We start from the raw sequence: 144,179 nt of genomic DNA on the forward strand, positions 1-144,179 counted from the left end.
AAGGGGTAGTCTTCAGTGAACGGCTCTTTTCAGAGCCATACAACCTTTAAAATTAGCAGATAAGCGAGGTCTGCTTGTTTTGTGTAGACAAGGGGGCAGACTTCAATGAACGGCTCTTTTCAGAGCCACCAAACATTAAATTAGCAGATAGGCGAGGTCTGCTTGTTTTCTGTTACAATGGCTGGTCTTCAGTAAACGGCTCTTTTCAGAGCCACCAAACCTTTAAATTTAGCAGATAGGTAATGTCTGCTTGTTTTCTGTAGACAAGGGACAGTCTTCAGTGAACGGCTCTTTTCAGAGCCACCAAACCTTTAAAATTAGCAGATAGGCGAGGTCTGCTTGTTTTGTGTAGACAACGGGGCAGACTTCAATGAACGGCTCTTTTCAGAGCCACCAACCCTTAAATTAGCAGATAGGCGAGATCTGCTTATTCTCTGTTGACAAGGGACAGTCTTCAGTGAACAGCTCTTTTCAGAGCCATCAGTAGGTAAGGAGCGGCCTACATGTCTCTTTCTTAGGCACTTTGTCCTGAAGATGATGAATGATGTGACTGCGATATGGAGCAAAATGTGTTATATTTGACAATACTCTTGTGATTTTCATTCAAAATAGTAAGACTATTTGAGTTCAGATCCGTAAACAAGTTCATCAGGATTGTCAGTAGATATCATATATAAAATTTCATGTAAACAAATCCAATTGATTATTTGGTAAAATGATGTTAAACATACCTAACAATGACGTTTCGTGCTACATCGTAGCACTTTCTCAAATCGACTGACCAATTCTCCCAGTCCTCCTCGTCTGCTTCCTGTCGGAGCTTGACGTTGGTGGCGCTGTTTTAGGTGGTTTCAGCCCCAGTCAACTGTCAACCTAGACTTTGGAAAAGATATGTGGACGATGTGTTAGAAATTGTTAAGAAAGGATCAGCGGAACAGCTCACTTCACATATCAATCAGATAGACAAAACCGGTAACATCAAATTCACGTATGAAAAAGAAGAAAACCAACAAATCGCTTTCCTTGACACCCTCATTGTCATGAAACCTGATGGCTCCATTAAACTGTTAGTATACCGTAAAAAGACACACACGGATCAGTACCTCCACTTTCAATCTCACCACCCACTTCAGCATAAACTCAGCGTCATTCGAACCCTTATGGATCGAAAGGATAAAGTCATCACAGAGGAGGAAGACAAAAGAATGGAAGAAAGCAAAATCAAGGAAGCCCTCAAACTTTGTGGGTACCCAGAATGGGCTTTCAAAGACGTGGACAAAAAGAAACCCCTAAAAGGAACCGTCACAGTCGACCACTAGAGGTATGGTCGTCCTCCCCTACAAAGAGGGGCTTTCGCAGCGTGCTAGGAGGATATTTAATAAGCATGGCATTCAAACATCATTTAAGCCACACCAGACATTAAGAAACATTCTGGTCCACCCAAAGGACAAACGCGATTCCTTACAAACCGCCGAATGCGTTTACGAGATCCCCTGCCGAAACTGTGAAAAAACCTATATAGGTGAAACCTCTAGAGTTCTAGGTACGCGGCTTAAAGAACACAAAACCGAAGCGGAAAAAGCCTCAACTAAGGCTTATACCAGAGCTCAGAGGAAGGCCTCGGTCACCGGTGAGGTCAACAAATCCGCTATTACTGACCATGTAGCGGAGGATAATCATGTGATCAATTGGGATGACGCGAGCATAAAGGACAGAGAGCAAAACAGAAATAGAAGACACATAAAAGAAGCGATTTGGATACGGAAAAGGGGCCCAACACACTCAACCGGGATGAAGGAAATCACTTCCTGCCGCACATCTATGACCAACTCCTAAAACCACCTAAAACAGCGCCACCAACGTCACGCTCCGACAGGAAGCAGACGAGGAGGACTGGGAGAATTGGTCAGTCGATTTGAGAAAGTGCTACGATGTAGCACGAAACGTCATTGTTAGGTATGTTTAACATCATTTTACCAAATAATCAATTGGATTTGTTTACATGAAAATTTATATAGGCCCTATGATATTTGAGTTCAGATTTACAAAATTAAATAAATTGATATAAAAACAACAATAATTTTGAATACATTCGATATTTTTAAAAAATCTCCATATTTATGTGAAAATGTGATTGAGAGGTAGATGGAGACATGCGAATTTCCTTTAATACGTATTTCATAACACCCCTAGCTTCCTTTAACAGGTCTTGACTGTCTCTTGTGTATAATTCAGGTTACGCGAGTCAACACACACAAAGCACACCCAAAGGTTTAACATTTTATTGAAGGTGTTGAAGGTGTGCCTACGGATTTATATCGGGTAGGCCTGTGCTACATGTATTTAATAGTATAATTATAATTAGTATTAGTATAATTATTTAATTTTACACGCTCAGACCTTGATATGATTGTGCCGTCTACATGTACAAGAAAATAACATTTTAGTTGACATGGTTGACAGCATTGTTATGGGCCCAAAATTGTCACAGTCTTACCAAAGTATTTTACCACTGATTACCCCCCCCCCCCCCATTTTGCAGTGTACATTTATAAAATACGCACGTGACTCATGAGCACGACATACCAAGACCAACAAGCGTGACCAAATCCTCATGCATTGACCGCTGTACAGAAAACGATAGGAATTAATTGAATAGCAAAATTATTACAAATGGGGGGATTCCGAATTTGTAAATATGTTATCAAAAAGCACATTTTGAAAGTATTTGACGACGGAAAAAAATATTCAACGACGGAAATGTTTACAATATAATCACAAAGTTGAACAAAAAAGAAAATTTTGCAGCAGAGTAGTCTCATGTTGTTCCGCCTTTGCATTCAAATGTATAAGAAGACCACCCGCTATGTAGAAGGTCACTTCGAGACTTAAGCGTAGGCCTACTATCTACAAGCTGTTATGGCAGCGCGGAGGTGGTCACGTGCGTATTTAAGCGCATTTATTAATATAACCGAAGTAAACTGTTTTGGGAGGCTTATTTTCTTACTCATTTTGGGAGGCTTCTTTTCTTTCTTTGGAATTATTCCCTTTTTGGGCGTCAAAATTCTCACTTATCAAAAGACCTATCTCATTTTGGGAGGGTTCTTTTCTTTCTCATTTTGAGAAGCTTCGTTTTAATATGGAAGTCAAAATTCTGATCAAAATACCCCTAGTTTAAAGCGCTCTCCACACAGCTCACTGCGAAAGTCGAACCCACTCCCCTGGACTGGATTCTAGCCCAATTTAGAAGGGCTATAATTATTCTGATCTATAGCTGATGAATAACTTCAAGATACGACGTAATATGTTTGACGCATTTGAATTCTTAACATTAAAAATGTTAAAATTGAAGAAGAAAAAATCCTACATAACGTATATACAGCCAACATTGAACACATTATAATAAACATATGAATTCACTGATGATGTCTGCATCTGACATTTTGTGGGCTTCTTACGTTCGAATTCATAGAAACCCCGTAATAGCTCGTAATGACATTCTGAATATTCCATTCAAAATATTATTATAATATTAATTAATAAACATATGAATTCACTGTGAAGTGTCTGCTTCTGACATTTAGAAATATTTTCGGGCTCTATTATTCTATTCATATTATTATTTTATTCACGTTTTGAAAAACGTGTTTGATGACGTGAATTTGCGAACAGTTGTAACAAATCAAACAGGCGTTGGTTATATAACGTGCGATCACTGCCATAAATGAAGAAAATGACATATGTCGATTTCTTACACCGGCACCATGTACACTGAAATGAGCTTACTAGTTATAGCTATTGGATGAGACATAAATTATGTTGCTTATCGACATAATGTCAGTTTCTCTATTTATGGCAGCGATTGCACGTCATAGTTGGTCCGCAGATAGTGTTGAACTCTTACAAAGTCTTATCTGATTGATAAGTGTGGTTATGCAGTGCATCCGGGCTCTTACAATACTATAAAAGATGATTGATTACCTTTATTTTCTACTTTCCTATTCTGATTAAAATTAAATCGAATAATGGACTTTAATTGAGAGGATTTTTATTTTATATCATGTGATTAGGCCTATATGGCAAATATTTTATTCAAATTATAGCCCATATAGTGGAACGCATGCTTTCTTTCAACATTGAGTAGCCTGTCGAATGTTTATTATAAACAAATCTGATAAGATTCGCATCAAAGATGAACTACTTTTAAATCAAAATCCAACTCATCACCTGTTCTCTTTCATTAGAGATCTTTACACGGCTGCTGAATTTATTCTTTTGTATCATGTAATTGTGCAGAATTAAAACGGATGCCGCGAAAGATATCTTTACTGGGGAACACACGGGTGTTCAAACCAACCATTCAAAAGGTCGTGTGCTATCCATTTGCTATGTTATTCATTGTTTATTATTATTTGGAAAAATTAACACAAAAACGTTCATTTCGGAATAGTCAACCTTAGTGATAAAGAAGTCTCATTCATTCTACTGAAACTCGAGCTTTTCTTTTTTTCGAGTTTTTAAAATGGCTGTTGTACAAGTTATGTATATCATATATTGTACATAGTTCAACCGGATGCCAACTAAGGAAACTTTTAAACCAAGTCAATTTTCTGAAATTTAAAAATATGCACACAATACAGATTTCTAAAGATTCAAGCTATTGACATTTAGCTTTTACTAAAAGCTCTATCTGAATCGAAAGCTCAGCCATTGTTACTTTTAAATCTTACATTTTACTTTGCATATAATTATATTTGATTAGGGACCGTTCGGTATTTACACCACGGGAGAGTGGGAGTTTTGACCAATAAAATCGACAGAAAAATTCGCGTTCCCCCTTCGCGTCAGCTCAAAATTGTCAGACTCCTAGTTGTTTTCCCCATTTGATCCATTAAAAAAAATTAACATTCTCGCCTCGTGTTTCATGTAACAAATTCCCCCTCACCAGAGCCCCTCATGACCAAAAAAACATTGGATCCCCCCATAAACCTCCCACTCCCCTTGGCTTAAATATTGAACGGTCCCTTGGTTCATTATAGTTCTCTTTAAAGCTCTGAAGGTACCAGCAGCAAATTATTGGGAAATTGTAAAGTTTGTTCACTCTTAGAAAAAATGCTCTAAAAGGGTTCTTCGCCTGTGCTTTTTAAAGGTTCATCAAAGAACCCAAGAACCATTAAAGGTTCTCCAAAGGGTCTTTACAACCCCTATTGGTTCTATCAGAAACACCTTTGGGTTCTTGGGTGCTCCCTTCGGACAAAGGTTGCACCTTAAAGTTGCACCTTTTTTCATGCATGTTCTAATCAGAGCCTACTAAGAGTGTTCAGAGTAGTTCCATGTACGTGAATATAGAAATGGAATCAACAAATTATTTTCGCCAATTATTTTGATCGACTTTGTCAAACTATGGCAACCAAGATAAGACAGGTCTAACTAGTAATCTGATATTTCTATAGCAGAGGTAGGTGGACAGGAGGAACAGAGATCAGAATAAATCGAGAAGCAAAAAACAAACCAACCAACTAAAATCCCGGCAGAGCCCAGAACGCCTCGAACTGAGCCTTTAACCCTAATCCTAAACCCAACCCTAAGCCTAATTCTAAACCCTGATTCTAATCCTAACCTTAAACTCTAACCCTAATCCTATAATCTCTTGGGGTGGTGGAAATGATAATTAAAATGATAATTTGCCTCCTCCTCCACAACTCAAAATATGTGCATCAAAATTAAGATTCAAACTGAAATGAAAACAACAAAGCAAACAAAAAAATTAAAGCCAAATTTTTGATTTTCAACAGCCCCAAATATATTTTGACGACCCAAAATTAATTAACAGTTGTTGGTCATTGTTTTGTTTTAACTGAAATTACAGGCAAAAATAGAGAGGTTAAAAAAAAAAATTATGTTTATGAGGATCTACTCGTATGTTTACTATTCATAAAATAGAGAGGATTGAAATCATGAGAGTGGAACGTGATTTCCTCTAGATTTACGACTATTGAACTACGTTATGAATGCGTTTTTTTTGAGTCTACAGACTATTTTCTGGCGCTATTTTTTTTAATATAAATTTGTGTATGCAACAATCGTGTGAGAACATTATTTAAATCACTTACCTGGAGTTTCTGAGAAATTGTGAATATCTGGTTCGAACATGAGTTCTGGGTCAAAGGTCAGACCAACGTAGTGACGCTTGACTTATGTTTGGAAAAAGTTTGAAGTGGGAGGGGTAAAAACAGCTTTTCATTTCATCCGAACTGATGGCCGCCTACGTGGAACGAGTTCAAACGACCTTTTTCATTCATGTTCTGGCTAACTTTATCAGGCCCTATGTCACAGGGGAAGTTGCCCGAAGTGGTCAGGAATTGTCAAAATAGTATAAAGTTATTCAAAGTTTCACAAACTTGCTTAAAACTTCCTCGAAATTGCGGTAAGTTCCACAAACTTGCTTTAAAGTTTCTCAAAATCGCGTAAAGTTATTCAAAATTGCTTAACATTTTCTCAAAATTGCTTAAAGTTGCTGAAAAGATGCTCAAAAGTTTTCAAAATTGCTTCAGCCTCCGCGCAAGCTGCGTAAAGTGATGATGATTATAAACAGGCCCGTAGCCAGGGGGGAGGGGTGCGGGGTTGCAACGCAAAAGTATACAAAAAGTCCCGAAATTTAAGAATTTGCGAGCGTATACAGCGAGCCAAAAATGATCTTTTTAAAGCTTTTTTGATCAAAAAAGGCCACATTTGGGGAAAGTCCAATTTTCACAAAATTGCCCCTCCCCTCTTTCAAAGTCATTGTTCATTGAATTTACAACTGTATGACAAAACAGGCGAAAATAGTAACCTTTCGCACAAGATTTACAATTTTAAGAGAATTGCTCATTGCTCATTGGAATGAAGCTAGTATATGGACAATATAAATGTGCTTTTTATTTAATGACATAAAAAAAAAATATTGTAAGGATTACTTGAGGTTTTGACTTTTAAAACCTACATTTTGGTCAAAAATTGTGAATGAATAGGGTGTTTTCAACAGATTTACCACATTTGCCTTGCTATAAACATTGAATTGCGTCATCTGTTGACGAAATGAAAAAAGTGTTTTTAGCGGGAAGTGTTAGCTTTGTTCAATATTTAAACAATTCTGGGATGAAGGGAACACTTGAGGTTTTGACAAAAACCAATCACATATGCCCTATTTTCCACTAGTCACACACGGCTCTTGTGATACTATGCGCTCAACCGTGTAGTGTAAACACATGCAGACTGTGCTTGGACTAAATTGTGTGCTCAGGTGTATCGAGGTGGAAACTGTGCATAGATGCGTTTATAAGAGAATCGTTTTGTAGCCAAACCTTTCCATGAAACAAAGGAAGAAACTATAAGGACATTTTGTAGAACCCCTGCATAGTCGTTGGAATATTAGTGGGTTTAACGCGAGTTATTGGTCTCATGAATAAATTATATAATTGCATGGTATTGACAGGGCAAGGTAAATAAATTATTGGTCTTACGTGACTATATTTGAACTTGACTACATCACAGAAATCAAATAGTTATTTAATTATTTAATGATTAATTGACTGTTTCCTGAATTTGGGTTGTATATATATTTATAAATATGTGTTCTAAAATTAGATTATCATCGATTGTTTTTAATATTTGTTTTTTATTTTCTTCTTATTTTTATAATATCTTGATATCACTATTTAGGAATTGTTATAATGGTTACTTCCGGGGGTTACTTTCAGACACTTTTAAGCGCCTGTTTCAGTTTTGAACATATTGATTGCATGACCTGAGTGGGTACTTTTAATGAAAGTGCACTGTTAAATCTTCTTCCTTACAATGAATGTACTGCATGTATCACAACGTATGAGTATAATTTTTATTTCCCCAATGTCAAACACGCAAATTGTTGCGGGTGATGCGGGGATCTATAATATGTTTTGCCATAATTATGTTCATGTGAAATGGATTCTGTTGTAATTTAATTACGGGTTATCCCAGTTTATTCCGTTATTTGACTATGCTTTACCTTAATACATGTACATGCATTCATTTCCACGTGGCAGATGTGTATTACTAGGAACCACCGGTCCGTACACACGCAATTTCAACACATGGGATTTTCCCGAATGAGGTCAAATGTTTCTTTGTTTCGAATACTCTACGAATCATATACATATTATTGTACTTTTCTACATGAAATGAATATATTTTAGTAATTGTTTCATTTCAAATGCAATATTAGTAATAGTAATGTGTGCTAACTTTTTGAACATATCCATTTTGTAAAAAATTGACATATCATTTCAATTAAGGGAATTTGATATTTTAGTTGATTACACAATTTGGAGCCACCGCACTGCTGCATTATTACTACAAGACTCATATATATCTTTGATTGCGTTTTCCGGATATTATGAACCATGCTGACATTGAATAGGCTACGTGGAATACTCACTTGGAAGAAAGTTTCTAAAAAAGGCAAAAACTCTCAAATAGCAACATGTGAACCGCTCGAAGAGATTGAGAGGGTAAAACCAAAGATTGACGAATTGCTACAGCTACTACAAAACTCCACCGACTATGCCACGCTAGATGTTAAAGATGCATTGAAATCATTGGCTGATATACCACTGCAGTTATGTCCTCGGGAAACACTGGAAGAAACCACTGGTGACGACGATGGCGTTGACGATGATAACGACGGTGGCAACGATGAAACAGATTTGCCCCCAGAATATGTCCATTTTTGTCAAATCGTAGGGAGATATCTACTGAATGCTGGGTATGTTCAGCTATTTGGCAAGATAGCTCAGGCATTGAAGCACCACGTCTGTGGGGGATGTAGGCATGAACGGCAAGGATGGCAAAACTTTGGATATTTATGCTGGGGCTTGATCAATTACGCAGAGTTTACCCCCGAAATAGGCAATGAATTAGACAAACGTGGCGGTATTGGTATTCTGTTCCAAGCTTTAGATTTCCTTGAGAAAGAAGTTGCTCGAGTCAAATCAGAGATATCCAACTATAAAATGCAACTACTTGTACTCTGCGTTGTCTATCATTGTCGTCGGGATAACGTGCAAGCTTATCGTCAAGCAAATGCAGTTGCTGTGTTGACGAAATATCTGAACTCAAAAGACTTGGGTCGTAAAACGTACGCACTTCTCACCCTGGCAACTGTCATCAGAGATCAGGACAATGATCTGCTCAAAGCAAAGGATTGCACTGGGTTCCTCGTACAATTACTTGAAGAAGCTGTTGACTCTTCCAATCACACCGCAGTCTTCAAAGACGTCGAAGGTATCTTTGTATATGTTACTCTGCTGGATATACTCGACGGACTTAATCAGCTGGCGTTAAATGATGAAAATAAGCGTATTTTGGATCATCTTGGAGGAACTGTTCTAGCGAACAAAATTTTGCAAGCGGAGTTTACCGACGATGAGAAGGCTGCAGCGTCTGAGATCCTGTGGGCCCTTGCTTTTGATGAACAGATAAAAAAGAACGTGACATTCCTGAAAGCAAAAGACAGTAAGTATAAATTTGTATGATCAAAGATGGGGTATTTTCTAAACTATTTTCACATTTATTAAATCTTAAAAGACTAGGGTGTTAAACCTTTGGTCGTACCAATCTTGTGCTATCAGGCTATTTGGATATTCACAATTTGATTACAAACATTTGTGGATCACAGAGTCCGTCCTGGAGGAAGTGATTTGATTCTGATATTGTTACGACCCGTAATGACATAAGGCCCAATTTACCATTTCTCCAAATTCACACTGTTTGATTAAGTTAACAATATCTTAAAAGTAAAATATGTTTGGTACATGAACAATAAATGCACATACAATATAATCACTCTCATTAATTATCACTACTTAACCAGCAGTCTTCCCAGCAAACACAAAACGTTTTCGACATCATTCGCAAAAGGTTATAAAAGGTTGTCAGAAAACGTTTAAATGTCGAGTTATATAAAGGGTACATTAATGGTATAAAACGTTTTCATAACAATAAAAAACATTTGTTGGTAATTTACTGCACAGCAAACACAAATGTTTTACAGAAAACATTTTTAATGTCGGGTTATATCAAGGGTATAAAAACGTTTTAATAACATTCCAAAAACATTTTTGAAAACTTGGTACAAACCATTTTAAACAGAATGTTATTTTGGGGTTGAAAAATATTTTGCAAAAATGTTTGCCCAAAATATTTACAATAACGTTTTTAAAATGTTTTCACGACCTTTATATAACCCGACATTTAAATGTTATTAAAACGTTTTGTAAAAAACATTTTAAGAACATTTCTGTGTTTGCTGGGTGCAAATATTTTAACATAATGTTATTTAAGTGTTGACAAAATATTTGGCCAAAAATGTTTGCAAAAAAAGGTTACAATGACATTTCGAAAACATTTTTAAAATATTGTTGTAGTGTGTTTTCATACAAAACGTTTTAAAACGATTTCATGACCTTTATATAACCCGACATTTTAATGTTATTAAAACGTTTTTACCTAAACCCAAACCCAAAATATAACTTATTTAAAACGTTTTAAAAACGTTTTTGCGTTTGCTGGGTTCTTCTTGGTGACCATAGAGTTGTGTTGCAGGACGGCTGATGTATCCTCGTTCACTTGTCCTGCGAAACCACTGTTCAGCGAAATCCACTGTACACTTGCATTTATATATATCCTTTGCGTATGAAATCCTCGCACAAAAATGCTGCTGCTTTTAATTACTCCAAACACTTAACTCCTGCTTCTTTCACCGATCACTCTCTTTCTCCAGGAAACAGGCTTCTTTCTGCACTGCTCCACTTTATTGACAGATGTGTTGCTTACAGAAAGTCTTTCATACACTCAAAATATCCTTCGTTGTTGTATTAAAATAGCACATCATTGATTGGTTATGCAAACTGGTTCAAATGTACCTCCTTTTGAAGCACAATGACGACCAACACATAGAGAACCCATAAACTCTCTTCATATTCTGTAAAGAGCGAACTCCAATGCTTTTATATGCCCCAAAATCCACAATATATTAATAGATCATTCTGTCATATTCAGCTTGTTTTAACAAATGGGGTTTTCCCAGTTTACATTAGGCAACAATGAACATATTGGAATAGTGGGGATTTCCAAAAATTGTTAATAACGCTGACTGAGTTTGTTTACTGTAACCAAAGGGGTTTTCCCTAAAACATGTCATAACACACTTACTTCAATATATTTGATTTTTGATTTGAAAATATTTGATTTATTACTTATATTTGTTTACAACTTAAAGCTATTTTTGGGAGTTTTGGAGGAAGCCCCTTTGGTTACAGTAAACAAACTCAATCAGAGTTATTAATAATCATTTTGGGTTTTTTTTTCAGGAAGTGAATGTGACAGAATGGTCTATTGATAGATTGTGTGTATAAAAGGTGAAAGCAATTTAGTTTGCTCTTGGCAAAATATGAAGAGAGATTGTTGACTCTTTATATATATATGAAGAACTTTGTTTCAAAACCCCTTACATCTACTTGCCCAAAAACCCCTTACATCTACTTGCTCAAAAATCACCAAAATAATCACTGATATAAGGTGTTTTTCAACAAAAGCAGTTTTTGGCTGGATGCTCATCCTCCCCAAGCATCCCGCCAAAATCTTCTTTTGGATGTAAGGGGTTTTGAAACAAAGCTCTTCATATGTGTGTTGGTCGTCGTTGCGCTTCAAAAGGAGGTACATTTGAATCAATTTGCATAGCCAATATGTGATATTTTAATACAGCAATGAAGGAGATTTTGAGTATATGAAGGTACTCCTCCTCCCCCAAAGGAATAAAATTCTTCTGTTGACTTGCTGGAGTCTGGTTTATAAAACAGCACATCTGTCAATAAAAGGATCAGTGCAGAAAAAAGCCTGTTTCCTGGGGAAAGAGAGTGATTGGTGAAAGAAGCACCATAGTTGGAGAAAGTGTGCGGGGATTTAAGTATTTAGAGAAAGCAGCACCATTTCTGCGCGAGGATTTTATACGCAAAGGATATATAAATGCATATGTACAATGGACTTCGCTGAACAGTGATTTTTCGCAGAACAAGTGAACAAGGATATACAGCAGCTGTCCAGAACATTACAACAGAACTCTATGATCACCAAGAAGAAGACTGTCGGTTAAGTAGTGATAATTAAAAAGTGTGATTATATTGTTTGTGCACTAATTGTTAATGTACATGTGTCAATCATATTTCACTTTCAATCAAAGACTCAGATTTTGTTTTTACTCAGATTTTGTTTTTGATTTAAAAATCATTTAAACAGTGTATTATTGTTGTGCATTCCTGTGAATTTGGGTAAAAGGTGATTTTGGCCTTGAGTGATTGAGGCTCGTAACAACATAAAGTACAATATGACTGTAAACAGGGTAAAATGTCCATTCGTTTTGAAATTTATAAGCACTAGCTATTCCACTCAGATGTTTAAATCCTAAGCACTCTTTTTGCAGTGACATGTACGTCAAAACAACATGCCTACATATGGTGGGTTTTAATAGTAAGAAACAATAACTTAGGTGACGTTTTTAAATAGGAGAGTGAAATAATGGGAGACATTGAAAATGTAAATTTCACCAATGATTATTGGTTTGTAAGTAATGTGGTTGAATATAGGCTAAAGTGGCATTAAAATAATACTAACAATGATAAAAATTAATTGTATCTGATTTTGCCGATCAGGTTTGAGAAAGCATCGTAAATCCAGTCATAAAGCCCTACGAAGAGCCAGCGGTTATGCAATGTGGGAAATCGATGGCAGCCAAGCAGATCTTCAACATACAGATATTCAACCTGCACAACAAGAACATTTGACATTACAACCAACAAACCACCATCAACCTGGTCACGTGATGCTAAGCTACCAATGGGATTCACAGAAATTAGTTGAACGAATTAAGAAGAAACTGGACAGTGCAGGCTTCAATGTTTGGATGGACATCGACCACATGCGTAAGGCTCTTGTTAAATTATTGCGAAAAGTTGCAATTCCTCTGATCTGATATGAAATCCACTGACTCTTTGAGGGTGGTGCTAAATCTGTAGAAATAGGGTTTTCGGAAAACGATTTGGAACTAGAAATTTGAACAACCTGAAATGGTTCTGAAAATAGATTTTTTTTACAAATTATTAGTGTCAAACCCCCATAGCTCTAAATGTCCTCATAATTGTTGCTCGTTAGTCAGTGTAATGATACAGAAACTTGGAAGATTTGTTTGTAAAAAGGGACAAGAAATGAGCTTCACATTTATGAAGTAAGCATCATAGAATTAGCCAACAAATAATACCTAGTGTATACAATTGGTCGATCCTTCATGTAATTATTTCGTGTAATCTAATCCTAACTCTATCCCTAATCCTAACCCTAACCCTAAGCCTAATCCTAATCATAATCCTAACCCTAACCCTAATCCTAACCCTAATCCTAACCCTAAACTAACCCTAACTCTAACCCTAACCCTAATCCTAATTTCGTGTAAAATTACATGAAGGAATAACCATACAATTTGCAATTAATATTAATTGTTCTTTACACACTATTTTCCACCAGGAGATGACATGCTTCAGGCGATGGCCCTTGCAGTTCAGAGATCAGATGTGGTTGTCATTTGCATGTCAGAGAAATACAAAAATAGCAAAAACGCTCGCTCAGGTAAATCTGTTCTATCATAATACTCTTCCCTTCTATTCTATATACAAAGTATTTGAGTAATGTAGTTTTTTTTTACAAATCTTCGTAAAACCATTGTATAATACACTTCTATTCTATTCAAACTGCGCAATGATGTTTTACCTTTTCTCGCTTGTGATGCCATTGTGTAATACGTTCACCTTCTATTCCATCTGAACAATGTAGTTTTACCACGCTTTGTAATACCATTGTATAATACTCCGCCCTTCTAGTCTATCTGAACAATGTAGTTTTACCACGCTTTGTAATACCATTGTATAATACTCCGCCCTTCTATTCTATCTGAACAATGTACTTTTATCACGCTTTGTAATACCATTGTATAATACTCCGCCCTTCTATTCTATCTGAACAATGTACTTTTATCACGCTTTGTAATACCATTGTATAATACTCCATCCCTTCTATTCCATCTGAACAATGTAGTTTTACCACGCTTTGTAATACCATTGTATAATACTCCGCCCTTCTAGTCTATCTGAACAATGTAGTTTTACCACGCTTTGTAATACCATTGTATAATACTCCGCCCTTCTATTCTATCTGAACAATGTACTTTTATCACGCTTTGTAATACCATTGTATAATACTCCCCCCTTCTATTCTATCTGAACAATGTAGTTTTATCACGCTTTGTAATACCATTGTATAATACTCCGCCCGTCTATTCTATCTGAACAATGTAGGTTTACCACGCTTTGTAATACCATTGTATAATACTCCGCCCTTCTATTCTATCTGAACAATGTAGTTTTACCACTCTTTGTAATACCATTGTATAATACCCCGCCCTTCTATTCCATCTGAATAATGTAATTTTACCACTCTTGGTAATACCATTGTAAAATACTCTTCCCTTCTATTCCATCTGAACAATGTAGTTTTACCACGCTTTGTAATACCATTGTATAATACTCCGCCCTTCTATTCCATCTGAACAATGTAGGTTTACCACTCTTCGCAATACAAATATATAGGCCCAATACTCTTCCCTTCTATTTTATATGAACATTGTAGTTTTACCACTCTTTGCAATACCGTTGTATAATACTCTCTTCTACAGGACCAATTATGTTTTACCACTCGTTGTAATACCACTTTATAACAATCTTTCCTGCTATTCCATCTAACTATCTGAACAATGAAGTTTTACGACACTTTGCAATATGATTGTATATTAATACGCTTATCCTTCAATTCTCTATACCAATTCTCTCTTAATTTTTACCAATTCTTTATTAGTTTTACAGAAAATGTGCACGATGTGCTTGTCCTATTACAAATATGTTTGTGTAAATTCTACATTATTTTTATGAGATCAATTTGTACACATTTCTCTGTGCATTTTCGAACTATAACCGAGTTTTCTGATATTTTTTTCAGAAGCCACATATGCCTACACCTTGGGGAAGCGCATAATCCCATTGTTGGTGGAAGATGGCTTCACACCAGATGAATGGTTGGGGTTACTGGTTGGCATGCGATTGTACTACAGATTCTGTACAGAAAAAGAGTTTAAGGCAAATATTCCAAAAGTCATCGATGCTCTACGAATAACTGAGAGTTAAATTCTCCGATGGGTGTGCGAAGTGTAGCGAAGAAGGACTTCAAAGCACGTGACAAACCAGGGGTATATTTCAACTTTACGAAGCTTCCAGAGGATGATTTAAGGAAGCCCCATCATGCACTGCAAACGTGTTATCACTAGAGTTTCAACTACCACTTTACTTTTCAAATCCCATTGAATTCTGTGCAAAAGATGTTGTTTAAGAATTGTGCGTGTGTCATTATTACTTGGTCGATTTCAGAACAAAAGCGATGTATGCATAAAGGATAATTCACACCTTCTGTAGGTAACATAAAATGTGAAATCGACTAGCATTTTGAATGCGTTTTTATTGTAAATATATCAGTCCATATTCAAATTTAACCATGCCCGTCAATGCAATGTGCGAGCAGTGGTGTCATGTTCACTCACACAGCTGTGCTAACCGCAAGTCAACACAGTGGCGTGGTGGGAAGTGCTTTTAATCATCCTCTGCGAAGCTTCGTAGGTCTCGAAATCGTTCGTAATTTACGACAAGTCGTAAGTTTCATTTCATTAAACTTACTTACGAACGGTACCCTTTGTTACGTCTAGTATTGCGTATTCGTAACTTTACGAACGGTTACTTGATTTACGAAGGGTTAAAGGTTTAGTGAAATGGACCCCAGGGCAACAAAGAACTTCCACTTTTAGCTCTTCAAAGGTCTGATTGAAACAACAAACATGACGTCATCAGCATTAAGGTTTTAATTGAAAAACTACATCAGAACTATTATAGACCCAATACATTGTTGTTTATGGATTTGATTTTGATTTCGGAGCAAGAATGGGTTAAAAAAAAACCGATAAACATTTGGAAGTAAACAATAGAGTAAATATCCAATCCCACCATAAGAGTAGTATAGTCTATGGGTTTGATCTGACTGATGAAGGTCAGCACTTTGTGTAGCACGTGATATATAGTGGGATTAGCACTGGGATGGATTTGGTCTTAGAATTGAACTTGGGTTATACTCGAGTCTCGAACCATTGTTTAATCTGTTTGGCGATGGACTACTATCATGACTATATGTGATGCGATCAAGCAAAATCAGTCGGAACTCGGCAATAATAAATTTTCAGTTTCTTACAGGATAGTAAAAAACATTTACAAAGCTGGATTTTGCAGAAAATCCCATTGAAATTGAACAACCAGTTCCAAAGATATGAGCAATTAAAGAGTTTCCAAAAACAAGAAGAAACAAAAGGAAATATTTCCTTTATTTGGCTATATCTCAAAATCAATATTTCCGAGTTCCGACTGATTTAGCTTGATCGCATCACATATGTGTGTATGTGTAGTGAGACCTCGCAATTATTTGCTTCTTGTGAAGAGACATGGGGTGAGCATGCATGTGATTGCGAAAGTTATTTCAGATTTGGCATAAGAATGCGCTCTTCCCTTCCCTGAACAATATAGTTTATAATTCTTCGCAATACAATTATACGATACTCTTCCTATGTCCGAGGGAGGAAGTTCTTGATTATGCGGATGGGATTTCGAAAACATATCCAAAAACAGACGAATTCAGCAACATAAATGCAACAAAATCAATCGTTGTGTTTAAAAGGTTGACATTTTATTATGTGTCTTAGACACAGGAATCAGGATCAAGTACAAACTAATCCCTAATCATACACTGTAAGGGAACGTTGAGAACATTTCAAACTTTTGATATTGCATATCACATTTTTTATAGATTATACATACAAATCATACATGTATTCTATAGTATACAAATATATACTGCCATGAGAGGTTCTGGTTAAAACTATGGGCCCGAGGTGAGATCAGTAGTACTATTTTTCTGAGGGGCGCAGCCCCGAAGGAAAATAGTATTAATTGATTTCAACGAGGGACCATAGTTTTAACAAGAACTTCGAATAAAGGCAGTATATAATTGTTTTATATACGTCATTAATATCAGTTCTTTGTTCATTAATTGGTTAAAAGAAAATTATTTGACGTTTTGACTCTCCAGCTTCTATCCTGAGTGAACAGCACGACCAATTTAAGCACAACCTATATTTTGCCCTTCAAAAAAATCGAATAGGCTAAAATCGGGCTAACCAATTACAGCAGCGCGAAATCACGCTATGGCAGTTTCGCGTGCGTGAACTGTTCCGTCACATCGAATGCGCGGACGCGGAAGGCATGGTCAAAAGTACTATTTACGGCTTGTCCGGGACATTGAAAATACTATTTACGGCTTAAAGGTACTATTTACGGATAAGAGTACTGATGGTAGAACTATTTTTGGTCATGTGATCCACTTTTAACCAATCAATGAACAAGAATATATTAATGAAGTATATAATTAAAACTATTGCCCGTGCTTTTAACCAGATGGCGGGAATCTTTAGATGAAGTATATAAGTCATTTTGCGGATCTTCACATTGCCATACAAACATACTTGTACTCACTCAAACATAACAATAGTTTTATTATGTTTTGCAAAGCTGTCGTAGAATAAATAATATAAAGAATGCTATAAATATCATTAAAATATATTTACAAAAATTATCTCATATCATTCTATATATCTTGTGATCCTTGGAAAGCCCTAGTTATAAACACTTATAGTAATAAGGTGCACATCTTGTTTGATTTGTCCTATCTTTAATGTTACTATTGATAAGGTCTCGATTGAACTAATTTCCCATGCTATAGTATTACTTAGAAATCTTTTCAAGTATCAAATTGCAGCTTGCAAAATCTGGTAAATATCTATTGTTATTAAGGGATCTGGAATGAGCGTTTTAAGCGTTTCGACAGTATTTTTTGTGAGACATGAGAGCACATCAGACATATCGAATTGCATTCTGAATACGAAGAATGTCTTTCTGATATCAAATAATTTTCATTTTTTGAAATTCACGATATAATACCAATTTTATGACAAATTATTAAAATTTGATATTTTTCACATTTTTGATATATAACAGTCCTCGAAGTAAATTTTATAAATCTAATGATATATTCTTAAAGTGTATGTAACTGGGAGGAAAAGCCGACGGTCAATTGAAAATTTTGCCCTTTCATATTGAAGATATGGATTTTTCCCCCAAAAGACCTATTTTTTTTTGGTGTTTTGGGAAAAAATCCATATCTTCAATACAAAAGGTCACAATTTTCAATTGATCGTCGGCTTTTCATCCCCTACATACACTTTAAGCATAAATCATCAGATTTATAAAATTTACTTGAGTACTGTTAAATATCAAAAATATCAATTTTAATGATTTGCCATAAAATGTGTATTACATTTTTTTTTTTTGAAAATTATTTGATAATAGCCAAAAAGGAAGAGTCATATCCAAGATTTGAGCACAATCTCTATTGTTGACACCCAATTATTTAGCCAAAGCCCGTCGTCTACCGACGGCCTAAGATGAACCGACGGCGTAGCCAGTGCCCCCCCCCCGACGCCATTGCTAGTCAAACAGTCTACGAATAACTGAGAGTTAAATTCTCCGATGGGTGTGCGAAGTGTAGCGAAGAAGGACTTCAAAGCACAGTGTGACAAACTAGGGGTCTATTTCACTAAACTTTACGAAGCTTCGTAGGTCTCGAAATCGTTCGTAATTACGACAAATCGTAAGTTTCATTTCACTAAACTTACTTACGAACGGTACCCTTTGTAAGTAATAGAAATTTACTACAGGGACCCTTCGTAAAGTTACGTCTAGTATTGCGTATTCGTAACTTTACGAACGGTTACTTGAGTTACGAACGGTTAAAAGTTTAGTGAAATGGACCCCTGGGGTCTATTTCACTAAACTTTACGAAGGTTCGTAGGTCTCGAAATCGTTCGTAATTTACGACAAGTCGTAAGTTTCATTTCACTAAACTTACGAAATATCAATTTTTAATGATTTGCCATAAAATGTGTATTACATTTTTTTTTTGAAAATTATTTGATAATAGCCAAAAGGAAGAGTCATATCCAAGATTTGAGCACAATCTCTATTGTTGACACCCAATTATTTAGCCAAAGCCCGTCGTCTACCGACGGCCTAAGATGAACCGACGGCGTAGCCAGTGCCCCCCCCGACGCCATTGCTAGTCAAACAAATGTGGATTATCCATAGGTTTAATTCGGCGATATTATCTTAAAAGTTCGATTGTATTTCAGTAATCTGGTATTGCCTACTGTGTATGATAATATCCGTCAACAGCCTCCGTAAAACGTCTCACATTCAAGAGTTGACGGGGGTGACGTTTACCACGTCCTGGTCTTCATTCGTCATTTACCATGGATGCTTCGTATGTTTAAAGCCATATTATAACATTTCCATAAGAAATAGAATTGTATTTTTTTTTTGGAATAAAAATGTCAGTTTTGACTATCAGGTATGTCCTCTTTTAATTTAGGCCCAGACAGACGAGTCAAGACAAAGAAAATCGCTATTCAAATACAACGCATATGTCGCCAATGCAAGCCACTCATTCGAACGCGAGTCGTGTCGGCTCTTTTGATATGTCACGACTGCCGCACGCCACGTACGTACTATGTTATGCAGTATGCACATCGTGTACGCCTTCGACTAATATTTCCATCGTAATAATAAAACGACTATTTCAACGATTTATTCAAAATCTCGAATTTCGACAAAACTACAACACCTAAGGTCTTGATTTTTGCAGTGTATGTTGGTTTACTAAATTACATAACAATCGCGTAAAAACAGAATTTTGAAAAATATTGAGGGCGTCCTCATCAGCAAATGTTGTAATATGGCTTTAATGATATGTAATAATTAGAAAGAAACCCAAAGGAAGTTGATAAGTCCTATCCTTCCCTCTTCCATTCCTTCTTCCTTCCTTCCTTCCAATTGGCTATGTCACGATTTGACTCATTACATCGAACAGGCTACCTGAAAATGATTTCAGTGCCTCTGAGGCTTTTCCTTCTTAAACGATGTCAAGTCATCAGGTGGGTCTACAAGAAATGAATATTGAAATTGATTAGTCTCAAAGACATACCGTAATCCACCTTGTCTATGTATTTATTTCAAAATAGATGGATTAATTCACACCAACAACACTTGGGCCCTAACAACGTTAAACATGAAAGACTTGCCAAGGTCTTGCACTTTCGATATAGGGCGCTGGTGCATTATCCTAAACCTTATTTCAACTCAACGTAATCATCAACCTAACCATCTCAAAAAAGTAATTAACCCCCCTTAAATAATGGCCATTGTATTACAAATCTGTAAAATGCGTTGGAAGCTGAATTTATTTCTGCGCATTTTGACACCTCATTTGATACGATAGCCCAGAAAACAATAAAACACCGGTCAATTTAATGTAGTTAGGTCCAGATTTGAAAGTTGCACTTACAACAATACAAAAACACTCAGATATCATTACACAGATTTCCTTCCATTATACTGAATACAAATCAATATAATTTACTGCAACTTTCAAATCTTGGGTTGCAATGATTTAAATGTACGGTGTGACGTCAATATTTAGGCAATTGCTACAATTGAGGTGTCAAAATGTGCAGAAATCAATTCTGCTTCCGACGCATTTTACATGTTTGTAATACAATCGCCTGTTTTTGAATAATGGCCATTAATTAAGGGGGGTTAGTTACTTTTTTGAGGTGTTTATAATAAGGCCGATCTTACCTATGTACCACTCATCTTGTGTGTCAGCTTTATCAGTATTTAAATGCAAACACCACTAGGTCATGCTCTTTCCGACCCATCAAAAGATACTTACCGTAATAGTCATTAGTCACCTATGCCAGACTCGATTGTCCTAATCAGCTTTGGCATATTACATTCTACGTCATATTCTGTACAGAAGCGATAACATTCTTCATTACCAACCATCAATGCTAACCAACCATCGGGGTCATATCCGTCCTCTACCACCAGTGGAATAACATGCTTCTTCAATTTGTACGAATATGCCGCTTCTAAAATTCAAAGTACAGTAACAATTTGATGGTAGTAAAGTGTCATATTACTCTCTATGCATTCTTTGTTTTCACATACTGACTAACCACATTTGTATATAACCTATAATAAACCGGCCAGATGTATAATTATGCCAACTATAGAGGGCGACGTAGCCGTTTTTGCCGAAATTTAGTTCAGTTCAGTTCAGATCTGTATTATGCTATCAAAAGAAGGTGTTATGTGTTTGATGCAGTAATATATGCACTATTTTTTACCTGATCGACAATTGGAGCTGTCTTTGTATTTCTCTGACATACATAGTAGAACAACCTCCGCCATTTCAATTGCCTTGGCCATGGACGCAATGTCACCTAGAAATAAAGCATTAAAAGGTTATATTTTGTTCATTTGCTGGGTTTAAAGGGATTGTCAGCGACTTGCTAAACCAGAACACCCTAAAATTCATCAACATTTGGAGCAAGCATATAATTAAAGACAGAGATAAAAAGAATTTATCGCGTCTGACGTCATCTGTCAATCAAATTCTAGCACGGTTTGTTTACAAGTGTCGTGATGATAACTTGCTGAACGCGGCGGTACAACCGGGTGCCTTATTGTTAATTTTGCACCTTCAAACATGCAAACCATCTCAAAAGTTAGGTCTTGATAGTAGGAAATTTCTTTGGCGAAGGCACCATGTCAACAATGCCTAGAAAAGCTGCTTTTTGCCTTGTAAAAGTACGTAATTTTTCGCCATTTGCTGCTATTCCTTTTCTCCGATCAACACCACTCACACCAGATAGATCGGTCTTCCTTTTACGCGCTATTAACCTGTGTAAACCAATCAAAGATCGTAATTGACAGTGACATCAGACGCGAATTCTTTTTATCCCTGTCTTTAATTATAGTTGTGTTACTGAAACATGGGAACGAAATCTGACGCAGAGAAAATCTGACATCGATATACTTGGCTATATATTATTTCAACTACCGTAGTTAACATCTTACTGTACTTGAATAGCTTTCGTCCATCCTTCTCGTACAAGACGTTTTTTAGTAGCACGAACACATTGTTTTGAGATTTCTTGAAAAAATCTAATCGGCGGATCATAATTTTTGTATACATGTAGTAGTGCAATTAGACAAAAGACATTGTACAGAATCTACCTGATAATCCCATTAATGTAATGTACGTTGAGGAGAAACATGTACCATCATTTAATCAGCGAGATATCATTGTTGGATTCAGAGTTGATGATTGGATTACGAATAAGTCAAAATTACATAATTGCTTTAATACTTGGTTATATATTATTTCAAATATTTCAAATCTTACTTGAATTGTTTTCGTCCATCCAAACTTTGTGACCTTCTCGTACAAGACGTTCTTTAATAGCACGAACACACTGTTTTGAGCTTTCTTGATAACTCAACATGACATGACATCGTTTGTTCTTATTTGCCGCCAACTGGCGCTCCACAACAACTTCTTGGTAGCTAGGCGGTGGTGCCTCCTCGTCATCCTGTGGTCCTTCAAGTAGAGTTTCTTCGTATGTAGGAGGTGGATTCTCACTGGCACCCGATCTGGTCGGTGGCAAATAGCGCAGCTCATTCCCTTCTATTTCCCATAAAGCATAACTACTTGCTTCTTGCAATGACGTATTGTTGGAGCTTTGCATTCTACGAAGTACTGAAAGCAATTAGAACAAAAGAAGGTTAGCCACTATTTGGTATATTTCATAACCACAATTTTTTTACTGTCCATGATGTAATCCTCCGATGTGCAGGACCAAATATTGTATGACGTAAAGCTTCACTTGGTTTTGTCAAATAAGGAAAATGGTATATGGTTATTCTGTTCTCCGGAGAATAACTTTTTATTGAATAGATTCATTAGGTTTCTTTATTAAACATGAATGTTTACATTTTGCGTGACAAAACCAAGTGATTATTAATCACTTCTAAATTCGTCCTTCACATCAGGATTTTGTCAGATATGACTGATACATTTTTCCTGGAAATTGGTTTCCGGTACTTCTTAGTCTCTTTTCCAACCTTTAAATGTGGTTTAATTGATCAGATGCAGTAGCGTAGCCAGCGGGGGGCAGGGGGCAGAGTGCCCCCCCCTGACAAAAAAATGAAAGAAAAAGTGCCCCTCTGACAAATAATGAAAGAGAAAATCAGGAGGGCAAAGGAAAAGAAAAAAGGGCAAGGAGCCGCTTTTCTAGCAAAATTCAGGGCCAAACTAGTGTAAAAATTTTCCGCGCTACTCGCGCACATTATAACAATAAAGCCCTTTTTAGCCGGATAATGGGCGAAAATAGTGTAAAATACCATTTTTTTCGCGCTACTCTCGCACATCATCCATATAAGGTCGAAGACATACAGTCTCTAGGTATTGTATGATGCAACTGCAATTTTTTTCGTCTGTGCCCCCAAAATTTTATTTTGCCCCCCCTGACCAAGAAAGCTGGCTACGTCCCTGATCAGATGACCATATCAGTCATCATTATCTGATGTAATCCTCCGATGTGCAGGACCAAATATTGTATGACGTAAAGATTCACTTGGTTTTGTCAAGCAAATGTAAAAATATCAGTTTTGTTTATATTCCCCAGAAAATAATGTACAAATATACTTTGGCATGATTCTAAATATGGCATGTGATAAAAACAAAACAAAGCATGCCCATAGTGATTTTACAAAATGTGTACCTGTACCTAGAGATTGGCTGGCTGCATTGACATCGATTCATTTTTATTATAGGAAAGTTCTTACCTTGAGTTGAACTTTGAACCGTAGCGTCATTTCTGATGTTTTCAACAAAAGCAAGGCTCCACAAGACTTTGACAGCATATTCCTGTTCTTCTTCCTTAAACTCCCCATTTAATATCTGTGCTACAAGAGCCGTTACACCAAGATTGTACATCTCAAGCTTGTTGCTGTCATTTATCGCCAAGCGATTTAGTCGCTGTAGCAACTCAGTTATTGAAAACGATAATTTCATAGGCTCCGGGACATCTCGCTCAGCGACAAAGATAGCCGCATGGTTCTCGGATTGAACTGCCTTCTTCAACAACTCCACCATGAATCTGACGCAGTCTGTAGAACGCAATAATCCTCTCTCTTGCTCATTGGCAATGCTAGCAAGAATCAGCACAGCAAAAACTTTGATGCCTATGTTTTCGGTTTGAATGTAACCAGTTAAAACTTCAGTACAATTTGTTCTGCGGAAAGCTTCTTCGTTGCCGTCGCAGCAGTTAACTAGAATACTCATCGCTTGAAGAGTTGCACGAGTTTTCAAAAATTCAGCAGTTTGTGTACGGAATGTGCAATGTTTCAAATCACCCAATGCTTTAACCATCACAAGGACGCCCCCAGATTCTATAAACTTCTTCGATACTATCTTCTTCCGTTCGTCAAAGAAGTTGAGGATACCCCAACAGAGCAAACAGAAATTGTGCAATGCTTGCTGGCATAATTCGGCGTCTTGGGTATACTGCAGCATTGCTGTTGCTATTCCGATCATTAGCTCGACGTAGCCAGATTCTACAATGACTGCCTCTAACGTGTGACAAAATTCGGGGAATTCTGGAGTGCAAAAGCTTTCATCTGATGACATATTTTTATCAGCAGGTACGAAGTACTTGAATGGTAGGTTTGACCAAGCACATAACACTTCAGCAAAAGCTGTCGTAGTATAGTCTTGGAAACTGACTAATTTCTGCACCAGATCTCTGCATTCTCTTTTAGCTGCCACAAGCGATTTGGCCTGTTTTTTCTTGTGGTGACACTGCTTCAGTTTTGTCGGTAAATGCAGCAACGAATGTGCGAATGATTCTTTCGACATGCCTGATATAATAAAAATTACAAGACACAAAATTATAATAACTAGATATGGGTGTAAGATGGTAAGCATAAAGTAATATGCCAGTAGTCCAATGATGGGTAATAATAAAGTTACTTTACCAGCTTAAAACAATGAAATGTTTAGTTGGTGAATTGTTCTTTAAAAATCTTTAATGTATCGCTTATTCTTTCTGTTCGTTAAATATTATGCATCGTCACTTAACTTTCAGCACAAAAGTGTTAAGTATGGCAATACTTACGGTTGAAAGTGTCTGAAATATATCTTTAACAGTAGTCTAGTTATAATATTTTTAAAAAAGAAGAAACTTACTGAAATATCCAAAGTTTTAATGAAGAAAGAGATCGTCAGCTGTGTTATTTCTATAAACTCGCTCAATTTCGCAAAACGTTTTAAGCCCACTGATTACTAGTCAGACCAGACTGTAGTGTTAATGCGTCTTTAGTATTATAAGAATCGGTATCAATGATTAACATTCTTATCATTTCGTATTTATGTAGTTCCATACAGATCCGGGTTACCCGTGGAAAACTAAACTCCATCTGATATAGAAATTGACGTAATGTAATGAGGATATTCCACAGACAGTTTTGGGGTTGTTCTGATCGGATGGTTTACCTAGTGACATTGCATATCGGCCTAGAAAGAAGGATACATGGATATCTTTTTTTATTGATTTGTTAATTTGTTTTTGGTTATTCCATGATCGTTAACAATTATAATGTGTTGAGTTTTTGCCAAAAGCCCCTCCGAGTGGCTTGCCAAATAAAATACATGCCCCCTAATATTTACCGATGGTAGTCCTTCGCATACTTATTAACCTGCGCTTTGTACTTTAAGCTTGAAATTGAGTATTTAAACAAGTAAAGTAAGTTAGTACACTTTCAAACAGCCCATGAACTTGTTTTCACCGTCTCTTAATGCGCGTTGATAACCCAACAACTCAGAAATCTGCAAATGTGCACGTGTGGTCAATAGCGATAGAGCGTTATGATCATAAGATGGTGGGTTCGAGCCCTGGCGCAGGCGTTTGTGTTGTATCCATGAACAAGTCACTTCTTACATCATATTGGTCCTCTCCAAATTAATAGGTATTGCTGGATATGGGATGCACTGAGAAGTGATGTAGCCACCCAATCTACCTTTAGGAATAAATAAATTGTTTGCCACAGATCCCCTTCAAGAAATTCGGTCGGTCGGTCGGATTTTTTAAAGGTCATAGCCAAAACAAGAAAGGGTAGCTATTTAACTTTATAAATAGCCAAAATTGATGTGACTGTGAATTGAGATATTACTACTATAGGCTATTCCACTTCTTTCATGTATAAAAACAGTTGAGAAGTGTGAAGAAACTGGTTTTAAACTTTAAAAAGAAAAAAAAATTCCTTACTTTTACTTTATATCTTGTTAGAATTTACCATTAAAAATTATTTCGCCAGTAAAACTCCATTATCCTTAATTATTACAATGACATTATGTGTCATGGGATTGATCATGCCAACTTCCTTTTTTTCACATTTAGTTATGCGGCCGGTACGTGTTACACTTATCGGCCTTACTACATTAAAATATGCCATGTGTCAAATCTGGCATAAACTTTATAGGGTCGCACCATTTGATTTCCAGGGGGGCATGTGAGTTTTTTGAAAAAACAACTTCGCCCACTAGTCAGACAAGTAAGTTTTACAAACAGGATACGATGAGAACTAGTACTGGGTGTTTTGATCAATCTGGGCATAGAGTTCCTGCGAAACAATAAAAAACTTTGCCCACTAGTCAGACTTTGTCTCGTTCTATACGTTTATTTTATAAGTGTGAACTTTTTTATTGCCTCTACCGCTTGGGCAAGTTATCGATGAGAAACTACCTTCTGATCTTCACAACGGCTTAGGCTACTTTTACGGATTTCATTTCATGACAGCTGAACGTATGACCCGGAATTGCGGAAGCTATGACTAATGTATTCTACTTTGCAATGACGTAGCAGGCCTTTTGGGGAATTACTATACCTGCATTAAAGCTATTATAATTATCATGACTATATAAATAAAATGTTATCAATATTATCAAGATTAATAGGTGAGACTATAAACTAATTCGCTTTCATTAGTGACTGAGTGAGTACATGTATTTGTTCCTTCCAAACAGTAAGGACATAATTATGGTAATATATTTCCATCACTTTTTTTTTCGAAATTCGATTGTCTGTCGCATTTATTATACAGGTATTCGTATTGGTCCGCATTTTGCCCCTAGGACATTTGGTTTTGGTTTTGGTCACGTGGTTTCCTATTATCCTGCCTAAGCTCTGGAGTGATGTCATTATCAATATCTTTGTTTGCACCCTTTATTAGAAACTTAAAATGTGTAGCAAGCCGTTTCGGAATTCATTTCAGTTTCTTATATATCGGAAATCAGGTTTGAAATTACCTTGATCAAATTATACAAAAGAAGTTTTTAAATTTCGCAGAGAAGTCGCGGGAGGGGAGAGAGGGGAAAGAGGGTGTGTGGGGGATGTAAGGGGAGGGAGAAAGAGAAACAGAGTGGAGAGAGCATTGAAGTGGGAATGAAAGGAGAAGGAGAGGAGAGCTCGAGAGTGGAGTGGAATAGTGTGTAGGGGAGAGTAGATATCGAGTGTGGGGCAGGCGGGAGATAGGAGGGGGAGTGGAGCCTAGGTAAGAGGTACCACTCTTTGCAGTACCATTGTCTAATACTCTCTCCTTTTATTATATCCGAACAATGTAGTATTTCCACTCTTTGCAATACCATGGTGCAATTATACTCTTATCTTCTATTCAAAATGAACAATGTAATTTATCACTCTTCGCAATACCATTAAAGAACATTTCTGTCCATCTATCGGAACCCGGGGGTGACTGTGGATTGGGTATGGACTATGGATGTGCTGTTGGAATTCAAAAAAAAAAATACAAAGTTGGACTAATTAAGCAACAACAAAATCAATCGCTGTTTTTGTAAGGTTGACTTTTTATTATGTCTTGCACAGGAATCTGTAGTACAAAATAATGCTTTACATAATTCATACACATTGTATGGTAACATTGAGAATGTTTAGATATTTCATATCACATTATATAGTACTAGATTTCGCGGTTCTCGTGATAGGCTTATCTCTAATTACCCAACACCCGTTACCCATAATACTTGTCCTGACCTTTCAAACTACTACGATATACGTCTCTCAATGATTAAGACACGACTTAATCAACTCTGTTTTGTAGCTGTGACGCTTACTTCGGTACCCATAATATGAAAACCCATAGTTCGCCTATTCCAAGCCCTGTCCTTACCATAACTGATGATTTTTATGTTAATCATTATAGGCCTATTGGTCCGATGAGATGCACCTGTTAGTCACACTGTAATGCTTTCCGATGCGCGATGCGGTACTCTGCTCACACCTCAGTTGATACTCCGCGATAGCACACCGCGAGTACGCGATATCGCACCGCGAGAACGCGATAGCGCACCGCGCGCATGCGATAGCGCGCGGACAGAGGGACGGACGGACACATCATGATTAGTATTATGATGCAAGTTTATAGCTCATTTTAGCTCATTTCTGTGCCCTCTCATTGGCATGCGCGAACGTGTGAGTACGCCAACAATATACCGAGCACAAAAAGAAAGAAACATCAATAACTTTACAAAGCTTTGTATTTCCTATTCCCGCTGTAAAATCAGGTGTTCATAGCAAGTAAATTCTGCGTTTTATTGCAATACCATTGTATACTCTACTCTGTCGACGGCGTAACATTTTCCAACTTATCTCTAATACAGTGTGGGTTTATCGCACCTCACAATGACATTGTAAGTTCGCTTCCACAATTTAGTTTTACCACTCATAATTCGTAATGCCATTGTCCATTACTGTTCCTCTCGCCTCTATCGTAGAATATTTTTACGCAATACCCTCAGTCCTTTCTGTCAACTCTATCCAACAAAATGTATAATAATAATGCTCTTTCTTTGTACTCACTTCGAACAATAGAGTTTTACCACTCTTCGCAATCCTATACATGCCCTGGTTATAAACACACATAGAAATGAAGTGCACACTTGTTTGATTTTTCCTATTCCTTAATATTACTATTAAGGTATCCATTGCAGTATTTTCCCCATCTATTGTGTTCTGGGACAATTGCAATTCTTTGTAGTATCAAATCGCAGCTTGCAAAATCTGGTACAGATCCATTGGTTTTAAAATAGAAACTTGTCAAACAAAGATTTAATTCTGCATAGTGCAGTTTTGTCCACGGCAAATTCACCGTGACCTTTTCAGCTATAAACCCGCTTAGTGAAGATTAAACCGAAATATGCAGTACTAAACCATTATAGTAATCGATTGTCCAATGCACATTTCTTACCACGTGATAATATTAATCCAATGAGCGATCGAATTGTCCGCTACGGTCGACTAATCCAATCGATAATGACGCTATTGACGTGTACGGGTGGAGCTCCACTGACTGAGTTTTGGGGATTTTTCACTGGTTTGCTATCATTTACTCATCAAGGCGCTCCACCGTTATTATAAGGACTATGCTAATAATTTAAAGATTGACATGTAGAAAATAAACCATACTTGATTGACAGAAAGTACTAAATTTGTACCTATTACGGTTTGGTGGCACTCCTCTTCCAAACGCGACCAAGTCAGGGCGGCCCGGTGAAGCAAAATGTGCATTGGATTAACATGGGAATTTGGAAAAGATGCTAGATTTCCTTTCTCATACAAATGCATGCTCCCCCGTTATTAAAGCTTGTACCGGATTAAAAATTCAGATATTTTGACAAGAATAAGTAATTGAAACATAGAGCAAGTACTAAAATCAGAGCTTTTATACGTTTTGATATATGACGCTAACTAGTTCATCTCCTATACCCACAGCACAGCGCTACTAGTACGGGTCAATTACCTATGTGAGTGCCCCTGTGTTGTGTGCATACATGTAGTTAACAATAACTGCATGATGGTGGGATAATCGTAAATGTTCTGTCTATTGTATTTCAATAATAAACCACTTTAACGTAGACCTGCGTATTGTGTATGATACGATATCCGCCAATAACCTCCGTAAACCATCTCACATTTATAGGAGTTGACGTTTACCACGTCCTGTTCTCCATTCGTCATTTACCATGGAGGTTCAGTATGTTTAGTGATGTAATAATTGCAAAGAAAACCAAAGGAAGTAGAAAATTTGATGAGTACCCTCCTTTTCTTTCCTTAAGCTTCCTTGAATCGTTATTACATGACCAAGTTACAAACTGATCATATTCTTGAGATACAAGATACGATACCATCTACTTTCAGCATGTTCACTGTCTGTGAGACTTTGTCAAGTAGCTGTAATTCGTCAGGTGGATCTACAAGAAATAATTAAATGAGATTGATCAGCTCAAAGACATCATTCACTTTGTCTTATCCATGTTGATTTCACCATCTCTGCGCATTTATTTCAAAATAGACGGTTTAATTCTTCAACACACCAAGATCTCTAGATCATATTAATCTAGTAACTAACCTGATCGTCACCATTTGTATGCCTCTGAATCCTGCATTATTATGTTGCTTTATGTTGGTCCACGATCACAAACATGAAGAAATGAAAGACTTGCTAAGATCTTGCGTATGAGAAAGACTTTGAAACGTTTTATTTTCTTTTTTAATTTTTTGCAAAAAAAATAAGAAAAAAAGTCTAGGGTCGGGACTATTGTTGGGGTCGGTCGGGTTACGCCAATCAAACAAATCTTTAGGCCTTAATGAATATTATTATATCAACGTATACAATCGATACCTCAGAAGGTTAGAAGTATGATGGCAACGTATACCTGCCTTGGTGAAATCGGAACAAATCAATCTTCGTCCACTCGTGAGGATGATCATACTCATGTACCATTCATCTTGTGTGCCACCTTCATTTGTCTCAGTATTTGAATGAAACATCGCTAGGTCATGCTCCCCGCGACCCGCCAAAATATTTATATTCTTACCATTACGGTCATTGGTCACCTATACCAGACTCGATTGTCCTAATCAGCTTTGGCATATTGCATTCTACGTCATATTCTGTACAGAAGCGATAACATTCTTCATTACCAACCATCAATGCTAACCAACCATCGGGATCGTATCCGTCCTCTACCACCAGTGGAATCACATGCTTCTTCAATTTGTACGAATATGCCGCTTCTAAAATTCAAAGTACAGTAACAATTAGTAAGGTGTCCTATTGCTCTCTTCGCATTCTTTGTTTTCACATACTAACTAAACACATGTATGCATGGACGAAAAATAACAGACCGCGAACAAGCAGTCAAAGTCTTAGCATCACACGATAATGAGGGCCGATTGTTCCATGAAATACGACAAGTAAAACTGCTACGTACACCGCGTGTTTTACGGTCTATCTAATCGCGAAGGCACGCAACGCTCTATCGCGTATACGCGAAGGCACACAACGCTGACGTGGTCGTATAGACACGGCTCGAACGATCGGCCCTCATGAATATGCGAGAATTCACAGCATACAATGCACGAGGACTTTGACTGTTGATACATGGTCTGTTGTCTAGTAGTCTGTGCATATGTAGTAACCTATAATAAACCGGCCCGATGCATTATGCCGACTATAGAGGGCGACATTGCAATGTGTAGCCATTTTTACCATGTTCGCTGAAAGAATCAGTTCAGTTCTTATTATTACATCACTAATTAGTAATATTTACCTGAACCCAGTATGACACTGAGCGCACGATAATTTCCCGTACCATACCGACGCTGAACCTAATAACGAATTTATCATACCACTAAGTCATTCTAAATATTGGAATAATTACGTTTTTAAACATTTTAATTGCTACTAAATAGGAAAAACATTACAAAAAGTAGATGACTGTTCCGCGTATTACAGATTGCGTGCATTTTACGCGCCCAGTTTACGCGAATCGCCTTTATACGCGTACCTCCACCGTACACGCGTATCGGGCTTGCGAAATACGCTCTCACTGACTGGATATAAAGCGTAAAATACGCACTCACTGACTAGATACGAAAATATATCAGGTTAGCGGTGTTCTTTGATGTTTCCCTTAGTGGTATGATAATAACGTCTATTTCTGGATTCCCACCCACGGAAAGGGAAGACCTGGCCGCTCTAGGACAACTTGGTACTTGGAAAAATGTTATTCAAAGGGATAGATTTGGCAAAAAGCTAAAGTTGCTATACGAAGGACCGGGCCATATGGAAGTTTCTCCTACGTCAGGCAGCAGGTGCAGAAATGCACGATGCTGTCTGATAGGTACTGGGTAGGTAGGGGGGGAAGGTAGGTAGGTAGGTAGGTAGGTAGGTAGGTAGGTAGGTAGGTAGGTAGGTAGGTAGGTAGGTAGGCAGGTAGGTAGGTAGGTAGGTAGGTAGGTTGGTAGGTAGGTAGGTAACGTTTACCTGATCGACAATTGGAGCTGTCTTTGTACTTCTGTGACATACATAGTAGAACAACCTGCGCCATTTCGACTGCCTTGCCTGCCTTGACCATGGACGCAATGTCACCTAGAAATAAAACATTAAAAGTATATACTTTGTTCATTTGCTGGGTTTAAAGGGATTATCAGTGACTTGCCATACCAGAGCACCCTAAAATTCATCAACATTTGGAGCAAGCATAGTTGTGTTACTGAAACATGCGAACGAAATCTGCTACAAAGAAAATCTGACATCAAAATAAGATGGAATAACAGTACGTCTGTATTTGTAATTATTGTGCGAGTGTGGACTGAAAATACACAAAGGAAAAACGAAATACATGACCAACTTTGACACTAGAGAGTCCATTGAAATTGACAATGAACCGATAGAGAAAGTAGAAAGGTACAAGTATCTGGGCAAGACAATCAAGATGGAAGACAACACAAGAGAGGAAGTCTTACTAAGAATCAAGGCTGGATGGTGTTGATTTGGCAGATACAAAGACATCCTTTGTGATAGAAAGCTACCAATGACATTGAGGAGGCGTATGTAGAATCAGTGTGTGTTACCTTCCATAACCTACGGCGCTGAAACCTGGACATAGTGAAGTTACACTACACAGCAAACATGATTCGACCTTTGCAGTACTTAAACTGGTTAACAGGAAACTACTCCAGCAAAATCAATCGATAAAGTATAGTCTATCATCCACAATGAATAGTGGACTGCACTTATGCCCAAATATGGCACTTGCCGATCAATAATCACCCACTTGAAATACCCTGACTCGCTGCACTGACCAAAGTTATGGAGAGGTATGGGAGCTGGTTTTGCTGTTATCTGTCATTCATACTGCAGTTACTGTCCGTTTTCCTATACACAATACACAGTGCTCTCACCATTGACGCGTGACCCCTACAAATGATGTACGTTGTTTCAATGAGTGTTATCTTGGTTTAATAGCTTTTAATGGGGTTAAGTCCTGCAAAGGTCGAGATGAATTCTACTGTAGACATGACTGCATCATGTTACATATCAGGGAGGTACGAACATTTGCAGATGCCCCACATACTCAGTAATGTATACATTATTCTTGATTGACAGCAAGTACAAAAAATATCCGTCAAGTGGTTTAGCTTTAATGCCCTTCGGAAGAGAGCGGTCAACAAGTGAGTGATAGTAACTAAAAGTTGCATTCGATTTACACATTTTGCAGGTCATGCCGTGCCCTACTTACTAAAACACCAAAGTGCGAATATTTCCAAATATCTAATATCTAAAAAATATAGGACATGTTACAAAACTATATTTCCTAGAATTTCAGAGAGTACAAACAATATTGGCCGGTTATTTTTCACACAGTGACGTTAACTAGAACATGCCCTATACCGCTAACATACACTGTTTGTAGAGGTCACATCTTAATGGTGAGAGCACTGTGGAAAATGAACAGTAACTGCAGTATGACTACAACTAACGATCTGGAACAAAACAAAAACTCATCACACCACAGCGAGCCATGGAAAGACGCATGCTCGACATAACTTTACGAGAAACATTGAGATAAGAAGCAGAATATGAGTCAAAGACATCTTGGAAAGGATTGGTGAAGTGAAATGGAGATGGGCAGGACATGACAAGAAAATATGACAATAGATGGACAAAAAGATCACTGAGTGGCAACCAAGAACGGGAAAGTGTAGAAGAGGAAGGCAAAGACGAAGATGGCGAGATGACTATTATAGAGGCACAAATTGGGCAAGGGATGCTCAAGACAGAGATAAATTGAAGATTCATGAAGAGGGCTGCATACTATTACTGAGGATGTAACAGCCTATGTGAGGTGAGGTGAGTGTGGTTGTTGAATTCGGCATGGCATGTTATACAGAAGTGAGGGTGTTGAATTCAAAAAAATTTTTCACCTATAGCTATGGTAATTAATCCTGTTACGTCAGTACTTCTACGGCGAATAGACACCGAGGATATACAGGTTATATTTGCTTTGCTTTATGCATATACATGATACGAGTATAAATTATGGTGATCAAATCGTCTGATCATAATTTAGTAGTGCAGTTAGACAAAAGATATTATACAGAATACACCTGATAATCCTATAAAAACCTTGAGGAGAAACGTGCGCCATCATTTAATCAGCGAGAAATTGGAGTTGATAATTGGATTACAAATCAGTTACATTTATAACAATTGCATCCTAAGTTTACAGATTATTTCAAATCTTACTTGAATTGTTTTCGTCCATCCACACTTTGTATCCTTCTCGTACAAGACGTTCTTTAATAGCACGAACACATTGTTTTGAGCTTTCTTGATAACTCAACATGACATGACATCGTTTGTTCTTATTTGCCGCCATCTGGCGCCCCACAATTACTTCCTGGTAGCTAGGTGGCGGTGATTCCCCGTCATCCTGTGGTCGTTCAAGAAGAGTTTCTTCGTAGGTAGGAGGTGGATTCTCACTGGCACCCAATCTGGTCGGTGGAAAATAGCGCAGCTCATTCCCTTCTATTTCCCACAAAGCGTAACTACTTGCTTCTTGCAATGACGTGTTGTTGGAGCTTTGCATTGATTCTACGAAGTACTGAAAGCAAATAGAACAAAAATAAGGTTAGCCACAAAAGCCGTTACACCAAAATTATACATCTCAAGCTTATTGATATCATTTATCGCCAAGCGACTAAGTCGCTGTAACAACTCAGTTATTGAAAACAATAATTGTATAGGCTCCGGGACATCCCGCTCAGCGACAAAGACAGCCGCATGGTTCTCGGATTGAAGCGCTTTCTTCAACAACTCTTAAAAACTTCAGTACAATTTGTTCTGCGGAAAGCTTCTTCGTTGCCGTCGAAGCAGTTGACTAGAATACTCATCACTTGCAGAGTTGCACGAGTTTTCAACAATACCAAAAGGCCGAAAATGCTACCCATATTTGCGGCATTTGTACTAAATACCCCCAGGCTTGCTGGCATAATTCGGCGTCTTGGGTATATTCATGCATTGCTGTTGCTATTCCGATCATTACCTCGACGTAGCCAGTTTCTACGATGACTGCCTCTAACGTGTGACAAAATTAGGGGAATTCTGGAGTGGAAAAGCGTTCATCTGATGACATATTTTTATCAGCAGGTACGAAGTACTTGAATGGTATGTTTGACCAAGCACATAGCACTTCAGCAAAAGTTGTCTTAGTATAGTCTTGGAAACTGGCTAATGTCTGCACCAGATCTCTGTATTCTCTTTTAGCTGCCACAAGCGATTTGGCCTGTTTTTGCTTGTGGTGACACTGCTTAAGTTTTGTCGGTAAATGCAGCAACGAATGGGCGAATGATTTTTTCGACATGTCTGATATAATAAAAATTACAAGACACAAAGTTATTTTGTTATCTTTGACAATATATTGTCTAGCTTACGCCTTTATTTCTTAAATTTTATATATTCATTCTTTCTCTTTTTCTGTTTCGTACTGTTAATGTAAATATTTTATCATCACTTAATATTCCAATATATTTTACAGTAATTCCATTTTTCTTTATCGGTATTTATTCTCAGTTTCCGTTTTGTACTCAACATTATTTGATCAATTCTTTTTTTTTATTTCCTGAATAGATAACATATAGGTATAGATTTTCCAATATCATTGTATATTGTTCTAGATTTGTAAATAGCTAAACATGCTAAAACAATTAAAATATTTGCTAAATGTTTTCCATTACTTTCAATATCCCACCCACATAAAATGCTTTTTAGGTTTATTTTAAACGAGTTGCAATTTTCCATTTGACAGAAAAAAGTTTGAAAATTTAATCCAGAATGAGTTGTTATTTGAACACACAAAGAATTGTTCCAAATTAGCTGTATTATTACAAAAATCACATATATCTGAATTACTAAGTGTCCATAAATGCAAATTCCTTTTACATGGAATAATATATCTATTTTCAATTCTGTTTCAAATTTTAAATTGAAATACCTTTTCCCACACTCTTTCATACACCCCATGCTTTCCCAATACTGAATACACACAGGTTTCTCCAGATCAGTATTTAACATATTATAAATTTCTTTAGTTTCAAGAATGGACATATGTTTAAATTGCTTACCCTGAAATTCAACAATGATTTTTCTTTACAGGAGGACATAGAATTACTCATTTTTTACTCTACTCTTTTTTCCAGTTTTCAGGAATCGCATGAATTAATTTGTGAAATAAGAAAAGGTTCAGTGGAATTTTGCTAATTGGAGACAGTTCAATTAAATTTATACACCTATTATTTATAACAATGTCTTTGTAAGAGCACATGTGGCCGAGTGGATAAGGCGCCCGACTCATAATCCATAGGTTGCGAGTTCGAGCCCCGCTCGTGCCAACGTGTTGTGTCCTTGGGCAAGGTACTTTATCCTCATTATGTGGTTGGGTTGGGTTGGATGTTTGTATAGTTGTTTGTTTCAATGTTGCAATATTGGCGCTGATTAAGCTGCTGCCTGAAAATTGCATTGTGTCTGTTTAGGTGTGTTTAATGTTCAATTCTAGCAATTTGAACTGCGGGTCGCCATTAGAGTTTGTAATAAAACCTTCCTTTTTTTCATACGTATTACGCCTGCATTGATTGATCCATTCCTTGAAGAAAAGAGCTTTATTTTTAAGTCTTATATTTGTATTGCCCCATAATATAGTATTGTTGTTTACAGAAATGTTTTCCTTTTTCTGTTTTGCAGAGTGTACCCCGGGAGTGTACCAAGCTTTTAGAGACACAAAAACACAAAATTATAATAACTGGATATGGGTGTGAGATGGTAAGCATATCTCATAAAGTAACATGTTTCGAATGTTTTCAGTAGCCAGTTAGTCCAATGATGGGTAATAATAAACAATAAAATAAATCAAAATAAAATTAAAACAACGAAATGTTTAGACGGTGACGTTGTTGTTGAAATGTATCGCTTATTCTTTCTGTTTTTTAAATATTATGCATCGTCACTTGATGTGGTTCCTTAAAAGAACGATGAAGATCCCGTGGACTGATAAAGTGTCTAATGACGATGTCGTAAGTAGAGCAAATGTGAACAGGAAGCTATTACGTGAAATCAGAGTTAAGCAGCTCAAGTTTGTTCCTTGGTCATATCCTCCGAAAGGACGGTTTCGAGAACCTAGTATTGACAGGAAGGATAGAAGGTACAAGGAGCCGAGGCAGGAAGAGAGTGATGTGGTTATCAAATCTGAAAGACTGGCTAAAAGAAAGGGGAGCTGAACATAAAGCGACAGAGCTTCTGGAGATGGCCTGTAACAGAGAATTGTGGCATGACATGATCGCCAACGTCCTAGGACATGGCACCTAGAGAGAGAGAGAGAGAGAGAGCATCGTCACTTAAAGCTACTTAACTTTCACCAAAAAAGTATTAATGGTAATACTTACGTTTCTGAAATCTATCTTCGACAATATCAATGGCGACATGTTATTACGAGCGTAGTAGTCTAGTTATAATATTAAAAAAACAAGAAGTAACTTACTGAAATATCCAAAGTTTTAATGAAGAAACAGATCGTCAGCTGTGTTATCTCTATAAACTCGCTCAATTTCGCAAAACGTTTTAAGCCCACTAATTACTAGTCAGACCAGACTGTTAATGCGTATAATGTAATATTATAGGAATTGGTATAAATGATTAACATTCTTATCATTTCGTATTTATGTAGTTCCATACAGGTTTCGGGTTACTGCACGTGGACAACTTAAAGCCATATTATAACATTTCTTTAAAAATAGATTAGTATTAATTTTCAATAAAATATTAGCATTTACTGTCAGATATGTCCCCTTTTAATTTTGAGCCGAACAAGTGAGGTAAAGCAAAGAAAATCGGAATTTACAAATAGCGCCAATGCATGTCACCCCGGCGGTTGTAATATGGTACGACCCTCTGGGGGGGGGGTATGTGTGTCCCGCACGCCGTGTACGTAGGGGTGTGTTGACATCGCATACGCGTTCGACTAATATTCCTATCGTAATAATAAAATGCTGATTCAGGCGGTTTATTCAAAATCTCGGATTTTGACAAAACTACAGGACCTAAAGTCTTTGCAGAGAATATTTGTTTACTAAAGTACATTACAATCGTGTAAAAACCAGAATTTAAATTTTTTTTTGAGGGCGTTCTCCTCAGCAAATGTTATAATATGGCTTTAACTCTATCTGATATAGAAATTGACGTAATGTAATGAGGGTATTCTCCAAACAGTTTTGGGGTTGTTCTGATCGAGTGGTTTACCTAGTGACGCACCATTTGATTTCCAGGAGGAGGGGTGGAGTTAAAAAAACTCAAAATAACTAAAAGACAAATATATTACTTGTTATATTGGGCGAGATCCAAAAAATCTTTTAAAACATAAGATTAAGATCAGTATATGAGGATGTTGACCCAAAGAACTTATGGGTGGATCTTGATCTATCACAATGAGTAGTAACAATACTCATTCGCTAAAAGATTGTGATAGAAAGGTTACAAAGTTCTAGCACACATTCCTAGATGTTTTGATACATTTTGTGATATCTTTTATGTCTTAATCAACTTACTAATTCCATATTTCATATATTACATAAATGCTATTCTTACATAAACTTGGTTAGAAGTAGATTGCTCACTAAACTAAATTGTTATGAAGATTTTCTTAAATCTACACATAATTGTCTTAATTAATGAACACAAGAGGGAGACATGATATTTTAACAGGATAGAATGTTTCATGGAGTTCTTAGCCTTTTCATGGAGTTATCAACTTTATGGTTTTAACAATCCCAAGTTACGTTAGTTTGGTCTGAGATTCTTAATCTGAAGAAGTTGAATCTACACTCATGATACAAGTCTACTGATAAATAAAACTATGTTTATATATTTAAGGGTAGATTCGGTATTGTTGGTCGAAGCAACCAAAAAATTGATTTTCATTATCGAAATCAATATATTGTTGAAAAATAACACTTAAATGTTTTGCAAAAGTTAATTCTACAAATCATATACATTGCTTGATTTATTGTTGTTAATGAGTTTACGATTAACAAAAGTGTAATTGTTCTAGCCCTCTTTACAACATAACTCAAGAACTACGGGACTTACAAAAGTATATCTGTGATATTTGAGTTCTTCTACACACTCGCTATGAAATGATTAATGTAATTTTTGCCAAAGCCCACTACCATTAGGGACCGTTCACAAACACTTGTAAGGGGGGGGGGCTGATGCAAAAAGGGGGGCCCTGAAATTGTTTGACCCTCCTAAGGGGGGGCCCTGAAAAATTGAGTTTATATGCTTTTATATGGGGTTGACCCATAATTTTCATGTCAAAAAGGGGGAGCCCTGAAATTTTTGAGGTCTGTAAAGGGGGCCCGAAAAACTTTCGCGATAATTTTTTTTGCATCAGGTCCCCCTTACAAGTGTTTGTGAACGGTCCCTTAGCAAGATGCTGTAAACTACCAAATCGCAACAGTTTAATATAGTTGCTGTGAACCTTAACACAATTTGACTTGTGAAGAAATCTTGATAGGTCTACTCTGTCTTGATCTATACGTTTATGTGTAAAGTGTGAACTTTTATTGCCTCTACCGCGTGGGCAAGTTATCGATGAGAAACTACCTTCTGATCTACACGACTGCTTAGGCTACTTTTACGGTTTTCATTTCATGAGAGCTGAACGAAAGACCCGGAATTGCGGAAGCTATATGACCAAAGTGTTCTATATACTTTGCTATGACATAGCAGGCCTTTTTGGGAATTACCATACCATCAGCATTAAAGCTATTATAATTATCATGACTAGAAGTATATAAATCAAATGTTATCAATATTATCAAGATAAGGTGAGTACAGGTATTTCCCAAAGTTGTTCCTTCCCAACAGTAAGTACATAATAATTATAGAAATATATTTTCATCACTTTTTTTTAAATTCGATTGTCTGTCACATTTATTATACAGGTATTCGTATAGGTCCGCTTTTTGCCCCTAGGACATAATCTTCACAAACGACATACCATTCGGAATCGGTGTGATGAATATAAAAATTGTACTTTAGACATTCATATATGTTATTTCTTTGGTTTGGTTTTAAATAATGATCTTGATATGATAAGCGAGCTGATAAACTATATAACTTTGCCTATATTCTACAGGTAGGCTGGGGATCTTCGAAAATGCCTATACTCTATACCTATTTTGTTCTGTTTTGCAGCCCATGTACCAATTTTTCACAAAAAGTACTCAAAGAGTACCAAAATTTGCCAAATTTGGCGTATTGGTCTTCACTGAAAACCACCCATCGGTATACAAAAATCGCTGACAATCGGTCATTTCAAATATTTAGTTTTAGTTTTGGTTTTGGTCACGTGGTTTCCTATTATCCTGCTTAAGCTCTTGAGTGACGTCATTATCGATATCTTTGTTTGTACCCTTTGTTAGAAACTTATAATTGTAGCAAGCCGTTTCGGTTTTCATTTCAGTTTGTTATATAATCGGAAATCAAGTTTGAAGTTACCTTGATTAATTAAATTATACAAAAAGGTTTTAAATTTCGCAGTGCAACATTCACGAGCAGAGAATTCGAACAAGTCAATTTACATTTGAAAGCGTAATTTAGTTTTCGAAATAACCTAGGCTTTATTTTTATCTGTGAAAAAAATATAGACCATCGAAATATTTCCACCGAGATTACAAAAGAATACCCTGAGAATAGACACTTTAGTGATATATACACTATTTATACACTTCTCTGTTTATGTATATACCGCATGCATATGATCGATATAATAGAAAGCTATATGACTTCCAATATAGGCTGGTTTAAATTGACTTATACTCGTATTTATTACTCGAAAGAAATGAGAAGAGAGAGAGAGAGAGAGAGAGGGTGGTATGTGGGGGGGGGGGGGAAGGGGAGGGAGAAAGAGAAACAGAGGAGAGAAAGCATTGGAAGTGGGAAGGGAAGGAGGAGGAGAGCTCGAGAGTGGAGCCAAGTGATGGTCAGAATTTAGTCGACCATGACTTGGTCCCCGGCGCACTAATCTGGTGTTGTGACTGCCCAATTGGGTAGATTAAAGCCGCTTGTTATGTTGTATTCTATTGTTTACGTGTAACACGGGTGAATGCAGTTTAAAAACCCCGCCAAGGACGCATCATTTCATATTTTAGGTGGGATATACACTACGGGGACCCAGCTATGGTTGCCATTGAGGTGTTAGAATGCGTGAAATGGGATTCGTCTATCCCCTCGTACAGTCCTTTCTTTGTACTCACTTCGAACAATATCACAATATTCGCCGTAGAAGTGATGATGTAACAGGATTAACTACAATAGCAACAGGTAGCAACTAGTACGTTCACGCGGTACCTCTCCATTGAACCATAAAATAATGTCAAAGCACAGGAATAAAGACCTTTATCGTAAAAAATTGAATTTTCATATTATTCTATCACTGGCACCTGTAAGATTATTATCTTTGAAAAGAGCGGTATTGTATTCAATCTATGATTGCAGATATACATAGGCGATGAGTGCAACCTGCTTGTAATGTAGGGCGATATATTCAAAAATTGTTTTAACCTGTTGCTATGGTAGTTAAAATTGTTTTAACCTGCTGCTATGGTAGTTAATCCTGTTACTCTTCGCTACGCCATTGTATAATAAGCCTTTTTGAAATATGGCGGACACAAAAGGAGAGGGCGTACTTTGAAATGAGTAATCTTTTGTCAGCTGAGAAGCATACAAATGATTACTCACTTCAAAGTACGCCCTCTCCTTTTGTGCTTGCCATATTTCAAATCGGCTTATACTTTTAACTTCTCTCTCTGTGTCTCTGATACTCACTCGAACAATAATAGCTTTACCATATCTTGCAAAATTGGCATAGAATAAATAATTTAAAGAATGCTATAAATATCATCAAAATATATTTACAAAAATAAAAGCCCTGGTTATAAAAAAATATAGAAATGGAGCCCACACTTGTTTTCCTATTTTTTAATATTGCCATTAAGATATCCATTGCACTATTTCCCCATCTATCGTGTTCTGGGACAATTGCAAATCTTTTCAGCTTGCAAAATTTGGTAAAGATCCCTTGTTTTTAAAATAGAAAAAAACGTCAAACAAATGTGAATTATCCATATGTTTGATTCTGTAGGATTATCTTAAAAGTTCTGTCTATTGTATTTCAGTAATAAACCACTTAAAGGTAGACCTGCGTATTGTGTATGGTACGATATCCACCAATAACCTCCGTAAACCATCTCACATTTATGGGAGTTCACGTCCTGTTCTCCATTCGTCATTTACCACGGATGTTTAGTATGTTTAGTGATGTAATAATTGCAAAGATATCCAAAGGAAGTAGAAAATTCGATGAGTACCTTCCTTCCTTTTTTCTTTCCTTCCTTCTATACTCCTTCCGACGATATACTTGAGATACAAGATACGAACAGACCATCTACCATCAGCATGTTCAATGTCTGTGAGGCTTTTTCATCTCATACTTTGTCAAGTAGCTTCAATTCATCAGGTGCATCTACAAGAAATAATTAAATGAGATTGATTAGCTCAAAGACATCGTTCACCTTGTCTTGTCCATGTTGATATCAGCATCTCTACGTATTTATTTAAAAATTGATAGATTAATTCTTCAACACACCAACATCATTAAATCATGCTAGTAACTAACCTGTTTGTCACTGTATGTATGCCTCTTAACCCTGATTAGTATGTTGCATTATGTTGGTGCATGTTCACAAACATGAAGAAATGAAAGACTTGCTAAGGTCTTGCACGTTCGATATAGGACACTAGTACAATATCATATCAACATCATTAACCTTACTGAATATATTAAATCAAAGTATCAATTCTATACCTCAGAAGGTAAGAAGTGTATTAATGGCAACGTATATCTATCCTGATGAAATCGAACAAATCATCGTCCTCCAGTGAGGACGATCATACCCATGTGCCATTCATCTTGTGTGTCAGCTTTATTTGTCTCAGTATTTTAGTGCAAACACTGCTAGGTCATGCTCTTTCCGACCCATCAGAAGATCTATACTTACCATTTCATTCATTGGTCGCCTATACCAGACTCGATTGTCCTAATCAGCTTTGGCATATTGCATTCCACGTCATATTCTGTACAGAAGCGATAACATTCTTCATTGCCAACCATCAATGCTAACCAACCATCGGGATCATATCCGTCCTCTACCACCAGTGGAATAACATGCTTCTTCAATTTGTACGAATATGCGGCTTCTAAAATTCAAAGTACAGTGACAATTTGATGGTAGTAAAGTGTCATATTACTCTCTTCGCATTCTTTGTTTTCACATACTGACTAACCACAAGTATGTAACCTATAATAAACTAACCCGATGTATTATGCTAACACAGAGGGCGACATTCCAATGTGTAACCGTTCTTACCATGTTCGCTGGAAGAATTAGTTCAGTTCAGTTCTTCATTATATCATCACTAATTAGTAATATTTACTAACGTCTACTTCTGGATTCCCACCCAAGGAAAGAGAAGACCTGGCCGCCCTAGGACAGTTTTTGACACGGCAGTTTTTGACACGAAGATATAGGGATGATGACGCTGTGTGGTAGAAGCTGAAGTTGCTACCGGGGACCGAGCCATATGGCATATATGGAAGTTTAACCTACGTCAGGCAGCAGGTGCAGAAATACATGATGCTGTCTGGTAGGTAGGTAGGTAGGTAGGTAGGTAGGTAAGTAGGTAGGTAGGTAGGTAGGTAGGTAGGTAGGTAGGTAGGTAGGTAACGTTTACCTGATCGACAATTGGAGCTGTCTTTATACTTCTCTGAAAGACATAGTAGAACAACCTCCGCCGTTTCGACTGCCTTGGCCATGGACGCAATGTCACCTAGAAATAAAACATTAAAAGTATATAATTGTTCCTTTGCTGGGTTTAAAGGGATTACCAGTGACTTGCCAAACCAGAACATCCTAAAATTCATCAAAATTTTGAATCAAGCATAGTTGTGTTACTGAAACATGTGAACGAAATCTGCTACAGAGAAAATCTGATTTTATTATAGTGCGAGTGAGGGTGTGGAATTCGGTATCGCATGTTATACAAGAGTGGGGTGTTGAATTCGGCATAGCATGTTATACAGTATGTATCCGCTGTAGAAGTAGTGATGTAACATGATTAATACCCAATAGCGATAGGTGGCAGCAATATTTGAATGTATTGCTCTGCAATTACGCTGCAACTCACTCTGCATCGCACCATATTAAAGAATAGGTATAAAGAACTGGAAATTTCACATTCACGTTTCCCTCGCACCTGTACGATTAGAACGGCATTGTATCAATCTATGTACGATTGCACACATTCACATACATGACAGGTGATGAGCGCAGCCTGTTTATAGTGCAGGGTAATACATTCAAAAATTGTTTTCACCTATAGCTATGGTAATTAATCCTGTTACGCCAGTACTTCTACGGCGAATAGACACCGATCATATACTCGCAGATTAATACTTCAGCCAAACAGGTTATATTTGCTTTGCTTTATGCATAGCATATTTGATGATCAAATCGTCTGATTATAATGCAGTTAGACAAAAGATACAGTAACGTTGATGAGAAACATGCGCCATCATTTATCAGCGAGAAATTAGAGTTGATACTTGGATTACGAATCAGTCAAATTTATAATGCATCCTAGGTTTACAGATTATTTCAAATCTTACTTGAATTGCTTTCGTCCATCCAAACTTTGTGTCCTTCTCGTACAAGACGTTCTTTAATAGCACGAACACATTGTTTTGAGCTTTCTTGATAACTCAACATGACATGACATCGTTTGTTTTTATTTGCCGCCAACTGGCGCTCCACAACTACTTCTTGGTAGCTGGGTGGTGGTGCTTCCCCGTCATCCTGTGGTCCTTCAAGTAGAGTTTCTTCGTATGTAGGAGGTGGATTCTCACTGGCACCCGATCTGGTCGGTGGCAAATAGCGTAGCTCATTTCCTTCTATTTCCCACAAAGCGTAACTACTTACTTCTTGCAATGACGTGTTGTTGGAGCTTTGCATTCTACGAAGTACTGAAAGCAATTAGAACAAAAGTAAGAAGGTTAGCCACCCGGATGAACCACTATTTGGTATTTTTCATAACACCGAATTTTGGATGGTCCATGGGAATTTTTCTAATAACAAAAATGGTATGATATTCTGTTCTCTGGAGTTAAGCATCCCCTGTGAACAATTGTTTTCATTGATTAGATTCATTTTCTTTATTAAAATATGCATTTTTACATTTTGCGTGACAAAACCAAGTGATTTTTAATCACTACAATATTTCGTCCTTAACAAAAAAGGATATGACTGATATGTTCATCTGACCTACTTTTCTGGGAAACTTGTTTCCGGCACTTCTTGGTCTCTTATCCAACCTTTAAAAGCGGACTAGTGGATCAGATGACCATATCAGTCATGTCTGATGTGGCCATCCGATGTGCAGGACGAAATATTGTATTGAGTAAACAATTACTTGGTTTTGTCAAGCAAATGAAAAAATGTAAAATTGGTTTATATTCCCCATAAAATAATGTACGAATATAGTCTAGCATGATTCTGAATATGGCATGTGATAAATGACGAGCCCATAATTTTACATAATGCATACCTAGAGATTGGCTGACTGGTTTGCCATCGATTCAAATTAACTACAGGGAAATTCTTACCTTGAGTTGAACTTTGAACCGTAGCGTCATTTCTGATGTTTTCAACAAAAGCAAGGCTCCACAAGACTTTGACAGCATATTCCTGTTCTTCTTCCTTAAACTCCCCATTTAATATCTGTGCTACAAGAGCCGTTACACCAAGATTGTACATCTCAAGCTTATTGCCGTCATTTATCGCCAAGCGATTAAGTCGCTGCAGCAACTCAGTTATTGAAAACGATAATTTCATAGGCTCCTGGACATCCTCAGCGACAAAGACAGCCACATGGTTCTCGGATTGAAGCGCTTTCTTCAACAACTCCACTATGAATTTCACGCAATCTGTAGATCTCAATAATCCTCTCTCTTGCTCATTGGCAATGCTAGCGAGAATAAGCACAGCAAAAGCTTTGATGCCTATGTTTTCAGATTGAATGTAATCATTTAAAACTTCGGTACAATTTGTTCTGCGGAAAGCTTCTTCGTTGCCGTCGCAGCAGTTGACTAGAATACTTATCACTTGAAGAGTTGCGCGAGTTTTTAAAAATTCAGAAGTTTGTGAACGGAATGTGCAATGTTTCAAATTACCCAAGGCTTGAACCATGACATTGATGCCTCCAGATTCTACGAACCTCTTAGCTACTATCTTCTTCCGTTCGTCAAGAAAGTTGATGATACCCCAGCAAAGCAAACAGAAATTGTGCAATGCTTGCTGGCATAATTCGGCGTCTTGGGTATACTCCAGCATTACTGTTGCTATTTCGATAATTACCTCGACGTAGCCAGTTTCTACGATGACTGCCTCCAACGTGTGACAAAATTCGGGGAATTCTGGAGTGCAGAAGGTTTCATCTGATGGTACATTTTTATCAACAGGTACAAAGTACTTGAATGGTAGGTTTACCCAAGCACATAGCACTTCAGCAAAGGTAGATGTAGTATAGTCTTGGACACTGGCTAATGACTGCACCAGATCTCCGCATTCTCTTTTAGCTGCCACAAGCGATTTGGCCTGTTTTTTCTTGTGGTGAAACTGCTTCAGTTTTGTCGGTAAATGCAGCAACGAATGCGCGAATGATTCTTTCGACATGTCTGATATAATAAGAAATTGCAAGACACAAAATTATTATGATAACTGGATATGGGTGTAAGATGGTAAGCATGCATCTCAAAAAGTAACATGCTTCGTATGTTTTTGGTATTAGGGGGCTGTTATTTTCTTCGGAAGGGGGGTCATAAATATACTAGGGGGTCATAGAATTTTTAGACCAAAAACAGGGGGTTATGATTTTTACACCAAAAATAGGGAGATTATAGCATTATTAAGGGCTGGTGACTCAACATTTTCGCGCGCATTCTTATAACCTACGATCAACATGTGCGCACAATCTTTATTTACATAATGTTAAATTTTTGCGCGCTTCGTGCGCCTTCTTTGCACTTACGATCCAAATTCTAATACACTCCGTGCACTTTCTTCGCACTTTTCGTTTTTTCGCAAAGAATAATTTGTCTTGAATTTGTGTAGGCTGAAGGTGGGTCATAAAAAAATTCGACTCGAGATAGGGGGGTCATAAAAAATTTAGCCCGCGATAAGGGGGTCATAACAATTGACTCCAGTCACCGACATATTCATAACCCCTCTAAAGAAAATGACATCGCCTTAGTCCAATGATGGGTGATAATATAATAAGTTATCCAGCTTAAAACAATAAAGTGTTTAGTTGGTGTTGTTGTTGTTGAAATGTATCGCTTATTCTTCCCTTTCTTTAAACATTATGTATCGCCACTTAAAAGGGCATATCGTGATCCACAGCCTCATCCCCCCACTTTTCCCCCACAAAGTTTTGATTTTTATACGACTGGAAACCTCTGGCTACATAATGTTAATGTACCAAAAATTTCTTGCAGATTAATTCGTTTAGCAAAAATATCGTCAAATTTGAATTTCGTTCTTGTATACCATGAACGAAATTACAACAGTGGCCTATGGAGCAGTGTAATACACATAATCATGCGTAACTCGCAAACGCAAAATCGGAATCAACTGGAATTTTGGGAATAAACTTTTTTCGTGGATATCTACTGAAAAATGTCATAAAAAGAGGATGCTAGGATCACGAAATACTCCTTTAACTTTCAGCACAAAGTATTAAGCATGGTATTACTTGGGGTTGAAAGTTTCTGAAATCTATCGTTGGCAGTACCAATTGCGACATGTTATTAGTAGTCTAGTTATGATATTTAAGAAAAACAGGAAATAACTTACTGAAATCCAAGTTTTGATGATGATACTGATCGTCAGTTGTCTACAAACTCGCCCAATTTCTCAAAACGTTTAGGCCTACTGATTACAAGTCAGACCAGACAATGTATATAGTATTATAGGAATCGGTATAAATGAGTAACATTCTTATCATTTCGTATTTATATAGTTCCATACAAGTCCGGGTTACTGCACGTGTTGTACAATTTAACTCTATCTGATATAGAAATTGACGTAATGAGGGTATTCCCCAAATGGTTTTGGGGTTGTTCTGGTCGGGTTGTTTACCTATAGTGACGTGGCATATGGGCATACAAAGAAGGATACATGGATATATTTTTTGTTTGCTGTTTTGGTTATTCCATGATCGGTAATTATTATTACACTGTGTGTCTTTGCCAAAAAGCCCCTTGCCAAATAGAATGCACGCCCCTAATATTAACAGAGGGTAGTCATGCACTTACTTACTGAACCCCCGGACTGAACCCCGTACTGAACCTGCGCTTTGTACTTCGAGTTTGAAATCGAGTTTTTAAACAAGTAAAGTAAGTTCAAACAAGATTTCATGAAACTTGTTTTCACCGGCTCTTAATGCACGTTTACAACCAACAACTCATAAATCTGCAAATGTGACGGTATTACATGTATTATGTGTACGTGTGGTCAATGGCGGTAGGTCAAATGATCATAAGATCGTGAGTTCGAGCCCTGGCGCAAGCGATTGTGTTGTATCCGTGAGCAAGCCACTTACCTCATATTGTTCCTCTCCAATAAATGGGTATTGTTGGAAATGCCCTGAGAAGTGGTGTGGCCACTCAATTTATCTTTAGGCCAAAAAAATAATAAATTGTCTGATTGCCATAGATCCCCTCGGTCAGTCGGTCGGGGTTTTGAGTTGTTGTTTCTGTTAAATATGGGGTCTTTGGGTGACAGCGATGCTGAAAGGGGGGTCGTAACCGCGGCCCTACATACGCGTCACCTCCAAAAGTGAGAGTATCCCCGGGTTTTTTTTAAACAGTTGACATGGTTGAGAAGCGTGAAGAAACTGTTTAAATTTTTCAGGATGTCAAAATTTTTCAAAGAAAAAAATATGTTCTGGAATTTCTGAAATTGGGGTCGGTATTCTTTTGTACGTTAAAACAAATCAAAACTAAAACTTGACCTTTTTTGCAAATTTTCCAGATTTATAGGGTCGGTTAGATGAGGACAATCAAATAACTTTGGGGGGGGGGGCTTACTTTTTACTTATGTTAGAATTTACCATCACAAATGATTTCGCCATTAAGATTCCATTATCCTTAATTATGACAATGACATTCAGAATAAGCTGATAGGATTGATCGTGCCAGCAACTTCCTTGTTTTTTCACATTAAGTTATGTAAGTTATGCGGTACGTGATATGCGGCCGGTACGTGTTACACCTGACTACATTAAATAGGTCAGGGGTTGCTGGGTTAGATCTGGCATAAAAAAACCGAAAACCGTTACATATGCAAATTCAGTTAGGTTGTGTGGTGTCTGGGCCACTCCGGGGCAAGTATATTATGATGGTCCCCTTCTGGGGACGATCACGAGGGATTTCCTGAGAGCCTCAGAAAGAGCATAAAAGTGTAAGAGGTAATTTCCAGATTTTGGTGATATTTTAGTGTAATTTTAGCCTCCAGAAAACAAACAAATGAACAAACAAACGCCCAACCTACCGGGCCAACCTACCGACCTTAATTAACAGGTCGGTCTACATAAATTGGAGTTTTGATATCTGAAATGTTTGGTTTAATTAGTAGTTATCATGGTTATATTTTGCTTTACTTGAGAACTTCATTAACACTAACCCCAAACGTTTGTAATGCACTAATGTCTGTACATCCGGTTTTTAACTTGGGTTTTTTGGTTTTGTATTTGGTTTTGTTTTGTTACTTTTTACACCTTTCAACAACACTGTGGTGTTATCTGGTTGTCTACTATTTTGTGCAACATTGTAGCCTATATATTTTACTTTAATATGATAATTATCAACCTAAACAAATGGTTATTGTTGGGAAATACCCATTGTTGTGTGTATTATTTGTTTAAATTTATTATCTATTTTTCTTTTATTTACTTTTCACTTACACATGCTGATATAATATACATTTTGAATTAATCATAGTTTATTAGTATCCAACTCATACGGTATTGAACGTAACTGTTTAAAATACAATCTTACAAAGTATATCGTGTTTTCATACTTTGTCTTATTATTCAGATAATTATTATTTTCATGTGCCTTGTTACTATGTGATTGCTATGTAAGAAGGAAAGGCACATGCCCTTTTGTGAATAAACTACTTTGAATTGAACTGAATTGAATTAAATTGAATTGAATTGAATTGAATTGAATTGAATTGAATTGAATTGAATTGAATTGAATTGAATTGAAATAGGTCAACATAGTTCAGAGTTGGCCATTTCCTGTCAAATACTATAGTAAATTCATTTCTGGCTTGGACAGAAACATATGGGAATACCAATATCATATTATGCCGGAATATATTTTAATATAAAAATATTAGTAAATAACCCTACCTGGTTATATTCTGATTTGGCAATACATTATATTTTAGAAATATTTAAATAGATAAATGAATACAAATTAATTTTGTTCATGTTTTGAAATTAAAAGCAAACAGATTTTCATAATTCCTTATCAAATAATTTCAACACATTTAGAAATTGTCAAAGTAATGTGTATCTATAATATTGATAGGAAGTTACACGGTAAAAGTTCAAAACATTATTTCACTAACAAATAAAAACATTACCTTTCCCCTCTACCGACAGTGCTTTCATTTCTTTATTGTTTTTTAATCAATGTTTAAATTACTCATTAAATTATAAGAATTTCCCAGTATTTCCCGGTCTTTTACTTCAGTCAAAATTCACCATGTTCACTGGGTGGCAATTGGTAAATACCAATATTAACCGCCTTTGTATTTATACTGATACTTATGTCTTCCGCAAATACATCCCAGAATTCTAACAAATTGCCAGAGCTTATTAGTAACCATGGTAACTGATACAGATTTTGAAAACTAAGAAATCAACCACTATTATAATCATGGCAAATGAGTCCGAACATTATAGAATTAGGTACAATCATGACAATGTTATTAATCGTCAATAATATAACTATTAGGCTTTTTCCCAAGTTTGGGAAATATCACAAATGTTAATTTTCTTGAGGAAATATGATAAAAAAAGAATCAGACATTAAAAATCCATGGGGAGTAAGTTAACTTTTTTACATTGAAGCTGATTTCTTTGCAAAAACAGGACTGGCATGTTTTGGAAAATCCACATGCCAGAGACCAAAGTGCCATTAATACAGCTGCCCACCCAGTAAATTATTTTCCCTGATTTGAGGGCAAATATACATTGAATTGCCCACCCAGTGAATTATCCTGTGTGTGCTAGTAATCAACTTCACCAAAACCAATTGTCTGCTGAAATTTACAGCTGCAATCCTATTTTTTCATCAAACATTCTGTCTTGTAAGTTGTAGGCCTATTTTCATGGGAGCGGTTACAATGAACGAATGACCCGGAATTGCGGAAGCTATTATGACCGAAGTATTCTACTTTGCTATGACGTAGCAGACCTTTTTGGGAATTACCATACCAGCACTTACAGCTATAATAATTATCATGACTAGATGATAGCCTGTTCACAGAAAGTAAATACAATGTTTTCAATATTATCAAGATTAGGTGAGACTTTGAACTAATTCGCTTTCAGAAGTGACTGGGTATAGGTATTTCCCGAAGTTTTTCAAAACAGTAATATAATACTTATTCATCAATTTTTCGCAATTTAATTGTCTAACACATTTGAATAACAGGTATTCGTAGGTCCAGTGAAACCCACCAAAATCGCTGAAAAGGCAGTACCCAAAACTGTGGCACATGCCCATAGACTTATAACCAGCGCGATAGGCCTGCACCTAAATTTTAATTAGATTGTATTTGCTTTCGGGTTTCTAATGTATTAGGTATGTCTAGAATTGGAAGAAGACTTTTTGAGAAATTGGCGGGAACGCGAGGACAAGAAGACAGATCAGCTCGTTTGCTGGAAGAAGCTAAAACGGAGTCCATTCGCGTATTGGATAAACTGCGAAAATGTCTGGGCGACTATAGCTACAGAGAAGTTGGCGAGGCTTTGGATGATTTGAAACAAATGCCTATTAAATATTTTACTTCTCTCAACGATTGGACAGATGGTGACGTTTCACAATCAGTCAATTATCAATTACAAAATCAACTTTTAGGAACATATTTGGCGGACGAAGGTTATGTGGAATTATTCATCAAAATAGCCACAGCACTACAATATTATGTCTCTGGATTTAGACAAGACTCGCAAGGGTTACGCAACTTAGATTTGCTTTGTACTGGAATGCTGAATTATTCGAACAAATGCGAGGACATACGTTTGAAACTGGTTGAATGTGATGGTATAAGCGTATTGATTCAAACACTTGCGTCTCTTCAGGAAAGCTCTTCATCTACACCAACATGTTCCAGAAGTGCAACAAGTATTATTCAGAATATCCTTTTGATATTATACAATTGTCGGAATGATGACACTATCTTACCATATTTACGCAAACTAAATGCTGTGGAAGTTTTAGGGGAAATCATCAAGTTTGGAAATATGGTTCCCAAAACAGTAGCAATCTTACTCGTCGCTAGAATTGGTGAAGAGAAGGATGTGGAGTTGTTGAAATCTCGTGGATGCGTACGATTCTATGTAGAATTATTAAGAACTGCGTATAACTCGAAAGATCATGTCGGTTATCCTGGTGGTTCAAGAGAACCTAAAACGGTGGCGTTCTCTTTATCTGAATTGTTAGATGGTCTGAATGATTTATCTGTTAATGATGATAATAAACGTGAGATACAGAGATGCGGAGGAAAGAAGATACTGGATCAAGTGATACTATCTGAAAGGTTTGGTGGTGAGGAGAAGAAACTAGCGATCAAGGCTTTGTGGAATCTTGCCTTTGTTATTGACGACGAATATGAACTTCAAGAATCTAAGACGGGTAAGTCCGCCTTTAGAATATACAAATATTAAGAATTACATAAATTACGGATCTTTAAAATCAACAGCAATGATTATGTTGACGTAACTATAAACTGGCCACACAACAGAAAGAGAGGAAATCGAATTACTCAACAAGGTAATATGTTTAAAAATGGTTTAGAATTTTTTTTTTTTTTTTGCAGTGTAGCACAGGACAAAATTCTTGTTTTCCGGGGTCATAGTCACTTTATTCTTACTCTCTGACTTGTTTCTTTTATAAGCTCTCCAGACACTACAAAATTCCAAAGAAGCTGCGCTAAGAGTATCAAGTAACAATGCACTATGGGTAATTGAGAGCCATAAACATGATAAATCAGTTTTGCAGACGACGAGAACCGTTCCTTCTGCTCCGCTTGCATACGATCTCGGTACTCCTGATTTCCCGCCTTCCTATGAAAATGTTATGTCAGATCCTACCAATTTAGTAACTTCGAACCAAAGTTGCAGTCATGTGATGATAAGTTACCAATCAAACTCATTCAAGCGGGTAATAATGATTAAGGAGCGACTTCTTCAAGTAGGATATCAGGTGTGGATGGATGATCTTGAAAATGGTGAGTTTACGAGATTGTAACAACATCACGTCATGCAGAGCGTTTACAATACGTGGATCCTGGGTTTCTTTACCGGAAGTCAGTTTGACCGAAAGTCTTTTCCACGAGAAAAGGTTTTGCATAACAATATAATACACCTGGGAGATTAATCCATCTCTTTTGTTGTCTAGTTGTGGAATACGCATATTGTTTTAAACACCCGGGATTCATTGCGCAGACTGTTCGCGTTCGTATGTTAACCTTGAAAAGAACAAATGTACGTACATTTATTTTACCTTTTCGTTGACTGACAGATTTTGTCTTTATAAGATTGCTTGCTTTAATAATAGCACATCTTTGCTGATGTACTATATATGACTGTTCCAAAACTTCCAAACTGAAATTTAACGAGTGTCGGATGTCTGGCTTAGTAAATCAAAAACAGTCAAATCAGCTCCATTTTTCAAACACTAATAAGCCCAATCGCCATTGTAACTTCCGTTTTTTCAGAGCAGTTTTGGGACACTTTGACCTCTGACATATCGGGGAAATTGCTGTAATTATTATTAATTAATTTATTATTGTCATAATGTTTTCATTAAAAATATTTAAATAATTTATTTATTCAATAACAATGTTTTTTGGGGTTTGCTTTCATTCTTGTAAAACATTTTTAATTATATTTTGTACTTACGCACAAAAACCAATTTCTCAGAGGGCAAAGTGTCCCAAAACTGCAAAAACCGTCCCACAATGCATTGCAAACTTCCAATCCAATGCCGATTTCGCTTATTGTTTCTTTAAAATAGACGAAGGTGTTAACTACTTAAATACGTTTCAAATAACTTTTTGTTTTCTTTCCTGTTTTTAATATCCGACTTCCGTCTATACAGGAGACGACGTTCTTGAAAAGAAAATGGGTGCAATCGAAGGATCGGCCGTTTTTCTCATGTGTATGTCAGAAAAATACAAAAATGATAGCTGCTGCAGATCAGGTGAGATGTAGAATATTCTTAGCATCATGTTGGCAAAAATGTAAGAGTATGTCAGAATTGAAACCATATTATTGGAACATCAGTATAGTTTAGTCTAACTTCCTCTCTCTTAATAAAACGCTGAGAGCAAAATTGTTCATGTGACATGTTGGGAGTGGCCTTCTTTTCCTTGTTCTTTATCTTCAATTTTGTTTCTTTTTTTCTGTCCACCGGACAGCATGCTTTCAGACCAAAGTGTGTCTCCGCACGGAGTGATTGTATAAACAAACAAACGAATCAATAATTTATTACGAATGTTTAAGAGCAAAAATGCCATGCCTAATATACAGATTAGATGACCTTGAAGTAAGAAAATATTTTGAAGTACACTTAAATAATATAACCAAACTAAAAGTGGTTTCCCCCTCCCGAAAAAAAATCATGCACATGGGGCGGAAATTATACCCCTTAAGTCTTGGGATATAGAACTCATACCATCCTCTTGTGTATCAGCTTTATTTGTCTCGAAATTTGAGGGCAAACACTGTTTGGTTGTGTTCCCCTACGACTCGCAATAAAAAATAATAACAAATTTATTTGTAGTTTTCAAACTTTCACAAAACGTAATGTGACAAACTCTGAATGTAATTCAATAATCAACCCATTATTGAAACATACTCTTGTTTATTTGGTTTTAAAGAGGCTACTTACGCTAAGAAGTTGAGCAAAGCTATTATACCGCTTCTGGTTGAAGAAAATTACAAGCCAGATGGATGGCTGCAACGATTTACCGACAAAGAAATCTGTCAAAGGTTCTGTTCGGAAGATGATGTCGATTCAAATATGCCTGCCCTTGTGAAAGTTATCAAAAAAACTGATTTGGGTAAGTTAGAAAGGGGGCAGTTAAGTTTAATGTTAAACTGTCATCGATAAAATATAGGTAGTCTTCATGCCGGGCCTTGCAATTAGATTATAATGAGCACATTATCATATATATTATTATAACTCATATAGAAAAGCAAAGTGTCTGTATTATCGCAAGAAGATGTCACCCTACATTAATCAAATAGAGTTTAGTGGAAGAGTATGATGGCAGCCCCGGGATGGCAACGAAGTGGTCAAATTATTCAAATTGAGGAGAAACGAAGAGTATTGCGAGAACATTTTTGTGAATGGACAGAACCGTCATTGTTTACATGTTTACTATACTAGTAACGTGGATGTGGGGTACGTTTGTCTGTGCGTTATTTGTGTAATTCCATTGCCTTCATTTTTATTTCTCCGTTATTATTTTTGCAGATACCACCGGCACCGTTGCTTCCGCTCGATCCACCGCTGGTATGACACGGGCTTGATGGATTTCCTGATGTTAAAATGTTCAAGGTTAAATATCCATTGAGAGAAATATTGAAATAACAAAATATAACCACAATCATACTGCAGTTACTGTCCGTTTTCCTATGACGCGTAACCACTACAAATAGTGTATGTTAGAAGTATAGACAATTGCCTAGTTAATGTCGCTGTGTGAAAAATAACCAGCCAATATTTAAAGTACTCTTCTGAAATTCTAGAAAATATAGTGTTGTAACATGTCCTAAATTTTTAGGTAATTTAGATGTTTGGAAATATTCCCACTTTGGTGTTTTAGTGTTTGTTATAGGTAGTAATAGGACATTGCCTTGTTAACGTCACTGTGTGAAAAATAACCGGCCAATATTTAAAGTACTCTTCTGAAATTCTAGAAAATATAGTTTTGTAACATGTCCTAAATTTTTCGCTAATTTAGGTGTTTGGAAATATTCGCACTTTTTTGTTTTATGAAGGATATGTAAACGATAGATAACACCAAAAAATATGAAGAAATTATTTCCAAACCGTGTTACGGTCCACAGCCATTGTGTTTCTCATTTTCAAGAATTCTTGTTAACAATATGCACACTATTGTCTCATTTCGTAAACAAAGGCCCACCCAGTATTGTTACCTTGCGATTGCTTTATAATCGTTCACCCAACTGAAAATATAATACCAGCTCATTGCTCATTGCACAGGTAAAACAGAAACATCTGATGTAATATAGTTGAGCTGTTTTCAATGAGTGTTATCTTGGTTTTAATAGTTTTTAATGGGGTTTAAGTCCTGTAAAGGTCGTGGTGACATGACTGCATCATGTACAGTGCCATGAGTGCCAGGATAGATGAATACGTGATCACGTAGAATAAAATGGGGCCCAATCACGGGCCTCAATAATTACTTAAATACCAGTAGCCGATTACGATGGGGTAACATCACAGTTGGTCAAATCACGTGTAGTTCTTAAATTATAGACAAAAACGTCATAACGGGTCATTTAAATTGTAAATAGGTACCGTATAACGTTTTTTGAAGGAAACACATGAATCTGTAATTTCTCTACTTAAGTATAGAAATTAGATACATGTATATGACAATGTTAGTGACTTATCCTTCACTTTTAAGCAATTTATACACAATGCTAATATTTTACAGTTTCGCTAGAATCACTGAATGGGGTTTTAATGTAAATATTTGGTCATTTTTCGACAATACCTACATTAACTACGATTGTAATATGAAATGGGACCTAATTAACTAACAAATGTGTGAATAACAGCTAATGGTAAATAAAAAGTTTTTGAAGGAAACAAAAAACTCATGCGTCGGCCGGGAATCGAACCCGGGACAATTGCTTGGAAGGCAACTATGTTAACCACTACACCACCGACGCTTAGAGATAGAAGGTGTTTTATAGCTTGTAAACGGCGCTATCTGGTTACCACCAAACCGTTTCAGGAGCGGGGTAAATAATTTACTGCGCCACTTTGATTGCCTGTTTTAGATCGGGAATAGACCCGAATATTTGTCAATCTTGATGATGAAAGAAATAGCTTCTTTGCAGTATTCTGATCACAATAATCTGAATATCGTTAAAAATTAACTTAATTGGTTGATTAACCGTGCGCCTTGCGGATGTATTTAATGAAAACAATTTATTCAACACACTCAATCTAAAATAAGTCGTAAGTTCATTATAAGCATAATTTGATAATAGGTAAGCATAAAAGTATTTGCTTTATTGCAAACAAAAACAAACCAGGCGCCGCGTGTGAGGCTCGAACTCACGACCTTCAGATTATGAGACTGACGCGCTGCCGACTGCGCCAACGAGGCCCATAGAAACAATATTTAAAGGTAAGTATAAACACGTTCTTCCCATTGTTTGTTCGGTTGTGTTAGTTTTTTAATCAATTAGTCTGTTTGTTAAAGGTCCATTCAGTGATTTGAAGATCCGGACGATCGTAAAAAGCATCAATTCTCCACTATACTCCCAAAGAACGACACCAATGCCCGCCAATAAAACACTTTTTAATACATAAGCTTGCGTTGTGTTGGTATTTATTTGCACCGGCCACAGCGAATCGTGAGCTCAATGAGAGCAGGCACAATTATTATAATAATTATAATAATTGTGAATCTTTTTTCTTACTCTACTTGTACAAACAATGCAGTGAGATCCTAGACTAATACAATGGGGAAGCCTAAAGCCTAAACGAAAACAATCGCGGTAGGAGCGGGCTACGAAAACTCTTGAAAAAACTCCTGATTACTATTTTTGGAGAAAAATTGAGAACGTACGATGACCCTGGCTTTCTACCTCATGTCAACCTGATGATTGAATTCTTTCCTCCCCGAATAATCAGTCAAACACCCACCCTGGATAACCGACAGAGGCAAAACCTTTTAAAAATACACATTAAAAATTTTTTGAATTTAACAAAAAATTTTGAAAAAGCGTGTGTGCTGCGTGGTGCTACCAACCTGAAGTGACTACCAAACACTATCACGCCCCGGCGCACACCCAAGTCATTCATTATGACGTAACGTGAAGAAAATAAATATATGCTAATTCGCCGAGGGCGCTCAAACGCACATATTTTCATTTCTCCACTATACTCCCAAAGAACGACACCAATGCCCGCCAATAAAACACTTTTTAATACATAAGCTTGCGTTGTGTTGGTATTTATTTGCACCGGCCACAGCGAATCGTGAGCTCAATGAAGTAAAAGTCAGGGAAATTTACAATCCCAACGATTGGGAAACTGAAAGCAATTTTGGTAAACTTTCCTTGACATAGCCATCTTTGGCTGAATCAGACCTCCATCTGCCGTGCCTCTTAAATAATCTTTCAGGCACCCCGCATTAGCTGCCTCTGTGGCACCCCCTGAACGCAGGCTATGAACACCAAATTTTGATGTGTCGCCAACTATTGGCTTGAGCGCATCCAAAATGACTTCGCGAACTCTAGTATATGACATTGGTCGGTTATCCTTGCGCAATTTGTAACCCATTTTTGTGGCAGACAAACTTCTGAAAATGAATGAACATGAATCTTGGACCTGAGCTAACTCTAAATACTTCTGTAACATACGAACAGGACAAACTCTTGATGTCAGACGTGCTATAATAACTGATTTACCTTGCCTATAAATGTCCGTCTTGCTAGAAGGAATCAGAATTGACATATGTGATAACTCAAATGTTACATGCTCTCTTTTTATCTCAGAAAGTTCATCAAAACGGAGAAACCCTGCATAAGCTATCAAGCACATTGTTACAGTTCTAATAGTAAGCAAATTCTTGGACAAATCTGCACAATAGAGATCATATACTTTAACCAGAATTTCTGCTGTTATAGGCTCCTTTTTAACGGTAGGAGATGCTAATTTACGTTTCAAACCCTCAGCAGCATTCTTAACAATTGGAGAAAGACAAGGATCTGAACTCCCTGCCAATTTATGAGCCCATGAAATAGCAGCAGTGGCTTTCAAAATAGGTGCTGGTGTGTTGGCTGAATGACTGACATGAATGAGATATAATGAAACATAATAGGGATCCGCTGGAATGTTTGACTTTCCAAATCTGTCAGCCCATGTGCACCAATTGCAAAATGCTCCCCCATATTGTTTTATAGTTGAATCGGCTCTAGAGTTTAATGTCACACCAGGCAATTCTGATGCTAATTTGTTCAGTTCATCATGCTCTTCGTATCCCGCATCTGACCATATACCACTCTGAAAGATTACCTGCAAATGAAATGAAAACAATTTTTAAGAATTCCGCAGTCAAATGCATTTAGGCCTACTAATATTTATAACATTGTCTGATTACTCTACCTACTTACTAATTTTCACTTCTTGTCAATGCTGTCCTTCACGCATCGAGTACCAAATCAATCTTCATAAATTCCTGCTATATTAGCATGTAACTTATCTTCGTTGCAAGCTTTGATATTTGTTGCATTTCATTTATATAAAGTTCTTTGTATTTCCTCGAAAATTCATTACCAATATCATGGCATACTCAATTTACAGAATATGTTTCTCTTAAAATATCAAAATTATTAGGATTTCAAATCCAACCGATTTTGCTCAACGCATTCGATTAAAACTGGACTCTTACCGCCAGAATAGCACTTCTGGCTATTTGTTTAACGAACTGCTCGTTATTGTATCTGCCATTTACAAACATACCAGGAAAATACTGTAATTCCTGTATATCCACCACTCCAACTATAGGAGTCTGTCCATCTGGGAACAATATCGGCCAAAAAGGGGCCGAATACCACTGAGGGCAAATAAGAGTTCCTGCTGCCCCCGAACGCATCATGTGAAATAGGACTCTTGGAATGAGGTGGATAGGTGGCACTAACCAGTTATTTTCATTAGACCAATCCACAGTAAATGCGTCTATATTCTCACAACCTGGGTTCCAAAACCTCGAATCGAATCTTGGCAACTTTGCATTGTAAAAACTGGCAAATCTATCTATTGTATGAGGACCCCATCTTTTGTCCAATTTCTCAAATATATAATCTGAGATAGCCCAATCATCAGCATCAATAATGCGACTGATATAATCAGCTCTTTCATTGTCTGATCTAGGGACCCATTCCACTTCTAAAGATATATTATCTTGGACACAAATTCTAAAAATGTTCAAAGCAATTTCTTGTAATTCAGTTTTCATACTGCCTTTTGTTGCTATCGCTGCAACACTTTGGTTATCCGTAAACCATTTCACAACATGATTCCCAAGCTTCTTGACAAATGAAGCCATGACCATTTCTTCGGCCTTAAGCTCTCTCCATGCCGAGCTTCGTCTTGCATCAACTTGATTCCATTGCCCATGAGCAATATCATCTGACATATCTACTACATACCCACCGTAGCCAGTGCTACTTGCATCTGAATAAACTATTTTAGATGCTGCTGTTTTCGGTTCTACTTTTGCACAATTGAGTGTACGAATATTTTCCCGCCAAAACTCTAATTCACTAATGGCTTCTTCCGACACACAAACAAAGGATTCCCAGTTTTCTTTACCTTCTACACAGACATGTAAAGATTTCGTCATTAATCTTGCTATATTTCCAACTGCCAGGCTAGTGGAAACAATTTTTCCCGCCACACTGGCCAGAAGTCTAGCCTTTACATTTAAATTCCCACTATTGTCTTTGTAGTTAAGAATAGTGGTAGTACTTTGATGGATGTCTTGAACTCTTCTTCCGGTGACCCCAAATGCACCCGATTCTAGATCAATATCATATCCCAACCACTCTAATGTTATTGTTGGGCTCCAAATCGACTTCTGGATATTCGGCACAAATCCAGATTTAATCAGATCGGCTTTAATACTATCACTAGCCTCTTTTGCTTTATCTACAGACCCACCAAAACCTAGACCATCATCTAGAAATACTACAATTGCCTTGCCTTCGCTTCTCCACTTCTTTACCAACGGTCGCACTATTTTAGTAAAAATAAATGGAGCCGAACTCAAACCAAATGCCAGGCAAGAAAATCTAAAATAACGCACTTTACCATTGAGATTCCATGAGAATCCCAAGAATTTTCTATGCATAGGGTGAATCTCTATATGATGATACCCGGACTTTAAGCCCGGACTTTAAGTCAAATTTGAACATGGAACCACCTTTCCTAAGAAACAGCAGTGCTGTTCTCATATCCTCAAACTTAACAGATTGCTTGCGAATGAACTTGTTTACCATCCTCAGGTCAAGAATTAGCCTCTTTTTTCCGTTTGGCTGAATAGAAACAGTGAGTGGGTTAATAACGTGTGGGGAGATTGACAAATTTCTACAGACCCCAATTTTACCAGCTCAGATATGGCCTCAGTCACAAATTCGTGATTATTATACGCAGACCTGTTATTCTTGGATGATTGCATCGGAGGCTCGTCATAAAAGGAATTACGTATCCGTTTTCAATAGTTTCCATTATAAACTGTGGTGCCCCAATTTCCCGCCAAAACTGGGCGTGGCTTTTTAGCCTACCTGAAACCTTGATCGCAATATTACCTTCGCTTCTCTCATAATCTGCATAATCAAATACTATATTATCTGAAATACAGACACATTCATCTACGCTACATGAATTCTCATACTTAACTTTAGCTCTATTTACTTTAGATGCCTGCATTTTGCGGCTGGTTTGTACTAAACTGCTGCCGTCTGGCTGGACAACTTTCTCTCCAGTGGCCGAACTTCCCACAGAAGTAGCAACTGCCTTTGCCTTGCCTGCTGATGGGCCCAGTGAAGGACCCTCCTGCACGAAAAAGCTGACTAGAAGAACCAGGCATACCAAAACCACCACCCACGGAAGCGCCGCCATTTTTTTTGAACTTTTTTGCCGCTTGCTTGCTAGCTTGCTTCTGCTTGATCTTTTTTCCTGCTCGATATTCGGCCCGTTGAATTCTTTTGTGATCATCCTCATCAGCTGCCAACTCATTGGTTTCATACTCTGACACGGTCGCCCACCCATGCTCGCTGATGTCAGCCAGTCTTATAAACTTCTGTCTTGTACCGATGGTATCTCTCGCTTTAAGTAGGTGCACCTTACCATCAACTGGGTCATCAATGGCCTTGGTTATTAGGTCGTCAACAGATCTATGTTACAAGTAAATAATACGTAACACTTATTAGAGACAATTCATATCAGATCATATACGCGCCAAATCGCACATTTCGCGCCAATCAACCAATTGAGATAATTCAATACATTTCCACGCTGGATGATTTTCTTTTACTCGGACACATTAGCTCATACCAATTGAACAACATCTCTATAAAAGGTGAGCCACGCGTATCACTGCCCTTTGCTATTGTTAACCTTGCACACAGAACAGACCTATTGATATTACACGGTCCACTGTGACACGGTCCATTGGACCCATTACAACTGACCAGAAAAGCTGCTGCCAACCATTTCTTATTAAACATAATAGTAACTGAATTATCCTTCTAATAAATTTAATCATTTTAAGTACTACAGAAACGGAACGAAAACTTAACTGGTTAAACTCGTACTGCCGTTTATTTCCTTCTCTTTTCCACTTTGTCTCAGAGGCCGTCGCCAACTTCTTTTCAAAACACTCCGCTGTTTTCTTATTTTCTTGCCAAAATTCCTCCTTTGCTGACTGTAGTGACTCTGTAAACGAACTTTTAGCTCTGCTTGGCTACTTTTGAACTGATTCAGTAACTCTTGAATGTCTTCTTTCGTTGCGGCCGTCATATTCATATAGGCCTAACACCAATGCCACGTCACTGAAGTTGAGACGGAACCGGTATATTGAAAAAGCGTGTGTGCTGCGTGGTGCTACCAACCTGAAGTGACTACCAAACACTATCACGCCCCGGCGCACACCCAAGTCATTCATTATGACGTAACGTGAAGAAAATAAATATATGCTAATTCGCCGAGGGCGCTCCAACGCACATATTTTCATAATTCAGATGTTGGCACATTTGTTTGTGTCATAAATGTGCTAACATAGCCTGCTAGTGATTAACCGAGGGCTCTGTATTAAAGACAAAATAATACACTTAAGTATAGAAATTAGATACATGTATTTGAATGGGGCTTCAACTTTGTCAATACTGCTGTTTTCCTCGTTTTTTGCCATTTTTTATTTCATTTCAAAAATACCTAATAACAATGTTAGTGACTTATCCTTCACTTTTAAGCAATTTATACACAATGCTAATATTTTACAGTTTCGCTAGAATCACTGAATGGGGTTTTAATGTAAATATTTGGTCATTTTTCGACAATACCTACATTAACTACGATTATAGTATAAAATGGGACCTAATTAACTAAAAATTGTGTGAATAACAGCTAATGGTAAATAAAAAGTTTTGAAGGAAACAAAAACTCATGCGTCGGCCGGGAATCGAACCCGGGACAATTGCTTGGAAGGCAACTATGTTAACCACTACACCACCGACGCTTAGAGATAAAAGGTGTTTTATAGCTTGTAAACGGCGCTATCTGGTTACCACCAAACCGTTTCAGTGGCGGAGTAAATAATTTACTGCGCCACTTTGATTGCCTGTTTTAGATCGGGAATAGACCCGAATATTTGTCAATCTTGATGATGAAAGAAATAGCTTCTTTGCAGTATTCTGATCACAATAATCTGAATATCGTTAAAAATTAACTTAATTAACTTAATTGGTTGATTAACCGTGCGCCGTGCGGTTGTATTTAATGAAAACAATTTATTCAACCCACTCAATCTAAAATAAGTCGTAAGTTCATTATGATAAGCATAATTAATAGGTAAGCATAAAAGTATTTTCTTTATTGCAAACAAAAACAAACCAGGTGCCCCGTGTGAGGCTCGAACTCACGACCTTCAGATTATGAGAGCAGTACAAGGGAGGAGCTGGTAAAAGCCCAAGAAAATACAAAGACATTACAAAACCAAGTTAATTCCCTAGAAGATAGAAACAAAAGAAACAATCTTATATTCGCAGGTATACCACAAGACCAAAATAATGAATCATGGGAAACGAGTGAGGAAAAAGTAAGAGGTGTAATACGTTCCCAAATGAAGATCGATCCAACTGGCATTGATATTGAACGCGCTCACCGTATCCCAAATGGGCCTACTCAGAATGGATCTAAACCAATTATTGTCATGTTCTCAAAGTACAAAGATAAAGAAAGGGTCTTGAGTAACTCATATAAGTTGAAAGGGTCAAATATCTATGTAAATCAGGATTATTGCAAAAATACCCGTGATGTTCATAAAATCCTTCGTGAAAAAAGAAATGAAATCAAAAACGATGTCAAGAAAGCTGAAATCAAATACAAAAAACTAGTTGTTACTGATCATGCAGGAAATGTTGCTTCATTTCATTATGATGAAGAAAGTAAGGAGGTCGTTTCTAAATAGGGTCTGCCCATGGCCCTTTAACTGGTAAAACTAGCTTTGTGAAAAAAACACTGAACTTCATTGCTTGGAATGTAGATGGACTGTTCTCAAAACTTGATAATGCTGACTTTATTGAAAATTGCTTGAATTATGATATTATTTGTTTCTGTGGAGACATGGACCACTGATGTAAAAGATTATGTGAATTTTTTGCCTGGTTATACATTATACGATACTCCTGGTAAGAAACCTCGTTTTGGTCGTACATCTGGTGGTGTTATGGATTATGTCAAAAATGATATTGCTGAAGGTATTAGTAGAATTTCTACCAATCAGGAGGATTGTATTTTTCTTGTGTTATGTAAAACCTTTTTTTTTTTTTTTAAAGATATCATTTTGGGTACTGTGTATATTCCGCCTGTAAACTCCACTCGTCACTCAATTAATTCCAAAACTAGTATTGATACCTTAGAAGATGCTTTGAACATTATTCTTGTTGACTACCCTGATGTAAATATTATGCTTTGTGGTGATTTTAATGCTCGTACAGGTCATGAACTGGATTATATTGAAAATGATTCTATTGACTTTATTGTTGACACCAATGATGTCTATGATGAAGATGTATTTGTTATACCCCGAGAATCTAAAGATTCTATTGTTAACACATACGGCCGCAAGTTGCTCTCTTTATGTAAACTGTTTAATATCCACATCCTGAACGGGCGTAGTGAAGCTGATGCTATGGGTGAATACACCTTTATTGGTGCGAATGGATCTAGTGTTATTGATTATGCAATTGTATCTACCAATATGTTCAATGACATTTGTTATTTTGAGGTAGTAGCAAGAGTTGAATCGTGTCATTTACCAATCTGTTGGTCTACTGAGACTAATGTTTATAATCATGCCAGGTCACATCAGGACAAGGACATTACTACACATCATTATACAAAAATACAAATGGGATGATCACCACGGCGCTCAATTTAGTAGTAATCTTGAGTCAAACATTTGTCAAGAAATACTTGCAGCGGCTAAAGGTTGTATTGTAACAAATATAGATTTGGCCGTTGAATTGATTACGCAGACGCTCCAGTCTGCTGCTCAAAACATGCTTGTAAATAAAGAAGCCCCTCAGAGAGCCGGTTTGAACAAAAATACTTGGTTTGATAATGAATGTAAGAAAACGAAAGCTATGAAGTTTTTTTGCTCCGTAAATTTAGAAGAACAAATAACATGAGTGATTTTACCAGATACAAAAATGTTAAAAGTGTGTATAAAAGTTTGTGTAAAAACAAGAAATTTCAGTACAAACAAAATCTCCAGCAGAAGTTAGAGAATGTAATTTCTAATCCAAAGCTATTCTGGAATACTGTGAAAAGTATCCTGAGTCCACATAAGACTGTTGCTCAATCCTCGTTGAGTATGGGTGATTGGTATCACCACTTCAAGTGTGTTTTAGTCACAATGACCATGTTGAAAATGACATCCACCTAAATGGTGCTGAAAACAATGAGAACTCATACAATGATTTAATGGAGATTCAAGTTGATGATGACCAGGAATGTGATATTGATTTGAATTCACCTATAAGTATGGAAGAAATAACAAATGCCATTTCTTCTTTAAAGCCAAATAAGGCACCTGGGCTAGATGGCCTACCAAGTGAAATTTTTAAACATGTTTCAAGTGATGTTCTAGAACTTATTCATACATTGTTAAATCATTTGTTTAATAACGGTGTTTTTCCAACTGCGTGGAGTAGAGGAATTATTGTACCCATACATAAAAAAGGTTCTATGGAAGAACCTGGTAACTATAGACCAATAACATTGCTTGATGTATTTGGAAAAATTTTCACCTCTATTCTGCATACAAGACTCGCTGATTGGTGTGATCAAAATAATAAAATTCCGGAAAATCAAGCTGGCTTCCGTAAAGGATATTCGACTGTGCATAACATTTTCACATTATACAGTGTCATTCAAAAGAAACTTCTCCGATCAAGGGGAAATGTTATTGTTTATTTGTTGACTTCAAACAAGCTTTTGACTGCGTCTCAAGAGAAAAACTTATGGCGAAATTAATATCCGTTGGAATCAGAGGTAAAATGAAGAACATTTTGACAGGCTTAAACAAAACCGTTAAAGCCTGTATTCGCAAAGGAAATACAATCTCTGAATTTTTAACATGTACTACTGGACTCAAGCAAGGCTGTCTACTTAGCCCATTACAATTTGCTCTTTTTATTTCAGAATTGTCAAACTTTCTTGATAATAACGGTGCTCATGGATTTCAATTGTACCCTGATATCACAGAGATCAACTCACTTTATTATGCGGATGACATTGTTATTATGGCTGATACAGTCGGTGGACTCAAGAAACACATAGCCTCTCTCCAAGAATTTTGTTTGAACTGGGAAATGAAGGTTAACATCAGTAAAACTCAAATCATGATTTTCCGGAAAGGAGGGCGCATTCGAAGAGACGAAGCTTGGTTTTATCAAAACAATCGCCTTGATGTTGTTAAATCGTACCGTTACCTGGGTATTCAACTGTCTACTGGTAATGCATGGGGCAGAGCGACACGAGCATTGGCTGATCAGGCGAGTAAGGCGTTGAACGCACTTAGAAAAACGATGTCTGCCGTTGGAAATATTTCTTATGACTCATACTTCAAGATATTTGATACAACAATTTTGCCTATTCTTACATACGGCTCTGAAATCTGGGGTTACAAAAAATATGATTGCATTGAAAACATTCATTTCAAAGCATGTAAACATTTTTACAGATATCTCAAAACACTCCCAATATTGCTGCTGTTGGTGAATGTGGTAGACTTCCAATTTATGTTACTTGTATGATTCGTTGTGTTAAATTTTGGTTTCAACTTCTAAATATGGACAATAACAGGTATCCAAAAAAATGCTACCTTATGTTATTGTATCTTGATGACAGAGGTAAATCAACCGGGGTAATGCATGTTAAAAACATTCTTTTAATGCATGGCTTTGGCCACGTTTGGTACAATCAAGGTGTTGAAAATGAATGTCTTTTTATGTACATATTTAAACAAAGACTTGAAGATGTTGCAAAACAAAACTGGTATTCTGATGTAACTTCACTTGATAAGCTACGCACTTATTGCACTTTCAAGTGTCAATTGACTCCTGAAAAATATCTTTTTGATGTAAAACACGCCTCATACAGGCGTTTTTTAGCTAAATTAAGGTGTTCAGTCATATTCTCAAGATTGAAACAGGTAGAAGACTGAAATTGGATTTGGAGGACCGGGTTTGTGATCTGTGCAGGGATGGGAATATTGAAGATGAATATCATTTTGTCATGGTCTGCAAGTTTTTTGATAAGATTCGTCAAAAATATCTTCCATTCAGGTACAGATCCGAACCGAGTCCCCCAAAATTCATTTCTCTCATGAGTTCAGATACACCATCTGACATCAGTGGTCTCTCATTATTTGTTTTTCACGCTATGAAACTTCGTGAAATGATTGAATTTATGTAATTATTTCTTCACGTTATTTATATGTCTTCCTCATATGTAATTATTATATTTGTAGTGCAAAGGGCCAAGGGCCTATATGTACAAATAAAATCTAAACTGAAACTGAAACTGAAACAGATTATGAGACTGACGTGCTGCCGACTGCGCCAACGAGGCCCATAGAAACAATATTTAAAGGTAAGTATAAACACGTTCTTCCCATTGTTTGTTCGGTTGTGTTCGTTTTTTAATCAATTAGTCTGTTTGTTAAAGGTCCATTCAGTGATTTGAAGATCCGGACGATCGTAAAAAGCATCAAAATTCAGATGTTGGCACATTTGTTAGTGTCATAAATGTGCTAACATAGCCTGCTAGTGGATAAACCGAGGGCTCTGTATTAAAGACAAAATATTACACTTAAGTATAGAAATTAGATACATGTATTTGAATGGGGCTTCAACTTTGTCAATACTGCTGTTTTCCTCGTTTTTTGCCATTTTTTATTTCATTTCAAAAATACCTAATAACAATGTTAGTGACTTATCCTTCACTTTTAAGCAATTTATACACAATGCTAATATTTTACAGTTTCGCTAGAATCACTGAATGGGGTTTTAATGTAAATATTTGGTCATTTTTCGACAATACCTACATTAACTACGATTATAGTATAAAATGGGACCTAATTAACTAAAAATTGTGTGAATAACAGCTAATGGTAAATAAAAAGTTTTTGAAGGAAACAAAAACTCATGCGTCGGCCGGGAATCGAACCGGGACAATTGCTTGGAAGGCAACTATGTTAACCACTACACCACCGCCGCTTAGAGATAGAAGGTGTTTTATAGCTTGTAAACGGCGCTATCTGGTTACCATCAAACCGTTTCAGTGGCGGAGTAAATAATTTACTGCGCCATTTTGATTGCCTGTTTTAGATCGGGAATAGACCCGAATATTTGTCAATCTTGATGATGAAAGAAATAGCTTCTTTGCAGTATTCTGATCACAATAATCTGAATATCGTTAAAAATTAACTTAATTGGTTGATTAACCGTGCGCCTTGCGGATGTATTTAATGAAAACAATTTATTCAACCCACTCAATCTAAAATAAGTCGTAAGTTCATTATAATCCTAATTTGATAATAGGTAAGCATAAAAGTATTTGCTTTATTGCAAACAAAAACAAACCAGGTGCCCCGTGTGAGGCTCGAACTCACGACCTTCAGATTATGAGACTGACGCGCTGCCGACTGCGCCAACGAGGCCCATAGAAACAATATTTAAAGGTAAGTATAAACACGTTCTTCCCATTGTTTGTTCGATTGTGTTAGTATTTTAATCAATTAGTCTGTTTGTTAAAGGTCCATTCAGTGATTTGAAGATCCGGACGATCGTAAAAAGCATCAAAATTCAGATGTTGGCACATTTGTTAGTGTCATAAATGTGCTAACATAGGCTGCTGGTGGATAAACCGAGGGCTCTGTATTAAAGACAAAATACTACACTTAAGTATAGAAATTAGATACATGTATTTGAATGGGGCTTCAACTTTGTCAATACTGCTGTTTTTCTCGTTTTTGCCATTTTTATTTCATTTCAAAAATACCTAATAACAATGTTAGTGACTTATCCTTCACTTTTAAGCAATTTATACACAATGCTAATATTTTACAGTTTCGCTAGAATCACTGAATGGGGTTTTAATGTAAATATTTGGTCATTTTTCGACAATACCTACATTAACTACGATTATAGTATAAAATGGGACCTAATTAACTAAAAATTGTGTGAATAACAGCTAATGGTAAATAAAAAGTTTTTGAAGGAAACAAAAAACTCATGCGTCGGCCGGGAATCGAACCCGGGACAATTGCTTGGAAGGCAACTATGTTAACCACTACACCACCGACGCTTAGAGATAAAAGGTGTTTTATAGCTTGTAAACGGCGCTATCTGGTTACCACCAAACCGTTTCAGTGGCGGAGTAAATAATTTACTGTGCCACTTTGATTGCCTGTTTTAGATCGGGAATAGACCCGAATATTTGTCAATCTTGATGATGAAAGAAATAGCTTCTTTGCAGTATTCTGATCACAATAATCTGAATATCGTTAAAAATTAACTTAATTGGTTGATTAACCGTGCGCCTTGCGGATGTATTTAATGAAAACAATTTATTCAACCCACTCAATCTAAAATAAGTCGTAAGTTCATTATAAGCATAATTTGATAATAGGTAAGCATAAAAGTATTTGCTTTATTGCAAACAAAACAAACCAGGTGCCCCGTGTGAGGCTCGAACTCACGACCTTCAGATTATGAGACTGACGCGCTGCCGACTGCGCCAACGAGGCCCATAGAAACAATATTTAAAGGTAAGTATAAACACGTTCTTCCCATTGTTTGTTCGGTTGTGTTAGTATTTTAATCAATTAGTCTGTTTGTTAAAGGTCCATTCAGTGATTTGAAGATCCGGACGATCGTAAAAAGCATCAAAATTCAGATGTTGGCACATTTGTTAGTGTCATAAATGTGCTAACATAGCCTGCTAGTGGATAAACCGAGGGCTCTGTATTAAAGACAAAATAATACACTTAAGTATAGAAATTAGATACATGTATTTGAATGGGGCTTCAACTTTGTCAATACTGCTGTTTTCCTCGTTTTTGCCATTTTTATTTCATTTCAAAATACCTAATAACAATGTTAGTGACTTATCCTTCACTTTTAAGCAATTTATACACAATGCTAATATTTTACAGTTTCGCTAGAATCACTGAATGGGGTTTTAATGTAAATATTTGGTCATTTTTCGACAATACCTACATTAACTACGATTATAGTATAAAATGGGACCTAATTAACTAAAAATTGTGTGAATAACAGCTAATGGTAAATAAAAAGTTTTTGAAGGAAACAAAAAACTCATGCGTCGGCCGGGAATCGAACCCGGGACAATTGCTTGGAAGGCAACTATGTTAACCACTACACCACCGACGCTTAGAGATAAAGGTGTTTTATAGCTTGTAAACGGCGCTATCTGGTTACCACTAAACCGTTTCAGTGGCGGAGTAAATAATTTACTGTGCCACTTTGATTGCCTGTTTTAGATCGGGAATAGACCCGAATATTTGTCAATCTTGATGATGAAAGAAATAGCTTCTTTGCAGTATTCTGATCACAATAATCTGAATATCGTTAAAAATTAACTTAATTGGTTGATTAACCGTGCGCCTTGCGGATGTATTTAATGAAAACAATTTATTCAACCCACTCAATCTAAAATAAGTCGTAAGTTCATTATAAGCATAATTTGATAAAGGTGCGATGATGGTTATTTAGCGCGTTAGCGCTGCTCACTAGCAAAATTGCAAATTGCGCGGTATTTGCAATTTGCTGCTTTTTCCACGTTAATAGCGCTAATATCGCCGATAGCGTGATAATAGCAAACCTCTGCTATTTCGTGCTAATTGTGGTGAACCAATTGCGCGCTATTACCAAAAGTGCTAAAACTGTTCTCGGCAAGGTAAGTGATATTAGCGCTAATATCGTTAATAGCGGCCATTAGCGTAATGCGTGCTATTAGCGCTATTAGCGCGAGTCGTGCTATTTTCATCACTAACGCTATTAGCACTCATTAGCATATCACTTGCAAAAGTTCTACAAATGCTCTCAATCGCGCAAGGTGTGCTACTAGCGCTATTAGCGCTAATAGCACTAATTTGCGTGAGATGCGCTATTAGCGCTAATAGCGTAAGGCGTGCTATTAGCGCTATTAGCGCAAATACCGACAGGTATGCTAATAACGATATTACAACTTATTGTATTATGTGCCAAATTGTTCATTTTCTGCGAATGGTAGACGCTATTAGCGCTAATAGCGCTAATAGCACTCATTAGCGCGAGGTTCGCTATTAGCGCTAATAGCGTAAAGTGTGCTACTAGCGCTATTAGCGCTAATAGCGTAGTGTGTGCTAATACCGATATTAGTGCTCATTAGTGTATCGTTTGCAAATTTTAAAATTGACCATTTTCTACGGATGATAGGTGCTATTAGCGCTATTAGCGCTAATAGCGCTAATAGCACTCATTAGCGTGAGATGTGCTATTAGCGCTAATAGCGTAAGGCGTGCTATTAGCGCTATTAGCGCTACTACCGACAGGTATGCTAATAACGATATTATAAATCATTGTATTATGTGCCAAATTGTTCATTTTCTGCAAATGGTAGGCGCTATTAGCGCTAATAGCACTAATATCACTCATTAGCACGAGGTGCGCTTTAAGCGCTAATAGCGTAAGGTGTGCTACTAGCGCTATTAGCGCTAATAGCGTAGTGTGTGCTAATACCGACATTAGCGCTCATTAGTGTATCGTTTGCAAATTTTAAAATGGACCATTTTCTACGGATGGTAGGTGCTATTAGCGCTATTAGCGCTAATAGCGCTAATAGCACTCATTAGCGTGAGATGTGCTATTAGCGCTAATAGCATAAGGCGTGCTATTAGCGCTATTAGCGCTAATACCGACAGGTATGCTAATAACGATTTTACAACTCATTGTATTATGTGCCAAATTGTTAATTTTCTGCAAATGGTAGACGCTATTAGCGCTAATAGCACTAATAGCACTCATTAGCAAAAAACATCAAGGCCGCAGGGCCGACAGGCCCGAGGCCGGTGACTCCCTTTACGACAACTAAACACTCCAAGTGAGTTCCAATATAAAAGGGCCCCGCAAATCAAGAAAGCTAGTGTAACCGCTGTCCCCACCATCAACAAAAATATCAAGGCCGCACGGCCGGCAGGCCTGAGGCCGGAGACTCACATACGACAACTAAACACTCCAAGTGAGTTCCAATATAAAAGGGCCCCGCAGGGCAAGAAACTTAGTGTGACCGCTGTCCCCACCATCAGCAAAAAACATCAAGGCCGGTGACTCCCATACGACAACTAAACACTCCAAATGAGTTCCAATATAAAAGGGCCCCGCAGGGCAACAAAGCTAGTGTGACCGCTGTCCCCACCATCAACAAAAAACATCAAGGCCGCAGGGCCGACAGGCCGAGGCCGGAGACTCCCATACGACAACTAAACACTCCAAGTGAGTTCAAATATAAAAGGGCCCCGCAGGGCAAGAAACTTAGTATGACCGCTGTCCCCACCATCAGCAACAAACATCAAGGCCGCAGGGCCGGCAGGCCTGAGGCCGGTGACTCTATACGACAACTAAACACTCCAAGTGAGTTCCAATGTAAAAGGGCCCCGCAGGGCAACAAAGCTAGTGTGACCGCTGTCCCCACCATCAACAAAAAACATCAAGGCCGCAGGACCAGCAGGCCCAAGGCCAGAGACTCCCATACGACAACTAAACACTCCAAGTGAGTTCAAATATAAAAAGGGCCCCGCAGGGTCAAGAAACTTAGTATGACCGCTGTCCCCGCCATCAGCAACAAACATCAAGGCCGCAGGGCCGGCATGCCTGAGGCCGGTGACTCCCATACGACAACTAAACACTCCAAGTGAGTTCAATATATAAAAAGGGCCCCGCAGGGCAACAAAGCTAGTGTGACCGCTGTCCCCACCATCAACAACAAACATCAAGGCCGCAGGGCCGGCAGGCCCGAGGCGCGGCCGGTGACTCCCATACGACAACTAAACACTCCAAGTGAGTTCCAATATAAAAGGGCCCCGCAGGGCAAAAACTTAGTGTGACCGCTGTCCCCACCATCATCAACAAACATCAAGGCCGCAGGGCCGGCAGGCCTGAGGCCGGTGACTCCATACGACAACTAAACACTCCAAGTGAGTTCCAATATAAAAAGGGCCCCGCAGGGCAACAAAGCTAGTGTGACCGCTGTCCCCACCATCAACAAAAAACATCAAGGCCGCAGGGCCGGCAGGCCTGAGGCCAGAGACTCCATACGACAACTAAACACTCCAAGTGAGTTCAAATATAAAAAGGGCCCCGCAGGGCAAGAAACTTAGTATGACCGCTGTCCCCGCCATCAGCAACAAACATCAAGGCCGCAGGGCCGGCAGGCCCGAGGCCGGTGACTCCCATACGACAACTAAACACTCCAAGTGAGTTCCAATATAAAAGGGCCCCGCAGGGCAACAAAGCTAGTGTGACCGCTGTCCCCACCATCAACAACAAACATCAAGGCCGCAGGGCCGGCAGGCCCTGAGGCCGGTGACTCCATACGACAACTAAACACTCCAAGTGAGTTCCAATATAAATGGGCCCTGCAGGGCAAGAAAGCTAGTGAGACCTCTGTCCCCACCATCAACAAAAAAACATCAAGGCCGCAGGCCCGGCAGACCCGAGGCCGGAGACGCCCATACGACAACTAAACACTCCAAGTGAGTTCAAATATAAAAGGGCCCCGCAGGGCAAGAAACTTAGTGTGACCGCTGTCCCCACCATCAGCAAAAACATCAAGGCCGCAGGGCCGGCAGGCCCGAGGCCGGTGACTCCCATACGACAACTAAACACTCCAAGTGAGTTCCAATATAAAGGGGCCACGCAGGGCAACAAGGCTTGTGTGACCACTGTCCCCACCATCAACAAAAACATCAAGGCCGCAGGGCCGGCAGGCCTGAGGCCGGTGACTCCATACGACAACTAAACACTCCAAGTGAGTTCCAATGTAAAAGGGCCCCGCAGGGCAGAAAACTTAGTGTGACCGCTGTCCCCACCATCAACAAAAACATCAAGGCCGCAGGGCTGGCAGGCCCGAGGCCGGAGACTCCCATACGACAACTAAACACTCCAAGCGAGGTCAAATATAAAAGGGCCCTGCAGGGCAAGAAAGTTAGTGTGACCGCTGTCCCCACCATCAGCAAAAAACATCAAGGCCGCAGGGCCGGCGACCCCCATACGACAACTAAACACTCCAAGTGAGTTCCAATATAAAAGGGCCCCGCAAGGGCAACAAAGCTAGTGTGACCGCTGTCCCCACCATCAACAAAAACATCAAGGCCGCAGGGCCGGCAGGCCTGAGGCCAGAGACTCCCATACGACAACTAAACACTCCAAGTGAGTTCAAATATAAAAGGGCCCCGCAGGGCAAGAAACTTAGTATGACCGCTGTCCCCGCCATCAGCAACAAACATCAAGGCCGCAGGGCCGTCAGGCCTGAGGCCGGTGACTTATACGACAACTAAACACTCCAAGTGAGTTCAAATATAAAAAGGGCCCCTGCAGGGCAAGAAACTTAGTATGACCGCTGTCCCCACCATCAGCAAAAACCATCAAGGCCGCATATGACGTGCTATTAATTGATATTAGCGCTAATAGCACGCTTTCCCTAGACTTAGGATCTTTTTAGATTTAGCACAATTGCATATGACGTGCTATTATTTGCTATTAGCTCTAATAGCACGCTTTCCCTAGACTTGCTATTAATTGCTATTAGCGCTAATAGCGCTATTAGCGCTAATAGCACGCTTTCCCTAGACTTGGAATCTTTTTACATTTAGCACAATTGCATATGATGTGCTATTATTTGCTATTAACGCTAATAGCGCTATTAGCGCTAATAGCACGCTTTCCTAGACTTAGAATCTTTTTAGATTTAGCACAATTGCATATGACGTGCTATTATTTGCTATTAGCGCTAATAGCGCTATTAGCGCTAATAGCACGCTTTCCCTAGACTTGGAATCTTTTTACATTTAGCACAATTGCATATGATGTGCTATTATTTGCTATTAGCGCTAATAGCGCTATTAGCGCTAATAGCACGCTTTCCCTAGACTTACAAACTTTTTAGATTGAGCACAATTGCATATGACGTGCTATTAATTGCTATTAGCGCTAATAGCGCTATTAGCGCTAATAGCACGCTTTCCCTAGACTTACAAACTTTTTAGATTTAGCACAATTGAATATTACGTGCTATTAATTGCTATTAGCGCTAATAGCGCTATTAGCGCTAATAGCACGCTTTCCCTAGACTTAGAATCTTTTTAGATTTAGCACAATTGCATATGACGTGCTAGTATTTGCTATTAGCGCTAATAGCGCTATTAGCGCTAATAGCACGCTTTCCCTAGACTTAGAATAGTTTTACATTTAGCACAATTGCATATGACGTGCTATTAATTGCTATTAGCGCTAATAGCGCTAATAGCACGCTTTCCCTAGACTTAGAATCTTTTTAGATTTAGCACAATTGCACATGACGTGCTATTATTTGCTATTAGCGCTAATAGCGCTATTAGCGCTAATAGCACGCTTTCCCTAGACTTAGAATCTTTTTAGATTTAGCACAATTGCATATGACGTGCTATTATTTGCTATTAGCGCTAATAGCGCTATTAGCGCTAATAGCACGCTTTCCCTAGACTTAGAATCTTTTTAGATTTAGCACAATTGCATATGACGTGCTATTATTTGCTATTAGCGCTAATAGCGCTATTAGCGCTAATAGCACGCTTTCCCTAGACTTAGAATCTTTTAGATTTAGCACAATTGCATATGAAGTGCTATTATTTGCTATTAGCGCTAATAGCGCTATTAGCGCTAATAGCACCCTTTCCCTAGTCTTAGAATCTTTTTAGATTTAGCACAATTGCATATGACGTGCTATTATTTGCTATTAGCGCTAATAGCGCTATTAGCGCTAATAGCACGCTTTCCCTAGACTTAGAATCTTTTAGATTTAGCACAATTGCATATGACGTGCTATTATTTGCTATTAGCGCTAATAGCGCTATTAGCGCTAATAGCACGCTTTCCCTAGACTTAGAATCTTTTTAGATTTAGCACAATTGCATATGACGTGCTATTATTTGCTATTAGCGCTAATAGCGCTATTAGCGCTAATAGCACGCTTTCCCTAGACTTCAAATCTTAGTACGTTTAGCACAATTGCATATGATGTGCTATTATTTGCTATTAGCGCTAATAGCGCTATTAGCGCTAATAGCACGCTTTCCCTAGACTTAGAATCTTTTTAGATTTAGCACAATTGCATATGACGTGCTATTATTTGCTATTAGCGCTAATAGCGCTATTAGCGCTAATAGCACGCTTTCCCTAGACTTGGAATCTTTTTACATTTAGCACAATTGCATATGATGTGCTATTATTTGCTATTAGTGCTAATAGCGCTATTAGCGCTAATAGCACGCTTTCCCTAGACTTAGAATCTTTTTAGATTTAGCAGAATTGCATATGACGTGCTATTATTTGCTATTAGCGCTAATAGCGCTATTAGCGCTAATAGCACGCTTTACCTAGACTTAGAATCGTTTTACATTTAGCACAATTGCATATGACGTGCTATTAATTGCTATTAGCGCTAATAGCGCTATTAGCGCTAATAGCACGCTTTCCCTAGACTTAGAATCTTTTTACATTTAGCACAATTGCACATGACGTGCTATTATTTGCTATTAGCGCTAATAGCGCTATTAGCGCTAATAGCACGCTTTCCCTAGACTTACACAAACTTTTTAGATTTAGCACAATTGCATATGACGTGCTATTATTTGCTATTAGCGCTAATAGCGCTATTAGCGCTAATAGCACGCTTTCCCTAGACTAGAATCTTTTTAGATTTAGCACAATTGCATATGATGTGCTATTATTTGCTATTAACGCTAATAGCGCTATTAGCGCTAATAGCACGCTTTCCCTAGACTTAGAATCTTTTAGATTTAGCACAATTGCATATGACGTGCTATTATTTGCTATTAGCGCTAATAGCGCTATTAGCGCTAATAGCACGCTTTCCCAGACTTGGAATCTTTTTACATTTAGCACAATTGCATATGATGTGCTATTATTTGCTATTAGCGCTAATAGCGCTATTAGCGCTAATAGCACGCTTTCCCTAGACTTACAAACTTTTTAGATTTAGCACAATTGCATATGACGTGCTATTATTTGCTATTAGCGCTAATAGCGCTATTAGCGCTAATAGCACGCTTTCCCTAGACTTACAAACTTTTTAGATTTAGCACAATTGAATATTACGTGCTATTAATTGCTATTAGCGCTAATAGCGCTATTAGCGCTAATAGCACGCTTTCCCTAGACTTAGAATCTTTTTAGATTTAGCACAATTGCATATGACGTGCTAGTATTTGCTATTAGCGCTAATAGCGCTATTAGCGCTAATAGCACGCTTTCCCTAGACTTAGAATAGTTTTACATTTAGCACAATTGCATATGACGTGCTATTAATTGCTATTAGCGCTAATAGCGCTAATAGCACGCTTTCCCCAGACTTAGAATCTTTTTACATTTAGCACAATTGCACATGACGTGCTATTATTATTTGCTATTAGCGCTAATAGCGCTATTAGCGCTAATAGCACGCTTTCCCTAGACTTAGAATCTTTTTAGATTTAGCACAATTGCATATGACGTGCTATTATTTGCTATTAGCGCTAATAGCGCTATTAGCGCTAATAGCACGCTTTCCCTAGACTTAGAATCTTTTTAGATTTAGCACAATTGCATATGACGTGCTATTATTTGCTATTAGCGCTAATAGCGCTATTAGCGCTAATAGCACGCTTTCCCTAGACTTAGAATCTTTTAGATTTAGCACAATTGCATATGAAGTGCTATTATTTGCTATTAGCGCTAATAGCGCTATTAGCGCTAATAGCACCCTTTCCCTAGACTTAGAATCTTTTTAGATTTAGCACAATTGCATATGACGTGCTATTATTTGCTATTAGCGCTAATAGCGCTATTAGCGCTAATAGCACGCTTTCCCTAGACTTAGAATCTTTTAGATTTAGCACAATTGCATATGACGTGCTATTATTTGCTATTAGCGCTAATAGCGCTATTAGCGCTAATAGCACGCTTTCCCTAGACTTACAAACTTTTTAGATTTAGCACAATTGCATATGACGTGCTATTACTTGCTATTAGCGTTATTGACATATTTGCAAATGAGGCTCTAATAACTGCTAAAACGCTAAAAGTGGTATGGTAATAGCAGTTTTAACGGATTTTTCATTAGCGTTGCTATTAGCACTATAATGCATAGAGATAGCATACTAATTAAATGCTAATAGCATTGTTAGCATAATAGCGCTAATTCTGCTATAAGCCATCATCGCACCTTCCTCCATAATTTGATAATAGGTAAGCATAAAAGTATTTGCTTTATTGCAAACAAAAACAAACCAGGTGCCCCGTGTGAGGCTCGAACTCACGACCTTCAGATTATGAGACTGACGCGCTGCCGACTGCGCCAACGAGGCCCATAGAAACAATATTTAAAGGTAAGTATAAACACGTTCTTCCCATTGTTTGTTCGGTTGTGTTAGTATTTTAATCAATTAGTCTGTTTGTTAAAGGTCCATTCAGTGATTTGAAGATCCGGACGATCGTAAAAAGCATCAAAATTCAGATGTTGGCACATTTGTTAGTGTCATAAATGTGCTAACATAGCCTGCTAGTGGATAAACCGAGGGCTCTGTATTAAAGACAAAATAATACACTTAAGTATAGAAATTAGATACATGTATTTGAATGGGGCTTCAACTTTGTCAATACTGCTGTTTTCCTCGTTTTTGCCATTTTTATTTCATTTCAAAATACCTAATAACAATGTTAGTGACTTATCCTTCACTTTTAAGCAATTTATACACAATGCTAATATTTTACAGTTTCGCTAGAATCACTGAATGGGGTTTTAATGTAAATATTTGGTCATTTTTCGACAATACCTACATTAACTACGATTATAGTATAAAATGGGACCTAATTAACTAAAAATTGTGTGAATAACAGCTAATGGTAAATAAAAAGTTTTTGAAGGAAACAAAAACTCATGCGTCGGCCGGGAATCGAACCCGGGACAATTGCTTGGAAGGCAACTATGTTAACCACTACACCACCGACGCTTAGAGATAAAAGGTGTTTTATAGCTTGTAAACGGCGCTATCTGGTTACCACCAAACCGTTTCAGGAGCGGGGTAAATAATTTACTGTGCCACTTTGATTGCCTGTTTTAGATCGGGAATAGACCCGAATATTTGTCAATCTTGATGATGAAAGAAATAGCTTCTTTGCAGTAGTCTGATCACAATAATCTGAATATCGTTAAAATTAACTTAATTGGTTGATTAACCGTGCGCCTTGCGGATGTATTTAATGAAAACAATTTATTCAACCCACTCAATCTAAAATAAGTCGTAAGTTCATTATAAGCATAATTTGATAATAGGTAAGCATAAAAGTATTTGCTTTATTGCAAACAAAAACAAACCAGGTGCCCCGTGTGAGGCTCGAACTCACGACCTTCAGATTATGAGACTGACGCGCTGCCGACTGCGCCAACGAGGCCCATAGAAACAATATTTAAAGGTAAGTATAAACACGTTCTTCCCATTGTTTGTTCGGTTGTGTTAGTATTTTAATCAATTAGTCTGTTTGTTAAAGGTCCATTCAGTGATTTGAAGATCCGGACGATCGTAAAAGCATCAAAATTCAGATGTTGGCACATTTGTTAGTGTCATAAATGTGCTAACATAGCCTGCTAGTGGATAAACCGAGGGCTCTGTATTAAAGACAAAATAATACACTTAAGTATAGAAATTAGATACATGTATTTGAATGGGGCTTCAACTTTGTCAATACTGCTGTTTTCCTCGTTTTTTGCCATTTTTTTTATTTCATTTCAAAAATACCTAATAACAATGTTAGTGACTTATCCTTCACTTTTAAGCAATTTATACACAATGCTAATATTTTACAGTTTCGCTAGAATCACTGAATGGGGTTTTAATGTAAATATTTGGTCATTTTTCGACAATACCTACATTAACTACGATTATAGTATAAAATGGGACCTAATTAACTAAAAATTGTGTGAATAACAGCTAATGGTAAATAAAAAGTTTTTGAAGGAAACAAAAATCTCATGCGTCGGCCGGGAATCGAACCCGGGACAATTGCTTGGAAGGCAACTATGTTAACCACTACACCACCGACGCTTAGAGATAGAAGGTGTTTTATAGCTTGTAAACGGCGCTATCTGGTTACCACCAAACCGTTTCAGGAGCGGGGTAAATAATTTACTGCGCCACTTTGATTGCCTGTTTTAGATCGGGAATAGACCCGAATATTTGTCAATCTTGATGATGAAAGAAATAGCTTCTTTGCAGTATTCTGATCACAATAATCTGAATATCGTTAAAAATTAACTTAATTAACTTAATTAGTTGATTAACCGTGCGCCTTGCGGATGTATTTAATGAAAACAATTTATTCAACCCACTCGATCTAAAAGAAGTCGTAAGATCATTATAAGTATAATTTGATAATAGGTAAGCATAAAAGTATTTGCTTTATTGCAAACAAAAACAAACCAGGTGCCCCGTGTGAGGCTCAAACTCACGACCTTCAGATTATGAGACTGACGCGCTGCGTTTTTTAATCAATTAGTCTGTTTGTTACAGGTCCATTCAGTGATTTGAAGATCCGGACGATCGTAAAAAGCATCAAAATTCAGATGTTGGCACATTTGTCAGTGTCATAAATGTGCTAACATAGCCTGCTAGTGGATAAACCGAGGGCTCTGTATTAAAGACAAAATAATACACTTAAGTATAGAAATTAGATACATGTATTTGAATGGGGCTTCAACTTTGTCAATACTGCTGTTTTCCTCGTTTTTTGCCATTTTTATAACAAAACAAAAATACCTAATAACAATGTTAGTGACTTTTCCTTCACTTTTAAGCAATTTATACACAATGCTAATATTTTACAGTTTCGCTAGAATCACTGAATGGGGTTTTAATGTAAATATTTGGTCATTTTTCGACAATACCTACATTAACTACGATTATAGTATAAAATGGGACCTAATTAACTAAAAATTGTGTGAATAACAGCTAATGGTAAATAAAAAGTTTTTGAAGGAAACAAAAAACTCATGCGTCGGCCGGGAATCGAACCCGGGACAATTGCTTGGAAGGCAACTATGTTAACCACTACACCACCGACGCTTAGAGATAAAAGGTGTTTTATAGCTTGTAAACGGCGCTATCTGGTTACCACAAACCGTTTCAGTGGCGGAGTAAATAATTTACTGTGCCACTTTGATTGCCTGTTTTAGATCGGGAATAGACCCGAATATTTGTCAATCTTGATGATGAAAGAAATAGCTTCTTTGCAGTATTCTGATCACAATAATCTGAATATCGTTAAAATTAACTTAATTGGTTGATTAACCGTGCGCCTTGCGGATGTATTTAATGAAAACAATTTATTCAACCCACTCAATCTAAAATAAGTCGTAAGTTCATTATAAGCATAATTTGATAATATGTAAGCATAAAAGTATTTGCTTTATTGCAAACAAAAACAAACCAGGTGCCCCGTGTGAGGCTCGAACTCACGACCTTCAGATTGTGAGACTGACGCGCTGCCGACTGCGCCAACGAGGCCCATAGAAACAATATTTAAAGGTAAGTATAAACACGTTCTTCCCATTGTTTGTTCGGTTGTGTTAGTATTTTAATCAATTAGTCTGTATGTTAAAGGTCCATTCAGTGATTTGAAGATCCGGACGATCGTAAAAAGCATCAAAATTCAGATGTTGGCACATTTGTTAGTGTCATAAATGTGCTAACATAGCCTGCTAGTGGATAAACCGAGGGCTCTGTATTAAAGACAAAATACTACACTTAAGTATAGAAATTAGATACATGTATTTGAATGGGGCTTCAACTTTGTCAATAATGCTGTTTTCCTCGTTTTTTGCCATTTTTTATTTCATTTCAAAAATACCTAATAATAATGTTAGTGACTTATCCTTCACTTTTAAGCAATTTATACACAATGCTAATATTTTACAGTTTCGCTAGAATCACTGAATGGGGTTTTAATGTAAATATTTGGTCATTTTTCGACAATACCTACATTAACTACGATTATAGTATAAAATGGGACCTAATTAACTAAAAATTGTGTGAATAACAGCTAATGGTAAATAAAAAGTTTTGAAGGAAACAAAAACTCATGCGTCGGCCGGGAATCGAACCCGGGACAATTGCTTGGAAGGCAACTATGTTAACCACTACACCACCGACGCTTAGAGATAAAAGGTGTTTTATAGCTTGTAAACGGCGCTATCTGGTTACCACCAAACCGTTTCAGGAGCGGGGTAAATAATTTACTGTGCCACTTTGATTGCCTGTTTTAGATCGGGAATAGACCCGAATATTTGTCAATCTTGATGATGAAAGAAATAGCTTCTTTGCAGTATTCTGATCACAATAATCTGAATATCGTTAAAATTAACTTAATTGGTTGATTAACCGTGCGCCTTGCGGATGTATTTAATGAAAACAATTTATTCAACCCACTCAATCTAAAATAAGTCGTAAGTTCATTATAAGCATAATTTGATAATAGGTAAGCATAAAAGTATTTGCTTTATTGCAAACAAAAACAAACCAGGTGCCCCGTGTGAGGCTCGAACTCACGACCTTCAGATTATGAGACTGACGCGCTGCCGACTGCGCCAACGAGGCCCATAGAAACAATATTTAAAGGTAAGTATAAACACGTTCTTCCCATTGTTTGTTCGGTTGTGTTAGTATTTTAATCAATTAGTCTGTTTGTTAAAGGTCCATTCAGTGATTTGAAGATCCGGACGATCGTAAAAAGCATCAAAATTCAGATGTTGGCACATTTGTTAGTGTCATAAATGTGCTAACATAGCCTGCTAGTGGATAAACCGAGGGCTCTGTATTAAAGACAAAATAATACACTTAAGTATAGAAATTAGATACATGTATTTGAATGGGGCTTCAACTTTGTCAATACTGCTGTTTTCCTCGTTTTTTTTTTTTTTTATTTCATTTCAAAAATACCTAATAACAATGTTAGTGACTTATCCTTCACTTTTAAGCAATTTATACACAATGCTAATATTTTACAGTTTCGCTAGAATCACTGAATGGGGTTTTAATGTAAATATTTGGTCATTTTCGACAATACCTACATTAACTACGATTATAGTATAAAATGGGACCTAATTAACTAAAAATTGTGTGAATAACAGCTAATGGTAAATAAAAAGTTTTTGAAGGAAACAAAATCTCATGCGTCGGCCGGGAATCGAACCCGGGACAATTGCTTGGAAGGCAACTATGTTAACCACTACACCACCGACGCTTAGAGATAGAAGGTGTTTTATAGCTTGTAAACGGCGCTATCTGGTTACCACCAAACCGTTTCAGGAGCAGGGTAAATAATTTACTGCGCCACTTTGATTGCCTGTTTTAGATCGGGAATAGACCCGAATATTTGTCAATCTTGATGATGAAAGAAATAGCTTCTTTGCAGTATTCTGATCACAATAATCTGAATATCGTTAAAAATTAACTTAATTAACTTAATTAGTTGATTAACCGTGCGCCTTGCGGATGTATTTAATGAAAACAATTTATTCAACCCACTCGATCTAAAGAAGAAGTCGTAAGATCATTATAAGTATAATTTGATAATAGGTAAGCATAAAAGTATTTGCTTTATTGCAAACAAAAACAAACCAGGTGCCCCGTGTGAGGCTCAAACTCACGACCTTCAGATTATGAGACTGACGCGCTGCGTTTTTTAATCAATTAGTCTGTTTGTTACAGGTCCATTCAGTGATTTGAAGATCCGGACGATCGTAAAAAGCATCAAAATTCAGATGTTGGCACATTTGTCAGTGTCATAAATGTGCTAACATAGCCTGCTAGTGGATAAACCGAGGGCTCTGTATTAAAGACAAAATAATACACTTAAGTATAGAAATTAGATACATGTATTTGAATGGGGCTTCAACTTTGTCAATACTGCTGTTTTCCTCGTTTTTTGCCATTTTTATTTCATTTCAAAAATACCTAATAACAATGTTAGTGACTTTTCCTTCACTTTTAAGCAATTTATACACAATGCTAATATTTTACAGTTTCGCTAGAATCACTGAATGGGGTTTTAATGTAAATATTTGGTCATTTTTCGACAATACCTACATTAACTACGATTATAGTATAAAATGGGACCTAATTAACTAAAAATTGTGTGAATAACAGCTAATGGTAAATAAAAAGTTTTTGAAGGAAACAAAAAACTCATGCGTCGGCCGGGAATCGAACCCGGGACAATTGCTTGGAAGGCAACTATGTTAACCACTACACCACCGACGCTTAGAGATAAAAGGTGTTTTATAGCTTGTAAACGGCGCTATCTGGTTACCACCAAACCGTTTCAGTGGCGGAGTAAATAATTTACTGCGCCACTTTGATTGCCTGTTTTAGATCGGGAATAGACCCGAATATTTGTCAATCTTGATGATGAAAGAAATAGCTTCTTTGCAGTATTCTGATCACAATAATCTGAATATCGTTAGAAATTAACTTAATTACCTTAATTGGTTGATTAACCGTGCGCCTTGCGGATGTATTTAATGAAAACAATTTATTCAACCCACTCAATCTAAAATAAGTCGTAAGTTCATTATAAGCATAATTTGATAATAGGTAAGCATAAAAGTATTTGCTTTATTGCAAACAAAAACAAACCAGGTGCCCCGTGTGAGGCTCGAACTCACGACCTTCAGATTATGAGACTGACGCGCTGCCGACTGCGCCAACGAGGCCCATAGAAACAATATTTAAAGGTAAGTATAAACACGTTCTTCCCATTGTTTGTTCGGTTGTGTTAGTATTTTAATCAATTAGTCTGTTTGTTAAAGGTCCATTCAGTGATTTGAAGATCCGGACGATCGTAAAAAGCATCAAAATTCAGATGTTGGCACATTTGTTAGTGTCATAAATGTGCTAACATAGCCTGCTAGTGGATAAACCGAGGGCTCTGTATTAAAGACAAAATATTACACTTAAGTATAGAAATTAGATACATGTATTTGAATGGGGCTTCAACTTTGTCAATACTGCTGTTTTCCTCGTTTTTGCCATTTTTATTTCATTTCAAAAATACCTAATAACAATGTTAGTGACTTATCCTTCACTTTTAAGCAATTTATACACAATGCTAATATTTTACAGTTTCGCTAGAATCACTGAATGGGGTTTTAATGTAAATATTTGGTCATTTTTCGACAATACCTACATTAACTACGATTATAGTATAAAATGGGACCTAATTAACTAAAAATTGTGTGAATAACAGCTAATGGTAAATAAAAAGTTTTTGAAGGAAACAAAAAACTCATGCGTCGGCCGGGAATCGAACCCGGGACAATTGCTTGAAAGGCAACTATGTTAACCACTACACCACCGACGCTTAGAGATAAAAGGTGTTTTATAGCTTGTAAACGGCGCTATCTGGTTACCACCAAACCGTTTCAGTGGCGGAGTAAATAATTTACTGCGCCACTTTGATTGCCTGTTTTAGATCGGGAATAGACCCGAATATTTGTCAATCTTGATGATGAAAGAAATAGCTTCTTTGCAGTATTCTGATCACAATAATCTGAATATCGTTAAAAATTAACTTAATTGGTTGATTAACCGTGCGCCTTGCGGATGTATTTAATGAAAACAATTTATTCAACCCACTCAATCTAAAATAAGTCGTAAGTTCATTATAAGCATAATTTGATAATATGTAAGCATAAAAGTATTTGCTTTATTGCAAACAAAAACAAACCAGGTGCCCCGTGTGAGGCTCGAACTCACGACCTTCAGATTATGAGACTGACGCGCTGCCGACTGCGCCAACGAGGCCCATAGAAACAATATTTAAAGGTAAGTATAAACACGTTCTTCCCATTGTTTGTTCGGTTGTGTTAGTATTTTAATCAATTAGTCTGTATGTTAAAGGTCCATTCAGTGATTTGAAGATCCGGACGATCGTAAAAAGCATCAAAATTCAGATGTTGGCACATTTGTTAGTGTCATAAATGTGCTAACATAGCCTGCTAGTGGATAAACCGAGGGCTCTGTATTAAAGACAAAATACTACACTTAAGTATAGAAATTAGATACATGTATTTGAATGGGGCTTCAACTTTGTCAATAATGCTGTTTTCCTCGTTTTTTGCCATTTTTTATTTCATTTCAAAAATACCTAATAATAATGTTAGTGACTTATCCTTCACTTTTAAGCAATTTATACACAATGCTAATATTTTACAGTTTCGCTAGAATCACTGAATGGGGTTTTAATGTAAATATTTGGTCATTTTTCGACAATACCTACATTAACTACGATTATAGTATAAAATGGGACCTAATTAACTAAAAATTGTGTGAATAACAGCTAATGGTAAATAAAAAGTTTTTGAAGGAAACAAAAATCTCATGCGTCGGCCGGGAATCGAACCCGGGACAATTGCTTGGAAGGCAACTATGTTAACCACTACACCACCGACGCTTAGAGATAGAAGGTGTTTTATAGCTTGTAAACGGCGCTATCTGGTTACCACCAAACTGTTTCAGTTGCGGAGTAAATAATTTACTGCGCCACTTTGATTGCCTGTTTTAGATCGGGAATAGACCCGAATATTTGTCAATCTTGATGATGAAAGAAATAGCTTCTTTGCAGTATTCTGATCACAATAATCTTAATATCGTTAAAAATTAACTTAATTAACTCAATTAGTTGATTAACCGTGCTCCGTGCGGATGTATTGATGAAAACAATTTATTCAACCCACTCAATCTAAAAGAAGTCGTAAGTTCATTATAAGCATAATTTGATAATAGGAAAGCATAAAGCAAGTATTTCCTTTTTTGCCAACAAAAACAAATCAGGTGCCCCGTGTGAGGCTCGAACTCACGACCTTCAGATTATGAGACTGACGCGCTGCCGACTGCGCCAACGAGGCCCATAGAAACAATAGTTAAAGGTAAGTATAAACACGTTCTTCCCATTGTTTGTTCGGTTGTGTTAGTTTTTTAATCAATTAGTCTGTTTGTTAGAGGCCCATTCAGTGATTTGAAAATCCGGACGATCGTAAAAAGCATCAAAATTCAGATGTTGGCACATTTGTTAGTGTCATACACTGTTAAAATAAAAAATGTAAAAAAACAGCGTTTATCGCTGGCAGCTGGGATTCAAAATATGTCCCGCTGTTAAATCACGATGGGGTGTAAACATACAAAACCACCGAATAACTGTTAATTTACAGTAAAACCCTGTGAAAAATAAAACTACTGAATAACTGTATTTTTACAGGCAGCTAATAAAACCGTAAAAAAACAGCGTTTATCGCTGGCAGCTGGGATTCACAATACGTCTCGCTGTTAAATCACGATGAGGTGTAAATTATATCAAAATACTGAATAACTGTTAATTTACAGTAAAACTGTAAGAAAAAAACGTCCCGAACCGTTAAATAACAGTTGGCAATAAAATACAATTACAGTAAAACCTTGTTAAAAAAATAAAGCAGTAAGAAAACGGTTTTTGGGACTGTTAAATAACGGTGTTTGGGACTGTTAAATAACGGTGTTTGGGACTGTTAAATAACGGTAGGCGTTTTTGAGACTGTTAAATAACGATGTTTGGGACTGTTAAATAACGGTAGGCGTTTTTGGGACTGTTAAATAACGGTGTTTGGGACTGTTAAATACTTGTCACTTACCTTAGGGTACCTACCGGGCATCGAACCGGGGACCTCTATGTCCTTAGTCTGATGCTCTACCGACTGAGCTAACGGGGTTTCTATATTTGATGAAGTATTTTAAGTTAATATAAGCAATATTTTTATAACTTAACCTGCTAAAGTGCATCTTTTTAGGGATATTGATCAAATTTACTGTAAATATTGATAACATTATTTTGCTATAAATATTAATTCTATTTATTACATTTATTAGGGTTATATTATTAGTATTATTTTTAGGGCTACTAAGCATTGTCATTGTTATCATTTTTATTATTAGTATTATTATTTTTACCGACAGAATTTTATTTTATTTTATTTTACATTTAAATTGTAATTATACCGCATATATCACTGCAAAAAAAAACCCGTTCGGTTTGTTTAATTAACCCTGTCGGCTGTTGTTTGACACCAAACTTATTATAAAGTTCACTTAGTAAAAGTTACGATTTCAGTAATAGTAAAATTACATGCATTTTTACCGGGCATTTTTAACAGTTACGGTATTCTTCGTAAAATTACCGCCCAAAAATAGTATAGTATCTTCTTTATCCTAACATGAAAAAATTACAAACAGAAGCGCTGGCTTTTGACTAACACACGCGTCGCGTCACGTCACGTCACGTCACGTCACGTCACGTCACGTCACGTCACGTCGCGTCACGTCACGTCACGTTGATATCTTCTTAAAAGTTACAAACAAGTCATACGGTTGAGATCCAATTTGACCTTGACCTCTATCAAGCTGGGGGCATTGGGTGAATGCACCCGAGGTGGGCCACATAACACCCCGCCCAACGAACTGGGTACCGTTGGGTCCCTCAATTCTCTGTTTTCAACTCCTATTTTCCTATTTTATTTTTATTTGATAAAAACTTTCCCGGAAACTTTTTTCCCTTCGCCACTTAGTTTGTATTTCTTTTGCCAATTGAGAATGCTTGACAACCACCTGTATTTACTGCCTTTTTGACAACCCGATCCAATCACCCAAAACAAGCCAGAACTCAACATGACCCTTGTTTGCACCCCAATCAATGTTTCGCTTAGCACATACCATGAACATGCACTAGGAACTTCCATTGAAAAGACCCGATATGAATGCATGGGATACGCGTGGCTATTTTTAAACTGTGGAAAATACCCCGGGCCGTATTCTCGCAAAGGGGCTAACACCCGTCCCAGGACACACCCCGGCCCCGCAGAAAAACCCGCAGACGCCACGAAACAAGAAATGTCTTTAAAAAGACAATGCCTCCAAGATACCAGTGGGCACCTTTTGTTATTAGTTAAGGAGACACTTATAATGCTAGCTTTAAGGTAACGCTATTGGATATAGATTTTTGTCTGATTGAAATATGTGAGTCCATTCTCTCCTTATTACAAGACTGAAAATTTTATTTTAATCGGATATTCGGTTACCAAAATATATGGCCTGTCAAAATGGCGCGAAACCAAGAAGTTGGCAACAAATTTCTTTTATTTTTGATATGCAATGATGTCAGGTAGGCCTTATTTTCTAATTATATATGCAAGAATTGTACAAAGTAGAATGTTCAGATCGGCTACAAAATAAGATATAAAACCCATGAATGTCTTTTTCCATGCAAATTTCCATTTGCATAATTAATTAGGGCCCTAATCAACTTTTCTAATAAGTGGCCCAAATTAATTATGCAAATTGAAATTTGCCAAAACGCAACCGTAATTTTGTAGTAGGTCTACAGTGTGTGTTCTACCCATGTACCATGCCTCAGTAGGCCTACTATAGCTCTTTTAATTGTATCTGAAATCTTTACTTTGCATAATTCATACATGTAATTAGAAAATCATCTGGCAACTGGACTTGTCAAAAATATAGAAAATAAAAAGAAAGTTGTTGCCAATTTTTTGTTTTGGGTTCGCACCATTTTGACAGGCCATATCTCAAGAACCGAATGTAATCTACAGGGCATAAGCTTTAACATATTATTTAAATAGAAAGAAAATCTAAATTTGTGCATTAGCCAATAGGGCCACGGTCACCTAAAGCCATCTTGCAATCTTGCAGATAATTCTGATGTATGAAATAAGACCTTCAAACTTTCAGATATGAAGAGTTCCAGATGCAGGCAGCCGTTTCTGTTTTTTAAATGCATATATGCCTAAGTTGTAGGCCCCTATCAAGAGTCATTTCTCGTGGATTTTTGACTGAAAATTACGATTGTAACGTTTCAGATTTTTTAATGCTTGTTTATTATATTTTGTATTCAGGACTAAAATAATATTAATATTATTATATTTAGGGGGTCTTTTTATAGGTCATTACTCTTTTGTATGTGTAATTGAATAAAAATAAAAAACATTGTTTTGTTTTGTTTCCTTCATTTGTGCTTTGTCTTGCATCGAAAGGGCCAATATCAACACCTTGTTTGTAAGAAGTATTGTGTGGGGAAAGATGATTCTTGCATTTTATTTTTGATTTTTATCTTAACAAACAAAAAGCAAATTTCTCAGTCAAAGTCTTGAAACGGTCATGGGTATGCAATGCAAAAATATTGCAACAGTACTCAGTAGAACATAAAACACAACCACGCATGGGAATTGGGGAAGCAAATACTTTAAAACGAATTATTCCGAATTATATCAACGCAATAAAATTGCAATACTTTAGTACATGTATTTGAACAGCAATGCCCGGGCAGCAATGAAGCCGGCCATAGGCGCGGCTAGGCGTATCATACCATACATTGCAGTTCAAATGCATCGGATCATGATTGTGGCCTAGTCGAGCCTAGCATGCATGCCAGTCGGTCTGCTGACTCGCCGTGGCACAAAAATACCTCAATTTTGCACAAAACAATCCATGATGTCAAATTATCACATCCAAAGTGTCGCCATGAACGTCAGCTTCAACTTCTCCAGCCAAAGTTTTTGCATTAATAATCAGGTTTCATGTAATCATGAAATTAAACCTTGTTTGAGGTGTATTCCCATTGCCACAGCATAACGGTTTTCCAACTTGTCTTCAACGATAAAGCTGCTGATCACACCGAAGGCATTGAGGTGGTGTGGCTGCTGATGAGCGCTGAGGCTACAATCTATAATTAAAGACCGAATTAAAAAAGACTAGTTTGCGTCTGACGTCATGACAAAGGCGCGCCGTGATTGGTTGCTGACCTGCGCAGTATGGCATTTTTGGTCTGGTTTACAGGACGGCATACGCAAGCTAGTCTTTTTAGTTCGGTCTTCAATTATACAACATATGAGTTTGAAAATATTCTAATGCATAATCCATTAACTTGATAGACCCACGCCATTGGCGCCACGTGCTAGGCGTTTCTAGAATCCCTATAGAATAAGATTAATTTTAATGCTAATTTATTGCACATGCTGAGGAAGCGTGATTACCTTTTGAACATTCGGAAATGGCGATAGGCGAATTTATGTATGGCGCAAAGAGGTGGGGATATATATTGGGCTCTCGATATTGGGCGGAAATTAGAGTACTTGTCAGAATATAAATTTGTACAATCGGCCTACATGCCGCGCAATGTGCGGCATTTTAGGTGTAAATTTCAAAGCATACTACCTCGGAGGCAGAAAAATGAACAATACAACCGCGCAATAACATGACCCAGCCCACCCCACCATGGCCAAAGAGCCTCCCAGGCCTAAGGTTGACCCGTCTTCAAGAATACGACCTCAGAGTTTTCAATGGAAAATTCCATACAGCTGTGTTTGTTTTACTTGGTCACGTTGTTGCACACGTGTTTTCCATGGCCTGCTCTATTGCATATGATACACACATGCTGATATCGACAGCGAACGAACTTGCACCCGCTGGGCCTGTTGAAATCAAAACAAATCTTTGCCGGGGGTCCACTCTTGCAGTAGATGGGGCACTTGGGGTTCTTTTTAGACGGTATTGGGAGCCTCCGTGAGGGTAATTTGTGGAGTTTCCTGGGCCTGATTGAGTGGGATTTTTGAACCCAGAGAACCCATTAAATGGGGTCGGATTTGACATGAACATTACTGCAAGAGTGGACCCCCGGCAAAGATTTGTTTTGATTTCAACAGGCCCAGCGGGTGCAAGTTCGTTCGCTCATGAAGATATCAACGTGACGTGACGTGACGCGACGTGACGTGACGTGACGTGACGTGACGTGACGCGACGCGTGTGTTAGTCAAAAGCCGAAGCGCTTATTATTACGAGAGATATATTACGGTCAACGTAAAATCACGATCTATTCTCAAATACGATGGTATTTTTACCGACATATTTTTTTTATTTTGTTTTACATTTAAATTGTAATTATACCGCGTATATCACTGCAAAAAAACACCGTTCGGTTTGTTTATTTAATCCTGTCGGCCGTTGTTTGACACCAAACTTACTATAAAGTTACGATTTCACTTAGTAAAATTACATGCGTTTTTAACAGTTACGGTATTCTTCGTAAAATTACCACCCAAAAATAGTATAAATAGTATCTTCTTTATCCTAACATGAAAATCTCTGTAAAATTACTAATAGAAGCACTTATTATTACGAGAGATATACTACGGTCAACGTAAAATCACGATCTATTCTCAAATACGATGGTATTTTTACCGACATATTTTTTTTACTTTGTTTTACATTTAAATTGTAATTATACCGCATATATCACTGCAAAAAAACGTTCGGTTTGTTTAATTAATCCTGTCGGCTGTTTTTTGATACCAAACTTACTGTAAAGTTACGATTTCACTTAGTAATATTACATGCATTTTTAACAGTGTAGATATGCTAACATAGCTGGATAAACTGAGAGCCATGTATTAAATAAGACATTTCACATGAATCTGTTAAGTATAGAAATTAACTACATGTATTTGAATGGGGCTTCAACTTTGTCAATACTGCTGTTTTCCTCGTTTTTTGCCATTTTTTTTTTTTTTAATAAATAGCTAATAACAATGTTAGTGACTTATCCTTCACTTTTAAGCAATTTATACACAATGCTAATATTTTACAGTTTCGCTAGAATCACTGAATGGAGTTTTAATGTAAATATTTGGTCATTTTTCGACAATACCTACATTAACTACGATTATAGTATAAAATGGGACCTAATTAACTAAAAATTGTGTGAATAACAGCTAATGGTAAATAAAAAGTTTTTGAAGGAAACAAAAAACTCATGCGTCGGCCGGGAATCGAACCCGGGACAATTGCTTGGAAGGCAACTATGTTAACCACTACACCACCGACGCTTATAGATATAGAAGGTATTTTATAGCTTGTAAGCAGCGCTATTATGATTATCCCCAAACCGTTTCAGTAGCGGGGTAAATAATTTCTGCGCCACTTTCATTGCCTGTTTTAGATCGGGAATAGACTAGACTCGCTGAGTCTCATGGACGCCGTTCCTATGTCCATCAGACTCGTATTTCCCATTTTGGATGTCAATGGGAAATACACACTTAACGATTTGCGCCTGTTAAAAAAAAAAAAAAAAATCTTTAAAATTTTATCAATGTATATAAAAGTGGTACCAACCTTATTGTGCTTGCTAATTTAAGACTCGGTTGAAACAAAATTAAGGATCGAATGCATTTTAGTGTCCAAAAAGGCAAAATTATCGTCAAAGTTCTGCAGAAATCGGCACCCTTGCGAAGGGTTCAGAATTCGAATCGGGAACGAAAATATCCGATCTTTGCGATCAAAAACACAAAATTACAACTTTAAACATACTATTGGCAAAAGACATTATTACCAAACAATATAGAATAGAAAATTTGACATCATTTTCTCAAAATATTGAAGAAATTTGCTCACTAGACATCGAAAAAGTACGCAATCCAATTCCCGTTCAAACGCGTGAGAAACTGAAAGTGCATAATCCCGACTAGAATAGACCCGAATATTTTTCAATCTTGATGATGAAATTGAAAGAAATAGCTTCTTTGCAGTATTCTGATCACAATAATCTGAATATCGCTAAAATATTAAGCTATTTCGTTAACTTAATTGGTTGATTAACCGTGCGTGCGCTGTGTGGTGTGCGGATGAACTAAAACAATTAATTCAACCCACTCAATCTAAAAGAAGTCGTAAGTTCGTTATAAGCATAATTTGATAGCAGGTAAGCATAAAGCAAGTAGGCCTATTTGCTTTTTTTTTCAAACAAAAACAAATCAGGTAAAAATATAAAATTTTAATAATTTGTCATAAAATTTGTATTATAATTATAATTATAAAAACAAACTCAGGAGCAAAAGTTAATTTGGTACCCCGTGTGAGGCTCGAACTCACGACCTTCAGATTATGAGACTGACGCGCTGCCGACTGCGCCAACGAGGCCCCTGAATACCATAGATAAAAAGTAGGTAGTGAGCCTCTGCGTTAACTTACACGAAAAGGTAAGTCTAGCTTTAAATTAGTTCACTGATAGCTGAAATTCGATTGCATAACTAACTTGCTTTTTTGGTATAGGCACATTATATTTTAGGCCTACCTACCTTTAACTAAAATGCGGCAACAATAATGTTGTAAAATCCTTTTTTTTTCAATAAAAAACTTTTGTCCACGTTGTTTCTTGTTGTTTTGGTTCTATTTTTTGTTTTATTTTGTTCGGTTTTTTTTGTTTGTTTTTGTGTGTTTTTTTTTTTTTTTTTTTTTTTTTCTTTTTTTTTTTCTTGTTTGGTTTGTTGTTGGTTTTTGTTTTTTGGTTTTTTGTTTGTTTGTTGTTGTGTTTTTGTTTGTTTTTTGTTTTTGTTTTTGCTTCTTTTGTTTATAGTTTGTTTTTGGTTTGTGTTAATTTGTTTTGGGGTGCTTTATTTGTTTGTTTGCTTTTTGATTTTCTGGTTTCGAGAACCTCAGTGCAGCTCAGATCAGAGGCAGAAAAGAGGAAAAAATCCTAGGAGTGAGGGGTCTTTGTGTTTGTCTTTCCATTTTCTCCATGATATTGTATGTGTCAAAAATATCTAACATCCAGGCCATGGGCGGATGGCTTCCCCTACAATGATTCCATTTCCGTTTTTCTTTTTGAACAAATAATATAATAATGCCTGAATCAATAACATGATTTGTCGGTCTGGTAAGCCTCTATCTGCCCAAGTAGTTTGACCCACCCTTGAAAATCGCTGGAAGCTATCTACAGAAATGGTGTAGCGCCATCATTAAAAAAATATGTATCTTTAAAGTCTTACATAATAGAGGGCAGAACACAAGTTTTACAATCAATAAACAGTCGATCTTGACTCGCTACTCCAGCTCTGTTACTTTCCTTGCTCACACCGTACGTTTGTCTCACCGTTGAACTCAGTGATCTTGATCATGATGAGCAGATTTTATTTCTTCTGTGTGATTTTCATTGATTGAAGTTTTACACAATTATAATGCACAAAAATATGATGTTTTTTTCATAAAAAGCCTTTTTGCAACAGTAAAAAATGTATATCTTCAATATGAAAGGTCTAAATTTTCAATTGATCGTTGGTTTTCATCCCAGTTATATAGGGCCTACACTTTAAGTACATTATGATTAGATTTGGAAAATTTACTTCGAGGACTGTTAAATTTAACAAATATCAAATTATAATAACTTGTCATAAAATTTGTATGCCTATTATATATCGCGAATTTCAAAAAAATAATTTCTCGTAATTCAATTCTCGCTATTCGCAATAAGGGCGCCGCCAGCGGTTTGCGATGTAATCGTGATGTATCATGGGAAAATCGTGATGTATCATGGGAAAAGGTCGACATCCAAGTCCGCGCAATACGAATATTACCATGCTATTACATAGGAACACGTGACAATATTTTTTAGTTTGTCAATATAACGGTATTACACGCAAATCGATAGAGAAAATATTAATTGTGCACATTTCAAATCACATTATTAAGTATTATTGAGTATCGATTCGCGTGTAACACCTTTATTTTGACAAACTAAAAAATATTGTCACGTGTTCCTATGTAATAGCATGGTAATATTCGTATTGCGGACTTGATGTCGACCTTTTCCCATGATACATCACGATTACATCGCAAAACCGCTGGCGGCGCCCTTATTGCGAATATCGAGAAGATATGTCTGATGTGCTCTCATGTCTTATTATTCGTGGTAGGCCTAAGTTGTTTTAGCTTTGTTTTCTGGTGTTTATGATATTGATAAGCTCAGTGATACTACTGATACTTTCCTTCTCATTTTGAGTACAGAAGAATATGATTGTATATCTTTAGTTCTTTAATATATTAATGGTGCATTTGCTACACGGATGTCTCATGACATTTAAATGTACCGATACTGTACTTTTGTCTAGTATTATTTTACATTCCTTATAATACTGAACAGCTTTCATAAATGTGTGCTAGTATTACTATAGCAGTTAATTATTGTAATTTGTAAATATTATCTTGGGATTTATGTATTTGTGTTATGTACTTACATAAAAGATTCTGATTCTGATTCATGTCCCACAAAAAATACTGTCGAAACGTTCATACCAGAGCCCTTAATAAGGCGTCATAGTTTTCAAAATAGTTCCATTAAAAAAAACTCAGGAAGAAAAGTTTAATTTGCAAAAAATCAGTTGCCCCGTGTGAGGCTCGAACTCACGACCTTCAGATTATGAGACTGACGCGCTGCCGACTGCGCCAACGAGGCCCATGTATATAGTAATAAAAAGTAGCACTAAGTATAATGTAGTAAGCCTCTGCGTTAACTTACTCGAGAAGATAAGTCTAGCTTTAAATTTGTTCACTGATAGCTGCGTATTCGATTGCGTAACTATCGTGTGCCAATAATATAAACATCTCAAAAAAAGTAACTAACCCCCCTTAAATAGTGACCATTACTCAAAAACGGGTGATTGTATTACAAATCTGTAAAATGAGTTGGAAGCAGAACGTATTTCTGCACAATTTGACACCTCATTTGTAGCAATTGACTAAATATTGATGTCACAACGTACATTTAAATCAGTGTAACCCAAGATTTGAAAGTTGCTGTAAATTGTATCGATTTTGTATTCAGTGTAATGGAAAGAAATCTGTGTAATGATATCTGAGTGTTTTTGTATTGTAAAAATTTGTATGTAAGTGCAACTTTCAAATCTGGACCTCACTACATTAAATTGACCAGTGTTTTATTGTTTTCTGGGCTATCGTATCAAATGGTGTCAAAATGCGTAGATATAAATTCTCCTTCCAACACATTTTACAGATTTGTAATACAAAAGCCCTTTTGAATAATGGCCATTATTTAAGGGGGTTAGTTTTTTTTTTGAGATGATTATATTGTAGAAGCTATACTTAGGTCTCGGGTGATCGTTAACTTGCTTTTTTGGTAAAAACACATTAGGGCCCTATATTTTACCCACATTTATCAAAAAATCTGCAACAATAATGTTGGAAAATCCTTTTTTTTTCAATAAAAAAACTTGTCCACGTTGTTTCTTCTTGTTTTGGTACTACTTTTTTTTTTTTTTTTTTTTTTTTTTTTTTTTTTTTTTTGTTTTTGTTTGTTTGCTTGTTTTGTTTTGTTTGTTTTTTGGTGTTTTTTTTTGTTTTTTTTGTTTTTGCTTTGTTTGTTTGTTTGTTTTCTTGTTTGTTTGTTTGTTAGTTTTTTTGATTTTCTGTTTTCGAGAACCCCAGTGCAGTAATCAGAGGCAGAAATTCAGAGAAAAAAATCATAGGAACCTTTGTTTTTGTCTTTCCATTCTCTCCATGGTATTGTATGTGTCAAAAATATCTAAAACATCCAGGCCATGTAATGGGTAGGTGCTTTTTCCTCCAATGATTCCATTTCCTTTTTTAATAAATAATATAATAATGCCTGAATCAATAACATGATTTGTCTGTCCGGTAACTTCGGTAAGCCTCTATCTGCCCAAGTAGTTTGACCACCCTTGAAAATCGCTGGAAGCTATATCTACAGAAATGGTGTAGCGCCCTCATTAAAAAAATATGTATCTTTTAAAGTCTTACATTATAGAGGGCAGAACACAAGTTTTACAATCAATAAACAGTCGATCTTGACTCGCTACTCCAGCTCTGTTACTTTCCTTGCTCACATCGTCACACGTTTGTCTCACCATTGAACTCAATGATCTTGATCATGATGAACAGATTTCATTTCTTCTGTGTGATTTTCATTGATTGAAGTTTTACACAATTTTAATGCACAAAAATATAATTTTTCATAAAATCCTTTTCACAACAGTCCTTCAACTCTGCTTGCTTTCCCTTAGCACCTCGACAGTGCCATCTTCACCTTGTTCAAATATACATATTGAGTGTTTCACACTGTTATCAAAATACAACCCAATCATCACTCTACATTCAACAAATATATCATATTATTTACGATATAAACAAACATCTGTCAAGATATCAATATAGTAAATATGAAAAGCTATTATATACATAATATCACTGTATGTATACTAAAGAAGATTTAATGTACGATTCGTTTATTGACTTGGAACAGTACAGGCAAGTGAAAATGAACAGAGGGCAAATATTTGAGTATTTACTTTGATATCAAAAGTGATTATATCATGTAATTCGCTTCATCTCGCGTAGTCAGGCAAGCAATAAAGTCAACAGTTCTGACCTATATATTTTATCGTGTGCTTTCCTTGATATTTGTGCGATTAACGAATCTTAACCCATAATACATTGACGATATAAATTTACATCATGAAGTAAAATAGTTCACGTTTTTTGAGACTAAAATGTCTTAAGTATTTAGTCTCGGATATTTTGTCCTAAAATAACATCTTGTTGACAGGGGAAGTATAAAGGTAAATATTATAGCCTATAGACACGTTAAGATTGATTTGTCAGGGTTTAAACGTTGACGATCTAGAAGGGGAAAAGGTTGAAAAATTAAAACTCTCGGAGAGTAAATCCTATTGAATATGTTACACAAAATGTCGTTGTACAGCAAACTATCAGGAACACTTTATTTTGTATTATTTAATTTTAAGTAGCCCTATTGAATATGCCACAAAATGTCACTATACCGCAAACTATCGCGAACGATTTATATTACTGGTTTTATTTCATTTTGCGGCACATTCGGTTAATGTTAAAGTTAAATGTATATTGTTTGAATACAGCTGACAGTGCAAAACATAAAAGAAGTTGCACACCCACGCGTTAATATTCTTCATGTTTGGTCATTGCAATTTTTGATTTTGGGATCATTGATTATGAAGAAATGGACAGGTTATGTTGTGGCATTAATCTCAATTGCAAAAATAAAAGATATATTTTAATTTACCGTGTTTTACTACGCTTATACTATTTAAAAATTTGGCAATCAGCTTTAAGGTAGGCCTACAGCTAGCTGGTGGGTGACCCGTATTAACAGCCCCATCCCCCTACATTATCCCATCAACATTAAGAAGAGTTTTGACATCTGTTGAAAGCTCATATATTTCTCCAGGAAAATGTTAAGATATGTGTTTGCTTCCTTTAGCATGTTTAGATGATACATGTCACTGCTCCCCCAGACAAACGAGATGTCTATGACTGCTCCATCCAATAGCCCACTTACTGTATCGTTGTGGTATATCAAAAATATCAATTTTTAATAATTTGCCATAAAATTTGCATTATAATATATCGCGATTTTAAACAAAATCAAAATTATTTGATATCAGAAGAACATTCTTCGTATTCAGAATGCAATTCGATGTGTCTGATGTGCTCTCATGTCCCACAATAAATACTGTGCAAACCGCTTAATTTAAATCTCAATGTAAGCCATCATGAAAAAAGTTTAAAGGAAACAGAGGAAGAAAGGAATAATGCATTCTCCTCCCCTCCCCTCCCCTCCCCCTTCTTCCCACTTTTAAGGTTCACCACCAAAACATCTCTCTTAACCATTCTGAAGCAAGTCAATGCAAATATTCGTATTATCAACAGTATTATTTAGCTGCGTTGCATGACGGTATTTTGTTCAATACATTGGACTTAAGTTGGTATCCAATGTAGCCTATACTATCAAGTATTTTGATACCGGTGTTCTCGATGATATCGTCTAAGGTGAACATCAAATCAAGCAGAAGAACGTGAAAATCGAAAACAAATAAAACGTGTTTTGTCCACGGTGTGTATTTTGTGTACGCTCGGTTGGAGCGTCAAAGCAACATTGAAATATTTACATGATTTTTCATAATTTAATAGACGTGCCCTTCAATGAGAACTTACATTGTACCGCTTTTGACTTGCTCATTTCTACCAATTAAATAAACATTTAACATGAAATGATCCTGTTATTCAATAATATGATACGTTTTAATAGATCTTTCTGCCATCTGGTGCGGTCTTTCCTTTACCAGACCCAACCAAATGAGGTCCAAATTACAACCTTAGCCGTATGATTGCAATGATGTGAGACGAAGACAGAGACGAAGACGAAAGCGGAGGAGGAGAAGAAGGAGATGAAAAAGAAGAAGGAGGAGGAGAAGAAGAAGAAGAAGGAGAAGAGGAAGAGGAAGAAGAGGAAGAGGAAGAAAAAGAAGAAGAAGAAGAAGAAGAAAAAAATAAGAGGAATAGTAGAAATAAGCAAGGCGATACTATGGTGACGATTAACGACGACGACGACGATGATGATGATGATGATGATGATGATGATGATGATGATGATGATGATGATGATGATGATGATGATGATGATGATAATTATGATCGCTATTTCAGTATTTTGAATTCAAAATCGAATCATAACAAGGGTTGACAAGCTACTAAATGATTCAGCTCGAGTTGAGTATTCCTTTCTACAGAAATAATGATTTAGTAATCGATAGACCTATTTATCCTATTTTTTTGATATAATGTTCTCAATTTTTTGTGCACACACGTTCGCCTTTTATAGCATTTATTATTTATAGGATTTCGTTCATTCCAATCGTCATTCGTTGGTCTTCTAAATTGAAGACATCAATGTCTACAAAAAGATCGCGTTAAATGAAAATCAATCAATAACGCGAAATCAATTTTACCGCACCTTTCATTGATTCTTAAATGATTTTTCACACCAGTGCAGAAGTACAGGAGCACCATTCTTTGATCATGAAGCAATTAGCAGCAATAATTAATCCACAATTACAATTTGCTGACAACACAACGAACATAATAAGACAAGAAACATTTCAAAATGAAAAATACGTCACATTAATGTATTTTTATATAAATTATATGAAATCACACCGTCCGTGTGTAAAAAGCTTTCGCTTAGAACAAAACATTAAGACACATATGATATCCAGCTTAAAATCTCGGGTAAAATCTCCTTCAAGTACTCGCATTTTATTCCTACCCGTGACATGTTTTCACTTCCTGACACGTTCCTCTTTTCACAATGTTTTAGACGTCGTGATTTTACAATCAAATCCAAGATATCTGCTTTTGGCGCAGCCATCGGAAAAACATGACAATAAAAAAAAATGGCGCGAATGTTGTATCATCATCATGCGTCGTCTTCGCTGTTTTTTGCCCGCAGAAAATGATCAGCATTTCTAGCACGGGCGATTGTGAGCGCGAATATGTGAAACAAAAGTGAATTGAAGGAGTTCATTGCATTAAGTACAAAGTTGGCTGTAAGCGAAAACACGTTATACATCTTATTTTTTAGTCTCAAAATCGTCTCTTCTTTTCAAAGTCTCTTAAAATAAAAGAAATTGACAGCTGAGATTATATTTCAACGTTTTAATCCAAGGCGATTTATATCATAAAAGCGTGATCTTTGCCATGCGTTTGGTCTTGGTTTAAAAAGAAAAGAAGTTTTGGAACTTTGTGAGGTGGTAATAAACATGATATTGATAAAGTTTCTATATACACTAGAGATAGTAGTTTCGAAATAGATCACCGACGCTTTAGCCCGCAATATGATCAAATAACATGTGATAGAAAGAGTCAATTAAATGCAAGTAATATTTTACAGAGAGTCTACATTTAACTCATACAACTTAGTTATATGCTCATTTATCATGATATGACAATATTATAAACATGATCCTTGAACAAGGGACAAATAAATATATTTGTTTATATTTTAATACAATCATCCAAACATGGATTGTATTTGCAACATTAGGATCTCAAACATGCACATAGTGTTGTGACCACTATGGACCACAATAGCCTCATCCCAATGGCATAGTTCAATAACCTCAATTAAACAATCATAGAGCAAAATTTGACCTCAAATTGCAGAGAATGAGTTTTAATACCCAAATTTTCAAAGGTCATTCAATGAATGTACACATGTATTAGGGTTAAAGAACTGTGCCCCTCATAGATGAGCATGTTGTGGATCCTAGTGGACACAAGCCTTTAAACCCAATATGCTTAAATGACATTTGACTGTCTTGAGTACAAAAGCTCATACTCATCAACTTGAGGTCAAATTGTGAGCAATGCTTTAAAATTGGGGTTGTTGAACCGCGCAATTGAAAATGATACACTTTGACCTCGTATTTTACCAAACAGATGCAAAAAAATTTTACTTCTATAAAAAATAATCTTCATCGCCAGTTCAGATTTGTAATTCCCAATTCCCCTATCGACATTTATAATTATGTACTCAATTTTCCAATCTTTTACACCTTATCTTTTCTCCTCACTGCTGTATTTTGGTAATGGTTACATTTTTCCTTTTCAAACCAACATTCTGGTGTATTGAAACGTGAAATGGGTTTTAGAGCGCTTCGTTACGTCAGTAAAGAGATGTGCCTGAGGTCTTGTCGCACCTGCAAATTCTTCATAAAGCCTTGATGGTTACCCCAAAATTGTATCATCATTGTCCCTTCATACACCGTCAATCAATTACATACCCCAATGACAAGAGAGTCCGTGTGAAACTAAAAATAAAGATTATTGGGGCAATTGAAATGAAAAGAAACTGTAACAATGGTGAAGCAAGAAAAATAAGACTGATGAGCTGCAAAACATTTTGGTCTGATGGTGGTCTACATGGTTTGGGATATAGCTTTACGTGTTTCTTTAGATCCATTCACTCATGGAGGCCTATAATTCCAGTTGGGAAAATTGTGATTGATGATCGAGTATAATTGTGATGTGAATTGAACATTTTATCATATATAAAAACGTCCCCATGAAGAACATTTTTCGGAGTTTCTATAATTTTATACAGGCCGTATCACTATCAAAATGTTTGGTATCCATCAGTTTTGGGTGTTTTAGACAATCCTGCTTCTTCAATATATGCGAAATACAATGTTGGAAGTGATTTCTAATGAAAGACCACATTTTCAGTTTTTCGAATGTGAATTAAGATACATATTACTAGCATAGCTTATGGATCGTGATATTAAAGCAACGACCTCACCAGGTTTAATCCCTTTCATCATGATCATGGATATGGATCTTACTAAATTTCCACATGTGCCGAAACAACCTCCCATTCAGTGCACCAGTGAACATGGTGAAAGCACATTTTGTCCCTTCTAACATAGGAAGTGATAAGGTCGTTTTCCAGTACCGGGATGCCATGCCAAAACAATCAGCCTGACAATGGAAAGTGTTTTGTAATGCACTATAAAAATATGATGGAATTCCTGAATGAACCGACAGCCGAGTATGAATGAATTTTGCTTTCTCATCCAATAATTTTCTCATTCCATGATTAACTAATTTACCTTTATTATTTTTTAATTTAACAATTTTAATGACATCTTGAATACGTTTTTTTGTAAGCCGTATAATTTTCTCGTGATGATGATGTAAACAACTTCCCGGTGATATTCTGAATAGCTGTCAGTGCATCGCTTAACAAAAGATGATTGGAGGGGATTTGTCAGATGAAATGCGCAACAAGGTCCCGATCAATGGCCCTATTGATCATGACAATTAGAGAATAAATAATCCTTCTTTTTAGAAGACCCGCTAGGGAAACCCACTTTTCACACTTTGCTTAAAACTTTTAACAGCTTGCTATTGTACTTACCTGTAAATATGATCGACCCAACACCGGGGTATCAAAATTCTGGCCCTGGCATCTTTTGGTACGAAATTAAGGGTACACATATTATGTGCTTTGGAAAAAAATGGAAAATCGAGCACCGAGGTCATATATGGGTCAATAACTTTAAAATAATGGATGCACCTGAGACCATAATACCTTAGGTATTATGGTCTCAGGGATGCATTAAGACAAAATTGTAACACCAATGTTTTTGCTTACTATGACTCTAAACACCCCCTGAATAACGTATCCATAAAGGACAAAAACAAGGACATGGGGGAAATGGAAAATCAAATAACCAAAGAATAGTTTGCCATATCTCAGGTGGTTTGTTACCTGAGTAACAAAACACCTTAGATATAGCAAACTATTCTTTGTTTTAAATTTGGTTCCAAGCGGAACAATTTGAGACCACTTTGATCAAAATCGGAGCATTTGTGTTTGTTTGTTTGTTTTTTGTTTTGTTTTTGTTTGTTTTTTGTCAAACCTTCTTTGAATCCTAATAATAAGAGGAATGCAGTAAGATAGTAAGATTGTTTTTATCCATATTCGCCCAATTTTTGAAATTTGAGCCCTGCATTAGCAGTATACAAATTACCATTTTCTGAATTTTTTTGTCTTTCTTGGATATGTTGTTAGGCGAGTATTTAGAGTCACTAGCAAGCAAAAAACATTGGTGTTCCAATTTTGTCTAACTCAAACACTAAATTGACTCGTCGATCAGGAAAGCCGCAGAAAGCTCCAGTGAATAGATCTCAGATGAAACTTTAAAAATACACCGTATTCTGGTAAAAATAAACGTTATTGGACCTATATAGCTTACTATCCTGAACAAATTAAAGAGAAGATATAAATTTAGTTGGGTGTCGGGGTGTTAATACAAATTGTAATCATTCCGCTATCTAGCGGAGTCAAGTTAGCTCAATCGATAAGGCGTTCGACTATGGTGCGAGAGGTTGCGGGTTCGAACCCTGGTGGTGCCTAGTACGCTCTCGTGAAAAAAATTGAATTAGCTTGAAATTCCCTGGACAAGGAACTTACTGCTTATTTGTCTCGTTGTAACCCGTACGAAACTCGGGGAGCTGATCCTGGTTGCGAAGGTTATTTGTGGAATGTCTAGGGTGTGCGCTCTTGAAGCAGCAAAGTCCCTGGGTTTATGGAATGGTGTGGGCCGTAGTGGTCAGCGACAAGCTGTGAAGTGTGCTGAGGCTTGTGGATCAACGTCTAGGCGTTATGCCTGTGCGTAGCGCACTATAAATCACTACGCTTTTTTTTTTTTTTTTTTTTTTTTGCTTTTTTTTTTAATCTATCTACTCTCCCTAAAACGACTTTCGTCGAATAAAGACATTTGGTTTTGGTATCAAAATGTTTTTTGATTTATTGGGAATATTGTGCTACTGACAGACTATTAAAGAGTCCTCATTCATTTTATCATTCAATTGTCCCCTAAATTCCCTATCTACCCTGTATCATCCTTGTCAAGTGGCAACACCGACCGTTATGGTATAATTCGGCAGTAGAAAAACAATATTTAAAAAAGGAAGTGATGAAAATAGTTCAAAATGTCAAGTAGCGCCCAAAATGCAAGTTTATATTGCATATTCAAGATGAATTTGAATGACAAGACAGAGGAGTCAAAATATTGTTGAATTTTGATCGAGCCTTACGGTTGCATGGTCCCACTATATTCTGCCATTTAACGCCATCACACGTGCCCTTAAGCCAGTAAAATGTTAATGAGACGTTTTACAGAGGAAGAAATAAAACTGCCTTGAGGATCGGGTATTATTTTGTCAATGTTATCATCATTTCATATCAAGATGTTACTTGTATTAAAATACTTGTAAAATCAAGTGGTTCGTAGATGCATGCGTGTAAATGCTGGCATAGCTTTAGGGCCGGATTGGCAGGCCAATCAAGGCAATATTACAACAATTTTATGACACCTCGGCTATATCGTTTTCTCTTTCTTCTTTTTCTGTCTCTTTTGCGCATCAGTGCGGATTATATTGTTTAATTTCATACCCACTTACTCACAAGATTTATATATATTGCTTAATTTTAAGGAAGGGTTTAAAATACCGGAAACAACTTGAATGATCTACTATAGGTCGACTTCTGTAAAGTTTATACGAAGACATTCTGATGCGTCCTTTTTAAAAAAGGGCGCATTATTTTTTAACACGCACGCATGAGGGGAGAGCGTGGCGCAATGCCGGTACTTGCCTTTAGTGCATGAGGTCCCGGGTTCAATTCCCGGCGGTGGCGATTTGCTGGGATATTGACTTGGAAAAAAAAGTCTGAAATTAATTGGCAACTTCTGTAGATTAAATTCAGACTTCCGCTCTCCCCATGGTTCATTTAGAATTGGGTAAATGAATTATGAAAGTACTCTGTCCTTCGGAGGGGACGTAAAGCCGTCGGTCCCGTGTGCAGAGAGCCATACCTGTACATGTATTTCGCAGCCAGTTTTGAAAAGAGTAGGGTGTTAACCCCTGACTGTTCCCAATCCGTCCCGGTGTTTAAATGGACCCCAATGGAAATAAGCTTCAATAGAGGCTTTCTTGGGCTATCCAGGGTTGTCAAAACCCGAACAAATCAAATCAAATCAAATTGCAGGCCAACATATCCTCCTCTTTTCCTACACTAATCATAATTAGGCCTATTATTTGTTTTGCCTATTCCAGTTTAAATCCATGCCCTTGGAAGACACAACGTATAATTAATCTTCCATACAGGGTCAGAATTTCAAATGGGATTGCCTGAATAACCATCCATGGAATAACCGGGGGGAATAACTAACTCCAGGGTGTGGATTTAAACTGGTATAGCACATATGCCAGGAGATCCAGCAATGATGGTCGTTCCATAATTATGCAGCAGCAGCATCACCGCAGACTTCAGAAATGATTCTTAAAGTTTGGTATATTTACCCAGAGAAGGAAAGCTTTTCATATCTTCTCTGATTAACATATTTACTGGAAAAATTGAAGAAAAAAAACAGCAGAGAATTGGCTTGATGGGCTAGCTACTTTAAATTTCAGATATATTTATAACTAGCGTATATTTGTGATTGTCCAATCTTATCGTTTGCAAAGAACTACATGTAGAATTCAAATATTATTGTCACTGCAAAAAGCTAGCTGGAAAGTTTGATCAAATATTTTCAAGTATTTTCGATTTTCAACTGAAAATGAAAATAATAATGATGATAATAATAATAATAACACTAATAATAATAATAATAATAATAATAATAATAATAATAATAATAATAATAATAATAATAATAATAATAATAACAAAAACAACAATAACAATAATAATAATAATAATAAATAATATAAATAATAATAATAACAATAATAATAATAACACTAATAATAATAATGATAATAATAATAATAATAATAATAATAATAATAATAATAATAATAATAATAATAATAATAATATTAATAATAACAACAATAACAACAATAACAACAAAAACAACAATAACAATGATAATAATAATAATAATAATAATATAATAATAATAACACCACCAGCAGCAGCAATAATAACAACAACAACAACAAAAGCATTGATAAATAATAATAAAGTGTTAAATGCAGCCAACCTCTAGCGCTGGGCATTTAAACACACATAAACAAATAAAATATAAAGAATACAAAAAATGTTCCTGGTTTATAACAATAATTAATACAAACGTAACATAAAAATATTATGACAATGTAAAGTGTCTTAAAAAATAAGGCGCTTAAATTTTTATAGGCCCTACTTATACAATAGCGGCATTCAACTCCGAAAATGCTATCTTCGGAAGATAGCTTTTAAATAAATAAATTTCGGTGTTTTATATAGCGCCTTTTCCGGATCTTAGAGGGATCAAATGCTTTGGTAGGCATATTTGGAGCATGTAAACCCCCATCCCCCCCCCCCTCTCCCCTCCTCTTCCCACTTTTAAGGGTTATCGATCACCAAAACATCTCTGAAGCCAGTCAAGTACAAACATTAAGATACATTTTGATGGACACCTATTTATGACGGGAGCTCAAAGGAAACCCCGTTCACACCTAATTACCATCCATTCTTTTGTAAGCCGCACAAAGGCAGTAAAATCCCTACTTATTAAAAGTGAAACATCACACATTAAGGTAGACGGGTTAATTAAGTAATCTCCAATAAAATTCTAGAGTGGGTCATTACCTTAAGAATAGTAGGGGTGGGCAAGTTCACGCTTTATCAATATAGCCCCATACAACAAAATTGGCCGTCGCTTAAATTGCCATCATGCCTATTGATTTTCTGCAGTAACAGAATATCTCGATTTGTCTAGACCAGTGTACGACTTGCAGGTGCGTGTGTGGAACTCATTGAAATCAGTTCCCTGCTTCTTGATCCATATCTGATTTTTTTTTCCGACTTCTAATTGGGACTTGAGTGACGTTAAATTTGTATCTGTATGAATAATGGAAATGAAAAATGCAATTTTGTTTCCTGGTGATTCAAAATATACGTCCGAATATAACAATAACATCATCATGGTGCCCTATGCTAGATTTTTTTAAAGGTGGTACTACACCCCCTGACAAATTTTGTGATTAATTATGCATTTTTCTCAAAAACACTACTACTACACACTGGTAACAAAAGTTATGTATATTATAGGGGCAAGAAATCCAATTACTTCACTGAAATTTCAGTGATTCAAGACAAGTGGTTCATTACATTATTTTAAGAAATGAGGTACATTCTAGCGGCACCTCTTTTCTTATCATAAATAACGTACCGCTTGTCTTGGGTCACTGAAATTCTATACATAACCTTTGTTATATACCAGTGTTATTATTTTTTGAGAAAAATGCAAAAATAGTCACAAATTTATCAAGGGATGTGGTACCACCTTAAAGATAAATTAATTTTGAAGAAGATAATTTTGAAAATTCTAATTCGACATCATAAAGAGATTGCAAATTGATTGAGCATTATCAAATAAAAATCGGAAACATTGATTTGAGTATACACGTTGCAAGACAATATTTTAGTTAACCGATATTTGAACGATTGTTATAGGCCGGGCCTTAATTTTTTTTTAATGCATCGTTATGTTCAAATAAATCCTCAGCCAAAAAAAAAAAAACCGGTAAAGACAATCAAGTTCTTTCTGAATGTTTCCATAGGTTTCATGTTTAACAAAAAATGATCTGCTCAAGATTTTCACCCCGATTTTCATCCGAAAAGGAAAAAAAAGGTTGACAGGGAGATCACTAAAACAAACTGCCCAAGGGCAAGAGAAGGCAAATAAGCATAGGTATTATAGCTGTTCTGCCCACTTACTTTTCGACAAACCAAGCTGATGTTTTTAGCAAACACGACAACAAAAATTGTTACCCTGGATAAGCTTTTCTCGATTAGAACATCAAACACGAAATAGTGACTATCGATTTAGCGAGAAAGCGAGAGCGAGAAAGCGCAAGAAAAGCGGTGAAAAGTGAGAATTGGCTTAAAGTAAGTGTTATGCTGTCACGACGTGTGACTTCGGTTCGAAGTCAAATGATACATCATAAGGTTTGATTTCATTTAATGCGCCGGCATGAAATATTCAAAACTAACGGAAGCCAAAACAGATACCTTAGATGCTGTAATTCTTACTGAATGGTCTAAATTTCACGTCAACTTATATTCAAAGATAAAGCAGTAAAGAGCACATTGAAAAGTGGCCCCCGGCCTGTCTTTTCTATCTGCTACTGTTATAGAGGACTTCGCCATAAGTTGAATATCCGCCGAGGAGTAGTTTCCACCGCCATGCATTTACATGGCCGTGTCTAAGTATTGATTTGTCAGGAGAAATCTAAAACTCGCTTGCAGGTACTTAGGAAAAATACCGAGGCCTGTTGAACGACTCCCATCACCCGACTGATGTACTGGGGAATATATCATCTTTTGTAGCGCCTAATAGACATCTTTCCTGCGTTGCGCGCTGATTCGCGCGATCGATAGACCTCCGAGACTTTCTAACGCAATGCCATAACAGGTTTTTACAATAATGGCCCTGTTTTATGACCATAACAGAAACTAGACACAAGCTGACTATATGTTACTGGTGAGATTGCAACTTAATACCACCATCTGTACCGCTGTTAGCCCCAAATGGACCCAAAGAGTCGCGAGAATTATCTCTCCGATGCGACGTTAAAATATCTGTTCCTAAAAACCATAATAGGGAAATAAAATTGAGAGCGTGCGTGAGATCATGAGAAGAAATTTTACCAACCCGGCTCAACTACGGGCCGATTTAACTCGTGTAAAACATCAATATCAGAATGGTTCAAGTGTACGGACGATGATACAATTACTAGAGCTAGCAGTGCAAACATTAACCAAATCATCGAACCTGTAAACTTTCGATCGCACTAAAATGCATATTTGCGCTGCTACTATAATACTGTTAGCTTTTTGAACTTTGTGTGTGTCTGTGTATGCCAGTGTGTGATTTTGAAGATGATAATATGAAGTAAAAGATGCTCTGAAATGGTTGACACAGTGGCGAAATGCAAACTATTACATTCAAGAGGTGTGTGGATGTGTAAGTTGCAGTTACACTTGTGTTGTTAACTCAGTGGGTTTAGATGAATGATGTTTGCTTCTATACCGATCTTACTTGTCATTTATTTGCCTATTCAAGTAGATGTATCAACTCAGATAAGTGTCATTGAGTGTTTATATCTATCGAATCAAATATCATCATCCCCTCATCAATGTAAATCTCAGTGTGTTGTACAGGGGTGAAACACCAATGTCCGCATGATCAGGCGACAAATGAACAGAAATATGTTTTTTATATATACAATTTAATGATACTTGCAAGTGACCGGTGGAATTTGTACAGAATTTTCCTGTGCGCTATCTACAGAAGATAGCGTTGCTATCTACAGAAGATAGCAAAGTTGCTATCTACAGAAGATAGCGTTGTTCCGGGCTTACAAAAAAAGGCCATTCAAATAACTACGCTATCACCGAATGAATTGAGATGAAATGCTATCGTGAGTAGATCCATATTTAATTTTTTGGAATGAACAAAATGAAGGGACTTAAATGCTGAAAGTAACCCCTTCTCCAATACTCAAAAATTGCAATTAAAAAAAAAGCAGTAGCACACACTTTTACGTATACGGAGCTGTCGATGAGCCTAGACAGCTGAAGCGTTTGCTATCTATAGCACTTTGACAATGAGTTGCGATGAACTTAGCTTATAGACGAATCCAATTTCACGCATTCCTACACCTCAATGGCAGCCATAGCCGCGACGGGGACCCAGCTATATCACCTAAAATGTTAAATGATGCGGCTTTGAAGGGTATTTTAAACTGCATTCTATCACCCGTGTTACACGTAGACAAAAGAATGATGACAGTTTACAACACAAAAGAATCTAACATCGAATTTTAAGCGGGTTTAATCCACCCAATTGGACACTCACAACACCTGTTTGGTGCATGCGGGGACCCGATAATGGCCGACCAAATCCTGACCATATGATTTGGCTCGTTGGATTCGTCTATACCGGGCATTAGAGTCTAATTTTTAACTTTTCATCAACTTGTCTGTAACTTGGACCACAAATAAATGTTGCACTCTGGCTTACAACTATCTCATGCTAGTTTCAACTTGCTGGGAGGGGGTCAGATTCGAAGTGCATGATAGCAATTAATGTTACATTAAGGTTATTTTCTTCTTACGAGGTTCAATATTCAATAGGCATACGTCAGCAAGGATGTAACTTCCCCGCCAGTTACATTATCTTTCAAAACAGAGAATCTTTAGTTATATTAGTCCAAAATGGGAACTTCTGAATTTGATTGAATTTGCAAGATATGCCATGAATCATTGTAATTTCAAACGCTTTTGGAAATACCAATGCTTCTCGCATGTTTTTTTTGCCAATGTAATAGCACAAGTACAACACGAAAACACGCGAAACATGTCATAATTGTTATCTACTGAAGATAGCAGAACTAAAATCATCCACCTGCACGCCCAGCCTGCATGTTGGTAAATTATTGCTGATATGCGCAAGGTTGCTGATATGATGTAAAGATTTAATTTCAAGTGGTAAATGACACAATGAAATTAATTCTTTTAATTGGTTTGTTTGTTGTTGTGCTTTTTAAAAGTTATTTGTTATTTTAATGACAATCGAATTAAGTTAGAGAATTTCGTGATTTTTCAATAGCATTTCAAAATTTTGCAGTAAACAATGAAAATCAATATTCCAGTTATTGCTGAAAACTTAAAATTATATATGTTCTTTTCACTATTCAACAATATCGACGTGACGACATACTTCGGTATTAATTATTTTGCTATCTACTGAAGATAAGAAAATAATAACCCATCGCACCAGCAGTTGACCAGCGTATTGCAAACTGTATTTACTGTGCCTGATAACTGATGATAATAAAGATTTCATAGATTGCTAACTGACACAATGAAATTCAGGCTTTTTGTTTGTTTGTTCGTTTGTTTCACGTTATCATTTTTATTATTTTTATAACAATTGTGATTGTAAGAATAATTATTGTTCATACTTACTGTGACGTTACCTGCATGCCATGAACAATGACAATTGAAATTGAACTTACTGAACTTTTTCTTTATCGACGAGACGGCGCAGGTATTATTGCTATCTACTGAAGATAGCAGAAATATACCATCGTTGTCAAGCAGTAGACTACTGATTAAAATTAAGATTTCAATTAATAGTCTCCTGAATCTTATAATTGTCGACGCGACTGCACAGGTATTATTGCTATCTACTGAAGATAGCAGAAATAGACAATCGTCATGATCGCTGTCATGCAATAAAATATACTGATTGGAATTTTTTTTAATGATTTGATAGTCTCTTGATTATTATTATAATTGTCGACGAGGCGGCACATAATAATATATATGTATTATTGCTTTCTACTCCATTGTTGACATACAGTAGACTACTGATTGAAATGCAGATTGAAATGCAGATTTCGTGATCGTAGCATCCTCTTTTTATGACATTTTTCAATAGATATCCATGAAAAAAGCTTATTCCCAAAAATGTCAGTTGATTCCGATTTTGCGTTTGAGAGTTATGCATGATTATGTGTATTACACTGCTCCATAGACAATACGTTGTAATTTCATTCTGGTATACCAGAACGAAATTCAAATTTTACGATATCTTTGCTAAACGAATTAATCTGCAAGAATTTTTTTGTACATAAACATTATGTATCCAGAGGCTTCAGTGATATAAAAATCTCAATCTCTTTTTTGAGAAAAGTGGGGGATGATGTTGTGGATCACGAAATGCCCTTTTAATTTGGTATCCTGATTATTATTGTCGACGAGACGGCGCAGGTATTATTGCTATCTACTGAAGATAGCAAAAATATACCATCGCTGTCATGCAGTAGACTACTGAATGAAATTAAGATTTCAATTGATAGTCTCCTGATTCTAATACAATTATTGATGCGACGGCACATTTATTGCTATCTACTGAAGATAGCAGAAATATACCATCATTGGCATGCAAGACTACTGATTGAAATAAAAGATTCATTTGATCGACTCTTGGCTCATATAATTGTCGACGCGACGGCACATGCATTATTGCTATCTACTGAAGATAGCAGAAATATACCATCATTGGCATGCAGTAGACTACTGATTGAAATAAAAAAAATCATTTGATCGACTCTTGGCTCTTATAACTGTCGACGCGACGGCACATGCATTATTGCTATCTACTGAAGATAGCAGAAATATACCATCGTTGTCAAGCTACTGATTGAAATAAAGATTTCATTTGATAGTCTCTTGATTCTATAAGTACATGCTGTGCATATAAATTATTAATGATCGTCATAATAAAAATGAACGGCCCACTTTTCTTTTGCTGCGAAATATCTAACATCGAGACATCATCACATTTCAAAAAGCACCTTTTCAACACGTTAAAAGACATCGGTTGAATCACCATATAAACGTCGATTCCATCAAGCAAAACGTTCATACATTTGCAATAAATTGGAAATTCCTCGATCCTCGAACGACATTTGGAATGCAACTCAGCTGTCGTCCTTTAGATACTTAGAGCAAGTTTTTTCCGAGTGTTACTTGATGACTAGCTGCATGCAATCGTAATATAAAAGTGAACTAGAATGGTCTAGGGTCTGATTATCAAAATAGCAGGCACTTAGAACACTAATAGCAGAAGACTATTCGACTAGGTCAAGAAGAGACGGGGCCAAAGTTTTGAGACATAACCATGAATGCATTTTGGTGGCACTTTGTTCAATATTTTACCCTGTATTCAGTCACTTAATCGATTAGAGTACACGTTCTTGCTTCCCGTTACTAGCTAGCTTCGTCATAATAACACTATACAGTGAGTTTTCTATTTCTCGCATTTTTCTACCCTTAAAATATAAAACTAAAACCACATGTAGCGTGTTTTGTGCGATAGCAAGGATGCTTTTGGTGATACGAGTCGTATGTTTTGCTAGGTTGTTTTCTTTACTTTTACCTTCTAAAATTTGAGCCCGACTCTTGTGATAAATCGGAGAGTCTGTGTTTTTCTTTTCGATTTGTTCATGCATGCATCTTCAGGCTTCCTGTAATTTACATTCACTACAAAACCCAAGACTCGTCAACCACATCACGTGACACTTTACATTAAACTCTAGAATTCTATTTGTCGCAGTTTTGTATCAAAATAAATGGTTCATATTTCAAACAAAAGTAACTTTTACCATTATCAAACTAGTGGCAAATGCAGCATTATAATTTTGTATCTTTGGATTTTACATAAAGGTTCAAAAGATAAAGTTCTTGAAAATAGACAAAATTATGTTTTTTGAATAAAATCCAGGAAATGCTTTATTTTTCTTTCGATATCATAATGTTGGTCACCACGGATCTTGTCATTTCTATAACCTTTATAAAAAATATAAACATTATCAATTAGTATGTCTGTATAAAACATCTTTAACCAACAAATCAAATATCTTAATTTCATATTGGATGTATGCCAATCAAAAAATCCAAGATCGATCTCAAAGATTGAACTGGAAATCAGATTGTCTGAACTCTGAACTATTTTTGTGCGACGGCATAATATACTTTCACTGCACACACGCAGAGACAACCACTAGAAGTATGAATGTGTTCAGTGTGTCTGTCTCGGCACTCAACACTAACACGTAGCAGAACAAGCTGAACAAAGCTTGATCAAATAATTTGTTTGTCCATCATTTCACCGGTAACCATCGGTAAATAATAAAGAAAAGGAGAGGTGAAACTAGTTTGTGTATCTTACCGGGATATTTGCTTGCTCTTCTCTTTGAAAACCCTTATACCCTGTCGAATCAGTGTAAACATTACATGTCAGTCATGGTCGGTCGACCAACCGCCTAGCTGGATTCGTTTATTTGGACAACTCATAAAGAATACTTAAATATAACCTAGGTATAAAAATGTACATTATAGTTTGTACAGTCATACAAATCGGTAATTCTATCTTATATTTTGATTGATTTTCAAAAGAGAATTTGGTGATCAATTTTTTGATGCTTGCTTGCATATGGTTAAGTTGAGCTTCAGATAGAAATGCTCTAAGACTGTATTATTAGTTGAATGACCGACCGCAAAAATGTCTGATTTTTTTTAAAAGGAAACAGGTTCATTTAAGCTCTTGAAACTTTTGTATAAATGTGTCAAATTAAATGGTCTGGGCGGGGATTTCACCTCCCCCTCTACACACCTGGGTCATCAAGGGACAAAAGCTCCCATGTGTGTGCTGTCACACGTTTTTAAACGTTTTAGCATTTTTAACAATAAACAAGGGCTCTCGAGTTCACGCTAAAGTCGATCATCAATTAGTCGATGATAATGGGAGTTGTTCAAGAAAATAATACGCAAGTAATTAACACAACAAAACATGTAATAATGCGTGAATTGTAAGCTCATTGCTGTACAAGCTATTAGTTTTTTGTTCTTCAATAATGTTAGGGATTAGTAAAAGCGCGAAAAAATGGTTTGGACACCAACATTATAACAAAGTGATTTCCGGACTAAGCATGGTTAAGCAAGATTAAGTTTATTTCACAAAACTGTTATATTGGGTATTTTAAGCTCCTCTCTATTATAAATAAAAGTCATGCGTCAAAACATGGTACAAACAACCAAAAACTACATTCATACTGATTGAAAGATAAAAGGCGGTTTCTTTTTGGTGTTTTCTGTGACTCTTATCACACATTACTCGTTTTTTTGAGATATTCCCAAAATACCTCAAGTAATACTTTCTAGTGTCCTTCAAAACACCTTCGGACAATGCAATGAACTAAAGGGCTCAATTTTTGACAGTCCCGATATGAAAGGAGATTATGTCTAAATGTGGCACTTCTCCTTTAAGACCGAGTAGCACTCAGGGTCAGTTCCATTCAGAATGTTTTGGGGTGCATTAAGGACCAACTTAAAGGTTGAGCGGGAGATAACAGTCGATAGTGATTTTTCGTACAACAGGTGTGAGAAGCTATTATGCTTAAAATGAAATTCTATAACATGCTCAAAAGGAATATAATAGAATGGTTTAAATGTGAAGTTGTGAATGGCTCGCACAATGCACGTGCGTCCTCAATTTAGGCAATGGGATTATTGGTGTACAGGAAAACAGCCACATGCCCCTCAGATATATAGATTTGAGTTATGCCGAATGTGATAAATAGTATTAGTAATAATATGTCCAGTTGGGCTACGTTGAAAAAGAAAATCATAGTTTTAATTTTGACTTGATACATAACATGCGTTTTTACAGACTGAAATGATTCAAACAGTATGATACTCATGGTCTGGGATATGCTGCATCACCATTAAGCTTCACCGTGTTAAGTGTAACACTAGCAGGCATTTTTTCAATAATAAAATAAAATAATATGACAGTGTGTATGTGTGTTTTGATATTCCTCCCATGATCCCATCCAACTTGCTCCATAAACTAATTATTGACCAGGTCTCATTAACTCTTCGATTTCGTAATATACCACTTAACACATTTCATTGATTAATTGCTTTCACTAATTACAATTTACCAGGGTTAATTAAGCTAGCAAAATAATGATGTCATTAACACGACACCACTGTTTTGTCATGTCGGATATCACTATTGATGATGTAATTAAATCAGCATATTAAATTACGATATACCATGATTATACCGCTCTTTTTTCTTCAACGGTTGCTCTGCAAAACAGCAGAGCAACATTTAATAAACACTTGTTTAGGTAAACACTAAAACACGTATGAACATGTTTATGTTTTTTAACACAAAATAGTGTGCTTTTTAACACTATCTGCGTTAAAAAAGAACACAAACATCATATTTTTACGTGTTTTAATGTTATTTTAGTGTTTATAAATTAACACCCCCTATACCTTCACTGTACAAACAAGTGTTTACTAACTTTTCAAGTGGTTATTAAGTGTTGCTCTGCTGTTTTTTGCAGTGTGGTTGCAATTAATTTGATAGAACATACATTTTATTTGATTATTAATAAATGTTTCGTGATTTTGGGGACACAAATTCACAACTCCTTATAGAAATTTTCAAACATGACCTCTGAAGAGATGATACGTGACGGTATCTATAATTGAAGACCAAATTAAAAAGACTAGTTTGCGTCTGACGTCAGGGCAAAGGCACGGCGTGATTGGTTGCTGACCTGCGCAGTACAGCATTTTTGGTCTGGTTGACATAACGTCATACGCAAACTAGTCTTTTTAATTCGGTCTTCAATTATAATCCTTCACAAATTGTTAATAACTTTTATATATTCTATATTTGTGTGATCTAATTATAATAATGAGCAATGCGACATATTGTCATTTTTATTCCAAAAACCTCACGACATTGAACTTTTTGGGTGCATAATGAGTTTCAAAAACAAAGAAAGATTCTAAGACCAGTTTACAGCCCGCGACAAACACATTATTTATGAGGCATCTGACCTCCTTCAGAACCAAAATTAGAATACAACTTTAATTACAATATATTAAGAGTCAAGCGGAATTAGAACATTTAATCTGTTCAATCTCCTGTCACTTCTTTGTAATCAGAAAAAAAAGAATGAAAAAAAGAGGTTTCTACTTCGACAAAACTCAAAAACTCAGAGTTGTCAACTGATGTGAACAGCAAAGCAAATTTGAACTTCACTCTGAGATCTTTCTGGGTTGTTCAGTTTCCCCGGACCTAGAGAACTAGCGAAGAACGAGACCAATTTGAAGTCAATTAAATACAAGAGGAGGTCTGTGCTGTGCAAGATGCATTTTAAGGGTGCGTAAACAAATGAGAAATTCGGGGCTTTTTCATTTTTTTTGTGTGTTGCTTAAGGAGCCAATAAGTCAATAACCCTATTTTGGATACGAATATTAATACTTCGGGCAAAATTTTCTGATAGAATATGTTTTAATGTTCAAAAAATGCTGTTAAAATGTTGGAATTATATTATATAATCTGATACAACATGACTAACATTTTATTGACACATTTGTTTTTATTGACATTCTAAGTTTCTTCTTCTTTCGTTTTGTGTGAAATTTTTTATTTTTGTTAGCGATAAACCCAGGATATCATGATAGTTTATTTTCATCATGTTCTTTGGCACTTTAAAACAATTATGGTAACTATAAATACAGATAGTTTTAAATGAACCTGGTCAACTTAACAACAATGCTGATTTCAAGACGGTACCACTGTTATATCTTGGTAGCCGCTTCATTGAAAAAACTTAAAATAAATAAATACATAAATGAAAAATATACAAACGTGCCCTAAAAGCCAAAACATCATGATGAGAAAAATATCGCGTCGGGATCAAGTACTGAAAGCTGCTGCAATCAATGAGAGCCGGTGTACGAAAAAAAAAAGAAGTGGAAAAAGAAAGAAGGTTCTTAGTGAATATTTTATAGATTATTTCAACTCCTAACTCTGCGATCGATGTGTAGAAGCAAGTAGTAGCCGCAGCTTGTTGAAGATATCGCCTCGATTAGCGACAGAGAGAGCCAAAATATCATCCATCCGCTCATGTAGATGGTGTGGTGGTCATTATTGCAAAATACGTGGGTTTTAAAAGCACCACATGGAGTTGAATTTCTATAAACAAGATTATAAATGCTAATTGGTTACTTTAGATGGAGAATGCGAATCATTTTTTATAAATGACTTGGAAGAGATCAGATATCATGTTAAAATTTGTCTCGCCATTTTTTTACAGGTTTCGGTATACGTTTATCCTACTTCGCTTGTGTTGACTTAAATCGTATGTGGGTAAAATCCCGTGACGGGACTGGCTTGCAATTTAGAATTGGGATCGTCTTTCCGATGATGTCATAAATCGTTAGCCATTTACACGGATTGTGTTCGGTTTTGATTTTTTTTTATGTTTGTAGCGCGGCGATGACAATTTTATTTGTCAGAGAAAATTCAGACAGCAAATTTGAACACAATATAAGCTTATTGGCGCGCTTTTTTCTGACTAAATATATTTACTATCATTTTATTCAAATATGTAATTACTATTACACTCTGATATGGTTATATTATATCGCAATGAGGGAAGTTTGTCAAAAGATATCTGAAGGTTTGAACTGCTACAGGGTGCCCAAAAGTCTCGTTTATCATATTTTTTACTGTCATATCTTTCACGAAAATCAAAAAGAAAAAAACACATATTTGGACAGAAAAAACGTTTGGCATACCAAATTTGATATTAATGTGCATCCTCTTCACTGACATGGTCTATTAGCGCCATTTTCAATTCACTTAGATATTGGATGTTTCATAGAGCTCTTTTGAAAGAAGATGATTTTCATAATCAGTATCTACATTGTTTCCCGAAGAGGTGTACCAATTTTTTATTTCAATTCTGGACTTTTAAAGTGTATTGTGTAAATAACACATTTGAACTTAAAGTAATCACTGATTTATTTTCAGCTAAATGGCCATAATGTCAGATAAAAAATGGCGACAATGGTAAGGCTCCGTATGTTTTCTTCTTGGACATTTCAACCATGTACATTTCTATGTAAAATGCCCTGCATTTATTACACATATCTTCATAAATAACATTTGAGATATCATCTGATAATCCCCACCCCTTTAAATAACCCCTTTTCATACAATGAGATGCTGTCCTGTCACTTTATGCAATTTTACATCTCAACAGCGATATTAAGAATATACAATTCTTGCCGCAACTTAAAAGTAAAAACATGCATGTGTTATGCCATGTCAATTTCGCATGCCTTTTCTATTTTCTATTCGCTTGTAAATATTAATAATTAACATACATAAATTGTTATTCGTTGTTTTGTGACCATTAACTTGATGTTAAAATGTAAGAAAGAAAGCAAATGTGTTTGAAGTGTTTTGAGGGACCAATAAAAAATAAAGGTGGCATTCTGCAATTTGCTATAGTTATGCTTTTATTGATTATGCAATGAAATGTTTCTTTGTATTTAGTATAAAATTGACAAGAACGCTGGTCAAGTTAGGTATCAAATTAATTCTACAGATTTATTTTTGTAGCATATTTTGTTAGAAAGATATGGACGTTTAAAATTTTAAGAGTCTTTCGGGGTACTCTTTATCTCAATAAACGTATACATTCTTTTACAGTCACTTTTTAACAAATGTTATAATAAATCAGATAATCATTTTTTTTAATTATCTAGCATTCATCACTGATCACTTTCTGGATAAGGGAAGATGGTGATCTGATATAGCTATATAGCATCCATAAGCCTTTTCACACCTTGCCTTATAATAAACCGAACAATTTATGAGTGATACGGACAGATACACTTTAAACTATCGCCAAGCTTATACATTAAAAGATTCCTCCAGCGCAGCGCAAGGCGATACATCATGTTTTGTGGATAATATTAGTTGTATTTCTCCCAAGCAACCGATGCCTTCAAAGGACACTTGATCCTAAAAAGGTCAAGTTTCCAGCCTACCAAACAATGAGCACTGATCCCCCTGCGACGGATTCATCGAGATGCATTTTTCCCCTTATGGTGTCATAGCCATTTTCCCTGTCAATATGGAAGTGAGTTAAGGGCTGGGGTATGAACGTTTGGACAGTATTTATTTTGGGACATTAGAGCACATCAGACATATCGAATTGCATTCTGAATACGAAGAATGTCATTCTGATATCAAATAATTTTGATTTTTGAAATTCGCAATTTAATACATATTTTATGGCAAATCATTAAAAATTGATATTTTTGATATTTAACAGTACTTACAGTAGATTTATACTTAAAGTGTATGTAGGTGGGATGAAAAGCCGACGATCAATTGAAAATTTTGACCTTTCGTATTGAAGATATGGATTTTTTTCCCAAAACACCAAAAAAAAATTAGGTCTTTTTGGAAAAAATCCATATCTTCAATATGAAAGGTCAAAATTTTCAATTGACCGTCGGCTTTTCCTCCTGCTACATACACTTTAAGAATATATCATTAGATTTATATAATTTACTTCGAGGACTGTTATATATCAAAAATTTTGAAAAATATCAAATTTTTATAATTTGTCATAAAATTTGTATTATATTGTGATTTTTTAAAAATGAAAATTATTTGCTATAAGAAAGACATGCTTCGTATTCAGAATGCAATTCGATAGGTCTGAGGTGCTCTCATGTCCCACAAAAAATACTGTCGAAACTCAATAAACGCTCATTTTGGATCCCTTAATAATATCCCATAGCATATCAGCAGCAAATCATGCCATAAGGAGTCCAAAGCGGGGACTCTCTTGTAACACGTATTTTTGTATCATCATTGACGATGCATATTATACCGGGCGGTTAAAAGGATGCGATAAAGGCATTTATATCCATGCCCATACCAGACTTACTATCTACTGAAGATAGCTAGTGAATAAGAGATTGGCAGGCTTGCCTTAAGGCCCTACATAGATACACCTCTCCGGAAACGCTTCTGGCTACCGAGACTCGCCGAAGCTTTTTGCAGTCTAACTTCACTCTAGCTCTGACAGGGTGCTGGAGAGTCTCTAGTCTTGATTCAAGTCTTATAATAAAATATTGAGTCTATCAAAATGATTATAAACTCTGAACCCAACTGATATACATGTACGTACGTATAGGCCAAAAACTACCAGTATACTGTGAAAGATCTACTATCCATGTTCCGTTTCATCACTCGTATCGTGTAAATGATATGTTAAGTAAGAGCAAGATTGCTGAACTATAGATATTTACTCTAAGTGACGATTTTTGTTCTTTAAAAGAAAAAAACAGAGTTTCAATTAACTATGCCACATGCCTGCATGATATTCAAGATTGAATAAAAATGTATCACGTTTTCTCAGGATACACAATATCAGCTATATGGATACAATATTAGACTGTAATTCAGTCTAGTAGTAGTTTCCATGTCTTCACCTGCATAACACTTTTAAGTAGTGACAATTAAACCACGGTAAAGAAACTGCTGCTACACAAAAAAGTGCTAGGTAACCGTAGAAGAAGGCAGGTGGGATTTTAACGTCTAGAAAAGGTTGTGAAGAGGGTCAGACACTGAATGGAAATTTGATGTCTAGCGCTTGATCGGGAGTCATCTTTGTTTTTCCTATTATGGTAGAGAATATTTGATGGTATTTGCATGTAATTTTATACTATGAAGAGAAATACTAATGGTTTCAAAACAGCCGTCTTTAGCGCGGTCACTATCATCACAATTATTGTGACACATTACAAACTAGGCTCACATTTTAAAATATTTATAAGCGATCTGCTATTTCTATATGTCTGTGTGTGACGTGTAATAATAAAGGATCTTCTTGAAATATATTTGATCCGTAATTTACACTAACTAAAGTAATGTATAACCTTGGTGTTATTAACTTTATGTTATTGCCATACCTTGTTCAGGTTTATGCCAATGTTATTAGGCCTACTTGCGATCAGCAATGGATAGCAAATTTGCTATCAGCAGTAGATAGCAAATGTGCTATCAGCAGTAGATAGCAAATTTGCTATCAACAGTAGATAGTAAATGTGCTATCAGCAGTAGATAGTAAACCTTTGTTATCAGCAGTAGATAGCAACTTTGCAGTAGATAGCAAATTTGCTATCAGCAGCAGATAGCAAAACTAGTTTTCTATTCAGTAAATAGCAAATGTGCTATCAGCAGTAGATAGCAAATTTGCTATCAGCAATAGATAGCAAACCTTTGTTATCAGCAGTAGATAGCAACTTTGCAGTAGATAGCAAATTTGCTATCAGCAGCAGATAGCAAAACTAGTTTTCTATTCAGTAAATAGCAAAGGTGCTATCAGCAGTAGAAAGCAAATTTGCTATCAGTAGTAGATAGCAAATTTGCTATCAGCAGCAGATAGCAAAACTAGTTTTCTATTCAGTAAATAGCAAAGGTGCTATCAGCAGTAGAAAGCAAATTTGCTATCAGTAGTAGATAGCAAATTTGCTATCAGCAGTAGATAGCAAACCTTTGCTATCAGCAGTAGATAGCAAGTTTGCTATTAGCAGTAGATAGCAAATTTGCTATCAGCAATAGATAGCAAAATGTGCTATCAGCAGTAGATAGTAAATGTGCTATCAGCAATAGATAGTAAATGTGATATCAGCAGTAGGTAAATGTGCTATCAGCAGTACTGTAGATAGTAAGTGTGCTGTCAGCAGTAGATAGTAGTAAATGTGCTATCAGCAGTAGATAGGCTATCAGCAGTAGATAGTAAATGTGCTATCAGCAGTAGATTATAAATGCGCAATCTGCAGTAGACAATAAATGTGCTCAGTATCAGCAGTACATAGTAAATGTGCTATCAGCAGTAGTAAATGTGCTATCAGCAGTAAATAGTATAAGTGCTATCAGCAGTAGATAGTAAATGTGCTATCAGCAGTAATGTGCTATCAGCAGTAGATAGTAAATGTGCTATTAGCAGTAGATAGTAAATGTGCTATCAGAAGTATATAGTAAATGTGCTATACAGCAGTATATAGTAAATTTGCTATCAGCAGTAGATAGTAAATTTGCTATCAGCAGTAGATAGTAAATTTGCTATCAGCAGTAGATAGTAAATTTGCTATCAGCAGTAGATAGTAAATTTGCTATCAGCAGTAGATAGTAAATGTGCTATCAGCAGTACATATATAGTAAATGTGCTATCAGCAGTAGATAGTAAATGTGCTATACAGCAGTATATAGTAAAATGGTAAATGTGCAATCAGCAGTAGATAGTAAATGTGCTATCAGCAGTAGATAGTAAATGTGCTATCAGCAGTAGATAGTAAATGTGCTATCAGCAGTAGATAGTAAATGTGCTATCAGCAGTAGATAGTAAATGTGCTATCAGCAGTAGATAGTAAATGTGCTATCAGCAGTAGATAGTAAATGTGCTATCAGCAGTAGATAGTAAATGTGCTATCAGCAGTAGATAGTAAATGTGCTATCAGCAGTAGATAGTAAATGTGCTATCAGCAGTAGATAGTAAATGTGCTATCAGCAGTAGATAGTAAATGTGCTATCAGCAGTAGATAGTAAATGTGCTATCAGCAGTAGATAGTAAATGTGCTATCAGCAGTAGATAGTAAATGTGCTATCAGCAGTAGATAGTAAATGTGCTATCAGCAGTAGATAGTAAATGTGCTATCAGCAGTAGATAGTAAATGTGCTATCAGCAGTAGATAGTAAATGTGCTATCAGCAGTAGATAGTAAATGTGCTATCAGCAGTAGATAGTAAATGTGCTATCAGCAGTAGATAGTAAATGTGCTATCAGCAGTAGATAGTAAATGTGCTATCAGCAGTAGATAGTAAATGTCCTATCAGCAGTAGATAGTAAATGTGCTATCAGCAGTAGATAGTAAATGTGCTATCAGCAGTAGATAGTAAATGTGCTATCAGCAGTGGATAGTAAATGTGCTATCAGCAGTGGATAGTAAATGTGCTATCAGCAGTATATAGTAAATGTGCTATCAGCAGTAATGTGCTATCAGCAGTAGATAGTAAATGTGCTATTAGCAGTAGATATAAGTCAATAAGTGTGCTATCAGAAGTATATAGTAAATGTGCTATACAGCAGTAGATGGTAAATGTGCTATCAGCAGTACATAGTAAATGTGCTATCAGCAGTAGATGGTAAATGTGCTATACAGCATCATATAGTAAATGTGCTATCAGCAGTAGATAGTAAATGTGCTATCAGCAGTAGATAGTAAATGTGCTATCAGCAGTGGATAGTAAATATATCAGCAGTAGATAGTAAATGTGCTATCAGCAGTAGATATTAAATGTGCTATCAGCAGTAGATAGTAAATGTGCTATCAGCAGTAGATAGTAAATGTGCTATCAGCAGTAGATAGTAAATGTGCTATCAGCAGTAGATAGTAAATGTGCTATCAGCAGTAGATAGTAAATGTGCTATCAGCAGTAGATAGTAAATGTGCTACCAGCAGTAGATAGTAAATGTGCTATCAGCAGTAGATAGTAAATGTGCTATCAGCAGTAGATAGTAAATGTGCTATCAGCAGTAGATAGTAAATGTGCTATCAGCAGTAGATAGTAAATGTGCTATCAGCAGTAGATAGTAAATGTGCTATCAGCAGTAGATAGTCAATGTGCTATCAGCAGTAGATAGTCAATGTGCTATCAGCAGTAGATAGTCAATGTGCTATCAGCAGTAGATAGTCAATGTCCTATCAGCAGTAGATAGTAAATGTGCTAATGATCAGCAGTAGATAGTACATATGCTATCAACAGTATAGTAAATGTGCTATCAGCAGCAGATAGTAAATGTGCTATCAGCAGTGGATATGAAGTGTGCTATCAGCAGTAGATAGCAAACGGTGCCAAGCAATATAGCAAATTTGCTCATCAGTAGCTATGAGTATCAGTAGATAGCAACAGGTTGTTTGTTGTTGTTATTTTGGTTGCTCATTCAGTGGATAATACAAGAAATGGTCTGCTCTTGCACGAGGCCCAGGGAAATGTGCTGCATCAGCAGTAATTGAAGTAAATATGTTTCAAGCAGTAGATAGCAAATGTGCTATCAGCATAGTTAGCACAAAAAGTCAAGCTATCAGTAATATCATTTGTAAAGCTATCATCTACAGTAAAATAAATTTTACATTAAAATATAATGCTATCATCAGCATGATCATGATGATCAGTAGATATACGGTAGATCAGCAGTAATATTTACAATATTATCAGCATATTTGATGCTATCAGCAGTGGGTATACCAATCTAAGAAAAGTTTATAACATGTTTTTATAACCTTGACAAAATAGTTTCATACTTTGCAAAACATCGTTTGTCAATATTTATGTTAAAAACTATTTGTGACAGCATTTTACGAAATTTTGAAAATGTCAGGAAAATGTTTTGTGTTTGCTGGAAAGTTAGATTTCTGAACAACATCAACGTCAAAATTGTACGTATGTGTAGTTTGCGATGACAGAATAACTGTATTACTAGTATTATGCATCTATTCGATACTTCTCATATCTCATCATAAAACTTATCTTCATCGGAGCTAGTCTTATTTCCCTTAAGGTCTTACGCGTCACCTTATGTTCCCCCTCCCGGGAGGTGCTTCATGGACTCTCCTTTTCAAAATTAAAAGTCCCAAGGCTAGCAAGAAAATCATTTCTTTTATTTCTCCTTCAGGCTCTTATCCAATGACATGTGCAGCCACTTAATATAATGCCCAAATCAAAATGATGATGGCTGCTGATGCTGCATCCCACATCAATATGGTCTAAGTTATCTTTATTTTATTTTTAAGTGTTAATCAGTATAATATGCGTTGTTTTTCTTTATAATTCCACAGAAAACATACAAAACAAAATTGGTGGCACACGCTGAACCCACGCTGGCCCGTGGGGGACATATCGTCACATTTGCATCGTGGTTGATCGCGTTGAATTGCTATAGGGGACGTTACAAGTACTACCCGTCACTAAAGAAGCTGAGAGACTACGCACGCTTTAACGTATCAAACTGGTAACGATGTTATGGATGTCTGCGCGAACACTTTCAAGAGTGGCCCAGGGGCATGGGACACCCAAAACCACAGCTTATCCATGACTTCTACGCTTTATGAAAAGAGAAGAAAGAAAAAATGTATAGTTTGAATTAAGATTATTACTTAAGCAATTAAAAATGTAATATTTTTCATATCATATACTCATATCGTGGATGATATTATGACGGTACATTAGAGTGTTTGATTTAATATGATTTGGTTTGTTGTCTTCATAATCCTCTGTCACATTATTAGCCATTTACATGCTATAATAAAGACCATTGGTGAATGTCACGAATTCAAAGCAACGTTGGCACGTATATTTTGCTGTACCATGTTTTCGTTGATTTAACGATCACAAATTGTATATTCGGGCTGGCGTGGGGGAAAATCGCTACATTGACAAACCACTAACTAATGATCAATTACTGGGGACAAGAAGATGAAGGATATACATGGTCAAAAGTCATGGATTATTCCCGAAAATAGTGTACCCATAGAGGGTCAAATTGATGAGAAAAATGAACAGTTAAAATTTACTCTCCACAATAAAAAATATTTTGGAATTCATATTGCCATTGCTAATTCCTACGAAATAAAATCAAATGTTTATAACAGAGTTCTAAGGAAATCGCATTTTGATTTTTGATTGAGCAGTATCACCCAGATTTTACTGAAATCTCAAATGATTATACTGGTTCGGAAATAATCTCACGAATCCCTCTTTTAAGGGGTGTGTAACTTGAAAAGCTCAATAACATACTTGTTTTCTGTTTAATTATAGTTTTGTATATTTTTGGCTGATCAACTTAAAAGGGGTAAGGTAACCTACCATTTACTATTCTGTCTCTCTTCAAAAAAGTCCATGCACATAGGCAGAAATTGCTTTAAAATGCCTCTGGAAGTTGATAAAGTAGTGACAACAGTGCACTAAAAATAACTTGATGAGAAAATACTGGAAATGATCTCGCTAATCATAAAAAAATGATCGATTTTTATCATCATCTTGGTGATAAGCATGATAGGATATCTCTCCACCTTTCCACGCAGGTCTTCAGGGGCAGACTATTCCGTTAGTGGCGCGAATCGAAGTCTTCCTATTTTAAAAGCAGGTGATATTAAAACAACTATCATGATGCGGGCATACCGGAACTTTACCGAAAGGAATAATATTTTAGACAGTTAATTACCGTGGTGTTTCTTTTTCATCGCATTTACAGACCGAAATATAACGGTTAGCCTCTAGAAATGGGCATGTATGTTATCTGGGTTTGTGTACAATGAAGTCCAATCGCAATCATGGTAGCATATACCAAGTTTAAATTGCAGGAAGCAACTTGGAGGTAGCCCCTGGTGGGTCTTTAGATTTTTATAATGTTCCAATTTTAAAAGAACAGCTTGGAGCTTTGCAACTGCCCCTTATCTTGAAGCACTTTTTGATGAAACATCTGCACAAACTATACCTACACCATTACTAACCCTGCTGTTGAGGGTGATGATGCCAATGCTGTATGCAATTCTAAATATGGCACAAACAATAATATAATCCCCACACCCGTAGCTCGGCACCCTGGCATGGCAACCCCTCCTCAAAAAAGGGGAGGCATAAGGAAGAGAGGGAAAGCTAGAGTGAAAGGGGAAGAGAGAAAAGGAGAGAAGATGAGGAGAGGAGAGGGGAGGCGAGGGGAGGCGAGGCGAGGCGAGGAGGAGGAGAGGAGAGGAGAGGAGAGGAGAGGAGAGGAGAGAGGAGAGGAGAGGAGAGGAGAGGGAGGGAGGAGGGAGGGGAGGGAGGGGAGGAGAGGGGAGGAGGAGGAGGAGGAGAGAGAGAGGAGAGAGAGGGGGAGGAGTTGGGAGTAGAGGGGAGGGGAGGAGTTGGGAGTAGAGGGGAGGGGAGGAGATGGGAGTAGAGGGAGGGGACTGGAGGGAGAGAGGAGGAGGAGAGAGAGGAGTGGAGAGCAGTCCCTTTTACCATGTTTACCATATTGATCTCTACTATATTAATTAGTTTTGACCTCACGCCCTACCCACCAAAGTTATTTAAATTATACTAGAATTGGAAGTCTTTAGGTAAAGCTTGTCAATGTCAAAATACCCCTGCCAACTTTTCTCCACTACGCAAAAAAAAAATTGTCAATTATTTTATAGAAATTTTACACACCTTTTAAAGTAGACAGACATGTTGAGGTCTCACGCTTTGTGAATTTTCCAATTCAACTGTCACTCTGAAGCGATTCCAACATTTATTACGAAACCCCTATAACCATTCTTGTTTCAAGTGGTGTGATTTGTTCAATTCTTCTCCTTCTATTCTTGCTTTTATTCTCACAAAATAGATTGCACTAAAGCGCACGTGCTTCCTATACTGATTCAGAGCCTCCGACGATTGTGCCGAGGCAGACCCAAAAACGTGTAATAACAATACCATGTCCTGAGTAGCCTGCAAAATTACACCCCGCAATTCGACTAAAACTTTCATTCCCAAAACATAAAATACCTGAACTCTATTTAAAACGCTCCCACACCTAGTCCATCATTTTGTTGTGAGTGTGAATGGACTAGTGCCGTAGTATATAGCTAACAAGCTTGTAATCATACCTACCCTTGGCCTTGGTGGAATATTCAAGTCAAACAGTCACGTTTTTATGTAAGTCTATAACAAAAGCGTAAGTCAAATGAAAAATTTCTTTTCAGATTTTTGATTCTTTTATCAATTAGTCCTTTTGATTATGGTGTTGAACTTCTACCGACCTATGGTATATAGTCTCAGACCGTATATAATATGGTGTCCCACAGGACCTCTGTGCCTGTCATACCGTGTGTACGTCTCACTGATATCCTCATCAGGTAAATAAACAAACCAAATATATTTATAAGTTTTAATTATTTATTAATTAGCAATTATTGGGATCATTATAATAATTTATATTGTATTGTCCTTCTTTGCATCAGCAGAATTGTATACTTATGTACTTATGATTAGGTACTTCACAAAGTTATAACTTCGTCGCCTCGCCTGCTGAACTTATCATTATGTGAACGAATCATCATTTTTAATGTAAGTGTTTAGCAGGGGGGCATGGGATGGAGTGTCTCATTCTTCCCAGCGTCATCATTTCTTGTAAGTTTAAGTTTAGGTCCCACATTTAATATGAAACAACTCCGTCGACCCCTTAATAATGTTATCATTTCAATATCCCCTATTCCCTGTCATAATCAAGTGTCCGATGACCTATATTGTTTTTTGTTTGCTTCTAAACAATATCTGCTATCTACTGAAGATAGCATGGGGCTGCAAGTGCATGCCACGTACAAGGCGCGTCGGATCCAGAGAGGAGCATGACCTAGCGGTGTTTGCACTTATATATTGAGACAAATAAAGCTGACACATAAGAGGAAATGTATGGATTCTGTAAAGAAGATCCCAAGGCTTGAAATAAGGGGAGTCATTTCCGCCCCATGTGCATGATTTTAATCGGGAGGGGGCCAGAGGATGATTTAAGGAAGCCCCATCATGCACTGTAAAAGTGTTATCACTAGAGTTTCAACTGCCACTTTACTTTTCAAATCCCATTGAACTCTGTGCAAAAGATGTTGTTTTAGAATTGCCCGTGTGTCCTTATTACTTGGTCGATTTCAGATTTAAAGTGATGTATGCATGACGGATAATTCACACCTTCTGTAGATAACATAAAATGTGAAATCGACCAACTTTTTGAAGGTGTTTTTATTGTAAATATATCTGTCCAAATTCAAATTTAACCATGCACGTGTGTATGCAGTGGGCGGGCAGTGGTGTCATGTTCACTCACATAGCTGTGCTAACCGCAAGACTTGCTGGGAAGTGCTTAAATCATCCTCTGGGAGGGGGCAATGTTCAAAGCTTTCGTTTGGATATATTATTGACCTTAGCTCAAGAACCACAGGACATTGAAGACATCATATAAATACGACTATTTGTTTCTTGACTTATTTCCTATGCAGATCAATGTATTATTATTAAGAAATTACACTGCCGTGTTTTAGTTAAACGGCTGAAACTGGAAGAATGTGGCTCGTGTCATCCGGCTCGCCTTAATTAAGCGGCCCATGCAATTGCTAAATATTAAAGATATATATGCAAGTACATAATGCTTTAACCTTAAATATAGTAACTTAGTATAAGCGCTATGAATAATGAAGATGAGTGCTATCTTCTGAAGATAGCGTGAATAGAACTATCAAGCAAACTGTATACAAGTACAAATAGTGCAGATGGGTCAGGCTGCAAGTGCCATCTTCTGAAGATAGCGTGTACAATACATAGTGAATGAATTCAAATGTGCAGAGCAGATATGGCTTCAAGTGCTATCTACTGAAGATAGCGTATACAATATACATGGTGAAGGACTTTTAAAGTGATATACAGAACAGACATAGCTACAAGTGCTATCTACTACACTGAAGATAGCAGCTATCTTCTGAAGTATTGGAAGTGTAAAGCTATGGACTGCACGTGTTATATTCTGAAGATAGCGTTTGGGCCATAGGGCTTCAAGTGCTATTTATATCCAGATAGTAATACACGTGCTATCTAATGAAGATAGGCCCATGTAGGTAGGCTATATAATATAGGAAGAGTCTTTAGTTCAGAGCAACATGCAAATATTATCCATATAGGATAAAAAAGTACGCGTTGGAATCGTAAGGATTGCAAGTGCTATCCACTGACGATATCGAGCTCCCAGGATCGAGCTGCAAGTGATAATATCTATTTACTGAATATAGCTAGCGAAAAGCGAGTGTTATCTACTGAAGATAGCGTGTATAGGGCAGGTGCTTGCTATAAGCATATCTTCTGTAACTTATAATAGGAATGTAGAAGTGCTATCAGATGATAGTGTACATATAGGGTTGATGCTATCTACTGAAGATACTGTTAAATGCAGAATATTTTATGGAATAATTATGTACATCACATGCCATGTGCTACGGTAATCCCAAATGCTCACGGTAGGCTACTCTAATAAATATCGTAAAAGAGTCAGTAAAATCCCCTATTTTAGAGTCACATGAAGGACCACTCCGGACCACTCAGAGAAGATTAAAATTTCACACCTTTAGAAGAATACAAATGTGTTCAATCTACTTTCAGCGATTTAAAAAAAATCTCTATTGAAAATAACACTTTCCAACATGCGGGAATTAAAGTTCGTGGTATAAGGCACATAAAGAGGGTACCTGCGACAAATCGTAAAATGTGTATAAAATCTTCATACACCTGTTTCACAGCTCCATTTATCACGACAACATTTTCGCTGTAAAATTCGTCAAGAAGCCTTCACGCATCAATACAATTTCTTCATTAATACATGATATGCATGCCTTTACGTAGTATTCGTACTTTAACACATTCATTTCTTTTCAAATCTAATCAATCATAATTGATATTTGACACAAAAAGGTATATCCCATACAATTGCCTCAATGAACCATCAAAATAAAACCACTTTGTTAACTCACACCTGGGGTCGACAATTAATTGAATAAAAAGTACAACAAATTGAAAGAAAAAGCCAAATCGTGCCAATTGTAACAAAATAGCCAGCAAACTGTCAAATAGCCCTGAATGGATGGGATTGTTCCGTAAACCATCATAATTTAGGACTACTTATGCGTGAGATTGCGTTTAAGGACGATAAGCGGTCAAATCGTGGTATGCTGAATAAGAAATCATCTTTTCATTCATAATAATTTGATTCGAATGTTCAATTCAATCTACGCCTAAGTATTAAAACCATGTTGGGCAGAAAAGCTGGAATAAGTGATGGGCGGTATATTAAATCGCCGTAGGGGTGGTCTAATCGTTACTAAATACCAAAAAAGGAACATGGTGGTTTTAAATTGAAATTAAATGGGTTAATTGCGAGAGCAATCGATCGCAATTTCCTTTTTCCTTGCTTGATCTCTTACTCAAGTCAATTTAAATATGTGGTCATGCAGTTGTGGTAATTATGATGTGGCTTTGGTAAAATTCTTAAAATGTATTTCGTCTTCCCGTTACCAATAATCGGCTAAGTATAACCTCGGTGATGTCGGGTTGCGAGTAAGTTAATTGCTGCTCTGGACACAGAAATTGCAAAGGTGTTCAAAACATGATGTTCATATTTTTTCCAATAATCTGAAGTTTTGACATTTTGATCTCATGTTTCATAAATCATTGTCAAAAAATATTGTTGATTTTTTTGATAACAAAATAAATAGTGACAAAACAAGTGACAAGAGCCATTCGAAGTATACTAAATTAATAAACCTGTTTTTTAGGATTCTTTTCTTTCTTCTGTGAGTGACAAATATCCAGGCAAATTTCCGAGGCTGAAGGCTATTGACATTTTCAAGTAAGCGTAAGAAAACTACAGTGATTGAGTAAACAACCACATCAAAACCTGCATTCACAAACTGTAGTGATCAAACCATGGGTTGCATGCAATGCTGTTTGCTATTCAGCTCAGCATACGAGCCCAAGCCAACGAGAGCTAGCGAGCTAACGTGGCGATATCTCCCTGTGTGATGAGGGCGCGAGCTAACGACACCGTCGCTAAAGCTAAACGGGGCGGCGACGACTAAAATTGAGTAGTATTTGCACAAGTTTGACAGATTGTGATTGACGCTATTAATATTAATATATGCCCGTAACAAGTGATTCGTTGACCTGGTGATGGGATGGAAGCAAAAGAGACTGCAGGTTCTGAATTGTAATTTGTGGTGATGTCGCCATGCATCATCTTTTGATCTTGTACTTTCGCTCCCAAAATGAAACAAGGAGCATTTTATACCTTTACAGAAAAAAAGAAATTAATATAACATTTGAAAAGGGGCTACAAACGTCTTGAACCCAATATACTTTATGACATAGGTCTAAACTTATTTTGATTAAAAAAAAAAAAGCAAGTCGGATAATCTGAAAAAAATAAAACAATAAAAAAACACGAAATTTGCTATCTACTGAAGACAACAATTTGGTACAAAATATCAAATGCGTATTTGAGCATCACATACACCACTGCAGAGATCTATGCTTTAACTGCGGTTATCTACATATTTTCATGTCGTGATGGTTTCCAACTTTTTTTTTTCAGGAAAGTTGAGATTTTGTATCTAGGTTTATTTCCTTGTTAGGCAGCCATGCTTAGAAATGAAGCATATAAATGTTTCTGCATGGTGAAGTACAAAGAAGTTCACATGGTTGTAATTTTACTCGAGCATGGATAATCATGACAAAACTAAGTTTATGATCGTCGCTATTGTGGAATATACAGAGTTCATTCCGCAAAAGGCAAACCACTAAATCATTTTAAAAAACATTTTGTGATCAATCTGACATGAAATCCGTGTCAATTTTTAAATATTTAAAGGTAAATTGGTTTTGTATCATTTTAGACTATATAGCAGATCGAAATCAATTAAGGGCGTCGTTCATTTTCACCTTTTTGACAATTATGATTTAATGCAAACATTCCACACAACCACGTGCGTACTTTAAAAATTTTTAAATGAAATATCATTATAAAAAGGTATCATTCTCATGATTTCACCTATGTTGATGGTGTCAATCTCTACATGCTATGCATGCTATACCATGCTTACCAACCATATTGTATAAATTTTAATTTCTATAATCATATGGTTTCAAACATTTGGCACGCACGATCCTCGCTCCGGGCTAAACAACGTGGTAAAGAATAAGTAAAAACTTCTAACGAACTATAGGCACCAAAATTGCAAATCACGGCACTTCGTGCATGACAACGGGTATACAGACCCATATAAACATCAAGTTACTCGACTCGACAAATTCCCTGGTAAAAATCTTGGTGGCTGCTTCACATTCAACAAGTTATATACAAAGTAAAATGGGTCGCTCAGATTCGCCCACATTTTTCACACCTATGCGACAAGGTTAGCAGTAAAAGACAACATAATATCGACGAGAAACACTTGCAAAATTAAACGTCCAAACTCAGTCACCCTCACGACATGTGTTTTAATTAGGTGCTCAACAAGAAAATACCTGAAAAACATTTTACCACAAATCCAATGTTTACCAAGTTATTTTTACCCATCGTGCTAAAGTAAGATTTTGAAAGTATAAGACATGCAGATCTCGGTGAATTTTGAGCGGGCTCTTAACTCAAGTTGCTTTATGGTTGAACAATCGCGAGCACCATGGTAGTCATGTAAATGTTCCCATAATAATACGACAACAACAAGTGAACAAAAGACTGTGACGTCATCATATTAGTAAGTGCAATTGTATTCCTGTGTCTGTAAAAGGGTTGAGCGATTTTGAGGCTATTTTTACCTGTCACCTACTGACACGGTCGGTTGCTGGTGAGCGTGCATACTGTATGTAATATAATATTATTCACATATTGCCAGCATTAATTACTGACATGACATGACAAAATAATATCTCCGTCTTATTTGTGCATGATAAAATTTGTGGATTGTTATTTTGCTGCAAGAAGTTTCAAGTTTTGGTGTGATCTACCTACACTGCTACACTGGGAGTGTGCCCTCTTACGGACAGTTCGATTTATATAGTTTTATGGCAATATGCACTTAAAAGCCAGGAATGTCCCTTTATAGTGCGTATATCGATATAATGATGTTTGCCGGCTGAGTTCTCGAGTTTGATTGACACTTACTATCGCTCAATGAAAATCGTCGGTGGTCCTGAAGGGATAATTCATCACCAATAGTAAAGAGGAGGATCGCGATTCTCTGCATACCAATTAGACGGTGGGCGTGGCTATTAATTACTCCGTGCTCTATTGATGTGTATTAACATATAGGTCAGTGGTTCAACTTTAGCGCACATTTATCGCTGTCACTGAGTGAGTTTCTCAGAGACTTTTAAGCACTTACAGTTGAGAATTTATTTCATTCTCTCTCATTCACTGATCGAGAACACACGTATATTACGACAGTCAGCGTTCATAGAAAAAACTCGTCTAGTGCAATTCACTAAGTCATTTTCTTCAACCTCGACGACTTTTTATCATCGAATTGGGGTACATGGACTTACTAATGGCTAACACAGCAATGATTTCACCAAAGCCTGCATATCCAGGTTCACCAAACGCTATGTCACAGATGAATAGTATGGGCACCATGTCTGCCATGACATCAAGTGCAAGCGGTATGACAAGTATGAACTCTATGGGCTCCATGAACACTTATGCTGGCTCTATGACACCAACGGGCTACGGTATGGGCTCCATGACAAACATGAATGCCATGGGTAGCATGACCAATATGACCAACATGAACTCTATGAACTCAATGACGGGTATGTCTTCGCTAAACAGCATGAACGGTATGGGAACGCTGGCTCCCATGAACAACTCCGCGGCGATGAACATGCGGCTAGCGCAAGCACAGGCCGATATCAACCGTGCTCGCGCTGAGAAGACGTACCGTCGATCCTACACACATGCTAAACCACCGTATTCGTACATCTCGCTCATCACTATGTCCATCCAGCAATCACCATCAAAAATGGTGACACTCAGTGACATTTACCAGTTCATCATGGACTTGTTTCCTTTCTACCGTCAGAATCAGCAGAGATGGCAGAATTCAATTCGACACAGCTTGAGCTTTAATGACTGTTTTGTGAAAGTGCCGAGAACCCCTGATCGTCCAGGCAAAGGTAGCTTCTGGACTCTGCACCCCGATGCCGGTAATATGTTTGAGAATGGTTGTTATCTACGCCGTCAAAAGAGATTCAAGTGTGCCAAGCGTGAACTTCTGAGAAAGCAAGCTAAAGAAGAAGGTGATGATGATCTCGACGATGGACATACTCCCACGGAGAATACCGTGGTATCTGATGAACATGAAACACCTGTCCCTGGTGATGTTGTCACCACGACAACGTGTAGCCCAGCAACCCCTGTAAGCCTGCAGCATCATCAGCATCAGGCCGACCATGCCGCAGACGTCGCAGCTCTCCAGAGTCATCACCAACAACACCAACAAGACCCGTACCACCATCAAGCACAGCAGCACCATCAGCAGCAACTTGTTGATCAGAAACCTTTACACGTAGACCAAACACATCTGACACACTTATCAGAGGGTATGTCCCCACCCCATTCTGCAGGTATCCCCACATACACGCGACCTATCGCACACCCAGCTGCGTCAATGGCAACCATGCAATCGCATCCAGGTATGTTCCACGGACAGCATCCTTCTTTCACGCACCCATTCTCAATCAACAGTATCATCTCTTCAGAACATAAATTGGACATGAAAGGCTATGAAGCAATGGCAGCATATGCTCCGTACAACTCGATGGGCAACATGATGGGCAGCCCGATGGCGAAGCCGTCCATGGACTATAATTTACCCGCAAGTAGCGGGGATGTAACATACAGTCAGTTAGCCACAGCGCAAACAAATCATCACGCACTGTAACACATGTTTGAAAATTGATTTCAACAAAACTTTTAAAACACATTATGGCCGAACTGATGGTGCATTGCATTTCTGAACTGCTTTAAAAGACTTTTGAGACTGACCGTCAAAATAACGGTATGTTTCTTATATTATAAAACAACTTTGATACCGTATGTAGAACTCTTTATATTTGAATGTGTTCGTATTATCCTATTTACATGTAGGCTGTCAACAAGATTGTTATATTTATCATCTTGTGTTTTGCTTTTTGTATTTTAAAAATCAGTCTTTTCAAAGTGTTAAAATAATCTGATTGTCACGTTTAATTTATGTGTATAATTTTGATCACCAATCATGAATCAGAAAATCTTTAAATTAGGGGGGTTTTGCTCGAATCTGGGGTTCAAATCATGTGTATACAAACATTTAATTCTGAAATGTATAATTTTGATGTTAACATAATATAGCAAGTTTTAAATCTAAAGCATAACGCATACTCTAGACGTGCTTTCATTCATTTTTATTTTTAATCGTTATGCTTCAGATTTATAAACCAAGCTAAAAATCAAATGATCGTTAAATATTTATTTATTTCCCAAATGAAACTTCGTGTTTATATTTTGTTAAGTGGCTGATGATTTTTATGTCTTATATCTTATTAAGTTCAATGAATCTATTGTCATAAATGCAGAAATCATTGTGTGGTTATCCGACGGGGTGTAAAACGACATGCAACTATGCGTTCAGCTCAGTTGACAAAGTATAACAATTTTCACGTTTAAATTACTATCGATTTCCTCAAAAGATATCTCATAATTTGTTTTGCTGAAAGGCAAAAAGCATAAAATGTATCACCTTGTGAAGGGATGTCTTCTGGCATGTATCAATATCTTGTTAAACCGACATTTGGGCAAATTCAACTCATTTTCAAATTTGTTTATAAATCATATATAAGCCCGCGTATAAATCGTAGACTCTACCCCCGGCGATTCCCATCATATTTTTATATTAACTTTGATTTCTGCAACTCCGATGTGCACCTGCTGTTCTTGTAAGAGGTTACGAACTTTTGGGATGAGAAATTGATTATCTGTACATAAAAAACTGTACAAAAAAGTGCCAAAGGATAAATATGTTATTGGAGTCCGTAAAATTTGAAGGAAATACGGAAACTCATCCGTGTGTATATATTTATATAACGTATGTTTAGATTATCTTTGTTAAGTAAAACAAAAAAATCTTTATTTGATTTCCCCATCGGGCAAACTTAATCAGCAAAGTTTTATGATGACATAAGTTGGTTTTGTAATCTGTGGCCATGTTTTACAGATCTAAAAACCCAGAAATAATTGCTAAGTTTGAACAGAAAACGCAAATTAAACATCCTAAATGTGTATCTAACACTATCTTTCATGTAATGTTGATTTGGTAAACTAGACATCGTTGATTTAGAGCGCATTTGTTTAAATATGTCTACCAATGCTATAGATTGATCAACTTCTTCATACAAATGATGTGACGGGGCAAAGTTTGATTGCTTTCATCGTGTTAACACATTTTGATAACATTAATTTGATATTTCCCCCAGATTAAAAAATGAGTTGCTCAATGAATTTCTCGATGAACTTGAAAGAAAATACTAATTGAAATATTAATTCAATTTTGCAATATAATTTAATCTCAATGCATGGATGGTTATGCTTTATATTGAGCGATGAATTAATAAGTTTTCGATTTATGAATATTTCTTGTAGATCATAATAATTATTCATAATTATAATAGTATTCAAAAAGTGCCACTGTTTTACAAAATATACAAGAAAAACCAAATCAAAGTGCACTGCACTGTGTATTTCATGCTGTAAAACTTTTAAACTCTGATCTTTTATGTAACACTTTGAAGTTGCCCATTAAGCCTGGTGCACAAAAGCGGGTCAACTGTATATTTTTTGTTTTTATTTTTTGTCTTATTTTTTCCTTGAAACTCCAAAGAAATAAATTATAAGTTGTGAACCATAATGGTTCGTTTAAAGTAAAAACATAACTTGCTTCTTGCTTCTTATTGAGTGTTTTATTTTGTAAGTTTAAGTTCAACTTATTTCATTTGGTTCATCAGGTTTCATGCTACTTTGCATTCGAACAGAAAACATGGTACCATTGTTGATTTGCAATAATGTTTATGCGTGTCCTGTCTTTCAGTTTATGGATACATAATTATTCAAAGTTCTTTTTATATAAAGAATATGATCTATGACATGAAGATGATACGCGGCTCTTTTGATTTGAATCTCACCGTAAAGATTGTTCTCAAAATTATTTACTGTCTTGTTGCCAATGACTATGGTACAGGGTGTATCAAAATGATTGGTACCCGTCAGCTTTGTAGTCTAATGGAAAGCCTGCTTCTTTCAAATTCAACATAAGTTCCTCTTGAAACGACTATAATTTATAGTTTTATGACCTTTTATTACATAAATCTGCAATGTTATGCTGCATTTTGATGTGGCAGTCTTGACCATGCTCACTGGATATTGACGGGTGGGTACCAATCATTTTGATACACCCTGTATACAAACTTTTTCAAAATGATTGGTACCCGCCAGTTCCAGTGATTATGGTCATGACTGCCACATCAAAATGCAAATTAGGATCCGCATATTAATTATGTTGATTAATATCATAAACAGTCAACAATAAATTATGGTCATATCAAGAGGAACCAATGATGCATTTAGAGGAAGCAGGCTTTTCATAACTATCGAAAGTGATGGGTTCCAATCATTTGATACAGCTTGTATCGTGCAGGGCTTCGAACCGTTTACAAGTCTATCAATTCATGCTACAAATGAAATATCAGTGAAAATAATACCGCTATTTAAAAAAAAAAAAGTGTGCTACGCACAGGCACAACGCCTAGACGTTGATCCACAAGCCTCAGCACACTTTACAGGTTGTTTTCATGATTTTACTCTAGCAACCAAATGCATGTATTTCTGGTACCCTCGTGAGTTTATGAATTATTTATTGAAAAGGATGTCACTTGCAAGTAAACATTATTTGATCCACTTAAAATAAATAAAAACATTTATACAGCGCTAACAACTTTTCATCATCATCATCATCATAAAAATCTTTTGTTAAACTTACGTATTTAAGTGGATTAAATGTTATTTTGTAAGTGGCAGCCTTTTTGGTATTTTGTTAATTGATGGGAACAATTTTCTTACTTACATGCTAATCAATACATTGATTTATCGAATTGAGCTGCGTATCAATTGTTTCAAAAAAGTGGTGCAGATATTTGAAACATTTTCCAAGATGCACAAACAAAACTATAGGCATTTCCTTGTTGAAAATAATAAGAGAAACAAATTACACATAAATCTACCAGCATTATCAATTTCCACACCCTTAAAAATAGTTTACTCAACTTAAGTAAAGAGATCACAACTCAACAAATTGTGTAAAAAATTACTCAAATTGAATAAATCATACCCAACATTGAGCTTATAAAATGCACTCAATTTTCAATATGAGCGCCATGTTGGGTATTATTTCCGCAATTTGAGCACTTGTTTACTCATTTTGTTGAGTTGTGACCTTTTTCTCAAGTTGAGCAAAATATTTTTTAAGAGTGCATAGAAATTAGTTGCAAGGGTGAATTAAAAAAAACCATAAACAAAAATACGCAAGACACTTATTCGAAATGTTCTTAAATAAAAACATTTTAAAGGCTAAACACAATCATTTGCACTAATGAAATGAAATCCACGATGACATAATTAAACCTGTGTAATCCCTAATTACTCTTAATTAGACTAATCGTTCAATTAATTATCTTTAACAAAGATCCACGATATTGGACAGTGACAGTTAAATCTTCATTTTCCCATGCACGTCTCTTCATTTTCGCAGCTTTGGTCCGCTGACATGATAAAGGTTTGAATTTTCACAACAAAACCGTTTTGCAGGCCCCTGGATAACTTGATGAGGTGTGAACACCAATTGTAACTTACACCCGTTTCTTAAGGTTTATTTAGAAGCTATGCCCCTTTTATGAGGTTCACACTTATTTCGGGACCCTTTGTGTTGTTAACAAGGTGCAAATTATTTCAATTCAATGCAAATTTATCGGCCTTGTTAAGAGTTGCTAATTTGTAGCATATTTTCACACAGGTAGATTGGCACCAATCGATATCAATCGATACAGGTGTCAGTCCGTGATGAGTTCAATTCCATAATCGGCTCTTCCATTTAAAATACACACTACCCCTGTGGAAGATTTTGGAAATATGTTCCACAGGGGGAGTATGAATTTCAAATGGAATGAACACATTATGCAGCTCCATTTGAAACTTACCCTTCCTCTGTGGAAGATTCAGGTTGAATCTTTCACAGATGGTGTATGAAATTCAAATGGAGCTGCCTAATGTGTTCATTCCATTTGAAATTCATTCTCCCCCTATATGGAAGATATTTCCAAAATCTTCCACAGGGAGTGTGAATTTTAAATAAAATAGCCCAGTCATAAAAAATGTTCAAATTCCTTCGACTAAGGTAAAATATTGATTAAGATATACATGGCAACGCTATTATTATGAAGTATAATGATGGTATCAATTACCGGTATTATAAATTGTGCAATGTGCATCTTCTTTACGGTACCCTCACTGTAAAAAACAAAAACAAAACAAAAACGGATAACACTTAATAAACACTAAAACGCGTTTATAAATTCTACATGAAAAGTGTTGGAGGCGTTGCATATACGATTAACACTATAACACGTATATGATTTATTATTATTTATTTTTTATTATTATTATTATGATTTATTGATGAAATATAGTAACACGTTAACATGTTTATATCGGTGATATAAACGTGTTGGAGTGTATACATTTTTTCACAAATAGGCCTACCTCTTACGTGTTATGGTGTTAACCGTATGCAACGCCTCCTATATTTTTACATGTAAAATATAAAATAAACGTTTTTAGTGTTTATTAAGTGTTATCAGTGTTTT

General features: G+C 36.6%; 6 protein-coding genes and 26 non-coding genes across 32 annotated transcripts; 3 read left to right on the top strand and 29 right to left on the bottom strand.

Moving 5' to 3' along the window:
• Window positions 1–8,255: 8,255 nt before the first annotated feature.
• LOC140153436 (uncharacterized) lies at window positions 8,256–16,047 on the top strand. Its single transcript, XM_072176190.1, has 4 exons — window positions 8,256–9,531; window positions 12,726–12,995; window positions 13,594–13,695; window positions 15,118–16,047. Exons 1-4 carry the CDS (start codon window positions 8,421–8,423, stop codon window positions 15,300–15,302), a joined length of 1,668 nt encoding a protein of 555 aa, XP_072032291.1. The 5' UTR covers window positions 8,256–8,420; the 3' UTR covers window positions 15,303–16,047.
• A 5,413-nt stretch (window positions 16,048–21,460) lies between these two features.
• LOC140153437 (uncharacterized) lies at window positions 21,461–25,713 on the bottom strand. The gene is made up of 4 exons (XM_072176191.1): window positions 25,417–25,713; window positions 24,015–25,088; window positions 22,573–22,926; window positions 21,461–21,607 (listed from the first exon to the last, which is right to left on the bottom strand). Exons 2-4 carry the CDS (start codon window positions 25,084–25,086, stop codon window positions 21,501–21,503), a joined length of 1,533 nt encoding a protein of 510 aa, XP_072032292.1. The 5' UTR covers window positions 25,087–25,088; window positions 25,417–25,713; the 3' UTR covers window positions 21,461–21,500.
• Window positions 25,714–31,130: 5,417 nt separating this feature from the next.
• On the bottom strand, window positions 31,131–38,068 carry LOC140152307 (uncharacterized). The gene is made up of 4 exons (XM_072174609.1): window positions 38,030–38,068; window positions 34,839–35,196; window positions 32,574–32,678; window positions 31,131–31,321 (listed from the first exon to the last, which is right to left on the bottom strand). The coding sequence occupies exons 1-4, from the start codon at window positions 38,066–38,068 to the stop codon at window positions 31,131–31,133; spliced, it is 693 nt and encodes a 230-aa protein (XP_072030710.1).
• A 4,365-nt stretch (window positions 38,069–42,433) lies between these two features.
• On the bottom strand, window positions 42,434–48,814 carry LOC140153439 (uncharacterized). The gene is made up of 6 exons (XM_072176192.1): window positions 48,611–48,814; window positions 46,363–47,433; window positions 45,370–45,723; window positions 44,436–44,531; window positions 43,703–43,901; window positions 42,434–43,167 (listed from the first exon to the last, which is right to left on the bottom strand). Exons 2-5 carry the CDS (start codon window positions 47,429–47,431, stop codon window positions 43,711–43,713), a joined length of 1,710 nt encoding a protein of 569 aa, XP_072032293.1. The 5' UTR covers window positions 47,432–47,433; window positions 48,611–48,814; the 3' UTR covers window positions 42,434–43,167; window positions 43,703–43,710.
• A 3,788-nt stretch (window positions 48,815–52,602) lies between these two features.
• On the top strand, window positions 52,603–56,591 carry LOC140152308 (uncharacterized). Its single transcript, XM_072174610.1, has 5 exons — window positions 52,603–53,688; window positions 53,951–54,283; window positions 55,156–55,257; window positions 55,937–56,119; window positions 56,536–56,591. The coding sequence occupies exons 1-5, from the start codon at window positions 52,638–52,640 to the stop codon at window positions 56,589–56,591; spliced, it is 1,725 nt and encodes a 574-aa protein (XP_072030711.1). The 5' UTR covers window positions 52,603–52,637.
• Window positions 56,592–57,911: 1,320 nt separating this feature from the next.
• On the bottom strand, window positions 57,912–57,983 carry Trnag-ucc (transfer RNA glycine (anticodon UCC)). The gene has a single exon. It is a non-coding gene; the product is annotated as a tRNA-Gly (tRNA).
• Window positions 57,984–58,353: 370 nt separating this feature from the next.
• Window positions 58,354–58,426, bottom strand: Trnam-cau (transfer RNA methionine (anticodon CAU)). Its single transcript has one exon. It is a non-coding gene; the product is annotated as a tRNA-Met (tRNA).
• Window positions 58,427–64,495: 6,069 nt separating this feature from the next.
• Trnag-ucc (transfer RNA glycine (anticodon UCC)) lies at window positions 64,496–64,567 on the bottom strand. Its single transcript has one exon. It is a non-coding gene; the product is annotated as a tRNA-Gly (tRNA).
• A 5,195-nt stretch (window positions 64,568–69,762) lies between these two features.
• On the bottom strand, window positions 69,763–69,833 carry Trnag-ucc (transfer RNA glycine (anticodon UCC)). Its single transcript has one exon. It is a non-coding gene; the product is annotated as a tRNA-Gly (tRNA).
• Window positions 69,834–70,203: 370 nt separating this feature from the next.
• On the bottom strand, window positions 70,204–70,276 carry Trnam-cau (transfer RNA methionine (anticodon CAU)). The gene has a single exon. It is a non-coding gene; the product is annotated as a tRNA-Met (tRNA).
• Window positions 70,277–70,851: 575 nt separating this feature from the next.
• On the bottom strand, window positions 70,852–70,923 carry Trnag-ucc (transfer RNA glycine (anticodon UCC)). Its single transcript has one exon. It is a non-coding gene; the product is annotated as a tRNA-Gly (tRNA).
• A 369-nt stretch (window positions 70,924–71,292) lies between these two features.
• On the bottom strand, window positions 71,293–71,365 carry Trnam-cau (transfer RNA methionine (anticodon CAU)). The gene has a single exon. It is a non-coding gene; the product is annotated as a tRNA-Met (tRNA).
• A 574-nt stretch (window positions 71,366–71,939) lies between these two features.
• On the bottom strand, window positions 71,940–72,011 carry Trnag-ucc (transfer RNA glycine (anticodon UCC)). Its single transcript has one exon. It is a non-coding gene; the product is annotated as a tRNA-Gly (tRNA).
• Window positions 72,012–80,169: 8,158 nt separating this feature from the next.
• Window positions 80,170–80,242, bottom strand: Trnam-cau (transfer RNA methionine (anticodon CAU)). Its single transcript has one exon. It is a non-coding gene; the product is annotated as a tRNA-Met (tRNA).
• A 573-nt stretch (window positions 80,243–80,815) lies between these two features.
• Window positions 80,816–80,887, bottom strand: Trnag-ucc (transfer RNA glycine (anticodon UCC)). Its single transcript has one exon. It is a non-coding gene; the product is annotated as a tRNA-Gly (tRNA).
• Window positions 80,888–81,256: 369 nt separating this feature from the next.
• On the bottom strand, window positions 81,257–81,329 carry Trnam-cau (transfer RNA methionine (anticodon CAU)). Its single transcript has one exon. It is a non-coding gene; the product is annotated as a tRNA-Met (tRNA).
• Window positions 81,330–81,907: 578 nt separating this feature from the next.
• On the bottom strand, window positions 81,908–81,979 carry Trnag-ucc (transfer RNA glycine (anticodon UCC)). Its single transcript has one exon. It is a non-coding gene; the product is annotated as a tRNA-Gly (tRNA).
• A 945-nt stretch (window positions 81,980–82,924) lies between these two features.
• On the bottom strand, window positions 82,925–82,996 carry Trnag-ucc (transfer RNA glycine (anticodon UCC)). Its single transcript has one exon. It is a non-coding gene; the product is annotated as a tRNA-Gly (tRNA).
• Window positions 82,997–83,364: 368 nt separating this feature from the next.
• On the bottom strand, window positions 83,365–83,437 carry Trnav-cac (transfer RNA valine (anticodon CAC)). Its single transcript has one exon. It is a non-coding gene; the product is annotated as a tRNA-Val (tRNA).
• A 575-nt stretch (window positions 83,438–84,012) lies between these two features.
• On the bottom strand, window positions 84,013–84,084 carry Trnag-ucc (transfer RNA glycine (anticodon UCC)). Its single transcript has one exon. It is a non-coding gene; the product is annotated as a tRNA-Gly (tRNA).
• Window positions 84,085–84,453: 369 nt separating this feature from the next.
• Window positions 84,454–84,526, bottom strand: Trnam-cau (transfer RNA methionine (anticodon CAU)). The gene has a single exon. It is a non-coding gene; the product is annotated as a tRNA-Met (tRNA).
• Window positions 84,527–85,100: 574 nt separating this feature from the next.
• Window positions 85,101–85,172, bottom strand: Trnag-ucc (transfer RNA glycine (anticodon UCC)). The gene has a single exon. It is a non-coding gene; the product is annotated as a tRNA-Gly (tRNA).
• Window positions 85,173–86,119: 947 nt separating this feature from the next.
• Trnag-ucc (transfer RNA glycine (anticodon UCC)) lies at window positions 86,120–86,191 on the bottom strand. The gene has a single exon. It is a non-coding gene; the product is annotated as a tRNA-Gly (tRNA).
• A 379-nt stretch (window positions 86,192–86,570) lies between these two features.
• Window positions 86,571–86,643, bottom strand: Trnam-cau (transfer RNA methionine (anticodon CAU)). The gene has a single exon. It is a non-coding gene; the product is annotated as a tRNA-Met (tRNA).
• Window positions 86,644–87,218: 575 nt separating this feature from the next.
• On the bottom strand, window positions 87,219–87,290 carry Trnae-uuc (transfer RNA glutamic acid (anticodon UUC)). Its single transcript has one exon. It is a non-coding gene; the product is annotated as a tRNA-Glu (tRNA).
• Window positions 87,291–87,660: 370 nt separating this feature from the next.
• On the bottom strand, window positions 87,661–87,733 carry Trnam-cau (transfer RNA methionine (anticodon CAU)). The gene has a single exon. It is a non-coding gene; the product is annotated as a tRNA-Met (tRNA).
• Window positions 87,734–88,310: 577 nt separating this feature from the next.
• On the bottom strand, window positions 88,311–88,382 carry Trnag-ucc (transfer RNA glycine (anticodon UCC)). The gene has a single exon. It is a non-coding gene; the product is annotated as a tRNA-Gly (tRNA).
• A 381-nt stretch (window positions 88,383–88,763) lies between these two features.
• Window positions 88,764–88,836, bottom strand: Trnam-cau (transfer RNA methionine (anticodon CAU)). Its single transcript has one exon. It is a non-coding gene; the product is annotated as a tRNA-Met (tRNA).
• A 5,943-nt stretch (window positions 88,837–94,779) lies between these two features.
• Window positions 94,780–94,851, bottom strand: Trnag-ucc (transfer RNA glycine (anticodon UCC)). Its single transcript has one exon. It is a non-coding gene; the product is annotated as a tRNA-Gly (tRNA).
• Window positions 94,852–95,868: 1,017 nt separating this feature from the next.
• On the bottom strand, window positions 95,869–95,941 carry Trnam-cau (transfer RNA methionine (anticodon CAU)). The gene has a single exon. It is a non-coding gene; the product is annotated as a tRNA-Met (tRNA).
• Window positions 95,942–98,179: 2,238 nt separating this feature from the next.
• Trnam-cau (transfer RNA methionine (anticodon CAU)) lies at window positions 98,180–98,252 on the bottom strand. The gene has a single exon. It is a non-coding gene; the product is annotated as a tRNA-Met (tRNA).
• A 38,930-nt stretch (window positions 98,253–137,182) lies between these two features.
• LOC140153440 (forkhead box protein A1-A-like) lies at window positions 137,183–141,240 on the top strand. Its single transcript, XM_072176193.1, has one exon. It carries the CDS (start codon window positions 137,768–137,770, stop codon window positions 139,169–139,171), a length of 1,404 nt encoding a protein of 467 aa, XP_072032294.1. The 5' UTR covers window positions 137,183–137,767; the 3' UTR covers window positions 139,172–141,240.
• Window positions 141,241–144,179: the final 2,939 nt, after the last annotated feature.

This window comes from Amphiura filiformis, chromosome 5, assembly GCF_039555335.1.
Source record: "Amphiura filiformis chromosome 5, Afil_fr2py, whole genome shotgun sequence".
NCBI classification, from domain to species: Eukaryota; Metazoa; Echinodermata; class Ophiuroidea; order Amphilepidida; family Amphiuridae; genus Amphiura; species Amphiura filiformis.

Coding starts and splice junctions, on each gene's coding strand:
- LOC140153436 (XM_072176190.1), top strand. CDS start 8,421: ATGCTGACATTGAATAGGCTACGTGGAATACTCACTTGGAAGAAAGTT. Junction 9,532..12,725: donor ATTCCTGAAAGCAAAAGACA/GTAAGTATAAAT, acceptor TTTGCCGATCAG/GTTTGAGAAAGCATCGTAAA. Junction 13,696..15,117: donor TAGCAAAAACGCTCGCTCAG/GTAAATCTGTTC, acceptor TATTTTTTTCAG/AAGCCACATATGCCTACACC.
- LOC140153437 (XM_072176191.1), bottom strand. CDS start 25,086: ATGTCGAAAGAATCATTCGCACATTCGTTGCTGCATTTACCGACAAAA. Junction 22,927..24,014: donor GGTTCAAAGTTCAACTCAAG/GTAAGAACTTTC, acceptor AATTGCTTTCAG/TACTTCGTAGAATGCAAAGC. Junction 21,608..22,572: donor GATGGACGAAAACAATTCAA/GTAAGATTTGAA, acceptor CTTTATTTCTAG/GTGACATTGCGTCCATGGCC.
- LOC140152307 (XM_072174609.1), bottom strand. CDS start 38,068: ATGTCGCCATTGATATTGTCGAAGATAGATTTCAGAAAC. Junction 35,197..38,029: donor CGAAGATAGATTTCAGAAAC/GTAAGTATTACC, acceptor ATTTGCTTTCAG/TACTTCGTAGAATCAATGCA. Junction 31,322..32,573: donor CAGCTCCAATTGTCGATCAG/GTAAACGTTACC, acceptor TTTGAATTTTAG/AAGCGGCATATTCGTACAAA.
- LOC140153439 (XM_072176192.1), bottom strand. CDS start 47,431: ATGTCGAAAGAATCATTCGCGCATTCGTTGCTGCATTTACCGACAAAA. Junction 45,724..46,362: donor GGTTCAAAGTTCAACTCAAG/GTAAGAATTTCC, acceptor AATTGCTTTCAG/TACTTCGTAGAATGCAAAGC. Junction 43,902..44,435: donor CAGCTCCAATTGTCGATCAG/GTAAACGTTACC, acceptor TTTGAATTTTAG/AAGCCGCATATTCGTACAAA.
- LOC140152308 (XM_072174610.1), top strand. CDS start 52,638: ATGTCTAGAATTGGAAGAAGACTTTTTGAGAAATTGGCGGGAACGCGA. Junction 55,258..55,936: donor TGATAGCTGCTGCAGATCAG/GTGAGATGTAGA, acceptor TTGGTTTTAAAG/AGGCTACTTACGCTAAGAAG. Junction 56,120..56,535: donor TATCAAAAAAACTGATTTGG/GTAAGTTAGAAA, acceptor TTATTTTTGCAG/ATACCACCGGCACCGTTGCT.
- LOC140153440 (XM_072176193.1), top strand. CDS start 137,768: ATGGACTTACTAATGGCTAACACAGCAATGATTTCACCAAAGCCTGCA.